The sequence below is a fragment of the Capricornis sumatraensis genome, chromosome 2, assembly GCF_032405125.1.
Source record: "Capricornis sumatraensis isolate serow.1 chromosome 2, serow.2, whole genome shotgun sequence".
Lineage (NCBI taxonomy): Eukaryota > Metazoa > Chordata > Mammalia > Artiodactyla > Bovidae > Capricornis > Capricornis sumatraensis.
Window position 1 is genome coordinate 135780347 of NC_091070.1, and position 111008 is coordinate 135891354.

The 111008-nt window shown below is 39.3% G+C and overlaps 3 protein-coding genes across 3 annotated transcripts in view; 1 reads left to right on the plus strand and 2 right to left on the minus strand.

Moving 5' to 3' along the window:
• Positions 1–11896, plus strand: part of AKNAD1 (AKNA domain containing 1) — a 45203-nt gene extending 33307 nt beyond the window's left edge. Inside the window, 7 exon segments of the mRNA XM_068960731.1 lie at positions 3669–3766; positions 6906–7028; positions 7145–7249; positions 9670–9751; positions 10172–10392; positions 10947–11074; positions 11765–11896. Of these exon segments, the coding sequence (XP_068816832.1) occupies positions 3669–3766; positions 6906–7028; positions 7145–7249; positions 9670–9751; positions 10172–10392; positions 10947–11074; positions 11765–11896 (889 nt within the window).
• A 6180-nt stretch (positions 11897–18076) lies between these two features.
• On the minus strand, positions 18077–65330 carry STXBP3 (syntaxin binding protein 3). Its single transcript, XM_068964908.1, has 19 exons — positions 65240–65330; positions 52662–52711; positions 51965–52046; positions 51100–51176; positions 48285–48363; positions 46952–47052; positions 43134–43288; positions 39968–40058; positions 38794–38918; positions 36584–36679; positions 36386–36443; positions 31865–31930; positions 31006–31086; positions 29979–30117; positions 28876–28982; positions 28229–28321; positions 26246–26331; positions 19303–19451; positions 18077–18414 (listed from the first exon to the last, which is right to left on the minus strand). The coding sequence occupies exons 1-19, from the start codon at positions 65286–65288 to the stop codon at positions 18320–18322; spliced, it is 1779 nt and encodes a 592-aa protein (XP_068821009.1). The 5' UTR covers positions 65289–65330; the 3' UTR covers positions 18077–18319.
• Positions 65331–70353: 5023 nt separating this feature from the next.
• Positions 70354–99516, minus strand: FNDC7 (fibronectin type III domain containing 7). Its single transcript, XM_068966490.1, has 12 exons — positions 99454–99516; positions 98921–98939; positions 94588–94842; positions 93351–93611; positions 89180–89437; positions 88305–88559; positions 86581–86838; positions 85609–85863; positions 81602–81856; positions 78522–78782; positions 75539–75568; positions 70354–70385 (listed from the first exon to the last, which is right to left on the minus strand). The coding sequence occupies exons 1-12, from the start codon at positions 99514–99516 to the stop codon at positions 70354–70356; spliced, it is 2202 nt and encodes a 733-aa protein (XP_068822591.1).
• Between the last annotated feature and the right edge of the window lie 11492 nt (positions 99517–111008).

Here is a 111008-nt window from a genome sequence, read left to right on the forward strand (position 1 = left end):
GTCCATGGAATTTCCCAGGCAAGAGTACTGGAGTGGGGTGACATTGCCTTCTCCAAAGAGTCGGACATGACTTAGCAACTAAACAACAGTAATAAAAACAAGTATAATAAAAAATATTCTGACATTTAAAAAACATTCTGATTAAGCATTCAAGGTACTAGATATTTCTCTACCAAATTTCTAGTCTAGACCTCACAGAAGCACTTAAGTACCAATACAGGGACCGATGTTCCAGACTACATTTCCTCTTTTATAACAAACAAGTTAGAAGGTAAAACACAACCAAGTGTAAAATCAGATCTAACAGTAAATCTATTGCTGGCGATAGGCATGATTTATCATTTGAAATCTTGGTAAACTACATCATCCTTGAGGAATTAGTTGAACAGAAGACTGTATAGACTCTTTACTCTTTTAGAAGATTAGAGTTCTCTCAGATGGGGTGTATTATTTATTTAGCCTACTGATGCATATACTGTTTGAAGGATATTTATATATGTGCAGATAAGTAACAATTACGCTACAGGTAAAATGTTTATCCCTTTATGTCTGATGCAGAATTTTGGATTTAAGAGATTTTGGATTTACATGTCAGCTACTTTGTCTTACTGAAAAACTGTCTTCTCAAGTAGAGCTTCCCTTAGCCGTTTGGCAAGAAGATTTTAGTGCACAAAGACGTTTCAAAGAGGCAGAAAAAGAAAGTCGTGTTTTAGACTGAGCTCACTTGAGTGCAATCCAAGTTTTCCACTTTGGAGAGCAGATGTTCACATGCCCCAGAGGAGGAGGGTGGAGACAGAAAATAAGGTGTGAGAAAATATGTGACTCAGGAGGAGAGCATGTTTTTCCAAGAGGCAGAAAAGTGCCTGGCTTCTCAGCCCCGAGCCTCACAGACTCCAAGCAGGGTTGGAGTCCCCCGCAGCAGGCCCAGGCACAGTTGGATGCGCCTGCATTTGCAAGCAAGGCCTGAGGCTCAAACCCCATTTCCGGGAATCAGTCTCATTCCTGACTCACTGGCTATGTCCAGGATATCTTGGGCACGGTGCCCTCCACACTAAGAATGAGCAACATTCCCTAGGGGCTTATTACAGTATCCTAGGGGCTGAGCTAGAACTTTCTTAAGAATTTTTATCAACTAAAATCCCTTTCAAGGAGTTAGAGTTTCTGTGAAGAAGGGAGACTGAAGCTACAGATGGCTGGGGGAAGTGTCCCAGTATGACTACCATAGGGTGTCTTTCTGATGCCCCCTGGTGGCCTTCCATCACTAAAATGAACACCACATGGTCTTGACAAAGCATTACTATGAACAAAGCTACTGGAGGTGATGGAATTCCAGCTGAGCTATTTCAAATCCTAAAAGATGATGCTGTTAAAGTGCTGCATTCAATATGCCAGCAAATTTGGAAAACTTGGCAGTGGCCACAGGACTGGAAAAGGTCAGTTTTCATTCCAATCCCAAAGAAAGGCAATGCCAAAGAATGCTCAAACCACCACACTATTGCACTCATTTCAAATGCTAACAAGGTAATGCTCAAAATCCTTCAAGCTAGGTTTCAACAGTATGTGAACTGAGAACTTCCAGATGTACAGCTAGATATAGAAAAGGCAGAGGAACCAGAGATCAAATTGCCAACTTTCGCTGGATCATAGAAAAAGCAAGAGAATTCCAGAAAAAACATCTGCTTCACTGACTACGCTAAAACCTTTGACTGTGTGGATCACAACAAACTGGAAAATTCTTAAAGAGATGGAAATACCAGACCTGCCTTACCTGCCTCCTGAGAAATCTGTATGCTAGTCAAGAAGCAACAGTTAGAACTGTTGGACTTAGAACAATGGACTGGTTCCAAATTAAATGAATACATCAAGGCTGTATATTGTTACCCTGCTTATTTAACTTCTCTGCAGAGTACATCATGAGAAATGCCGGGCTAGATGAAGCACAAGCTGGAATCAAGATTGCTAGGAGAAATATCAATAACCTCAGATATGCAGATGACACCACCCTTATGGCAGAAAGTGAAGAGGAATTAAAGAGCCTCTTGATGAAGGTGAAAGAGGAGAGTGAAAAAGCTGGCTTAAAACTCAATATTCAGAAAACTAAGATCATGGCATCTGGTCCCATCACTTCATGGCAAATAGATGGGGAAACAATGGAAACAGTGACAGACTTTATTTTCTTGGGCTCTAAAATCACTGCAGATGGTTACCACAGCCATGAAATTAAAAGGCGCTTGCTCCTTGGAAGAAAAGCTATGACCGACCTAGACCACATATTAAAAAAGCAGAGACATTACTTTGCCAACAAAGATCCATCTTGTCAAAGCTGTGGTTTATCCAGTAGTCATGTATGGATGTGAGAGTTGGACCGTAAAGGTTGAGCACCGAAGAATTAATGCTTTTGAACTGTGGTGTTGGAGAAGATTCTTGAGAGTCCCTTGGACTGCAAAGAGATCAAACCAGTCAGTCCCAAAGGAAATCAATCCTGAATATTCATTGGAAGGACTGATTCTGAAGCTGAAGCTCCAATACTTGGACTACCTGATAGGAAGAGCTAACTCATTGGAAAAGACCCTGATGCTGGGAAAGATTGAGGGCAGGAGGAGAAGGGGATGACAGAGGATGAGATGATTGGATGGCATCACTGACTCAATGGACATGAGTCTGAGCAAGCTCCAGGAGATGGTGAAAGACTGGGAAACCTGGCGTGCTGGCATGCTGCAGGCCATGGGGTCACAGAGTTGGACACAACCAAGTGACTGAACAACAGTGGTCTCATAGACTTTAGCCCCATATTTGCCATTTAGTCACTAAGTCGTGTTCAACTCTATGTGACCCCTTGGACTGTAGCCCACCAGGCTCCTCTATCCACAGAATTTCCCAGGCAAGAATACTGGAGTGGGTTGCCGTTTCCTTCTCCACAGGACCTTCCTGACCCAGGGATTGAACCTGAGTCTCCTGCATTGTCAGGCGGATTCTTTATCACTGAGTCACCAGAGACTCAGAACAAAATCCAGGACTTTTTGGATTGCTCAGTTTGTACTTTTGGATACAAACTCATGTGATCTGGTACCAACAGGTAGCATAGCTTCTTCCTCTGATAAGAACTGAATTTGAAGCATGAATATGAAGGAAACTCTAAGTTTTATAACTTTGTATTTCATATTTCTAATTGTGTATGTGGATATGATGACTAGATATTATCCTCAGGAAAACAAAACAGATTTAATGTTTGGTATACATGTTCTTGGGCTTCCCTGGTGGCTCAGACAGTAAAGAATCCACTTGCAGTGCGAGAGACCTGGGTCGGGAAGAACCCCTAGAGAAGGGAATGGCTACCCATTCCAGTATTCTTGCCTGGAGAATTCCGTGAACAGAGGAGCCTGGCAGGCTGTAGTCCATGGGGTTGCAAAGCGCCAGACACGACTGACCGTCTAATACACACACACATACATGTTCTCACCAGGCCAGACTGTGCTGGGTGCACTTTCTCATCAGGAAAGCTCTCAGTCAGGCAGAGGGTTGAGGGTTGGCTGTGTTGAGAATGATATATATCCTCCATCGTTACTGGCTCTGAGCTAAGAAATTTCACATTTCACTTTTACCACTTCCTTCACTATCTCTATTAGCAGTGTACTAAACGTTTATGGAATCTTCTGCATCTTTTTTAGGGAGCAAAAAATGGAGAAAAAAGATCACAGAGGAATTGAGTGTGAAAGGTTTCCTATTGCCATTCAAGACAAGATGCTGCACCCAGACTCAGTTCTCGGTAAGTTGAGGGGTCTAGGGGCGGTCGTCATGGTTCTGGTCCCTCTTTGGGTTCTGCTCACTATGGGCAGAATACCTGCTATGCTAAATAGCTTTACCTAGACTAGGGTGTTGCATGTTAATTTTTGTTTTTGCAAAATGTAAAGAATTAGTGATGAATTGATTCAAGCGAGATGTGGCAAGCAGGGTGAAAGTGCCCACACCTGTCTCTGCCTGGAGTCGCAGGGCTCCGTGACTCAGTCATGAGGTGGTCTCAGTTCTGTGTGGCAGCCCCCCAGCATGAAAAGAATCTGCACCTGAGGAGCTCACGTACATGGGAGCTGCTGAGGACTTGTCCAATACATTTCATAGGAGCAGAAAGAGTGGAGAAGAGACCCAGAGAGCACCAGTGCGTGGAATTCAATGATTTTTAGTCACAAGGACCTTTCTCCGAAGATAGTTTAAGCAGAAAAACAATCGCTGGCAGGACTGCCCTGGATGAAGAAGAGGTGGGCTTGAGGGCTGCAGCTTAGGCAGCTCTGAGGGAGAAAGTCAGCACCCAAGCCTAATTTACCCAGTTTATACAGGAGGAAACAGGGGCCAGAGAACTAAACAGGCTTGCTTACGTTCCCACGGTCTGATAGCCAAGAGCCTTTTCTTCAGCTCAGTATCATTCCTACTCTGCCACATGTAGCTCTATTTCTTTGTAGAAGACACGTTTTCTAATAATAATAATAGGGTTCTCGGACTGAACACTTACTCTACACACGAGAAGTGAGCAGAGACTTTCAAAGTGTGGTCAGAGGGTCCCTGGAGGGCTGTGAGGTCCTCTCTTTTCCCTGAAAGAACAATACTGCAACAGGTTGAGTGGAGACACACCTGTGGAAGCCAGCTGCCTTCGGTTAAGCTAAATATTCTAGGTATTTGCCAAAACACAAAACACTGCCGCTCTTCTCACTGGTCACTGATCTTTTAAATTTTCAAAATAGCTATTTTTCATAAAAATGTTATTTTGTGAACATGAAATGATTATTGTTTGTAAAGTTTTTTTTATTTCTCAATTTAAAATTCTAAAAAAAGACAACCCTTGGGACTGCTCATTCAGTCTTAGGAAAATCTAAATGATTCTACCGAGTAAAAGTGACTTAAAATTTATAAATAAATACTTCTCTACTAATCCATGTTCAACCAACTGAATGTTGTATGACAGTTCTCCAGTGCAAGAAGAAGATAGACTTTTAGTGCAGGTATGAAAAACACCACATATTATGATATATGAAAATGTTAGTCACTCAGTGTGTCTGACCCCATTGACTGTAGCCTGTCAGGCTCCTCTGTCCATGGGATTCTCTAGGTAAGAATACTGGAGGGAGTAGCCATTCCCTTCTCCAGGGCATCTTCCTGACACAGGAATCGAACCTGGGTCTCCTGCATTGTAGCATCTGAGCTACCAAAACTAGAATAAACAAAAGGTCTTTGGGGTCCTCAGTTTTAAGAGTGTAAGAGGGTTCGGAAATCAAAAATTTGAGAATTGTTGACATATAGTATATTATCACTTAACTATCATAATACCCTAAAGGGTAGGAATTATTGTCTTTATTGTATAGATAAGTAGGAATTAAGCAACTTGCCAGGGTCAAAGAGCCTGCTGTATTATCTACTGCTGTGTAATGATGTATCCCAAAACTTAATGGCTCAAAACAACAAACATTTGCTTTGTCATTGTTTCTGTGGGCCACGAATTTGGGAGCCATTTAGCTGGGTGGTTCAGGCTCAAGATCTCTCATGAGGCTGCAGTCAAGATGTTGGCCAATACTACCATCATCATCAGCTTTACTGGGGCTAGAGAATCTGCGTCTAAGGTTGTTCTCACACGTGGCCATTGGCCAGGGGTCTCAGTTCCTCGCCAGGCGGGCCAGTAGGCTGTTTGAATGTCATTATGATCTGGTAGCCTCCTTCCCCCAGGCAAGTGATCCAAGAGAAAGACTGAGATGGAAGTTTCAGTGACTCTTACAACCTAGTTTTAGAAGTTATACACCATCATTGCCACTTTATTCTATTTGTTAAAAGCAAGTCACTAAATCCAACCATAATTGAGAGAGGAATCAGGTTCTATCCTTTGAGGAGCATGTTAGAGTTTGTGACATATTACCAACCATCACAGTCAGTACAAAGCGGAATCAGGCTTCAAACTCAGGCCCAGTCAGTACAAAGCAGAATCAGGCTTCAAACTCAGGCGCACGTTCTTTCCCTTGTACAACACAGCCAGCCCAGGGTGTACATCTTTCTTCCTCTATTTGTAATTTCCTTGAGTTCTGAATTAGAAGGCATTCAGTGACTACTGACTGAGACTTGGGGAAGGGAAAAAACCTTCCTAGAGCTCACTCCATTTGTGATTTACACTTTGGTAGATAATGTTACAATGAGTGTAACCAAGAGTGCAGCAAGGTGCAGGTATTAATAGCACTGGCAGCAGTTTTGTCCCCCAACCCCTTCTTTGCTGGAATTGCTTGGACACCCAAGTGTGACTTACTCACCTGCTGGGGCCAGGCTCCCATGCTCTGGCCTTACTGGAGAGTGCCACTGCCCACAGCCTGCCAAACAAGACCCAGACCTGCAGCAGATACACATGCTCTCTACTGCTAGCCTCTCTGTGGTTCTGATGAGGGCAAAGCTATGATTCAAGTTCCCATATGGATTTATGAATGTGTTGTAGAGGAAAACCATCTTTCCAGTTGCCTGGATAATAAGCTCTTGGCCACTGTAGGGTCTGAGAAGAAAATGTGGATGTATCAGGGCAAATCTTGAGAAATAATTACAAATGCAAGATGGTCTGATAATTCAATGGGCCAAATTCTCACAGATCCTTCCATTCAGAAGACCTTTACTAAACACATACATATGTGCTGGGCAAATCTTGAGACTTTCCTATCAGAACTGTTACTTAACAAAACATCTCTCAGTTGTCATAAGCGGGGGGGGGGTGTCCCAAATATCACCCCTAGGCTGGCAACTTGTGCGATAAATTTCCCCCTGGGAAAACTGAACACTCTGGGGCTAATGCATACTTTGCATGATCAGAGCTCTACTGTCCAAAGCACATTTTAGGATTATAATAATAAAAATCTCACACTTCCTTTGCATAACTTGGGCTGTTTCAGGTTCTGATACAGGATACAGCTGCTGTTCTGCCTCTTGGATTGGACTGCAGAGTAGTAAGTGTGAGAACTGTGGCACTAAGATTCATAACTCCCAGAGAGTCTGCAGTAAAGAACCACCTAAAGGTGAAAGCAACTGGGCCAGCTCAGGAAAAAAACCAGGCTGTATCTGGTTCTCTGTCCGTAAGTGAGCAACGGTTGTTTGCAGGCAATGAGTTGCATTTTTAATCTTTTCTTTTCAGAATTTCATTATAGATACAACACCCCAGGACAGAATTTCTTTAATCATACAGAAGGAAGTGCCTTTGCTCGGCTCCGCTATTTAAATGAAAATAATTCTTCACCTAGTAAGTACATCTCCTGCATGATCCCATCTTTGTAAACAACCTAGACTCCCTCCGTGGGAGACACATATCGCTCTGGCCACTGTTACCCTATGCTGAGCACCTGCTGAGTCTGCTGCCCGGGCTCCAGCACTCATCTGACATTTCCATATCCAGCCTGACACCGGGATGGCAAGGGGCTGGGCTGCTAGACATGCAGTCCTAGCAATAAAGGACTTTGAAAGTTACCAAGTGCTATACTAGTGTAATCTGGCAACAAGTCATAAATATTTGATGAACAAATGACTAACTGCCACTATTATTGTTATTATTCAGAAGGGGAAAAAGCTTTAAATATATCCCCAGTAATTGGAGAAGGAAATGGCAACCCACTCCAGTGTTCTTGCCTGGAGAATCCCAGGGACAAGGGGAGCCTGGTTGGCTGCCGTCTATGGGGTCGCACAGAGTCAGACATGACTGAAGCAACTTAGCAGCAGCAGCAGCAGCAGCAGCAGTAAAAGTCAGTATGTAAAGAAATAGACTATTTTTACACTCCTTAAATATCATGTTGCTAATTTCAATGCAAACTTTTGCTGTCTTTGGAAATATCTAAAATCCCACAAACATTTATTTATAAAGATGAATAAGACAATGGGAACCTCCTCTCAAGGAGTTTACAACCTGTTGAAAAAAAGGAACTCATACCCTAATTAGTCCACGGCAAGATGTGGTTAAGTGCTAAGAGAACAGAGTGCACTAAGGGAACACAAAGTGAGGAGGGCACACCCTTGTCTTGCTTCTGAACAACAGCTGGGTCTGGTTCTCTGACATCCTTTCCTCATGGGTGAGTTCATACCTTCAAAGCTCTTTCTCTCCATTGCTGGGGACAGGGCGCCAGAGAGAATGTTTCTGACCTTTCACAGTTGCAATGCCCAAGACTAAAGAATTGTGTTTATCAAACTCAGCCGTGTCTCCCCTACCTGCCCCCAGCTGCCCAGTCCTCCAACTGGATGTGTTCTGTCGAGGTGTCTTAGGAACACTTCTGTCCCCAAGGCTCCACAGAAGCAACAGGCACATTTCTTTACTATCTCCTTGGTTTTGGGGTCAACAGTACATGCGACTTCTCATTCTAACATACGAATGAGGAAAGCAATTGAGTCGTTTGAAAAGTGATGTTGAAATGCCATTAGTAAATGTACAGTGGCCAAGAGGGTAGAAGTCTCAGGGAGGCGTCTTTTGTTCAGTGTTTAAGAGACCCTCCAGAATGGACAGAAAATGGAGCAGGCTGTTGCAGGAGGTCGTGAGTTCCACTTGCAGACTGAGATACACGGTACTTTGTCAGGATGTTGTAAATCTATAGATTGAATGGGAATGGGACCCTTTCCAACTCTCAGTTTCTATGTTTCAAATAAAGAATGAGATGACCAAGGAATTAAGACTGAGATCATCAGTACCACTGTTTGTCACGACAAATAAGTCAGGGTGCAGTGTGACTAAATTTGGACTTTCTGGCTCCTGCCTTGCCTTCCATGTCTGAGGGACAATCCCCCGTCCCCTTGTCAAGTGGGACCCTCCTGAGAGGGAGTGAAGCCAAGATACTAGAGACCAGTGGATATGGCAGGAAACCAAAGGAGAAAGAGGGGAAGACAGAGAAGAGAGGAGGAAAGGCAAGAGAAGGAGGGAAAGGGAGCCTCAGCGACAGAGAAGACATATTTGTTGCCCACTGTGCTTCCCGGGTGGCTTAGTGGAAAGGAATCCACCTGCCAGTGCAGGAGACACTGGAGACATGGGTTCGATCTCTGGATCGGGAAAATCCCTTGAAGTAGGAAGTGGCAACCCACTCCAGTGTTCTTGCCTGGAAAATTCCATGGACAGGGTAGCCTGGTGGGCTGCAGTCCAAGGGGTTGCAAAGAGCTGGACGCAACTGAGCACACACACACTTTGCCTCTCTTCCCTTCCCTGGAGCTCTTCGTGTCTTCCATGGTGACTTTCCCATATTTATCTTATCTGTTTAGTCTCTGTTTTCTAGGATTGTCTTAGTAACGTAATGTTTTAGTTTCTGACTCCTAGAATCCTTGCTCCTACAGTAGAGAGGACTTTAGAAATCCATTTGGTCCAAGCGCTTGGAAAGTATTATCCCTCCATTTGCCAAATGAAGAAGTTGAACCCATACACATGCCCAGGTCACCCAGCTAGCACCAAAGGAACTTAGACTCCTGGTTTCTTGTCTGCTAATAAAACTCCTTTTAAATGTTGAATTTCTTTCCTTGAATTCAGAATACTCAATGGCTACTTTCCACGTTCCCTAGGTTTATTTCCTTATTAAAGCTTTATGAAATATTTCACTTATACAGAAAAGTTCAGGAAAGGATAGCCATATACCCACCATTGGATTTGGGGATCATTTTTGTGCTCTGAATCTGACTACAGCTAACTTTTTTCAGCTCATTCAAAACCAAAATGGATCTGTTTCCAGAGAGCAAATCCAAAACCCTCTAATGATGGATGTGAACCCATACCAAGAAAGTAAGTATGATTAACAAAATGACTGCCCGTTTGGTGTATGCAGTGTGCTCAGTGCATTATTGTCTGCCCATGATCACCTACAGCAGCGGTCCCCAACCTTTTTGACTTCAGTTTTGTGCAAGACAGTTTTTCCATGGGGGTTTCGGGATGATTCAAGCACATTACATTTACTGTGCACTTTATTTCTATTATTATTACATCAGTGCCACCTCAGATTATCAGGCATTAGATCCCAGAGGTTGGAGCCCCCTGACCTAGATCTTAAGTAGTAGTCAGGATTCAAACCTACATCTGGCTAATATTTCAATCATTCAGTTATTCTTTCAACAAATATTTGAGTGTCAATAGCAGGACACTGTGCTTGTCCTGAGGACACAGAGACAAAGTCAACTACTGTCTCCGCCCTTACTTTTTTGGTAGAGGAAAAGGGGGCATAGAGTACTATTACCTCATATGGGGGTTTGGAGAAGCTGAGCTCCAAAGAGTAAGTGTGAATGAGTCAGCAAGGATGGAAGAGCGCGAGCAAAGAAATGCCAGTCTGAGAGAGCCTCCTGGTGTGGAAAAGCCCTTGGCAAGTTCAGGAGCAATGCGGCAGGAGCCCAAAAGAGGGCGAGGCAGTGGGGCAGGACAGCTGAGGGAAGGCTGGTCGGGGCTTGTGGGCTGAGGGAGGGACTTCAGCTTCTCAGTTTTAACGGGTAGCCAGTGAGATTTTTTTTTTTTTTAACCGGAGTGTTTTTTAAAGCTTCCTAGTGTTTGAAAAGATCACCCTAACTACTAAGGGAGAGGGAATGGATTAGAGGAGTCAAGGACTGGAGCACAGAAGCCAAGAAAGAGACCAGTACAATAAGCCAGGTGGGATGATGGCCGCTTAGCTAAGGGTGGTAGAAAAGGAAAGAGAGAAGACTAGAATTTAAGAGCTATTTAGGAGGCAGAGTTGACAGTGTAGCAGAGAGTTCAGGCTGTGCAGTCACAGTCATTCAGGGTGAACCCTAATACGCACTGCCATGGTGCAGCACAGTGTGTATGAATACAGCCACTGGCTAGTTCTTGGGTTTGCATCTTAGATGGCACAACTCCTCGCCCCCAACACACCCACCCACCCACACACACACACCCATTACTGAACCACACACACACACACACACACACACACCCATTACTGAACCAGAGAGTTGAAGAGGGTGCTTTACACAAGTATTAATGTGCTTTTGCCTTTCTTACAGGTCAGACCTTGCTACACTCTCACCCCATTCCCACTCCTGCAGGATTTCTGAAAACACATCCTCCAGCAACTTTAGCAGTAACAAAGAAACGGAATCTGAGGTGAGGACCTTGCAGCTTGTGAGTTTGGTCTTCCTAACCACAAAACTGATGGCTTTTAAATTATTACAGTATGACAGCATCAAAAAATGTTCTGCTGAAACAAATTGTGCTCAGCACCAACATAAAGACACAGCCTGAGCAGCCGCATGGTTTGTATTGTTCCTAAACTGGTTCCAAGGGAAATTTCCTGGAGAAAGTGTTTTGTGGGTGGTGCCTCAGCTACAGGATTTCCCAGTGTGCCGTTCCCAAGTTTGTTCCAGTGACACTAGGGTTAGAGCTGCCAGCGGTTTTCTATTTTCAATCAGGTCACTTTCAATGTCGCCACAAGCATGCGCTGCGTGCCCCTCAGTGGCTATGGGCCCTAAATCCCCTTCAATGCCCCTCATGTTTTTCTTCCTTCTCACAGATCTCTTTTTCCACAGCAGGGAAACAGCCCAGCAGGTTGCTGACCTCATCCTCTGATTCATGCTCATCAGTCACGTGTTTATCTTTTTTTCTGTCCCTTTCTCTACAAAATATATTCCATCTCACACTGGTTTCCTAGGAAACTAGCTCTCAAAAACAGAAATAGACTGGGTGGAAAACAGAATACTCCAAAAATTCCACTTTGAAATGTTTAATGAGATAACCCAATTACCAGGAGCAGTAGTAAATTTCTGTAACCAGAATGTGTGGACTTTCCCTCTGTAGATTTTAAACTTGTCTTTGGATCATGCCCTAAGGACAGCAACCATTTTGAAACAAACTACTGATCAAATGATTAGAACTATTGCAGAAGATCTTGCCAAAGTACAAAGATGGAGGAAAAAGCTGAAATACTAGTTTGTCTCAAGGCAACCAAGGATTAAAAAAAAAATGCAGAGAAAACTTGGTCTTCCCTCCAAAGGTATTCTACTTATTATACAACTTATGAAGATGACTTTCTAGAGAAAACACCAAAATTGCAAAAAATGGGGGACACAATTAAAAAAAAAATGGACATCTGATTCTTAAAAATCAAAGTCAACACATATTTGTTTAAAAATAAATGTTACTAACTCATAATAAAAGAAATGAAAACAGTAAAATATACTTTTACCTGTCAGTATGGCAAAAACTAAAGTTTGGAAAACCTAGGCTGTGTCAGGGAAGATGGGGGAGATGAGTGCTCTCATACACTGCTGATAGTACATATTAGTGCAACTCTGTTGAAAGACAACTCGATTAATTGCTACTAAATTCTACAAATTCTGGAAGTATTACCTCTGAGCAGCAATTCTACTACTAGGATTTTGCTTTATAAGTCACTCAAACTATATGTCACATAATGTGTATGAGGATGGCGACTGATGGGAAGGGCTCACAAATGGAACATATCTAATACCCTCTATGATGATTCAAAAACAATGTCAGTCAGGACTTCCCTGGTCATCCAGCGGCTAAGACTCTGAGCTCCCAAAAGAGGGGGCCAGGGTTCGATCCCTGGTCAGGGAATTTGATCCCACGTGCCTCAATTGAAAGATTCCTGCATGCTGTACTAAAGATCCTGCAGGCTGCAAGGAAGATCAAAGATCCCACATGTGGTGGTGAAGACTTGGAGCAGCCAAATAAATAAATAAAGGTGAAATTTAATTTCAAAAATGACAATCATACAGTTAATACTCTGCAGCCACTGAAAAGAATGAGGTGTATAATCTGTAAGATAGTGAAGAAAAGCAAGCTAAGAAATATGTGTGACTTCACTTGTTTTTCAAAGGGCATATACATTTTCTAGAAAGATACACAAAAATATTCAGTGGGCTTCTAGGAAATTCAACCAGAAGCCTCAAGACAGGTTCTTTACTTTTCATTTACTTTCAGTACTTAATGAAATTCTTATGATTGTTTTATATATTATTTACTTAGAGATCTCCTGAAGTCAGAAATATGGAAAAATAATAGTCATGGATTAATGAAATTTACCTAGGCCAAAACTGCATGCAGGGATTAAGTCCTGATTTGCTGCTTTTAAGGACTGATGCTCAACCTCCTTAATGACAGAGTAGCAGTTTACTGGCTCTTTCCCTCTTTCCTGGGACTGAGTGAGTGAGTGAGTGAGTGAATGAAGTCACTCAGTCATGTCCGACTTTTTGCGGCCCCATGGACTGTACTACTTAAACTTTTGGGGATTCAACCCTCTTTGAGAATGTGATGAAAGTTAGGGAGCCTCCCTGCCCCATGCCCCTCTAAAAGTGGTATGAACATGCATGATTTTGCACACAATTTTTAAAAGTTCATGGAGACCTGAAGCAAATCCATGGCATCCAAGTTAGAAGGGACTGCCATAAATGAATGTCCCTTACCCCACAGATTAACCTTTATAGAAACTTACTATTGTATTTATTTAAAAATATGGCCCATACCTGCCTTATTAAACCATATTCCAAGTGTAATTTATATTTCCTTGAGGAGTGAATATCATTATAATCTCTGAATCATCTAATCTAAGAAACAGAAATTGGGCCATGTCCTTAAGGAATTCTGGAAGAGAGCTAGACTCTGATTTACAAGGATAATTTTATATTTACTGACTCAATAGTTTTTGGCTGTCTCCTCTCTCATGACACTTCTTTGATAGATCTAATTCTGCTGCAAAATAAGCCAGAACAAGCTTCTAAAGTAAAAGTAATTGTATCTAGGACTTCCCTGGCAGTCCAGTGGTTAAGACTCTTCCAATTCAGGGGGCACAGGTTCAATTCCTGGTCAGGGAACTAAGATCCTGCATTTTGGGTGGTGCAGCCAAAAAATTAAAAAAAAAAAAAAACCAAGTAATTGTGTATCTAATGCTGAGTCCAGGGACTCAGCAGCATGAGTGGGACTCTTGGTAGAAGGTGTTTACTGTCTGAGTTAACTATTAGATTTTACAAATGAAAATTCATCTTTACTCTTAGTGAATTATTTAAAATAGACCAAATTCATACTAAATAGAAATATATATTTATATTTAATAACCAAAATGTTGTTTTGGTAGTAGAACTTTTACTGTGGGAGGAAAACATTTCTTGTTCCTTTGATTTTAAAAGAAATCCACCTGCATCCTGAAGGGACTCACAAAGGGTACAAATACCTATGGCAGAACTGAGTTATGGAAGCATCCCAAGTTACCAAACACACCACCAGGATCTGGCCCGCTTGGATTTAGCTCAAATTTTAAGAATTTTTGTGAACTGCTATTTTTATTAAATTTTTGTGAATATGACTGAATGATATGAATCCACTACACTTTACAAACCAAGTACATCTCAACAGGAAGCAAAAATGTGCTTCATAGATTGTGAGTCAATCATTTCAGTTAGGAGCAACAACAAAAATGTTTTTCAGGGTCTTTGTACCAGAATCTGCACAAAAAAAATCCACAAATCTGGGTGGGGAATCAGTTTATAATTTATGTGTAATGACCTCTTAGATCTTTAAATTCAGTAAGAAATTAAGTCTAAAATGTATATGAAATGTGGGCCTAAAGGATCTCTTATCAGAGTGACCACTCTGATAAGTGACACAGTGACCACTGAGGTCTGAAGTGGCTGAATGGACCAGCATTTGCTGCCATCACACTCTTAGTTCCATTTGTCACAGGGCACTGGATTAGTATGGATCTGTTCCATACACACACTAATCCTGGACAGATAGCTAGCAAGGCATATGAAGATCTCAGATAAAATGCAGACACCAAAAAATTAGCCTTCTCACTGGCAGTGTCCTGTTCTCATGCTCAACATTCAAAGAAAGCTGTTTATTAGACTGCTGGTTGCCAAGGGAGAGGGGGTTGGAGGAGGGACAGAGTGTTGGGCTCAGCAGATATAAGCTTTTATATAAAGCATGGATGAACAACAAAGTCTTATTGTATAGCACAGAGAACAATATTCACTATCCAAAAGAAGTGTACATGTATGTACAATTGGATCATTTTGCTGTACAACAGCAGTTAACACATTGTAAATCAATTATACTTCAATTAAAAACAGACACAAAGAAAAGTTTATTAATGTCAAAACTTTCCTCTCCACATATACATGTCATCCAGGTTAAATTATATAAACTTTTTGTACCTTAGCTTTCCTAAGCTTTAAAATGGAGATGATAATAGTGCCTGTTTTCAAAGGATTAAATGAGAAGATTAAATGATGTAATCTGCTAAGTCATTTCAGTCGTGTCCGACTCTGCGACCCCATAGACGGCAGCCCACCAGGCTCCTCCGTCCCTGGGATTCTCCAGGCAAGAACAATGGAGTGGGTTGCCATTTCCTTTTCCAATGCATGAAAGTGAAAAGGGAAAGTGAAGTTGCTCAGTCGTGTCTGACCCTCAGCGACCCCATGGACTGCAGCCTACCAGGCTCCTCTGTCCATGGGATTTTCCAGGCAAGAGTACTGGAGTGGGATGCCGTTGCCTTAAAACAGTGCCTCACATATAAAGCATTTGCACATTATTTTATTAGCATTACTTAGAAAAATAGCAAGTTCTGAAATATGTCAAAACAGTAACTTTCCTATATATAAAAAAATTCTGTCTAAAAAACATGATAGAAGATCCAACTTACGTGGAACCATGAAAAATACTATGGCGATATGCAATACCTGTATAAAGAAAATAATGATTCTTAAGGTCCTATTTTCCCTGAATTAACCTATAAGTTTACTATGAAGGTGAAGGTGAAGTCGCTCAGTCGTGTCTGACTCTTTGAGACCCCGTGGACTGTAGCCTACCAGGCTCCTCCGTCCATGGGATTCTCCAGGCAAGAATACTGGAGTGGGTTGCCATTTCCTTCTCCAGGGGATCTTCCTGACCCAGGGATCAAACCCAGGTCTCCCACATTGGAGGCAGACGCTTTAACCTCTGAGTCACCAGGCCTAATGAAAATATCAAAATAACTTCTGGTATTAACAAAATGATGTTAAAGTTCACTTTTTAAAAATGAAATACCCAGAGATTTTCTGAAAAAAATAATGGTAATTCTGGTATGGGTGGAATAGAGATTATGTCCACCTGTTAACACAACATGAATTAAAATAGGGAGGCACTTCCCTGGTGGCCCACTGGTAAGACTCCACACTCCCAACGCAGGGAGGAGCTCAGGTCTGACCCCTGGTTGGGAAACTATATCCCACATGCCCCAACTAAGAGTTCATATGCTCCAACCAAAACTCCCCCATGCAGCACAAAGATCAAAGATCCTGTGTGCCGCAACTAAGACCCAGCACAGCCAAATAAAATAATAATCATTAATAAATTAGAGGGACTTCCCCGGGGGCCCAGTGATTGGGACTTTACCTTCCAGTGCAGGGGGTGCAGGTTTGATCCATGGTTGGGGAGCTGGGATCCCACATGCCTTGTAGCCAAAAGGCCACAACACAAGCAGTGTTGCAAAAAATTCAAAAAAGACTTTTAATAAAGTGGTCCACATTAAAAAAAAAAAACCTGGAGATTAGGATTGACATATATATTCTACTAAATATAAAATGGATAACTAACAAGGACCTACTGAATAGCACAGCGAACTCTATGACTTACATGGGAAAAGAAGCTAGAGTGGATAGATGTATAACTGATCCACTTTCCTGCACACCTGAAACTAACAGCACTGTAAATCAACTATACTCCAACAGAAAATTTAAAATATAAAATAGAAGAAAATAAACTGTAAATTAATAAAAAAAAGAATGTAGAAACAGACCAAAATTCAAACTTAGTTTATGAGCAAGGTATTTCAGATTAATTGGAGAAAGAGGGATTGCCCAATGAAATTTGGTAAGGTATCTATTTAGAAAGAAAGAAAAACGGATCTCTGTTAAATACTGTTATCAATCAGGGTTCTCTGAAGGAATAGAAACTCCTCTAGATATTTTAAGAGTGTGTTTTAATACAGAGAATTTAGTCCTTAAAGATCATGGGGAAGCTGCAGGGGAAGAAGCTTGGGGCTCTGTTTTTAGTCTCATGCCATATCACAATCTGACGCAGGGAACAGGAAGGTAGTGCCACCAGCTGCCACCAGACTGCCTCATAGCCATGAAGCAGGTGACAGACACTAAAGCGTGCAGTCTGGTTGCTGCAAACAACTCCTGTAGGCAGGAGCTTACTTGTCCACTGGCACAGCCACAGCAGATGGCCTCTGCCTCCTTTTTACCTTCAAAACCCTGACCAAATGCAAATATAAAAATAAGTGGAATCTAACCTGTTCAGAACCCCACTTACCTTTGAGTCTGAAAAACTTCCTTTTTAGCTTTTCATCCCTTGTGACATGGGATGGGGAGGCATGGGACATAATGCCAGATGCTAAGAGACAATATCTAGCATACATTCTCATACTAAAATCAATTCCAGAGGGATGGTAAGAGTTACTTATGAAAAATAAAATGAACCTATCAAAATGCTCTAGAAGATCAATGGGTGAATTTACAACCTTGGGTGCAAAGATAGCTCTAAGTACAATACAAATTTGGAGGCCATAAAGGAAAAGGGATAGATTTATCTAAATAAAAATTTTAAATGGTGGTATCAGTATTTTAAATTCACAAACATTTTGACAGCTATGTCCTCACTAGAAATTTACATTAAAGAGATATTTGCCAAGCTATGTACTCACAATGCAGCATTATTTGTAAGAGCAAAATTCTGAAGATAAGTGATATATAAAATTAGGGTCCATTATATGACAGAACATGACGAGGCCAGGTAAAAGGAGAGATCGGGAATGGAGAGGAGGGGTTCCCTTTGTACACCCATATCTTCACGTTATCCAGCCTTATGCAAAGACTACATCATTATCATCTAAGTCAAAAGGAGTTACCTTGGTAGAAAGATTATGATACATTCTTTTACTTCTTTGTAATTCTCTTGGAAATTTAAAGTTTCCCAATGTTTCCATCCTCCCGGCCAAAAAACAAAGATAATTTTTGTAAGTATGTATTTATTTTCTCTTAGAATGTTCATTATTTGTTTGTTAATTTAAACATTTCAAAATTATATAAAATTGCGATTTTTAGAAATACCTAGCAAGACAGTAAATGTTGTAAAATATTTCAATTAATGATTGAGTTACTTTACATATTTAAATTAAAAATGGCAAATCCAATGATATGTAATCATAGACAGTCCCTTAAGAAATACATCTGAAAGTCATTATTCCTTAAAATATTTACACTGTTTAAATTACATGAGAGCAACAATGTCTCGATCTATTTTAGTTGAACAAATTAATAAGAATCTCTAAATTGCTCCCCACCCAAAATGTTATTCATCTTTAGTAAAGGAGACTTTATCCTTGGGCTTATTCAGCATCTTTATATCATCCAACAGTTTTCTGGGTGTTAAAATATGCGTGGATCCTGGAAGAGGAAAAGATAAATCTTTAGAGGCCAGCAGTCAAATCAATTTTCACTGGCTAACTATATTGCCTTGTCCTTCAAACATACAAAGTGCAGTAGCTTGGGGCAGCTTAACAAAATTTCTGTAGGATGCCTTCCTAAACTACAATATTTTAATCCTTCCTCTTCATTAAGCACACTCAGTAACCCTTCACAAACAACGCCCACTACTATATTTTGTACTGTAGTTACCACTTTGTACTATATATTGATACAATGAAGAGCAAAATCGGAGGTTAGCCTGTGCCCCTGACAGAACAGCAAGAGTCACTGTGAATTCAGTCACAGGGAACTGTTAAGCAGAACCACAGACTGAAGCTTGATGTACAGATGCTGCATCTCCTCAGGCCAGGAGAGTCTAGGCATCAGTGGCTTTGACTGAAATTCTTAAAACTAAATTCCACACAGGCTCGGCCAACGTCAGGTCCACAGCCACAAAAAGTTTCAAAATATTTCTGTAGTAGAAATAAATGTTTCAAAAAGTATTTAATCATGAAAGCAAGAAAAGGATAGGATGAAATATTTTTCATATGTCATATGAAATGAAATCTCATATGAAATATTTCATATTTCACATATTTCATATATTCATAGGATATGTTTAATGATATTTAAAGAATGCAATATTCCTGAAACTCATTCTCTCAAAATCAGAATTGTAATTTTAAAAAATCATCAAAAGGTCAACCAGGAAAAAACTGGTACATCAGATAAAACACACTGATTCAAAATATATTTTTTTGCACTCAACAATTTAGTTCTAAATGTAAATTACAAGTTTTACAGATATATTTTTGCATCTAAGAGTTTGTTTTAAAAAAACAGACAAAAGGAAAACACAAGTCTTACCAATAATAACTTCACAGGACTTATGTGCCTGAGAAACTTCATAGGCACAACGCATTTCAGAGTATGTAATCCCTCCAATCACAAAAATAATCAGCTTAGACCCATTTTTTCGATCCTCTAAATAATTAGTTCTGGGTTTCTGCCGAGCACTAAAAAAATAAACATGGACATGTTAAAAATATTTCCAAAGCCATACTGCTTGTAGTCTTTTGAAAGAGCCTAACTCAGGCAAACTCAAATTTGGCACCAACTGCATTGATTTTAAGAAAATGACTTAACTATGGTATGACTGGAGCACCAAGAGCGAGGCAGGAGAGCCCCACTTTAAGTTCAATTTTGATCTGAGAGAGTTTGGACAAATGACTCACAATCTAGCTCAGCATGTTTACCTGTAAAACAGCTGTGTGTGTGTGTGCGCTCAGTTGTGTCCAACTCTTTGTGATCCCATGTACTACATCCCACCAGGCTCCTCTATCCATGGGATTTTCCAGGCAAGAATACTGGAGTGGGTTGCCATTTCCTCCTCCAGGGGACTTCCCAACCCGGGATCAAAGCGGCGTCTCCTGTGTCTCCAGCACTGCAGATGGATTTTTTACCTCTGAGCCATCTGGGAAGCCCCAGACAGAGCTAAGGGCCTGTCTTATTTATTTCAGATAAACACTCAGTATACCTGGAAAGTCTGTAACTTACTAAAGTTAAATAAAGGCAGGGCGGGTTGCACTGAGACAGCAATAGAGCTTAAAAGACATAGTGGAGGTGGGGAAGCACAGGCACTGATTTGGAGCTAACATGGTCCTGGAATGCCCCTTGCTGGAAGTCGGTGAAGTGCTGAGATATCCCGATATCCAGACAGGAGCTGTCCAACACGTGCGCCTGTGTTCAATGCAGTGTTAGTCACAATAGTCAAGATATAAAAATAACCTAAATGTCCACCAATGAACAAACTGACCCAAAAAAACTGTGTATATATACTGTGCAATATTGTTCATCCTTAAAAAGGAAGCAAATTCTTCCATCTGCAGCAACACGAATAAACTGGGAGGAAATTATGCTAAGTAAAATAAGGCAGACTCAGAAAGACTGCATGATCTCACTTATACGTGGAATTGAAAACAGTCAAACTCACAGAAGCAGACAGAAGAATGCTGGTGGTCAGGGAAGGTGGGCAGGGGAAGAGAATGAGACAGTATTGGTTCAAAGGGCACAAAATTCAACCATGCAAGATGAGTAAGTTCTAGAGATCTAATATACAGCGTGGAGACTATAGTTAACAAAACCATACTGTATATTTGACATATACTAAGAGGACAGATTTTAATTAAGTCTTCTTGCCACAAAAGAAGAAAGGGAAGAAGGGAAAATGGTAATTATGTGTATGTGGAGGTGATGGATATATTAACTAGCTTGTGGTGATTTCACAATGTATGTGTGTCAAAACATCAAGCTGTATACCTTAAACGTATGCAATATTATGAAATCAATTACCTCAATAATGCTGGTTAAAAAAAAAAAAGAGCAATGTGGGTTCCAATTCTGATTCTGCTTCTTTTTAATTCTGTATTATTTTTAGTAAGTTACTTAACCTCTCTTTAAACCTCAAGGGTTGTTTTCAAGATTAAATGCAATAATATACAGAATATACTGTATGGAATCTGATACTGGGAAACCACTAAATACACAGCTGTTATTTCTACCTCCTCCCCCCTTAGAATGCTCTAGATCTGCACTGATCAAGACAGCAGTCACTAGCCACATGAGGCAATTTAAACTTAACTAAAATTAAAAATTCAGTTTCTCAGTCACACTAGCTACATATCAAGTGCTCAACAGTTATATATGGCTACTGGTTATAAACAGGACAGTGCAGATAAAAGACATTCCATTATTGTAAGAAAGTTCTATTGGGTAGCACTGCTTTAAGTTATAAAAATCACTATATTTGTTCCCATACCGTCTGGTAAAAATTCTGAGCTTTTATTTGAAAACTAAATATTTAAAAATAAACATTTATGTAATCTATTAAAAATGTCTAAATTATATATGTGCTCTAGTAAAATAAACCTTAACTTCTCCTTTTCTTAGTGTAAGAATAAGATCCAATGTATTATCTTATACATACTTTGGAAACCATATTCTAGATACCTCTAAGACATAGAATATAGGATATCATGGTAAACTTTTAACAATGTTCTCAGTCTAGCCTTTCGGATGGTAATTTCCATCTGCCATTGTAAGGAATGATGAGGTAGTAAACAACAGAAAAAGTAAAGAGATTTAGTAGCTGGTTTTGAAAGGTGAAAGAGGAACAAGACACATTCTTGGTTTCCGTACAGAATAAATCAAGGACATACTATAAGTACAACTGTGATTTAAAAATGTCCAAAAATGGCAAGATAAAGCTAGAAAGCAAAAGAAAAACAAGTAATATTTGCTCAAAATGATTATGTGATTCTAACAATTTTTAAGCTTCTGAATAGCAATTTCAGGACATCAGGATTACATTTAATGTGTTTCATATGTATGTCTAAGACACTGTGCTAGTTTTATACTCTGAAAGACACATAAATGATTACATCTCCGTATCCTAGAACTCTCACTCTAGAAACCACCGAGAAGCTCCTGTTAAAATAAGAGCAAACATCTTTTTAAAAGCATAGCTGAAAGATGCATATGCAAAACCTCTCTGCAGGTAACACTCTTGATCCTGGGTACTGAAATAAGCTCTGAATCCAAAACAACAAAGCGCATGAGGAAATAAGCAACCATAAGTGTTTGCAGAAATGAAAAGCAGTGAAATTAGAACCCAAAGAACGTCAGATGTTGAATTCAGTAAATCTTAGTATTTATCATTTTAGTAAACAATCGACTATGTTGAAAATGATAAAGTAGAATAGAAAGCAGACAAAATAAGGACAAGGAAATCCAAGCATATCTGAAAAAGAAACGAGGACAATTTCTAAAAAAAAATAAAGAAAGAAAGAAGGAAAAGTAAAGTCGATGAACACAGAAACTAAAAAATAAATAAATATAGCTTACTCAGCAGTTTAGGTACAAATATAAGACAGAACTAAAGAATTGAAAATTAAATCCAAAGAAAAATTTCTAAAATGAAATACAAAAAGTAAAAGAAATATTAAAACTCAAGAGATATTACAAGGCATGAAAATAATATGAGATGTTTGAATAAAACAAGAATTTATGAAAGATATGAAACCTCAGATTTTAGGAAATGCATTTGAATCCCATGAAAGCAACAAAAACAAACCCTAGGTAAACGTAGCATAGGGAATGTACAGGACATGAAAGACAAAAAGCAACCAGAGAGCAAAGGCAAACTACCTATATAAAAGTATGATGAAACTGACAGAAAACACCCCGCCCCCATACACACACCTTCCCAAGAGCTAAACTGGAAACCAAGGAACAGCAGAATAACACCTCAGTGTTGCGTGAAAATTACCATGAGCCTAGAAATTCAAAGCTATCATGTAAGAATAATACAGACATTTTCAGACAGACAAAACCATAGAGACTCTACCACTGAGAGACCCACACTGAAAAAATTTCTAAAGGATACGCATCAGAAAAGAATATAACTGAGCTCAAAAAAGGGGATGCAAGCGGAAGCGGTACACAACATAACCGGTTAACATGCACATGCAACTAAAAGACAATACTGTTCATCATTAACTCTGGGAATAAAAAAGACTAAGGTGAAACCATAAAGAATTAAGAGAACACTTAAGGAGTGTAGAGTTTGAGTTTTCTAAGGCTCTGTACTGTTCATCAAGAGGGCAAAGATACTAATCTCAGACTTTGGTGAGTCAAAGATGTGTACTATAATTCTAAAGATAACTGCTATGAAAGTACAAATAAGCTATGTAACTTCTAAAATAGGAGAAAAGGGGAAAATGAAACTAAATAAAAGGTCTTTAGACCAAGAGAATTACCCTAAAGAAATACTCAAACACACGTAAATGTTTAAGAACGCTTACTGCACATTGTTAGGAAGTGTGCTAGTTTTGACCTAGTCTAAATTTCCATTGTGTGGAAAATACATAAATAAACTGTGAGAATCATGTAAGAATACACCAAACAGCAGTAAAAACTGTATACATGTATCAATTTGGGATAAATATCACAAGGATAATGTTGAGAGAAACTTAAAAGCACGTTGCAGGACTTCCTGGTGATACAGTGGATAAGAATCTGCCTGCCAATGCAGGGGACGTTTGATCCTTGGTTTGGGAAGATCCCACATGCTGCAGAGCAACTAAAGCACATGTGCACAGCTGCTGAGCCCGTGCTCTAGAGCCAATAAGCTGCAACTACTGAAGCCCACGTGTCACAACTGCTGAGCCTGCGTGCTGCAACTTCGGAAGCGCATGAACCTTGAGCCTGTAGCAACACGGGAAGCCCTGCAATGAGAAGCCCATGTACAACAAGGAGCAGCCTCTGCTCACCAAACTAGAAAAAGCCTGTACACAGCAACAGAGACCCAGTGCAACCAAAATAAATAAATACATAGATTAAAAAAAAAAGTTGCAGGAAGACACAACATGACACCATTTATATTAAGATTAAAAACACAAAGACAGCTTGGGGTCATGATAGAGTAAGATGGTCAGAAGACTGCCCACCAAGAAAACAAGTATAAACCTGGATGAAACTGTGGGGGAAAAAACCATTTCAGATCACTTGGGAAAATGAACCACAGGCAAATGACAAATTAAGAAGCATTTACTCTTAAAAAATGTTAGTATATAGGTAAGAATGGTGGTCACCACCATTCTATGCGACCTTTTGGCCTGAGGTTACATCCAACCTGCACAGTTCTTCCAACTCAGCAAAAACTGTAGCTTTACTGACTTGAAGCTGGCTGCGAGAACCACCAATTCTACTGCCTAAGGCGGAAGACTTGATACAAGGTAGGAAGCAAAGTGAGTACAAAATCCTATAGCTTTGCTAGTTAAAGGCAGACCTGGTTTAGAGTAGATCTGCAGCGTTGGTAGCACAACACCCTGGTCCCAGGATGGGAGAGGCAGCATTATCAGCCAGAAATTTAATGGGGAAACCTTGAGAGTAAGAAAGCCAAAGAAGACAAAGTCCCCCCACATCCTTAGCTGACTGCCAAATTATGCTTGTGCCAGGGTAAGCCAGAGAAAGCCCAAGGAAAAAAATAAGAAAAAAAGAAGGGGGATAGTGGGGAGAAGACTCAAGAACTGACTATGACTTGTAATGCAGTCCTTAACCCACAATCAGATTGATCAGCAATCGATGAAAGGTTTACAGGCTTGAGGTTGTCTAAATACAAACTCTGTCTAGATAACTGGCTGACCTCTAAACTATTCAGACATAGGGCAACTGCTAGTAACCAAGCTAAAAAATTAAATTTAAAATTAAAAAAGCCCTACAATGACATCAGTGGCTACACTGCAAGGGGGCATTGATCCCACAGCTTAAAATCTATACAAGTTACTAAAACAAAAAACAACTTAGAGTTGCTGTTACATAATACAGTATCTTAAAGGCCTAATTTTCAGCCAAAAATTAGTAGATGTGTAAGAAAACAATAAAGGGTGATCCACATGCTGGGAAAAAACCATCAACAGAAACTGACCCTAAGTGAATCCGGATGTTGGATTTAGCAGACTTCAAAGATACTATTATAAATACGATCAAATAATTAAAGAAAATTATGCTAACAATATGTTAATCAATGGAGAATTTCAAAAGAGAAATGGAAAGTAAAAAAGAAGCAAATGGAAATTCAAAAGGTGATTAGTACAATAATGAAATGAAAAATTGAGTAGATGGGCTCGATAGCAGATTTGAGATGTCAGACTAAAGAATCAAAGAACTGAAGATGGATCAATAGATACTAGCATATCTGAAGAACAGAAAGAGAAAAAGTGGAAGAAAGGTAAACAGAGCCTCAGTGACCCATAAGACAAAGTCAAACTTTCCAACATCTGGGTGATGGAGTTTCAAAAGCAGAAGAGGGAGAAAGAAGTGGGCAGAAAAAATTTGAAGAAACAGCAACTGAAAACTCCCCAAATTTTGATGAGCACTATTAACTTGTAAATCCAAGAAAATTCAACTAACCCCAGGAAGAACAAACACAGAAAGAACTCTCCTTGGGCACATAACAGTTAAACTGCTAAAAGCCAAAGACCAGTAGAAAAATCCTGCAAAACAGAACTCTATACATTGTTTAGAATACAAATATATGTGGAAAATGTATGAAGATATATAGGTCAATGATAAACAGCAAATTCAAGATAGTGAAGAAGGGAGAATAATAAAAATCAGTGAGTGATATACAGGAAGCTTGGACTATATTTAAAATGATTCATTTGTTAATCTGGGCACCAAGTATAGGGTATACATTATAATACTATCTACAGCTTTCTGAATGCTTCAAATATTTTCTCACCAAAAGTCATCAAAAAGGATTATGTCATCTGCTAATGTGAAGAAAGAAAAAGGGGAGAAACTCTTCTCTAGTTTCATGAAAATATTTTTGATAATAAAGCACATTTTCATATTGCTTATCTGTGTGTATGTGTGCATGTGTGTCTGTGTGTCAGTCGCTCAGTCATGTCTGGCTCTTTGTGATCCCATGGACTTTTCTGTCCATGGAATTTTCCTGGAAAGAATACTGGAGTGAGTTACCACTTCCTACTCCAGGGGATCTTCCCAACCAGGGACCAAACCCAAGTCTCTTACACTGGCAGGAGGATTCTTTACCACTGTGCCACCTGGGAAGCCCCATTGCGTATCTGGATTCATTAAGACAGGTTACAGTTAAAGAAAAACTACCTTTTAAGTGACTACTTGCTTCAAGGAGAGTTATCAATATAGGAATATCTGTGTACCATTTCAGTTATTAGTCTGCAATATCACAGTGAAAATTTCACTGACTTTCATTTATAGATTTTACCTTACAGCTCCTGAGCCATTCCAGACTGCTGGGCACTGGGAACAATATGGCCACTCTTTTGAATCTAATCTGTTATCAATGGCATCCTAGGGAAGATAAGAATTAAATCCATCAAGAAGATACTATAAACTCCAATATTTTGCTTTACATAAAACTCAAAACTTGTATTTACAATTAAAGAACATAAGGATACATATTTAATAAAATAAGGTTAGCTCTCTTTTTGAAACTCACAAATCTTATCTGCTACAAAATTAATGCAATTATTAAACCAATATTTATTGCATGCCTACATTTCTTATTTACAGGGTTCCCACTTTGGTGTGAAAATCCCAGGTACTTTATCAGGGTATTTATCTCGAGAATGCTAGGGGCTTCTAAATACCGTCTTAATCCTGACAGACCTCTTAGGCTACCAGAGTTCAGGCCTTGCGTTTCATAACTGAAGTCGTTCAGTTGTGTTCAACTCTTTGCGACCCCATGGACAATAGTCTACCAGGCTCCTTCATCCATGGGATTTTCCAGGCAAGAATACTGGAGTGGGTTGCCATTTCCTTCTCCAGGAGATCTTCCCAACCCAGGGATTGAACCCAGGTCTCCTGCATTGTAGGCAGATACCTTACCGTCTGAGCCACCAGGGAAGTCTTTGCCCTTCATAGTGATGGCTTTTAAACAAAACATGTATCCTGGCCTAGGTGTATTCAAGACTATCTGATGAGATGGAAGAAGCTTTCTTTTTCATTTAAAAATGTTTCCTTCTTTTTACTGTTAACATCTTATGATATTTATGTGTATGTATATAATACACACATAGTGTTTTATCAGTACAGCATTTATATAGTTTATAAATAAATGTATAGTGTTTTAATCAGTACAGCACTTACATAGTTTATAAATGGCCACATACTGTATGCTCCTGATCACATTTATTATGAGAAAGTGTACATAATTAAAAGTTTGAAGACCACCGATTTAGAACACCACAGCTTTAGAACATTAACAGTAACAATAAGTAGGAATGGACACAAGGTCCTCCGTAGTTCTAGAGTATTTCAATAAGACTGCAAGATGTGAAGAATCAAAGCTTCAGGAGAACCCTAAAGGCCTTAGGTTGCTACTGAGGTAAAGTGGAGTTTTTGAATTTAACATGCAAATCCTTGTTAAAGGGTTTGAGAAGGTCAATTCTTATTTTTAGAATACTATCAGTAGCAAAGAAAAACTCCTTAGTTCTACATCCTTGTTACAGATCAGGAAAAAAAAATCTTACATTGCAAGGAAAAAAGTCTAAACTCTTTGAAATCTTCATATATCAAGCATGTGTAAATGACATAGAATTAGTCAAGCAAAACAGAAAAATCATGGGAAAAACTGTACCCAATTTCCAAAGGAAAATAGAAATTAATGTTTAATAAGTTAAAGGCAAATTGGAATAAATAGAACTATCTGATTATGACTTTATTGAGCTCATAATGCAATTATTAGTTCATTTTCTAACTTCCTAAAATTGAAAATTATTTTCTAAAAGCAAACAGTACTAAAAGAATCAGCCATCTGTCAATTATAAAAGCAAATGATAGTGAGGTTTACATTTTAATCACAAATCATTTCTAAGAATATTGGGATTTAACACTCTAATAGTGGTCACAAAAAATGTTATTTTGTTGAACTTTCATTCAACTAAATTATTTATATTTCTGCTATATAGTAATTTCAAACAAGAGTCTTTTTCATAAAGCATGCATGTGCTTATCTTTTTAAATTTATTTTGAGGCAATTAGTGGTATGAATTGGCAGTCTTTAAGGGAGAACTTTCAAGAGCTTCTGCTCCTCCCTAGATATCAGATACAGTCTTCTTTTATGAACCCTCTCAGTACTACAGATAATTCCTGACCCATAGATATGCTCAAACTGACAGATAAATGGACAGAGAGTAAAAAATATTCTACAAAGGGCAGAGTATAAATAAAATTTAATGAATTTTACCTCTAAAATATCTTTGATGAAAGGCGTCCATCTAGACAGTTGAAAAGTTTCTTCTGCAGACCGATCCTTTCTTGATGGTTTGCCTTGTTGAGACTAATATAATTAAAGGAAAAAAACTAAAAATCAGTGATTTTATTTAGTGATACTCTCTTTATCTTTTCTATCAAGATGTTTAATTTACAACAAATACTATGTTGCATCTGACTTAAAACTAACAGTGGAAAAGTCCACTAAAAAAATCTAAATAGGTGTAGTCAAATAACTTCACAGTATTTCTGTACATTAATGATAAAATTTATGATAGTATCAGAAAGTATGTTTTCTCCAAAATGCTTATATAAAACTTGATAGGAAAGAGTAAGATTCTACAGACTTCTTCAAATTTTGCTATAAATACATCATAGAAAGAAAAGCATAAATAGCAAATTACAACAGAAGCTAAAAGATATAAATTCACTAGAAAAATGTATTTGTCCAAAATTACTCATACGTGGAAAAGAAAATAAAATTTTTAATATTTTACTTACCAAATCTACAAAGGAAATTAAGAAGGCTGTTCACACGGATTCCCACATAAGAAAACATATTTAATGCAAACAACCATGCACGCACATGTATAAGTCTATACAGAATGTAAGATTTCTTACTGGAGGGACAATGGGAACACCAAGGTAGCTCCAGTTACGAATCATATCACTCTCATTTTCTATCTTTACATTCTGGATCAACCTGTCCAAGTTTTCTTCTGTAGTTCCTTAGATAAATAAAAATGAATGCACAGTCAAATAACTGCTACCACAATCATTTCTAGGTTTAGGGACCCAAGAATAAAGCTTTTTTAAAAGAAAGCAAACATTTAAATTATATAACCTTAAGTTTGCTCCCAATTCCACATTTTTCCTTTTATTTACCTTAATCAACTTTAACCACTACTTTTGATTTTCCTGCGGGAGACCTGGGCTCAATCCCTGGGTTGGGAAGAACTCCTGGAGAAGGGAAAGGCTACCTACTCCAGTATTCTGGCCTGAAGAATTCCATGGACTTTATAGTCCACGGGGTCACAAAGAGACTCGACTGAGCAACCTTCACTTTCACTTTTCACTTTAATTTTTCTAAGATTCTCTTATGACCAGTAGTAAACTACTTATTGTAAAGTGATTTTAGATCTGGGTACTCCTTGGAAGGAAAGTTATGGCCAACCTAGACAGCATATTGAAAAGCAGAGACATTACTTTGCCAGCAAAGGTCCATCTAGTCAAGGCTATGGTTTTTCCAGTGGTCATGTATGGATGTGAGAGTTGGACTGTGAAGAAAGCTGAGTGCCAAAGAATTGACGCTTTCGAGCTGCAGTGTTGGAGAGACTCTTGAGAGTCCCTTGGACTGCAAGGAGATCCAACCAGTCCATTCTACAGGAGATCAGCCCTGAGTGTTCATTGGAAGGACTGATGCTAAAGCTGAAACTCCAACACTTTGGCCACCTCATGTAAAGAGTTGACTCACTGGAAAAGATCCTGATGCTGGGAGGGATTTGGGGGCAGGAGGAGAAGGGGACGACAGAGGATGAGATGGCTAGATGGCATCACCGACTCAATGGACATGAATTTGAGTAAACTCAAGGAGCTGGTGATAGACAGGGAGGCCTGGTGTGCTGTGATTCATGAAGTCACAAAGAGTCGGACACGACTGAGCGACTGAACTGAATTGATCTTTATCTTAATATATTCATTAAAATATAAACAATCTATATTACCATTAATACTGAAGATATAAAGTAGGATTGCTCTTATTTTATCATAATTATCATGATTTTTGCTGAGTAGAACTGGAAGGAGTACTCGCATAGCATCTTTGACTTTCTGTCCTTCTGCATCAGTTCCAAGTGCCAGGTCCTTAATGAAAATGAAATATAGTCAGTGGTCTATGATCTAAATTCATTTTTCAGTTAAAAATATTACTAAAATTTGCCAAATTTTAATGGAACATTGATGATATTTCCTAGGAAATGTGAGCATCACTTGTAAACTATTACTGTATAAAATGTAAAAAGTCAAAACAATTCAGAAAGGAAGAAAATCATTAATCTAAACTTTTGCTAACATGGGAGACAGGAACTACATGTGGCTACTGAGCACTTGAAATGGGTCTAGTCTGAATCAAGATGAGCTATAAGTTAAAACAACAGTTTGAAGATTTACATTTGAAAAAAAGTATAAAAATATTTCAATAATTGTTTTATACTGACTACATGTTGAAATGATAGTATTTTGGATGTACTGAGCTAAATCAAGTATATTATTAAAATTAACCACACTCATCTCATTTTACATTTTTAATATAATGACTAGAATATTTAAAATTACATATGACTTGTGTTCTATTTCTATTAGACAGTACTGATTTGAACAGTTTTGGCATCAGAGAGGAGCCTTTAATTAAATGTGCCTACACAGTACTCTGCAGGGTGTTACCTGAAATGCTGCACCCACTGAAAAAGGCCAGCCAACAATGTTACCCTGAATTAATGCTCCAAACATTGAAATCATCCCATTCACCCAAACATGCAGATTAGGAGGGACAGCCTACTATTAACATGACACTGTATAGCTACTTGTTGGAATTGGTAAGGAATATTGTATTAAATACTAAGTGGGTGTATCTCCTTCTAAAAGAGATTGTATGGTTTAGGGCACTATATTGAGCAAAAAGTTAGGTTTTACCTTACAAAGTTAATTCTGGAAAGCTACCTTAAATATAGGTGTTTCTGACTCTGCACTTACCTGTTCAGTTTTGCAGAGCTTTTCTATATTAGACTTGAACTTATTCATGCAATCTTCTGCTAAGTTAAGATGAACAACTTGCTGAAAAACAGAAAAAAAATAAATTATTTAAAGCATTTTCATTTCTTTTTGTGTAACTGATAATACTAAACATTTGGGATGGGCCTGAAGGGAAGTATGAGCTTAGGTGGGAAGGAGGTACCATGTAAATCAAGGAAAACAACTCAAGAAAGAAAAAAAGTGGAAATTATCATGATCTAAAGGGGATAATCAACAGACCACAAAAAACAGAACAAAAGGGCTGAACTTGTATTGGATTTATAAGTAGTGAAAAATAAAGTGAGAAAAAACCAGTGAAGCCCATAAAGTCAAGCAGAAAAAGTCTGAATTTACATTATTGATTTTTGATTAGGGAGTAATACAATAAAAATTTTTTTTAGTATTATTCTGGCAATGACTTCTGAGAAGGATCGGAACAGCAAAAACAAAAAAAAATAATTTACCTGCCCACACAGCTTTAATTGCTTTAAAATTTACTAATATGTAACTATTAATTCAAAGAAGCAAGCATAATAACAAGGACTTGTCAATGCAATGTTGAATTTTCTTATTAAGCTGATAAAAAATAAAGTTTCTCTGGCTGTTCAAGACAAAGATATAAAAATGTTTTGGATGGATTTGAACAAATATAGAGAACTCTATTGGGTAGCTTAGACATTTGGGGTATTTCTCAGACCTAAAGTAAGGGTTTAAAGGTCAACTAATACCAAGTATTCCATGACACCCACTGCTAAACTTGACTACAGAACTGAGTGGACTAATAAATTAAAAATGATTTCTTATATATGATACCTCTTACCTTAGTAATCTGTTTACGGAAATGGGGCATCTTTTTCATCAGCTGGGTAAGAGCACTAAGTGATGTCTAGGAAAAATCAAACATTTTAAAAAACTAACTTATGATTCAGTTATTTTATACAATAACTTTTAAATCCTATAGTTTTAAATTCTTATTAATTTACTAAATATTTGCCAATTAAAAAAAAAGACAATTTCAAAGGTTTTCAGTTGAGCCATGATAAAAGTAGCTGATATAAAAATTATTCTCCCACCATAAACAAAACCAAAATTGGACAAAATAAAAAAAGACAACAGCTTTCAAGCAAAGGCTGTCTTAAAAATAGTTAAAAGTTAGGTTACTTGAATAAAGGGAAGCACAGGAGGTGATCCCTGCACTCATCTGGCTCTCCTCTGGAACATTTTTCAAAGCACAGTAAAAGGAAGTAGAATTCAAGCAGAAAAAAAGTCTCTCTGAGCAGAGGAAAAAGAGATCCGAGTTTGGGGCTACTGAGGTAGGGTTTGCAAGTCCAGGGTACTTGAGAGTAAAAGCCAGTCACAGCATAATTCACAGATGTGTAGAGGAGATGCCTTAGGGTTCCTGGCCAAATACTAAGCTGCATGTGTACAGGGCATAAGTCTTAGAGGCCTAACAGAGAACGACTGCAGAGATTTCACATGGTCTTTACACTAAGACAGTATTGGCATTCTCTGATCCAGACAAAGCAAAGAGCTCTAAGTGAACATCCCAGATATTCAGTCCTGGAAGGACTATGTCTTTGAACTAAATGCAAAAGTGAAATACACTCAACGTAACAAAAGCCTCACATGAAATTTCCACACAATCTAGGTTATTCACCAGCAAATTAACTGACTGCCAGAAAAGAACTCAGCACTCTTTGTAGACAGAACATCATCAACAGCCTCTGCAATATAGCATCCACAAGGTCCAACATACAATATATAACTGGACATGTAAAACAGGAAAAAGTGATACTCAAGTGGTAAAAACAGTCAATAAAAGCAGACTCAAAATAATCCAGATGCTGGAGTTAGCAGACACAGAATTTAAAATAACATATTTATGTTAAAGAAAACAGGGGAAAAGATAAACTGTAAATGAATGAAAAGATGGAGTATATCAGTAGAGAATCAGACTTTATTAAAAAAAAGTCAATGAATGTCCCAGAACTAAATGCAATCTTTGAAATCAAAAACACAATGAATGACATACATTATTGGTGAGACCATAAAATGGTACAGCAAACTAGTAAGTTTGGACGTTTTCTATATGATTAAATATACATTTCCTATATGATCCAGCAATCCCACTCTTGTTTAAACAAGTGAATGAAAACATCTGTTCACACAAAACTTGAATGTTCATAGTGGCTTTATTTGTAATTGCCATCAACTTGGGAAAAACCTAAATGTTCTGCAATTTGTGAACGGATAACATCCATACAATATATCCATACACTGGAATACTACTCAGCAATAAAAATGTCAAAGCTACTGTCATATGTCACATGGATGAATGTCAAGTGCAATAGATTAAAGGAAAAAGCCATATTGTTATTATTATGTTATTACATAAATGACACTTAGCTGTCATTCTGGAAAAGGCAAAACTATAATAATAGAAAAAAAGAATAGTGGTTCTAAGGTGGAGAGGTTGCCTACAAAGTGGCAGAAGGCAATGGGGGATATTGATGGAACCGTCCTATATCTTGGTTGTGGTTATGAGAGTATACATTTGTCAAAACTCACAGAATCATACACTATAAAGGGGAACTTTACTTCCTAACTCAGTTTTAAAAAGCACTAGTCAAAATAAAGCAGGTATGGCTATATTAAAATCAGACAAAGTAGAGTTTAAGGCAAGGAATACTGCAAATGAAAATGAAAATGACATTTTATACTGATAAAAGATAAATTCAATAGAAAGAAAACTATCTTAAATTTATAGAGTCTAATTAAACAAGGGTGCATCAGTTGATATAGCTTTGAGAGTTGACAAGATTATTAAAAAAATTAGACTAATTCAGCCATACATTATACCATTCCTGGTAACTGACATAAAAAAACAGATAAAAAATTTGTAAAGAGACAGAATATTTGAATAACATGATAAACCAACTTGGCTTAATTAACATTAACAGAATTTGTATTCTTTTCAAGTACAAATAGGGTATTTACAACAGATCATATGATAGGTCACAAGCCAAGCCTGAACAAATTCCAAAGGACTAAACTCATACAGACTCCATTCTCTGACCACTATATAATTAAATTACAACTCAGTAACAGTAGGATAAGTAGAAAACTCACAAACTCTTTGAAATAAAAAAAAATTCCTATATAACACGAGTCAAAGAAGAAATTATAATTAGAGAAAATATTCTGAGCTAAATGGAAGTACAAATAGGTTATTCCAAAACTTGGGGAATGCAGCTACTTAATGTTAAGAAGGAAATAACTAAATATATATAGGAGAGAAAAAAGTCAAAAATCAATGTTCTTAACATCTGACTCAAGAAGTTAGAAAAAGAAAAACAACCCAAAGAAGGTTGAAATCAATTCAATATAAAATTAACATACAGAAGAAAAATCAGCAAAGCCAAAAGTTGGTTCTTCGAAATACTATTAATATATAAATAGGGGATGTTAACAGTAAAGAGGCTGAAACACAAATCAACAAAATTAGGATTAAACAGAACATAGGTACAGGTTCTACAGACACTGAGAAGATAAGAGGATATTTGAAAATGTAGATTTAATAGACAAATCCCTTAAAAATGCAATATCCCAAAAGTGATATAAGTTAAAATCTGAAGAGCTCTGTACCTATTAAAGACCTTATAATTAAAGACTTCCCCATAAAGAAAACTCCACGCCCAGACTGCTTCAGTTGTGAAGTCTTTCAAGCAATGATGGGAGAAGTAACGACGCTATACAAACACTTCCAGGGAATAATGTGACAGGGAAAGCATTACAATTTATTTTAGACCAATGTAATTTTGCCACCAAAACTGCCTAGAACATCACCACAAGAATAAAAAGAATTATTGCTTGTAAATCTAGAAATACTATTGCTCATAAACCTAGAAGTAAACATTCTAAACAAAATATTAGCGAGCAGAATCCAGTGATATAGGAAAGGGATAAGGTATCATAACTTAGTGGAGCTAATTCTAAGAATGCATGGATGGTTTACTGTTAGACAACAATGAATGTAACGCATCACATTAACAGAATAAAAAAGGAAAAAATAGTTAATAGGTGTTGAAAAAGCATTTGATGAAATCTGACACTCATTGTTGATTTTAAAAAACAAAAAATACCTGTTGACAAATATGGAATAGAAGGGAACTTCTTAATCTGACAAAGGATGTATCTAAAATAACCTAAAACTACTATAATACCCAATGATGAAATAGCAAACACATTTCCCCCGAGGCTGGGAATGAGACAAGGATATCCTGTCACCAGTTCTACTCTATATTTTACTGCTGGGAGGTATTAAGAAAATACCAGGTAGGAGGCACCAAGAAATTAGTGTAAAATGTATAAAGAGTCAAAAGGATAGGCTGCTGCTGCTGCTAAGTCGCTTCTAAGTGTCCGACTCTGTGAGACCCCATAGATGGCAGCCCACCAGGCTCCCCTGTCCCTGGGATTCTCCAGGCAAGAACACTAGAGTGGGTTGCCATTTCCTTCTCCAAGGCATGAAAGCGAAAAGTGAAAGTGAAGTCGCTCAGTCATGTCCGACTCTTCGAGACCCCATGGACTACAGCCTACCAGGCTCCTCTGTCCATGGGGTTTTCCAGGCAAGAGTACTGGAGTGGGGTGCCACTGCCTTCTCCAAAGGATAGGATAAATTTTCTTTATTCATAGATATTATTGTGGAACTTTCTGAAATGACAGAAATGTCCTATATCTTGATTTAGGTGGTAGTTCCACATGCTGTGTGTTTACATGTGTGTGTGTATGAATACAAATATAGGTATGTAAAAAGTTATTCAGTATACACTTAAGATTTGTGCATTTTATTTAGGTAAATTATGAATGTGAAAAGTGAAAGTGTTAGTTCCTCAGTTGTGTCTGACACTGCAACCCCATGGACTGTAGCCTGCCAGGCTTCTCTGTCCCCATGGGATTTCTCAGGCAAGACTACTGGAGTGGGTTGACATTCCCTTCTCCAGAGGATCTTCCCGACCCAGGGATCAAACCTGGGTTTCCTGCACTGCAGGCCAATTCTTTATCACTGAGCCACCATACCTTAATATTAAAAACCCTAACATGAATACGTTTATGCAATTGGCTAAATGGTCTTTTAAAAATAAACTTTAAATGTAGAGACATTTAAAGACAGATAAAACATTGCTAAGTGTTGAGGCTGGGTAATGGGTTACAAGAAAGTTTATTTTCTCTACTTTGTGTATGTTAGAAACTTCTCAAATGGAAAGTTAAAAAGATAAAAAATTTTACACAAACTTTAAAATTCACATTTGTCATAACCTGAAAGTTATATTAACACTCTTACCTTTCCTTCTGTTGCTTTCTTTGTTGATGAAATTTCCTTCATAAGCTTGGGAATTTCCCTGTCAAATTATAAGAAAATTCTTTAAATTTCTAAAGTGTAATTCACAAAAGTATCTTAAGACTAAAAAATGTACTATTGGTACTCTGTAATTAGTATTTTTTTAAAATATGGAACGAAAATTAAAACAGGTTCACATACTCTAATACAACTGCAATATGGCGATGTCGAATTTTGACCCAGAGGTCATCATCTTCTTCAAGGATTGCCTCCTTTTCCTTCCCATCTGTCTTATATCTACAAGTAAGAGAAATATGAAACTTTTGGATTATTTTGTGCCAGATAAAGTAAAAGAAAAATTTTTATAAATAACAACTTTAAGACACAGCTCAAGAAACTGAAGATTTTAGGAGGATAATGAAGACCTACTCAAAACTAAGGCATATTGCTATCCATACAACAAAAATCAAGTGCTACGCCCACCATGACCTTTTTACTTTCAACGTTATTTTTTGCTGTCATTATTACAGAGTTTTATCTCAGTATGTTAGAAACAAAAATTCAGTGTTCCACAGTCAACTTTAACAAGAGTGAATATATTAACAACTTGTATTCTAATTGCTCAAAACAATACTTTTGATGTACTAATAACCATCAACACAATTGTCAAACATCCGTTAAGAAATGTCACTCCCTAATGAAGTCTATTAAGTACTGAAGGTATTTCAGAGTTGGTACAAAATTCACAAACACACATATTTATCTATTTCTATATTCTTTCCTTACCCTATAAATACATCTCTCATTTTCTCTCAATGAGAGAAAAACTAATGTAGCCATTAAAAACTCTGATTGCTTTAATGAGTTCTACTGAACTGAGAGGCTATTAAAGAGGTTCAAGAAATTACTCCAAATGGATACTTAGAAATTTCTGCTCTGTATTATTTCCATTAAAAATCATGATGGAGCACAATCCATAGGAAGTTCATGCTTCCCTCTAGTCTGATCCCTAGACTTTCTTGACTCATAAGAAAAGGAGTATCTCTGATTTTTTTGTTTTTAAATAAGTCTCTCCACTACCCTTAAAAAATTAAATCTTGCTTTCCTTGCCAGCAAACCTAGGGAGATAAATATTTTAAGTACTAGGTTAGAAATGTCTGAAAGTTAATGTCAATAGACGGGAACCAAATCCTTTAGTGTCCATTACTTTAAGTCATTTCCAAATCTCTTGAGCAATGCAGGTTTAGAGACCTAAAGGGTAAGAGAGATAAATAACATCCTTTCTGAAAATTCAGAATAAACTGCTTAAAACTTTTATACTAGAAAAATAGCTATGTTGCTCTGTCAGCTAACATTAATACAAATAACAAAGAAAAACTCAGAATTTGACTAGAAGGCAAATAAAAATACAAGAGAAAATACAAAATTAGTTTAAACAATATTTGTTTTAAGAAAAAATATTAACTATAATTAGCACAAATTTTTGGATTTTTTAATCTATAAAATTACTAAACATAAGATTTCAGAAAACTAATTTTCATTTTTATTACTTCCAAGCAGTAACTCTTGGCTGAAAAATGCCAATCTGGATTTTGAAATTATGATATCAAATAACATGTTATATATATGTGTGCAAGTGGTACATACACTCAAATAACATGTTATATATATGTATGCATATGGTACATACACTCAAATAACATGTTATATATATGTATGCATATGGTACATACACTCAAATAACATGTTATATATATGTATGCATATGGTACATACACTCAAATAACATGTTATATATATGTGTGTGTATGTACATACATAAATGATATACAAAGGTGACAATAAAATGGTTCCTTAATAGAAAAATAATTTCATTTTTCATTTAACTATTTGATATTACTTTTAAAGTTAATATGCTTATATCAGAGTTAAATCAATAGGTACCAAACTGGTAAAACTGCTTTTCTTCTCAATAACCATCCTATATAGTTTTCTAATCTAGTATTTTCAAATACATTATGGTGACAAGAGGCACGTTTACATACTTTTGAATGTCCAATTCGGAATAATCACATCCTAACCAATTTGAATATGTTTTCCACTTCAATAAATATTGTAGTGGGCCCAGTTTATTTACTGAAAAATACAATTCCAGCTGTTTAAAATCTATTTTTGTTGCAGACATAATTAAGGAAGCAAATATACCAAAAAAGCTTCAAAGCAGTTAAATTACCTATTAACTAACAAGGTCAGGATATTTTTAATAGATTATAAGTGTAAGAGAAAGATTAAAGCCTTGAATAAAAAAGGTTATAGGGGCTTTAGATTTCTGTTGCCTGCATAAATCATTAAATGCTAACATCCTATCCTGTTTGTATATGCCCTATATATTCCCTTCAAGTTATACTTGCTTGTATGTATCATTCTCAATCGGCAGTAGATCGTATGCCATTGCCTGAAAGGTCAGTTCATGCACGACAGTGGACACAGGATCAAAGCCACGATCAATTATTATGAGCTGGGAATGAGTTTTACCCTGGAATAACAAGATAAAATTATCTTAAGAAACTTCCATTTCTTTCTGTGAACACATTTTTAATATCTTAGAAAACAAAATCAGACTTATCCTAAGTTCTGCCACATTCTTAAACATGAAGCTGTATTAAAAAAGAAAACTATGAGAGGTACAAGAGGGGAAGAAAATAAGACTACAAAACCAAAGCTTTCATAATTAGATTAACAGGCTTACTTAATAATATGATACTGTGAAAATTCTTTTAAAAATATAACATTTGGCTTTCACTAAATCTATTTTCTTGGAATTCAACTTGATAAACACTAAAACTGATCTCAGTTATGAAAGGAAGATATTACCTGAGCTCTTTATGTTACACACTGCACTAAACTAAGCTTCCTAGTCCTCTGATACCACCTCTCTCAAGTCTACTCAGACTCCTCACTCTCCAACCCAAGCTCAAATGCTGGAATTCCCCAGGTTCCAATCTTAGTCTTTGATTATATTATCTTGATAAGATAGTAGTAGCTGTCATTTATTAAACTCCTATATGTGCCAAACACATGCTAATCTGCCTAATCCTCATACCAACCAACGAAAGTACATATCATATGATCCATATTATATGAAAATACAACTCAGAGTAAATATGTCCAAGAACACAGAGTTGGTGATAAAAGGAAAAACTATGTTTATTAAACGTTTACTCAGCTGCAAGGATTATTCTAAAAACTTTTTATGCATTAATGCATTTAATCTTCTATATTATAAAATAGGTATTCTCCTATTACCCCCATTTTATAGATAAAAAACTTAACATAACTTGCTACTTGATATATACATGACTTAAATGGCAGAGCAAGGATCTGGACAAAGAACTTAATTCAAAACTGTTATCTTCCCTACTAAACTACATTGTCTATTAAGATTTCTACTACCATTTATATCAGTGATATCCAAATCAAAATTCTCAAATCAATACTGGAAAATAAATGAACAACAGTTTCCTTGGTTTATAAAGAAATAAGTCAGATTTTAAGCATAACCACTGTTTGTCTTTTATATGTTACCTTTATTAGGCTCTTTTCATCAATCTTGTAGTAGTTTTCAAGCTTTTTTTCAACCAGCTGAGCAAGCTTACTGGCATTATCTAGAGGTTTACTAGAAACGAAAAAGATATTCAAACTATCTTTCAAGACACACTTTATATTATCAAGTTGAATTCTAAAATTAAACCATAAATTAATTTAAAAGATTTTATAAGCATGGAGAAATTTAGATAATAATACTAAACAAATATAATGCTATATCAATTAGTTTGGATTTTATCAATGTAAACCTTATCATATGTGCTTTAGATTTTTTTCATATGAAAGAAATATAAATAAAACTATAGTTTCTTCATTCCCCTCCCAATTCCCAGTCTTCACTCCTACCCCTAGCCACTCCTGCCCCAAAGCAACTACTACCATAATTTGATGTATATTCTTCCTGTCATTACAATTATACATATATTTACTGTTTTATATGTATTTTAACAGTATATGTTTTTACTGTCATATATGTTTGAGATCTACGTTGACACTCACATCAAAAATATTTACTCATTTTAGTTCTATATAGTATTCCATCATATGATTATACTGGATTTACACATTCACTCCCCTAAAGATGGACATTTAAGTCATTCTCCATTTTATACTACTGCAAACAACATGGAAACAAATATCTTTATACATAAATCTCCATGTAAATGTTTCTCTAGGTATATTATTTCTAAAAGTAGAATTGCGGGTCATATAGTATATACGTTTTCAACTTTCCTATCATATTACTCTTCAAATTACTTGACCAATTATCTATCCCATTTCTATGAGATTTCCCTATATGCTAATATTCAGTCAACTTTCCAATATAGTTGTTTGTATAAAATCATATATCACTATTTTCTAAAATGATAAAACCATATTCTAAATTTTAACTTTAAGACCAGTGACATTAGTGTAACTTCTGAATCTATAAAGAAAATGTTGGAAAAGACTCTTCAATTAGCACACCAACCTCAAAAATGGAGGAACTCTTTGTAAAGGCTTCAAAGTGTTAAAGATCCTTTAGGTTTTATACTTCAAAAGTAAGTAAAGCAACAACTATACACTGATAATTTATTATACATTATGCCTTAAAATATTTTCAAAAAGAAATAATTTCATGTTAGAATTACACTTGAAAAGTTCATAAGACATAAAAGAATACAAAAGAATAGGATAGGATTTTAAAAGCCTGGATTATTATTAACTACCACAATAACTGGTAAGCTTATTAAATTATAAACTGGCTACAGTTATCCCTCAGGAGGGCTTCCCTGGTGGCTCAGTGGTAAAGAATCCACCTACAATGCAGGAGACCTGGATTTGATCCCTGGGTCGGGATGATCCCCTGGAGAAGGAAATGGCAACCCACTCCAGTATTCTTGCCTGGAGAATCCCAAGAACAGAGGGGCCTGCCAGGCTACCATCCATGGGGTTGCAAAAGTTGGACATGACTTAGTGACTAAACCACCACCAGTATCACAGGGGATTGGTTCCAGGACCTCACTCAGATATTTAAATCCATTGACGCTCAAGTCTTGTATAAAATGGTATAGAATTTGCATATAACCTATGCACAACCCCATACACTTAAAAATCATCTCTAATTACTTACAACACTAATATAATGTAATGCTATGTAAACAGTCATAAATACTATGTAAATGCTATGTAAATAGTTGTCTGCATGTAGCAAATTCAAGTTTTGCTTTTGGGGACTTCCTGGAATTTTTTTTTTTTTACATTTTCAATCCACAACTGGTTGAATTTGAGGATGCCAAACTTATGGATACAGGATAGTGGATTATATTACATATTCATTTCCCTAAACAGAACCAAACACCAAGAGCAGAAGCTTGAACAGAGACTAAACTCTAGCAAAAGATAAACCACTTACTTCAGAGTGTAATTAGCACAGCACCTATAAGAAAAAGAATGGTTCTAACACTCGAGGTATGAGTAAAGAGCTTGTCTGGTCACATCTGAATTAAGGAGATTTACAATATTTCTTCTAAGTAATTAAGAAAACTTTTTAAATGGTTAAGGATAATGAAACTTAAATATAAAGCATTACATGAATTTGAAATTGAACAATTACGCCAACTACCTTGACAAATGTCAGTGTTTAAATTAAAGAACACTTTAAAACAGAAACAAGTTATATTATTTATTATTATTAGTAATAGTAGTACAGTGTATTTACTTCTACCATTTCATTAACGCCATGCAGTATATTGAGTGCTTTATAGATATTGACTCATTTAATCCTAAAAACAACTTTATGAGGTTTTTCCCATTTCATATACAAAGAAATTGAGGGCAGAAGAATCACAAAGCCAGTAAACAGCAGAGATTAAAATCCAAGCTGTTTGGCTATATAGAACAACATGAAAGTCTAAGAACATAATATTGAGCAAAGCCAGATATAAAAATATATCATGACCCCATATATATATCAAGTTCAGTATCAGGCAAAACTGAAATATGTATTAGAAGTCAGAATAACAGTTACTTCTGAGGAGGAGACAGTGCATGATGACCAAAAGGGATCATAAAGGGGGCCTCAGAGACGCTGTTAGTATTCTATCTCTTGACCTGGTAAAGTTAGATGTCTGTGTTCACTTTGGAATGATTTATCAAGCCACATAAATATAATTTATGCACTTTATAGAAAACTTTACTTTTAATAAGGAGCAAATAAATAAAGGTACATAGTACTAAAGTCAAACTTTAACTTAAAAAAAAAAACCGAATCTGTTTAAAATGGCCACTGGAATTAGATACCATGGATATTTAGACACTATAACCAGTATCCAGATACTATGACCATTTCAATTTGGTGGAAATTTAATGAAACATTAAATGTAAGACAGTATTCCCCAAAGGACAACAAAGACATACTTCAAAGCATTCCTTAAACTCATGAAAAATATTCATGTAAATCATACAAAATTTAAGCTCTGAAATTCAGTAACAGAGGCTGTCAGTTACTCTGAAATTTAAGCCTTAAATTTTAAATCTCCTATATATACAGCATAATGTTATAAAGAAAATCTGCAAACCAACACACAAAAGCACAGAGACATTACCTCTATACCAAAGAGCAAACAGACATCATAACATATAATGACACCATTGGGTGCCTTACCTTTTATATCTTACTCCAGGATTTTCATCCAGGGTAGCACATACTGTAACTATCTGCTCAGCCATTGCTTCCATGATGGTATCTTTCCCATTTGCATTACTTGGGTCTGGACTGTAACAGTAATAGAATGCATCTGGTACATCAAGAGTATATACCTAAGTTAGGCCAAAAAAGTCACACTGTCAATTTAGAAATTTGATTAAAAATATACATCAAGAAAAGCACAGTTATTCCTTGGGACTCTACAAAATACTTGTACTAACCATGCTGTTTCCTGAAACAACTGTGTCTTTACCTTAATTAAATCTCATTTTCTCTGTCATCTGGATTTCATTCCTTTTCTCACTCTCCTTTCTTGCTTAATCTACCTCTCTCCTTCAGTTCTTGTTTATAAATATAGATTGTACTGTTGGATTTTCTCTACCTGTGCAGCAAATAAAGGGATCTGAGGTAGTCAAAGAACAACAGAAACCTAATTACCTGGCAAGAAGAAATAAAGCCAAAATTGGTCTATATATCTGACATACATTAAAATCTCAACCCATCAGAGAATAACCTATAAATTTTCCAAAGTTAATATGTATCTTCAATTCCTTAGCTTATACTCTTGATATTAAGAGTATAAATAAATTTCTCTCCCAAAGTAGAAAAATACTTCCTCAAAGAACACAGCATTGTGCCAGACATAGTACTGGTCTTTGTATACATACAGTGAAATCTCACAGACATTTTTCAACTAACAAAAGCATTTACCTACATGCAAAGAACTGGATTAGAGATTTACTATTGCACTATTTGAGGAATACAAAAGAACAGGCACTCTAATTGGAGGTGAGAGTTTCACATTCAATTAATTTTAATTTTGTTTTTAAACAATGGTAGTAATCCCTCTTAGTCTAATGTATTGAGTATAAAAGTAGACATGTAATAAATAATATAGGTTAACTAATAAATTATGGATAAACTTCCCTGCATTTCCTTTCACACAAAGTAATACATTTCTCTGACCATAACCTATCACTAACAGGAGGAGCCTGAACATGGACTGAGACTGAGCTAAAGCTAATGTGCTGTTTATGTCTGTCCTGCTCAAAGTCTTAGCTGCCATAACTGTCAACAAGTACCCTACAGCTGGACTGTGGCTTTCTCACAGTATTCTATCCCACTGCAGTAGAAAATATCTGTTCAAAAATATTTATTGCCCTTCCTGACAGGGCCTCTCCTTATGGGATATACTTCCCACTCATGGATATCAGGCTATCTATGGTCACTGGAATGTAAACAGAAGTGACATGTGCCTACTTCCCTGCAGAAGCTTTAAAAGCCATTGTATGGCTCCACCATTTCTCTTTTTTTTCTGCTATGTCCCAGAAAAGAGTTAACTCCACTCCTTCAGCTTACATCCCAGAATGAAGAGGATATAGAGCAAAGACCCAGTCAAACCACAGTGGACAATAACATGAATGAGATATAAACTTTGTTGTTGTGAAACACTGAGATTTGGAGATTTGTTATCACATCTTAAATTAATCTAAGTTATTATCTAATATTCCAATGAGTCAAGTAGAACTCTGGAGCTGGTTTTCTTTCTACACTCACATCTTGTCTTTCCTTCCCTCTCCTCCCCCTACTTTCCATCACCAACATAATGTGTTCCTTTAGACTATTACCAAATGCTCTCTTCATCTCCATGACCCACAACCAGTTCCTTAAATACAGGAATTCTGTTACCTCCACTCACAACTTCCATTTACTTTTCTTGCTAAATTATAGCTAGGTTAGATCTATTTCTATCTAGACACAATCTAGCACCTTCTCCACTAACTGTACCAGATTTTTTGTACTCCCTAAGGTCCACTGTAAACAAACTTTCTTATATTGATGCTTTTCATCTAATTTTCCTAATTTATATGTGATACTATTAATTAAACCCTTAGAAAGGGAAAGAGTTTTCTTTAATCCCTTTGACTCATGGATTTAGGAGAAGTCAACCACTTTTCTCTCCATGCAACTTCTAAATATGTTTAATGTACAACTTCTCTTCTTTGGAAGACTATCATATTTGACTACCAATTTCCCTTCAATGATGTCCCAACTTCTACTTTTCCTTAAAGACTTTGGTACTCTTCTGTATCTGCCCATTTTCTACCATCATTCTTGATGGAACCTGGTGCCTCCTACAACTTGGTCCCAGCCTGCCTACAGACTTATTTATCATACCATCACCCCTAATAATCCATAATCCTGCTGCTTTCTTGCACTTTTCTGCTTCTGTATCTCTGCACTGAGGCTATTCTCACTTTCTAGAGTATTAAACTAAACTTACATAATATATTCGGAGAAGGCAATGACAACCCACTCCAGTACTGTTGCCTGGAAAATCCCATGGACGGAGGAGCCTGGTAGGCTGCAGTCCATGGGGTTGCTAGGAGTCGGACATGACTGAGCAACTTCACTTTCACTTTTCACTTTCATGCTTTGGAGAAGGCAATGGCAACCCACTCCAGTACTGTTGCCTGGAAAACCCCATGGACGGAGGAGCCTGGTAGGCTGCAGTCCGTGGGGCTGCTAGGAGTCGGACACGACTGAGTGACTTCACTTTCACTTTTCACTTTCATGCTTTGGAGAAGGAAATGGAAACCCACTCCAGTATGTTTGACTGGAGAATCCTAGGGACGGCAGAGCCTGGTGGGCTGCCATCTCTGAGGTCACACAGAGTCGGACACGACTGAAGCGACTTAGCAGTAGCAGTAGCACATAATATATTAAAGGAAAAAATCTTAAAGTAACCTTTGTTACTTTAAGAAAACAGTTTAATGTTAAACAGATATCTAAAGATTTTACGATTTTGATTATGGCCTTCATCAAAAACAGCAACAGCTTAAAAGAAAAATTCATTATCCAGGACCTTTTTATTTCTTAAAATATCAACCTTATAGTTCTAAGAAATAGTAAACTATTCCAATTCTACAAAATATTAGAATCCAAACACAGAGAACAGAGCTAAACAATACACTAGCTGAGTGATTAGGGCAAGTTACTTAACCACTTTGATTTCCCCATCTTTAAAATGTAGACAGAATTACCATCTACTCATAGGGCTACTGTGAAGATTACATGAATACATTTATGTAAAGCATTTAGAAAAGCATCTGACACAGAAAATACTATGTGTTTGTAATTATTATTATTAATTGAAGGCTCATTAACTATTCCAAAGGCAAATCAAATCTATGAGAATCCCTCATTTTATAAAGTAAAATAAATGACAGTTTATATAATGTTGTGTAAACAGTTTACTAAAGAATTTTGTTTTAATATCACAAATGGTTACAGAATATAAACATTTTTCTTTGGAGTCATTTAACAAAGATTATGCTCAAAATCTTTTGATTTCATAATGTAACACACACACAGGACTTAGAGATGTGAAATTTAAGTCCAATTTTACTATTAATGCTATATTCCAATTTAGTACTCATGTTCCTCCCTTCATCAGAGTAAATGCTTATTTGTGGATTGTTTAAAATTAACCAAATACACAACCCTTAAAATATCGATAGGGTAAGTCTTTTTAGCAAATAAGTTCATAAAACTGCATTTTAAAATCATTATTACAACGGTCAAGCAAGGAGAATGGGCAGCTTGTGCTTAAGAGTAAAACTCTTTTTAATTTTAGTTTGTAATAATCCAAAATAAAAGGAGTTTTACTCTAAGCACAAGCTGCCCATTCTCTTTGCTTGACCCTTGTAATAAGCCTTTCAATGCTCAAAAAAATTTTTTTAATAAAACATTTAAAAAATAAAAGTAGAAAGTACCTGAGATTCAAGTGGAATGAAGGAAATATTTATTTCTTTACATCTTCTTACTGACTTGGAGCAAGAAGCCTTAATTTTGTTAAAGAGACTGTCAGGGCAGACTGAGAGGAGGAAAAACATCAAAGTATATAACCGCATTTAAATTTTCATTCTTTTGAATAAGTCATTCCAACATCCAAGAATATTTATTTTTATATATAATTACTGATTTTCACTAAGTAATTTACTGTGAGGACAGAGATAATATGTAAATACTGCTTTTCACTTTATACAGCAGATAAATTCCAGTAATGAGCACTGTAACAGAAATTCCATTTTCCCCATTCATATCCACCATAACCAAGATGTGTTTCATTATAGAGCTGTTAACACAGCAAGCTAAAACTGTCAGGAAGAAAAATCAAATACAAACTAAGGACTTAATAAACTTTTGAAGGACTTTCAGAGCTTCTTAGGAATTTACACTTTTCTATATCTGCCACTAAGTGTAGCCGCACCATACAAATTTTTCATCTTTCCTTGCATTATAGGGCCTTCTTCAATGTGAGGAAATTCTAAGCCTCCAAACTAGTAAATTCTGCACCCTAGAGCCGTCTACCCCTTGCTCCTGCCTTTTACCTAACTGCTTATAGTTTCCCTAAATCTAGGCTGGAGTATTAACCTTTGGCTTCTACTATCTTTTAACACGATGTTCTTTAATTTCAAGATTCCTTAAATTAAAAGAGGCTTCACACATAAAAGTTTATCAACTCCATAAACATGATTTCTGTGTAACAAGGTTACTTAAATGTCAAATACTTACGATATAGCATTTTGTAAAATGCAAACTGCTGCTAGCTATGAGATAAATAATAATTTACAGGAAAAATAAGCTAGAAAGCTGCTTTTTATTTGAATCTACAGCATAGGAAAAGAAATGTGGTACATTTTCTCCCTTACTGTTAGCAAACAGATGACAGTTTCTTCACTGCATCTCCCAAAGGGTCTTATAATATACTTTATTATACAGTCAAATCCCCAGTTGTAACTTTGATTTAAAGAAGAATTCTCCCTGTTATTGGAACAGAATTTGAGGGATAGCTGTCTCCGTCAAACCCCTCTCCCTTGTACACCAGCAAAAATGACCATCTTTTGAAACTAGTTTGGAATGATTTAATTTTCTATCACCTTATCATGAATTAGGATAGAAATAACCTTACATTTTTAGATTCTTTCTAACCTAACTAGAACGAACAATATATAGAAAGTCACTATTATTAAAATTAGCATAAGAAATATTTCATATTAGTAGGATTTGAAATAACGAAGCAATAACTTTTACAAAGCTACTTACAGTCAGTGAAGTAGATATATGCTGCTTTATATTTGTGCTCTGATTTACCTCCAAAATCACGTAAAAAACAGTCTACAGACTGAAAAAAGGTTGGATGTTAATATACATTTTATCAAATACTAATTTAAATGTGCTACTTTTCAAATAACTAAGATTATTTTGATGATAAAGTTAAACCTTAAATGTCAAAACTGTAACTTACAAACTGATTTTTTAAGATGCTATGTTATCTGGCCACTTACAGTGAGAAGTGTAATAAGTAGTAAGGTAAGATATATGAACAGAGAGTGCTCTTTTGGTGATGAGGAGACCTAAGAATGGTTAAGTGACTAAGAAGCTGAAGCAACATAGAAGACAAGACTACTGGAAGAAAATGAATGTACTGGGTAGTATTACCTACACAGATAATGAAACCATCGAGACTATTACTGGAGAAGTGCTAAACAGACTGCCAGTTAGCTAAGCGCTAAAATTGCCAAGAGGGATTAGAATGAAAGACTAAAAGGTTAGCAGACTACAAGGAGGAGGGAAAGCGGGTAATATACTCTAACAGTATCCGCCCCTCTGCTGGTAGTTTTCAAGCTACAACAGTCTGAAAGCAAAAACAAACAATTTAATCTTCTCATCCATCTGTTCCTTTCTGTCTCCCTGCAACGCCTACAACCAGTATATTTCTGTTAGAGTTCATTAATGTATCCTGCAAGTCTCTTATCTTTCCCACCATGATTTCCGTATTTTTTTTTTTTTGCTTTGAGATACTTCGTTTTTATCTTCCAGACTATCTATTAAAATTTCCAGTGATTATCCTCCTCTACAGTCAACTACTTAACCTAGAAAATATACTTCAGAGCTTCAGAAAGTTTTTACATGTTACACCAGACTCTTAAGTGTACTATTTTCTGTTCAGATTATCACCCTTCCTTCCAAACTCCTGTATTTTGCTATATGTATCCTTTTCTCATTCTTACTAAACCTTCTCTCTCTGGTCACTTGACCCACTTAGATGTGTGGTTGCTTCTATGTCAGCTCAGCTAACACTTAGGTTTAGATTTTGGAGTAACCTAAAGAGAGGCAGTACCATAAGAAGGTAAACAGGTTTCTCCTCCTGAGGGCTATAAGTATAAAAGAAACAAACCACCCATCTGACCTTTCCCTAGCTTCCCTGGTGGGTCAGAGGTTAAAGCGTCTGCCTGCAATGCAGGAGACCTGGGTTCTATTCCTGGGTTGGGAAGATCCCCTGGAGGAGGAAATGGCAACCCACTCCAGGATTCTTGCCTGGAGAATCCCATGTGCTGAGGAGCCTGGTGGGCTACAGTCCATGGGGTCGCAAAGAGTCGGACATGACTGAGCAACTTCACGTTCACAGATCTCTTATAACCAACTCTTCCTAAAATCTGTCATTTCATGACCCTTGCCTGAGAACTCTCTGTAGCTAGTCTCCAGATGCTTGCCCAGCCCCTGAGGAAGGAAATCTCACACCAAGTTTCTCTACAAGTGGCCAAAGAGTCCAAGGCCTCACATGCACCCATAGGTCTATAGGACCCAAAAGATAATTGATTTGGGACAGGAAGAGAAACTGGAGTTGGTTGTGGGAGATAAAGGAGTCACACTTAGATATCATTTTCTCTGAATTCTTTGATCCTTTCCTGAATACTTAATTTTGTATCCTGCTTTCTGTCACTTACATTAAAAATGAACACTTACATAGATCATTAAAATTTTCTAGAAATCTCATTTTCAATGGTCACATGGTCTTTCCTACCATTATGTGTTAATACTAAGAATTTCTCTGGATTTTTTTAACAATAAATTTTACGATTCAGAACCTTTTAAGGTTCTGATACGGCGAATTATTTTCCAAAATGGCTGTATTAATCTATACCCCCACTAGCAGTATACAGTAGTTTCTGCTCCATTATCCATTGATAATGCATACTGAGAGCTAGATAAGATACATAGATAAGACAAATAAATAGATGTCTAAATATATACACACATTTTTTTAATCCCTCTGCAAATTTAGTATGTGAAAATGGTGCTTTCAACTTTCATTTGTTTTGAGCATAAATTTTCTTATAACATTATATTACAGATAAGATACAAAATGTCATTAAAATCTACCAGCAGCCAGCATGTAGAGGTTACATTGTAAATATCTCAGTTTTTCCCTACTGTCTGCCAGAGTTAGAAGAAATGAAATTGGAATTGTAAAATTAACATTTTTATTCTAAGAATAAGCCAAAGGATGTGTTGGAAAATGCACTCTCAGATACTATACAGAATAAATGAATCTGATACTTTATATAACTCTAAAAGCTTGACTTTAAGTATGAATTAAATCATGGTTAGATTATAAATTTTAAAAATTCCTTTCCCATAAAAAATATGCACACATGCATATATGTGTGTATACACATACATATGTGTATGCCATAGGGAAATGACTAACATTAATGAAAGATTAATCCAAGACTATTTCTTTCACATACACTTCCATTCTCCTAAAATCATGGTTGACTAGAAACTACATGAGTACCAAATTATTGAAAGAAACTTATTTTTTTGAAACTCTGTTGTTTTATACAAATAAATTCTGCTTTCATATAGGGGGAGAAAGGAATTCTTTCACATATATTCCCATTGAGAAGAAAGCAAATAAAACAATCTTCTAACTCAGAAAGATTTTCTTACACAAACTAGTTTATAACACTACCTGTCTAATAAAGGACATTTTATTACTTTAAATTTTCTAAGAGGAAATCACATCTATGGTGAAAGTTTTGAAGAACATACTGTTTAGATTCAAAACACTCACCTTTGATGTTGGAGAGATAAAATAAAGAGCTTTCATTTGTCTGACAGGTTCTCGATTTTTATAAATATTCTCCACAACTAACAAAAAAGAGTCCAAAATATAAACAAAAGAATTATATTTGACTTGGAGTCTGTTTTCACATTACAAATTATGATATTTAGTATCTGTCTTTAAAAGTCTATTATGAAGAGCAAATTTAAATAAATGAGTTAAACAATGAAGAGTTTTGGATGATAATATGATTATGAATATTACAAGATACTGATACTTTACCCAAAATGTAAGAAAAATTAAAATCTCATTAACACATTCCTGCCCGGTGGAAGACAGCAACTGTGGCAGTGTTATTTTTCATAACCCTACACTACAGCTGATTTAAATTTGCAATTGCCTCACTTCTAGGTAATAAAGAGAAGCTTAAAAAGTCAGTATTACACACTTGGAAATATGCACAAAAGTTGATTTTATGACATTAATCTTACTATCCACTTAAAAACGAAACATGAAAACCACAAACATCAGCCAAAATACTGAAGTAAACTTACTGCATCAACATACAAAACTATAACAAATAACAATAAAAAATCTGAAGAACAAACTCAACAAGGCAATTGACTTAGTCTTGGTTAGGGGTGCTTAATTATATGTCTCAGCTGAGGGGAAAAATCTTGACTTACAAAGGTTATTCTGAAGATTCACAAAGAAAAGAGTGTCCAAAATAATTATTATAGCTAGAGTTACTAAAAAAATAAGACATAATCCCCTGAGAAACACAATTACTAACTAAAATTTATTAATACTTTAAACTCTCCCTATCATAATAAAAAAAAAAAAGTTTTTCATGGTGAGTATTTGAAACACTTACCAGTTATACCCTCTGCTAGAAGATCTGTCATTTTGCAACATGATGCTAAAAGCTTAGTGGTAAATTCATCTAGAAGCAATATCTTAAAATGAATATAAATTAAGCAATAGTATAAGCATTTGACTGCCAAGAATTCACAAAAGACAGAATTTAGTGCATTAAATATACTCAAATTCATAACCTTTTTTATAACATAAAATTAAAATATCAGGAGAGCAAGCAAAATTATCTCAACTCATTTAACTTTCATGAGTTAGAAATTTATTTCCTCAATATATGGTCATATAATATTATACATAAGCAATATTTTCACTTTGAAGCAGACTTTGTTCACTTCAAATATATCTTATGTTGAACATCAAATTTTCTTAAAATCATAAAATGCTGCTTGTGGTGGAATAATTGTTCTAGGCACTGTTCTAAGCACTTTACATGAATTAATTCATTTAATATTTATAACTACTCTATGAGGTACTACCATCTATCTGTTTTACAGATAAAGAAACAGAGGCATAGAGACATCAAGTAATTTGCTCAAGAAGCCACAACTAATAGGAGGTAAAGCTGAGATTTGAAGGCAAACACTATGCTTCTAACTCTGTACTTTTATACAAGTATAATAAGTAAAAAATATGTACAAGCCCTCAATAAAGGTTTCTAGTGTTATGCAAATTCTATGTGAATATGTAAATTCTACCTTCCATTCGCCTTCTTTCTTGCAGTCATCAAACACTGTTGCTTTTATCTCTGCAAAGAAAAAGAGAACTACTTAGGAATCTTAATAAATTGTTAGAACTGCTTAAGACGGCTGGGAAATATCACTTGGAATTGGTCAGCTTCATAATTGCTCAGCTTTTCATATACACGAGTAAAAATCAGTTCTCTTTAGTACTTAACCTATACGGTACATTTAAACCGTAATATATTTTAACTTTTTGAGACTAAAAATATTATTAAAAAGGCTAATATAATTGTCCTTTACAGCATCGGACTTTAGTTTCACCCCCAGACACATCCACAGTTGAGTGTTGTTTCCACTTTGGCCTAGCCACTTCATTCTTTCTGGTGTATGAGGGCTCACGCACTCAGTTGTGTCTGATTCTTTGAGACCCCATGGACTATAGCCCACAAGGTTCTTCTGTCCATGGGATTTTCCTGGCAAGAATACTAGAGTGTGTTGCCATTTCTTCCTCCAGCAGAGCATGTTTTGTCAGAACTCTCACCACGACCTGTCCATCTTGGGTGGCTTTGCACAGCATGGCTCATAGCTTCACTGAGTTATGCAAGCCCCTTCACCAAGACAAGGCTGTGATTCATGAAGGCAATACGTGAACCGAGAACTTCCAGATGTTCAAGCTGGGTTTCAAAGAGTCAGAGGAACAAGAGATCAAATTGTCTATGTTTACTGAATCATGGAGAAAAGGAGTTCCAGGAAAACATTTAATTCTGCTTCATCCACTATGATAAAACCTTTGTGTGGATCATGACAAATGGAAAAATTCTTAGAGATGGGACTACCAGACCACCTGACTTGCCTCCTGAGAAATCTGTATGTGAGTCAAGAAGCAACAGTTACAATCGGACACGGAACAACTGGTTGAAAACTGGGAAAGGCGCAGGACAAAACTGTATACTATGATCCTGCTTATTTAACTTATATGCAGAGTACATCATGTGAAATGCCAGGCTGGATGAATCACAAGATGGAACTAAGATTGCTGGGAGAAGTATTAACAACCTCAGATATAGAGATGATACCACTCTAATGGCAGAGAGTGAAGAGGAACTAAAGAGCGTCTTGATGAGGGTCAAAGAGGAGAATGAAATAGCTGACTTAAAACTCAACATTCAAAAAACTAAGATCAGGGCATCCAGTCCCATCACTTCATGGCAAACAGAAAGGGGAAAGTGGAAGCAAGGACATATTTTATTTTCTTGGGCTCCAAAATCATTGTGGACAGTGACCACAGCCATGAAATGAAAAGACACTCCTTGGAAGGAAAGCTACGATAAACTGAGAAAGCGTATTACAAAGCAAAGATATCACTTTGCCAACAAAGGTCCATACAGTCAAAGCTATTTTTTCCAGTATTGGATGTGAGAGTTGGACCATAAAGAAGGTTGAGTGCCAAAGAACTGATGCTTCTGAACTGTGGTGCTAAAGAAGAATCTTGAGAGTCCCTTGGACTGCAAGGAGATCAAACCAGTTAGTCATAAAGGAAATCAACTATGAATATTCATTGTAAGTACTGTTGTTGAAGCTCCAATATTTTGCCACCTAATGTGGAAAGCAAACTCACTGGAAAAGAGCCTGATGCAGAGAAAGACTGAAGGCAAAATGAGAAGGGGGCAGCAGAGGAAGTGATGGTTAGACAGTATCACTGATAAAACGGACAAGAATTTGAGCAAACTGTGGGAGTCAGCAGAGGACAAAGGAGCCTGGAGTGCTGCAGTCCATGAGGTTGCAAAGAGTCAGACACAACTTGGCAAGTAAACAACAATATTTAATTTAAACACATCTGGAAAAAATTTCTGAAAGTATTATTTGACTTGGTTTCCCAACTCTACTTAAATCCTAAGTAAACAAGATGAAAACAAAAAACCTGCAGGAAAATCCCTAACCAGCTCATTACTAAATTACATCTGACAAATGAAACCAGGTAAGTAAGATTCTTCCTGATTTACTTCATTACAATTAAAAAAAATGTGCTACAGCATTCAGTTCAGTCGCTCAGTTGTGCCGGACTCTGTGACTCCATGGACTACAGCACGCCAGGCTTCCCTGTCCATCACCAACTCCTGGAGCTTGCTCAAATTCATGTCCATTGAGTCAGTGATGGCATCCAACCATCTCATCATCCTCTGTCGTTCCCTTCTCCTCCTGCCTTCAATCTTTTCCAGCATCAGGGTCGTTTCCAAAGAATCAGTTCTTCACATCAGGCGGCCAAAGTATTGGAGTTTCAGCTTTGGCATCAGTCCTTCCAGTAAATATTCAGGACTGATCTCCTTTAGGATGGACTGGTTTGACCTCCTTGCAGTCCAAGGGACTCTCAAGAGTCTTCTCCAACACCACAGTACAAAAGCATCAATTTTTCGGTGCTCAGCTTTCTTTATAGTCCAACTCTGACATCCATACATGACTACTGGATAAACCACAGCTTTGACTAGATGGACTTTTGTCAGCAAAGTAATGTCTCTGCTTTTTAATATACTGTCTAGGTTGGTCATAGCTTTTCTTTCAAGGAGCAACTGTCCTTTAATTTCATGGCTGCAGTCACTGTCTGCAGTGATTTTGGAGCCCAAGAAAATAGTCTGTCACTGTTTCCATTGTTTCCCCATCTATTTGCCATGAAGTGATGGGACCAGACGCCATGATCTTCACTTTCTGAATGCTGAGTTTTAAGCCAGCTTTTTCACTCTCCTCTTTCACCTTTATCAAGAAGCTCTTTAGTTCCTCTTCACTTTCTGCCATAAGGGTGGTGTCATCGGCATATCTGAGTTTATTGCCTTCTCCGCTTCTAATCACTAGGCAGTATCAATTGTTCTTCTTGGTGATTGCCACCATCCTCAGACGGTAAAGCATCTGCCTGCAATGTGGGAGACCTGGGTTCGATCCCTGGGTTGGGAAGATCCCTTGGAGAAGGAAATGGCAACCCACTCCAGTACTCTTGCCTGGAAAATCCCATGGACTGAGCCTGGTGGGCTACAGTCCATGGGATCACAAAGAGTTGGACACGACTGAGGGACTTCACTTTCACTTTCACCATCGCTACCAATGCCCTGATTCTTACTCTCTCTCACAGAATTACTACAATAATCTCCTATCTGGATTTCCTGCTCCCTACCTCTAACCCCTTTACCTTCCCCAGTACGTTGTCCACACTGCAGTCAAGAGTCCTCTTCCTGAAGCACAGCCCTGTCACTTCAATACCCACTTCAAAATTCTCTCAAATTCTGTTACCTCAGAATAAAATCTAGATTCTACTATTCAACATCCTCCATCAACTGGCCTTCACCCAATCTCTAAATTAATCTTCCACCAGTCCAAATGCTACCCAATTAATGACCTACTAATACCAATTACCCTAACTTTTCTCTTTCTGTTTCTTCTACATATGAAGTGAAATATATTTTAAATTTTAACACAAAAGAGGGTGTAAAAATACTGATGGAAAAAATGAAAGGAGAACTAATGAAGTAGTGTATGGCATCAGCAATGCCAAATGTGTATTCAGAAGGGTTCTGGGGTTAACACTTCATAGAGGTGGTAGTTACATGAATAAAAATTTAACCAGGTATACATTTAGCAACAGTACACTTTACACCAGCATTATACTTAGTGAAAACTTTGGGAATAAAAATGACTTCCTTTCAGCATTTTTCTAGTAAGTCCCCAAAATGCTGACAGCTGCTGTTGGAGGAAGAAAACAAACTTTTCATCTTTAATGGCTTCCCATTGCTAGAGCATTTTAAAACAATTTAGCTCCAACCTACCTTTTATAGCCTTTTTCCCCCTATTCCTTGCAATAAATATTCTGTACTCAAAGAAAAGAAATTATTCCCTCTTCCATAAACAATCACATACTTTGATGCCTTTGGGTCCTAGTTCAGATTTTCCTGTCTGGCAAAAACCTACTACCTTTCAATGTTACCTTCTATTTAGAGTCTTCCCTAATGCAGTTCCAGAGAGGAAAAAATTTTTTTCCTTCTCTTTTTCTGTGAAACTTCTTCATGCTGCTAATATAGTACTTAGTATGTGTATACCTGTCTCCTCCCACTGAACTGTAAATTCCAGGAGGTCAAGGAATATGAATACAGAAGAGGGAAATGTGCAAACAGTGACAGGTTTTATTTTCTTGGGTTTCAAAATTACTGAGGACAGTGACTGCAGCCATGAAATTAAAAGATGCTTATGCCTTGGAAGGAAAGCTATGACAAAACTAGACAGTGTATTTAAAAACAGAGATGTCACTTTGCCAACAAAGGTCCATATAGTCAAAACTAGGGCTTTTCCATTAGTCATGCAGGAATGTGAGAGGTGGACTACAAAGAAGGCTGAGCATTGAAGAACTGATGCTTTTGAACTGCAGTGCTGGAGAAGATGCTTGAGAATCCCCTGGACTGCAAGGAGATCAAACCAATCAATCCTAACGGAAATCAACCCTGAATACTCATAGGAAGGACTGATGCTGAAGCTAAAGCTCCAATACTTTGGCCACCTGATGCAAAGGCTAGAAAAGACCCTGATGCTGGGAAAGACTCAATGAAAAAGGAGAAGAGGATGGCACAGGATGAGATGGTGGGATAGCATCAATGGACATGAATGGACTCAGTGGACATGAATTTGAGCAAATGCCAGGAGACAGGGAAGGAACGACAGGGAAGCCTGTGCTGCAGTCCATGGAGTCTCAAAGAGTCAGACACGACTTACTGACTGAACAACAAAAGGAATATATACCTAGAACAGTGGGTGGCACAGGTTACTCAATAAAAATTGGTTTAAATGAATACATGATTCTGCAAATATCCAAAAAGGAAAAAATTGTGTTACAAGATAAAGAAGTAACCAGAATGAAAAAAGTCATAAAGATAACAGATTAAAACAGAAAAACAAAAAAATATTTTCTATATGCCCGTGTGTGTGTGTGTGTGTATGTACGTGTGTGCATGCATGCTCAATTGTGTCCGACTGTTTGTGACACCATAGACTGTAGCCCACCAGACTCCTCTGTCAATGAGATTTCCCAGGCAAGAATACTGGGTGATTGCCATTTCTTTCTCCAGGGGATTCTTCCTGATCCAGGGACTGAACCCAAGTCTCTTGCATCTCCTGCACTGGCAGGCAAATTCTCTACCATGAGCACCAGCTGGGAAGCCCTATATTTGGGGAAAATAAGTTCTCAAGGAATTTATAAAACAAACCTGACTGGTTGCCTCTGGGAAAGGAGTCTGGGCTCTGGGTAGGGATGAAGATTAATTTTATATTACAATCTTTTCTATTATCAAAATTTTTTGCCACATCAAGGTATTTAAGAATGATTAAAAATACTAATTACAAAGATTACAAAGGATGAAGAAAAAGTTGTATCAATGTTAAGCATTTAAAAAAGGAAGCAACAAAATGACCAATAATAAAAAATATCTGAAGGTATATAAGGACTAGAAGAAAAATATGAAAAGCAAAAAGCTTTTAATTTAAGGTGTCAATTTTAATTTGTAAACAAATTACTTTGATCTGTAATTTTTTGAATTTCACTTTCTCCAACATTTCCTCTAAAATATACAAGGTAAATTATAGACATTAGACTATTGTTTATAATAGGCTGTACTGAATAAGGAAAAATAAAATACTGTAAGTGGCTTCAACTTGCTTTACTTAGTTACTGTATTTAGTTACTATTGTTCTGCTGTGTTTTTCAAATAAACTACATCAAATTTTTATTTAAAATCTTTTATCAGTGATAGCTTTGCTACCACTCCCCTACAGCAAAAAATGGCAAATGAGCAATACCAAGCACTATAAATTTTTACTGATATTATGTAAAGGAATTAATTTTGTAAATAAATGCAGCCCTTTGCACTCAAAACATTAAATTTTTAAAAGGGGTTTTAATGTAGTCCCTAAAGGCTGATTCTTTCTCATGTTTTAGGTCTCAGCTCAAATGTTACCTACTCAGAGAAATAGGGCAAAGGCTAAGAGACTTTTGCCAAGAGAATGTAATGGTCTTAACACCCTCTTCCAACAACAGAAACAGACAACTCTACACACAGATATCACCAGATGGTCAATATCTAAATCAGACTGACTATATTCTTTGCGGCCGAAGATGGAGAAGCTCTATACAGTCAGCAAAAACAAGACTGGGAGCTGACTGTAGCTCAGATCATGAACTCCTGCAAATTTCAGGACTTAAAAATTCAGACTTAAATTGAAGAAAGTAGGGTAAACCACTAGACCATCAAAAATGAAAGTGAAAGTGACAGTCGCTGAGTTGTGTCTGACTCTTTGCCACCCCATGGACTCCTCCATGGAATTTTCCAGGCCAGAATACTGGCGTGGGTTGCCTTTCCCTTCTCCAGAGGATCTTCCCAACCCAAGGATTGAACCCAGAACTGCATTGCAGGCAGATTCTTTACCAGCTGAGCCACAAGGGAAGCCCTCTAGACCATTCAGGTATCAACTATATTAAATCCCTTACAATTATATGGTGGAAGTGACAAATAGATTCAAGGGATCAGATCTGATAGAGCACTGGAAGAACTATGGACAGAGGTTCGCAACACTGTACAGGAGGTGATCAAAACCATACCCAAGAAAAAGAAATGCAAAAAGGCAGAACAGTTGTCTGAGGAGGCTTTGCAAAAAACCTGAAAAAAAGAGAAGTGAAAGGCAAAGGAGAAAAGGAAAGATATATCCATCTGAATGCAGAGTTCCAAAGAATAGCAAGAAGAAATTAGAAAGCCTTCCTAAGTGACCAATTCAAAGAAATAGAGGAAAACAACAGAATGGGAAAGACTAGAGATCTCTTCAAGAAAATTAGAGATACCAAGGGAACATTTCATGCAAAGACGGGTACAACAAAGGACAGAAATGGTATGGACCTAACAGAAGCAGAAGATATTAAGAAAAGAAGGCAAGAATACACAGAAAAACTATACAAAAAAGAGCTTAGTGACCCAGATAATCATGATGGTGTGATCACTCACCTAGAGCCAGAAATCCTGGAATGTGAAGCAAGCAGGCCTTAGGAAGCATCACTATGAACAAAGCTGGTGGAGGTAATGGAATTCCAAATCCTAAAAGATGATGCTGTGAAAGTGCTGCACTCAATATGCCAGCAAATTTGGAAAACTCAGCAGTGGCCATGGAACTGGAAAAGGTCAGTTTTCATTCATCCCAAAGAAAAAAATGCCAAGGAATGTTCAAACTACCACACAACTATACTCACCTCACATGCTAGGAAAGTAACACTCAAAATTCTCCAAACTAGGCTTCAACTGTATGCAAACTGAGAACTTCCACCAGATGTTCAAGCTGGATTTAGAAAAGGCAGAGGAACCAGATATCAAATTACCAACATCCACCAGATCATAAGAAAAAGCAAGAGAGTTTCAGAAAAACATCTACTTCTGCTTCACTGACTACGCTAAAGCCTTTGACTGTGTGGATCACAACAAATTGTGGAAAATTCTTAAACAGATGGGAATACCAGACCACCTGATCTGCCTCCTTAGAAATCTGTATGCAGATAAAGAGGCAACCGTTAAAAGCAGATATGGAACAATGGACTGGTTCCAAATTGAGAAAGGAATACGTCAAGGCTCTATATTGTCACCTTGCTTACTTAACTTCTATGCAGAGTATATCACATAAAATGCCAGTCTGGATGAAGCACAAGCTGGAATCAAGATTACAGGGAGAAATATCAAGAACCTCAGATATGCAGATGACACCACCCTTATGGCCAAAAGTGAAGAGGAACTAAAAAGCCTCTTGATAAAGGTGAAAGAAGAGAGTGAAAAAGCTGGCTTAAAACTCAGCATTCAAAAAAATAAAAAATAAAAAAATAAAACTCAACATTTAAAAAACTAAGATCATGGCATCTGGTCCCATCACTTCATGGCAAATAGATGGGGAAACAATGGAAACAGTGACTGACTTTATTTTTAGGGGCTCTAAAATCACTGTGGACGGTGACTGCAACCATGAAATTACGACGCTTGCTCCTTGGAAGAAAAGCTGTGGCCAACCAGGACAGCATATTAAAAAGCCAGAGACATTACTTTGCTGACAAAGGTCCATCTAGTCAAAGCTATGGTTTTTCCAGTAGTCATGTATGGATGTGAGAGTTGGACTACAAAGAAGGCTGAGCGCCGAAGAATTGATGCTTTTGTACTGTGGTGTTGGAGAAGACTCTTGAGAATCCCTTGGACTGCAAGGAGATCCAACCAGTCTATCCTAAAGGAAATCAGTCCTGAATATTCATTGGAAGGACTGATGCTGAAGCTCCAATACTTTGGCCACCTGATGTGAAGAACTGACTTGTTAGAAAAGACCCTGATGCTGGGAAAGACTGAAGGCAGGAGGAGAAGGAGACCACAGAGGATGAGATGGTTGGATGGCATCACTGACTTGATGGACATAAGTTTGAGCAAGCTCCAGAGTTGGTGATGGACAGGGAAGCCTGGTGTGCTGCAGTCCACAGGGTTGCAAAGAGCCGGACACAACTGAGTGTCTGAACTGAACAGAGAATCCTTTCCTGACCTACCTATCCAGAGCAGCCTCTTTCTATATATAGATATTAAGGACTGAAATAACCACGTTTATTCTTTGTTTACACACTTATTTTCTATTATTCACCATTTGAATAGAAGATTTCAGGAAGACTGGGAACTTATCTCCTTTCTATTGCTGTATTCCCATAGGAATTCAATATTTACTGAATAAATTGGGGGGCATTACAGAACTGATCTGTTCACTTTTTTCCTGTTTACTTTTTAAAAATATTTATTTATTCAGCTTCATTGGGTCTCACTTGCGGCACATGGGCTTAGTTGCTCCCCAGCATGCGGGATCTTAGTTCTGGGATTGAACTGCCATCCCTGGCATTATATGGCTGATTCTTAACCACTGGACACCAGGAAGGTACCCCCTTCCCACCCCATCCCCACCCAACATTTTACTTTTAACAAGCATTATTACCCATTACATTCTGCCAGGGACTATTTGGAATTTAAATCTCTATAAGACACAATAGTGGACCTACCTTCAAGAAGCTTATTAAGAGAGTCACATCAGGCACCATTTGCAAAGGATAAACCACACATGCTACAGAAATATGAGACACAGGATTAAAATGAGAAGCTGCTATGGAGGTAATTGCCCCATCTGTGCTGCGACTTGAAGGCTGGCTAAAACTTGGATAGTTGAAGAATAGGAGTAAGAGGAGTATTCTAGACAGAAGAACTGGCATCAAGATGTGGAGGCAGAAGATTTTGAGAAGAGTCAACAGGATGGACTAGCCAAACATCAATATTATATTAGGAAAAGTTGGTAACAAAATAGGCTGGAGCATGTTATAAATCTTCAAATGCAGACTAAGTGTCTGAAAAGATCTTTAGGCACAAGTGTAGGGTATCTCTCTGCAGGTCTTTTTAAGCAGGAGATCAGCATGATCATAGCTCAATACTATTACAGGAAAACCAGTCTGGTCAGATGAACTGGCGTGAGAAAGAACAAGGCTTGGAGGCTCAGATAGGCTACTAAAACAGACTGGGCAAAAAATAAGGCTCTGAACTGAGGTTTAAACATTATAGAAAGTCACAGACAGGTCACACAGAAACTCTGCAGCCAAAAAGATCTGGGTTGGAATACTAAGTCTATATTTAACAGTTGTATAGGTTTTCTTAAAAATGGCTTTATTATGATTTACATATCATATAACTCATCCAAAGTATACAATTAAATGGCTTTCAGTATATTCAGAGTTGTATGCTTATTAGTGTAATCAATTTTAGAACATCTCATTACTTCAGAAAGAAACTCAGTTCCTAAGCCATAGTTCCCACATCTCCCCAGCCTCCCTAGACATAAGCAACCACAAATCTACTTTCTACTAATCTCTATATATTTGCCTATTCTGGACATTTAATATGATTGGAGTCATATGGTTCTTTATGCCTGGCTTCTTTTCATTTGGCATAGTTTTTCCAAGGATCATCAATACTGTAGCATGTATCAGTACTTCCCTCTTCTTATTGCCCAATAATATTCCATTATATGGACATACCACAATTTATTAATCCATTCACCAGTTGATGGGCATTTGGGCTGTTCTGACTTTTTGCCTATTTAGAATAATGCTGCTATGATAACAGGTATATTAGCTTTAACATCTGTTAAAGAGATAATAATTCTTATTAAGTTCTAATGTTTGTAAAGAATAGTGCCTGGCACAGAGTAATGTTGAAAAAATATTAATTCCCTTCTTCCTACTTTGCAGGTAAATTGAAAGTTACTTATCTTTCTACCCTCATCAAACTGTACTACCCTGCTACTGCTACTGCTAAGTTGCTTCAGTCCTGTCCAACTCTGTGCGACCCCATAGACGGCAGCCCACCAGGCTCCCCCGTCCCTGGGATTCTCCAGGCAGGCAAGAACACTGGAGTGGGTTGCCATTTCCTTCTCCAATGCATGAAAGTGAAAAGTGAAAGTGAAGCTGCTCAGTCATGTCCGACTGCAGCCTACCAGGCTCCTCCATCCATGGGGTTTTCCAGGCAAGAGTACTACAGTGGGGTGCCACTGCCTTCTCCGATACCACCCTAAACCTAGCAAAACCTTTTCCCAGTCAAATATGATTCTCCTACCTCTGAAGAGATTTCTTCCTCTTTTCTTTCAGACTCCATCTTCTTGAATTCAGAGGCTCCCATTTCCCTTTCTCTACTCACTAAATGATGAATGAATATTATCCTTCTAGTTATGTTCCTGTTTACAGAGGACTTCCCTGGTGGCTCAGAAGGTAAGGCGTCTGTCTACAATGCGGGAGACCCGGGTTCAAGCCCCAGGTTGGGAAGATCCCCTGGAGAAGGAAATGGCAATCCACTCCAGTACTATTGCCCGTAAAATCCCTTGGACAGAGGAGCCTGGTAGGCTACAGTCTATGGGGTCGCAAAGAGTAGGACACGACTGAGCAAATTCACTTTCACTTTCCTGTTTATACTACAATTCCAAAAACTATTTTTTTGAATCCTTATAACACTTTTCTTCCGTTCATCATGCCCTCTTCTTTATCTTACACTCCATGTTTATATCCTGGTGCTACCTCAAGTTAACAGCACAAGATGGAAATTTTGTTATCTGTAATCACTCCCTCTTGCCTGGTTTCCATGCTGTCAACACTAATGTTACTAACATTAACCTTTTTTTTTCCTGATAAATGCTGATGTTAAGGACCATCTTAGAAATTATACAACACAATTCATTACCTATTTTCATATATATATATTCAAATACGATTGTGATTTTAAAACATTACCAAATCTTAAAAGTGACCTATATAAATTTTGAAAAACAAAATGGTAACCTTATAATTGTGTGTAAGTAGCTCAGTTGTATCTGAATCTCTGGGACCCCATGGACTGTCCACGGAATTCTCCAGGCAAGAATACAGAAGTGGGTTGCCATTTCCTTCTCCAAACCTTATAATTATCCAATTTAAAAAAATCTGTTATAACTTTTCCCCCCTTTCTATTTATACACTTGTTTCTAGTACCTGATATGTTAAGGAATATGACAGGTACCGATTTGGAGTTTTAATTTTACACAAGCAACTCTGTAACCCCCAGAATTTTATTAACTCAGTCATTATTTCTGTTCCTTGCTCAACAAGCCAGAACCAGAAATACTAATGAGATGTTATACCCCTTTCCACTAGTGGGCCATAATTACTTTGAACCCAGCAAGGCCAAACAATGATGGTTCTTCCTGTCTGGCGGTTTCCTTCTCTCTCCAAGGTCGCAGACACAGGTTCGGAGTGATATTTACGAAAGTTGTGGACGACAAGGCAGAATGGCAGAGTATCAGTCACCAGTAAGTGGTGAAGCCCTAGATGAAAGGAGTGGCTCCGAGAGTGTAAAGAAAGAGGTGAAGGTGCAACTTTACCCCGAGATACACTCATTCCCGCGGTCCCTTCTCAAGAACTCTTGAGAAAGTGGGTTCTTCTAGAAAGAAAGAAGGGTCTGTTTTTTTTTAAAGAACAGGCATCGTAAAGTACAGGTGTAGAACCCTCCTGGATACTAAGACGAATGAGCAAAATACGCAGTCTTCGGAAACTCAAGTGTGGGGAGACGTGGGGGGACGGGATAAAGGAACACAGTGCTCAGACTGTCTCGGGTGGAGAGACATCGCCTACTGGTGGGGCCCAGGCGGGGGCGCGGCCGAGATCCGCGCAGGGGCCCCGGGCGGAAAAGCTGGGCCGGGGGGCCGCTCATCCAGGACGGGACTTCGCTGCCAGGGCCCAGCTGAGCAGAGCCCAGAAGAGGGTGCCGGACGCCGGCATTCAGGCCTGGTCCTCCCGCCCCCCGCCCATCTCTGGCGCCGCCAGAACGAGGGCTGGGAAGGAAAGCAGGAAGAAATTCTAACAGGGACCTGGGAGCCAAAGCAACAAGTGCCCACCGCGGCTCTCCAAGATACTGCTGGTCTAGGGCAGGAAAGCAGGGCCTGGAGCCACGGCATGCTGGCCTTCCCTTTCTCAGCCTCTGCCCCACCGCACTCACTCTGCCACACGACGCTCTTCAGCCCCCTTTCCGTCACCGGCGGCGCCATCTTCCCAAACGCTGTGGAGGAGCAGCCGCCGCCTCCCACTCGCAACCTACTTCAGCTGTGAGAGGGAGTTCTGGAGGACCCCGCCTTTCGCTGCGGGGACAGCCCCGCCCACACCCACGGGTCACGCCCACAAGCGACGTCACGAGCTTCTCATGGGATTCCCGCCCAACCCCGGACTGAGGCTGCGCAGTGTGGGTGAATTCTCCGTAGGCAATTGCGCGCCCCCTAGCGGGAGGCTCTCAGACGAATTTCGATGTCCTGGGATGTCAGAAAGTGAAACCGTACCAACGGATTGTGAGCTAACACCACCTCAGAAACGCGAATTCACGCATACGATTCATGAAAAAGAGAGGGGTTCTTCGGTTTACAAAAGAATTCTTCACTTTGAGAAGCGATTTATAATAGACTTCACTCAGTCAGCTACCGAATAGAAAATTTAGCCTCCAAAAAGTTTATTTACTTTTCAAGGACGTAATAGGTGCAGCCCACTGCCCAGAACTCTGCAGGACTTTCAGGCAAGGCAAAGAAAGGAGAGACCCACTTCTGAAGAAAAATCTAATTAGATAGCTCAGTTCCTGGCATGCTTGAAGGCAGTCAAATATTGGTTGAAATTGTGAATGCCATAATGATGACAACATACATAAATGAACCAATAAAACAATACTTAGTCCACTAACAATTCATGTGGAAGGGACGATCAGTGCTTTCCATTTAAAACAGGGGAATTATTGCTGATTCACACAGGAGATGATCTGAGCTCAGACTTAGAGAAAGCTGAGGCAGAGATCTGTTTCTTGAGATGGTTATTTTGAGACTTGAAATCAAGGTAGTCAATCATAGGGGAACTTCCTGGAGGTTCAGGGCTTAGGATTCCAGCACTTTCACTGATGAGTGGGTGGGTTCAATCACTCATCCGCGGAACTAAAATCCCAGAAGCCCTGAGACCAACAACAAACAAGTTATCAATCATGAATTAAAGCAGTTTAGTTTCTGAGACCCTCAACTGTAACATAAACATCATATACACTAGCAAAAAGCAGACTTTCTCACACTGATTTGCAAAGAACAAATGGTCTTATTTCGAGTTGGTCACATAAGGAAGCGGAAATGGTTAGTTACTACTAGTAATAATACTGGCTAACATTTACTGTGGATGTAGTATATGCTAGGCAGCATGCTAAATGAATTATCTCACTGATCCTCAAAGCAGTCCTCACAGTCAAGGAACCTGAGGCTTAGTGAAACTAAATAACTTGCCAAGAATGCACAGGAGTGGTGCAGTGGGAAGGAGAATAAGGTTTGAGTTACACAGATAGGGCAGGCTGTGAGATGACTTGCAATTTTTGCTCTTTAGGAGAAGCAAAATGAAGAATAAAAACAACCATAAAATGGGTTCAAGTAAAAACCCATGGCATGAATGGCTTTCCATTCTAGACTTAATTGGGCGCTGGGGCTCTGACCTCTTTCAAATTTACTTTTAATAGACTTAGCTGCTCAAAATTTTAAACAAATGCATACATTATATTTCTCTACCTTTTCAATTTTAAACCAGATTCTGCTCTGTATAGCAGGGTTGAGCCCCCAGCCATAAGAAAAAAGACATGTTACAGACTCACACTTCTAAAATGAAGTTCCTTGTCCTCAAGGGTCAGACCAAGACAGAGGAATGAGGTGGGTGAAAGTGTCTTGAGAAGAATGACCACGTCCCAAGGGTAACACAGAAAGGACCTTCTGCGTTGGAAGTTTGACTTGGGTCACATGGGGTATAGCTATGATTCATGCTCCTGAAGGCCAGATTCCAAGGTGACAACACAGTATAGTGGAGCAAATGTGGGCGTTGGAGCATGTAGACATGTGTCCACAAACCCTGGATTGGCCTCTTATTAGTAGCATGACTTGAAACACTTTAGCGTCATTGCCTTTATATGTTGAAGGTGAGTATAGTATCTCAAACCTCACAACAACCCAACAAGATGATAATCTTTATAGCAATTTTACAGATGTGAAAACTGAGATTCAGAGGGAGACATTAAATTACATAAGACCTCAAGATGGCTCCCAAACCACTGGCTTTTCCATCATACTATTGCCTAACCTCACTTGCCCCCCTAGTTTCACATAACCTTTTTGAGCTGTCTCTCTAGTCTCCTCTAGTTGGTTTACCTAAACAGATTGAACGAAAAATTTGAATTCCCTGAACAGGATATAGCAGAGTGGAAGACAGAGTCCACCAATGCTAATCAGAGATGAAAAATCTGCACTGCATAATTTATAGAGCAGATACACAGTTGAAATAATTGAGACTGAATGTAAAAGCTCTTGAGTTAAGGCAGATCACTCACTCACCATCCTATATCCAGGTCTTCTTCTCTGATAAATATTTTCCATAAAAATATCATAGATTAGCAGGTCTGATGAATGCTACATACTTACTTGGCCCCCTGATAATCTGTGTTTCAACTGGTTAGCTGTGAGAACACGGATGAATTCTTTGACCTTTTGGGTCTCATTTTTCTTACATATATAAAGGAATATTATCATTTAGCTCAGAAAGTTGTTATGAGAATGAGTATAGGAAAAGCACTTAAAAGCATGTAGTATGTGTGACATCCATGTTTTGGTTTTACGTTCACCCAATGTGGACCACATTGTTTTCTGTGGAATTCTGACCAAAGCAGCCCAGACTTAGATGCCTAGCTAAGTGGACAGCCATTTCATTTTTTCTGTATTCTGGTATTTATAGGGTATGAGTGCACTGGTCCCAGCAGCCCCCTAGTGTCCTGTACCAGGGATCCTGGCCTTCCATCTGGCTTTTGCCCTCGGCTCTTTGCCTGTTCCAGCCAGCCATGGACACAACTCTTATCAGAGGGCCCACACTGCCAGAGACTGGGCTCAGCACACAGTCTGCCATGGGCTCTGAACCACAACCTGGAACACTGCCCCAGTTCATTCACGGTCCCCTCACAGGGCACAGACCCACTCTGAACCCTCCAGATCTCGTCACCAATCTTTCGTCACATGCCACAGCCCTCTAGCTTCTGTTAAATTAATTGAACAAGGAGGCCATTAGATTGAGGTGGCTGTAATACCTTAGCCACCTTTGTGAACAAACCAAAGTCTTTAAGTGTCTCAATGTTAAGAAATCAAAATCTAAGGACAACTGATCACAAAGAGCCAACTAGGATTTCCCAAATAAGACAACCACTATAGCTACATACCTATTGGTTTTATAGCCAGTCAAATAATATCCTTGCTTTGCTTTCACCTCTTTTCAGTAAAAGTCTACCCCCTCCCACCAACCCATGCCCCCAGCTCCTGTCAGTAGAGTATTCCTAATCATCTCGGTTTTTTGTTCTGCTGAATTCAAATCAATTTTTGCTCAAATAAACTCTTAAAATTTTTAACATTCCTCAGTTTATCTTTTAACATGTTTCAGCTTCCCATCGCTGAAATTTTGCTTCAAGGGAGAATGGGGCCAACACAAGTCTTTTAAGGTTCCCAAACTTGGCCACATGGCAGAAACACTTTGTGAATTTGTTAAAAGTATAGATTCCCAGGTCTGGTCCCAAACCTGCTGAGTTAGAATCTCCAGGGGATGATACCAGGAAGTCTGTATTAAATAATGAATTCCCCAGCTGATGTCAATGCACCTAGTCCGACTCCTGTTCATCCACTAGTACTTAGGAACAAAAGTGAACTAAATTCGGTCCTCTTCTGTGTGTACTGTCTGACTCAGTGATTTCTATTTTTCTGGAATCTAAGTTCTTTGACTTGCCTTCTTTTCAAGTGCAAATGCTCTTGAGTATCTCATCAGTGGCACATTTGTATCTCAGTCTCACACAGAAAGGGAAAGCAGACACAGAAAAGGAAGTTTGCTGTTCCCTTCCAGGGTACCTCAAGCCTAATTCCATGCTCCAGTTCCCTCTGGGCAGAGATCCATGGTTGTTCCTAACTACAGGCAGTTCCACAGCTAGGCTTCTGGGGAGCAAACACTCTAGTTATGTGTGTTACACTAGTCCAGCTTGCACTATCTTTTAATAAGGTTACTGGCACTCGAAGGACAATTTTTTTTTTTTTTTTTTAGGTACAAGAGAGTTATCATTGCCTTTTCTCTCAAAAAAAAAAAAAAAAACAAAAAAAAAGCAATTACAGTGTGAGTGAGGAATACAGCCAACAAGATCGATGGTCCTTCCGTTCAAAGATGCATGTATGTCAGTCTGCCACAGTTTGGGGCTCTGGCCCTGACTGTCCCTCTATCTGAAGTCTTCGCTCATTAAAAAGCATGACTACAGTCATTCCAGTAACAGGCTAGCAACTCTGCTTTCCCAGACACTCACACAGAGGTGTCAACACATGATGCTTTCTTTCACTTGGGAAAGCCTGCAAGTGGCTCGGCTTCCTCCTAACTTTAGATGAGGGTGTGATTTCCTACAGGTGGCCCTGGCAGCTGCTGCTATCCAACCTCAGCCGAAGTCCTTGTCGAGTTTTGTTTTGGATGAGTGCAGTCAATGTGTGGTGGCTTGATTTTGACTTCTCTGGGAGTGGATGCTTCCAACTCTTGAATGGCTAGAGAGCTGCACGGCAAGTGCTGGGTCGCTGAAACACTTATGAAGTGGGTGTGTTGTAGTACGTACTATGTCTGGGTGTAAGAAATCTCCAAGAATTTCTGCTACGCAGACCTTTCACATCTCCAGGACTTTCCCAGTGTGCTGGCTCACTCTGGCAGCCTTCCACAAGACTTTCTGGATTAATTTCTCCCCCAAGTCTTCTCTGCAGCAGATCTTGAACTCCTGTGCCCTTGAGGACACACCTGACCTTGAACTCAGGAAGTGGAGTCAGAGCAGTTCTTCTAAAGGCCAAAAGAGCTTGTCCTATCCTAGAGGAATTTTGTATTCTAATAGACCTTTTCCAGCTCTAATCACACCAACAATTAAGGAACCTCTGCAAAAGATATGGGAAGAAATTTTTAAAGCAAAGAAAAAATAACATTTTGCCTTTGAATTATAACATTTCAATTTAAATTACTCACTAGTCAAGTCACTGTTTTTATCCTTGGTTTACTGTGTCATTCCACATTTCTCTTCCCTCTGTAAATCACTGAAAAGGCAAAGAAAGGAGGAAGCCACAAAATGTATTAGTATGCAGACATTTTAAGTTAAAAAGCCCTCAGATGTCACTGAGTTTCAGATTAGCATTTCAATTTGAAATGCTATTTTTGCAGCACTTCACAGCAAGTAAGCAGAAAAGTAAGATAAACTGAACCGTTCAAAGGGCAAGAAGAAACTGACCATCAGGTTCTCTCTCTGGTTAGAGAACTAACCAGGATGTTCTCTTTCCTGCTTTGTGAAATGAATCCTCCCCAAGAGTCTCTTGGAGCTCAGACTACTGACCCAAGACAAAGGACTTTCCTCTCCACCCTCAAGCCTTTTATTTACTGAGCTTACTTTGAGCCTGTCATTGGGTCTAACAATTTATATCTCCTTTAATCTTCATAACATCTTATGAGAAGTTTGTTCCAATTTTCAGATGAGGAAATCTGTACTTAGAATTGAAGCACCTTGCCTAAGGGAAAGGGACAGTGGCAGGATTTGAACTCAGATCTGTCTCTTAAAAAATCCATTCATGCTGTTGAAAAGCTTTAGGATAACCAAGAGTTAAGCAAGACCAAAAGCCTTAGACCAACAAGACTCCCAAGGCTTCCCTTAGCATATCTAGAGGCCCCATGCCAGCTAGGGACCTACTCTGACTAGTCCTGTGTATAGAGAGGAGAAATACTGAAATTGAACAGCAATTTAGAATTTCTCCCTTAATACAGTGAATTCTGTATGATGTAGAGACCCCCAAATAATCCTTTTTGAGAGTCTTGCAGAATTTCTACAACAATCTCTTAAAGAAAAGGTCAGTCTTCAGGTTGAAGACTGAAACTCACTTAGAAAGGAGAAGTAATAATCAAGGCCAGTCCAGAGGGACATAGGAAGTGGACAGCAGCGACCTAGAGCAGTGCTTCTCAAACTTGGAGAGTGTCAGAATCACATGGGAACCCGATAAAAACACAGGGGCCCACTTTAGCAGGCATGGGTCCCTACAGCCTTTGCTAGCTCTCCGAGAGATTTTGATACACACCAAAGTTTGAGCACTACTATCTAAGCAGTAACCCGCAAACTTTGATATGCATGTGAATCACCTGGGGATTTAGTAACTCTGCATGGGGCCTAAAATTATGCATTTTGAATAAGGTTTCTGGTGATCTCAAATAGCAAGGTCTAAGAGTGACGGTTTTCCAGCATTTTTTTTTTTTTTGGAAGTATTATCTGTTTAACAAAATCTTAGGGAAGACCAATATATAATACACAACTCTTCACCTCCTAGGGATCCCCAAGATACTTCTACTACCCCTCTGAGGCTCAGGAGAAATATTGAATTAAAACCGCCATAATACTGGAAAGATGTTCCAAGAATGCAGACCCAGGCCCATGTACATTTTACTGAAGACCAGAGCTTATGGGCATTAGTACTTTGGGAGTTTTTTTCAAGTAATTATAATTTGGAACTTTCCTCATAATTTATTTTTAATAAGCCAGGTCTGTTTCCCTGTAATCAATGGAAATAGAAAGCCTTTAAAAATTAATAGGGATTATGGGGTTGCAAGTAGTAGTAGTACGGGGTCGCAAAAAGTCGGACATGACTGAGCGACTCAACTGAACTGATTCTTATTTCAGAACTGCTGGTGGGGCTTCCCCGGTGCCTCAGCAGAAAAGAATCCTCCTGCCAATGCAAGAGATGCAGGTTCAGTCCCTGGGTTGGTAAGATCCCCTGGAGAAGGGAACAGCAAGCCATTCCAATATTCTTGTCCAGGAAATCCCATGGACAGAGGAGCCTGGTGGGCTACAGTGCATGGGGTCACAAAGAGTCGGACACGACTTACCAACTGAAAAACAACAACAAATCAATTACTTCTAAGCTCTCCGGGTGACACAATGTACAGCAGGCTAGGAACCACTCTCTCAAGTGAGGCATGAATCAGTTGCTTCTCTGAAGCATATTTTTATTTTCCTGTGGGACCCTGGAGGACTGAAATAATTTCAGAATCCAGTGGAGTTCCTCTCCACTGGAGGAATCTGAGGGGAGGCAATGTAAGAGGGGAGAGTTATGCAAGAGGAGAGCAGGGACCCCTTAAATCACAGAAAGAAAGCATTTGCCTCTATAATTGAAGAGTCAGCTTTGCTTCTGACTTCATTAAGTCACCCTAAAGAACAACAATGAAGAATGAAGAGGTGGAGCCAAAGTAAAAACAGCACCCAGTGGTGGATGTGACTGGTGATGGAAGTCAAGTCTGATGCTGTAAAGAGCAATATTTCATAGGAACCTGGAATGTTAGGTTCATGAATCAAGGCAAATTCGAAGTGATCAAACAGGAGATGAATAGAGTGAACATCAACATTTTAGGAATCAGTGAACTAAAATGGACTGAAATGGGTGAATTTAATCCAGAAGACCATTATATCTACTACTGTGGGCAAGAATCCCTTAGAAGAAATGGAGTAGCCATCATAGTCAACAAAAGAGTCTGAAATGCAGTACTTGGGTGCAATCTCAAAAGCAACAGAAAGATCTCTGTTCGTTTCTGAGGCAAACCATTCAATACCACAGTAATCCAAGTCTGTGCCCCAACCACTAATGCTGAAGAAACTGAATGGTTTTATGAAGTCCTAAGGCCTTCTAGAACTAACACCTAAGACAGATGTCCTTTTCTTTATAGGGGACTGGAATGCAAAAGTAGGAAGTCAAGAAACATCTGGAGTAACAGGCAAGTTTGGCCTTGGAGTACAGAATGAAGCAGGGCAAAGGCTAATAAAGTTTTACCAAGAGAATGCAATGGTCATAGCAAACACCCTCTTCCAATAGCACAAGAGAAGACTCTATACATGGACATCTCCAGATGGTCAGTATCTGGATTGATTATATTCTTTGCAACCAAAGGTGGAGTAGCACTATACAGTCAGTAAAAACAAGACTGGGAGCTGACTGTGGCTCAGATCATGAACATCTGATTGACAAATTTAGACTTAAATTGAAGACAGTAGGGAAAAACATTAGACCATTTAGACTTAAATAAAGTAGGGAAAACCACTAGACCATTGATTACCTAAATCAAATCCCTTATGAATATACAGTGGAAGTGACAAATAGATTCAAGAGATTAGATCTGATAGACAGAATGCCTGAAGAACTATGGACAGAGGTTCATGACATTGTATAGGAGGCAGCGATCAAGACATCTCCAAGAAAAAGAAATGCAAAAAGGCAAAATGGTTGTCTGAGGAGGCCTTACAAATAGCTGAGAAAAGAAGAGAAGTGAAAGGCAAAGGAGAAAAGGAAATATATACCTATTTAAATGCAGAGTTCCAAAGAATAGCAAGGAGAGATAAGAAAGACTTCCTCAGTGATCAATGCAAGGAAATAGAGGAAAACAATAGGATGGGAAAGACTAGAGATCTCTTTAAGAAAATTAAAGATACCAAGGGAACATTTTATGCAAAGATGGGCTCAATAAAGGACAGAAACAGTATGGACCTAACAGAAGCAGAAGATATTAAGAAGAGGTGGCAAGAATACATAGAACTATACAAAAAAGATCTTTATGACCCAGATAATCACAATGGTGTGATCACTCACCTAGAGCCAGACATCCTGGAATGCGAAGGAAGCATCACTACGAACAAAGCTAATGGAGGTTATGGAATTCCAGTTGAGCTATTTCAAATCCTGGAAGATGATGCTGTGAAAGTGCTACACTCAATATGCCAGCAAATTTGGAAAACTCAGCAGTAGCCACAGGACTGGAAAAGGTCAGTTTCCATTCCAATCCCAAAGAAAGGAAATGCCAAAGAATGCTCAAACTGCCCACAATTGTACTCCTCTCACACGCTAGTAAAGTAATACTCAAAATTCCCCAAGCCAGGCTTCAACAGTACTTGGACCGTGAACTTCCAGATGTTTAAGCTGGATTTAGAAAAGGCAGAGGAGCCAGAGATCAAATTACCAACATCCATCGGATCATCAAAAAAGCAAGAGAGTTCCAGAAAAACATCTACTTCTGCTTTATTGACCATGCCAAAGACTTTGACTGTGTGGATTGCAACAAACCATAGAAAATTCTGAAAGAGATGGAAATACCAGACCACTTGACCTGCCTCCTGAGAAATCTGTATGCAGGTCAAGAAGCAACAGTTAGAGATGGACATGGAACAATAGATTGGTTCCAAATCAGGAAAGGAGTACGTCAAGGCTGTATATTGTCACTCTGCTTATTTAACTTATATATAGAGTACATCATGAGAACTGCTGGACTGGATGAAGCACAATCTGGAATCAGGATCGCCGGGAGAGATATCAATAACCTCAGAGATACAGATGACACCACACTTACAGCAGAAAGTGAAGAACTAAAGAGCTTCTTGATGGAAGTGAAAGAAGAGAGTGAAGAAGTTGCCATAAAACTCAATATTCAGAAAACTTAAGATCTTGGCATCTGGTCCCATCACTTCATGGGAAATAGATGGGGAAACAATGGAAGCAGTTCGAGACTTTATTTTCTTGGGCTCCAAAATCACTGCAGATGGTGACTGCAGCCATGAAATTAAGACACTTGCTCCTTGGAAAAAAAGCTATGGCCAACCTAGACTGCATATTAAAAAGCAGAGACATTACTTTGCTGACAAAGGTCCATCTAGTCAAAGCTATAGTTTTTCCAGTAGTCATATATGGATGTAAGAGTTGGACTATAAAGAAAGCTGAGCGCCGAAGAATTGATGCTTTTGTACTATGGTGTTGGAGAAGACTCTTGAGAATCCCTTGGACTGCAAGGAGATCACACCAGTCCATCCTAAAGGAAATCAGTCCTGAATACTCACTGGAAGGACTGATGCTGAAGCTGAAACTGCAATACTTTGGTCACCTGATGTGAAGAAGTGACTCATTTGAAAAGACCCTGATGCTGGGAAAGACTGAAGGCTGGAGGAGAAGGGGACGACAGAGGATAAGATGGTTGGATGGCATCAATGACTCAATGGACATGAGTTTGGGTAAGCTCTGGGAGTTGTTGATGAAGAGGGAAGCCTAGCGTGCTGCCGTCCATGGGGTTGCAAAGAGTCAGACATGACTGAGCGACCGAACTGAACTGAACTGAACTGAACTGAAAGAGCAACAGAAAATTTCTTTCTAGTTTATCCATGATAAAAATGACTTACCCATTCCAAGTGTACTTCCAGAACAGGTTACTGTAATAAATAAAAACACAAGCATTTAAAACAGATTCACTGATGTATTTGAGATACAATTTAAGAAAGAATAATAGGAAAGGGAGTGAAGAATGAATAAGAACCAACTTGTGTAATAAGAGAAGGAGACACCTGCTAACAGTGTTAACTTGGATAAGTCATTTCACTTTTCTGTGCTTCACTTTGTTAGGTGGCAAGAATAAGAATGCCACCTCATAGGGTTGTTATAAGTATCAGTCAAGCTAATGCACATAAAGCCCTTAGAATAGTGGCTAGCACAGAACACTCAAAAAATATTAATCATTGTTATCATTTACAATATCATCCTAATTATAAGATTAAGGCATCACTGATATTGGGGAAAGAAACACCAAAAAACAAAACCAACAATCTTCCCCCAAATGCATGGTTTTTATCAAGGAGCCAGAGCAAAGATAGATTCCCTAACCTGAGTCTGGACACCCAACCCTTATAAAGGGCAAAGACTATAGGCTTGAGATGGCACCCCACCAAAGGATATCAGAGTTCCAACTAACAAACCATCAGAGAAAAAGTTAAAAGTTAAACTGTGAGTATGAATTAGGAGAAAAAGCAAAGACTTCAATCACTCATTTACTGGCTGTATTATCATAGAGAAACACATAAACCCTTATTCATTCTTTTTTTTTTAGCTTAAAATATATAGGGCAACAGTTATATGCTAAGTACTGCGAGTCTAAGAGATTGCCATTTAGCAGAAATTACAGACATTCAACTCGCAGAAATACGGTGTGGTGACAATAATGTGTGCTGTGGCGTTATAAAGGAAAGAGGCAGATGAACTCAGCCTATGAGAACTGGAGAAGACTTCACAGAGGAGAGGGAATATGGGCTGGTGGAGTTCCCTTAGCGAGGAGTGCTGCATTAGCCCAGAAGCACGATGTGGCATAGTATGCATGTGTGGTAAGGGCAGAGGGGTGTGAGTGACTCCATATGAGTAGAGAATAGAGTCCTCTCAGTAAGGATGTTGGGGAATGAGCCAAGAACTGCACTGTCCAATAGAGTAGACACTCATCATATGTAGCTATGAGCACTCCAAATGTGGCTGGTCTAAACTGATATGTGCTGTGTTAAAAAACACACACAAGATTTTGAAGACTTACTATGGGAAAAATACAAAATTTTAAAATTGATTCCATGTTGAAAATTAGAATATTGTGGCTATATTGGATTAACTAAAATATATTCAAATTAATTTTGCCTGTTTCTTTTTACTTTTTTAATGTGGCTACTAGAAAATTTAAAATGTTCAGACTTACATTAAATTTCTGTTAGTACATGTATAGAGAGATAGAAGAGGGACAGATTGTAAGGGATGTTAAATCCCATGATCAGAGGACTGTATTTTATCCTATAGAGCAATGGAAAACTGAGAATTTTGTAGCAGGAAAGAAAGACAATTGGGTCAGTGTCCTGGAATAATAACTCTAGCAATAGTATGAAGACTGGTAAGAGGGTGGGAGGACAGGACTGGTGTAATAGTATAGGGGAGAGGTAGTGAGACCCTAAAGTACTGAAGTAGCTACAGGAATGAAGAGAAGAAGTTGGATTTAGAGACCATCATGGAGTGAAAAGAACAGCGCTTGGAGACTACTTAGATATGAAAAGTGAGGGAGAGAGGAAGCTGATGCCAGGGTTTTCAGGCTTGAAAACCTGAAACAAGGATGATGGGAGATCAGAAACTGCATGGGATCAGAAGTTCCTTTTGGTCTTGAGGAATTGAAATGCCTGGGGTGTATCTCTAAGTAGAGATAACATGTTTGAATATGGATTTAGAGATCAGAAGAAGAGAAGGGTTATAGGTAGAGATTTGGGAGCCTTTGAGTCTTAGTTTTCTCATTTATAAATTGGAGAAAATAAAATCTGTTGAACCTAACTTATAGAGTTATTTGAGCATTCAGTGAAATATTGAATATGAAAACACTTGATAAATTTTGAAGCATTATGCAAATACAGTGAGGTATCATTATTGACCTGTAGGCTCTGCTTCCTCAGAGCTCATCTTCAACCCAACAACCTACTCCTGTCCTTTTACATAGGGCCATGGTTTGGGCCAGCTTGTCCTCTGGACAAGCTAATGAAAAAGCAAGGAATCAGAGCATGACAGCCAAGGATAGTGAGAACACCCCCTGAAGAGGAACTGGCCTTGTTCCATCACCAGGAGCCGTCTTGAACCTTCTTGTCACCTACATATAACGGGAAATTTTAGATTCTGGTTATTAGTAAAGCTTTCTAAGCCAACATTTATTACTCTTCCTGCATTCCCGTGCAGAGTTATAGGACCTCATCATCTCTTTATTTTATAAATATATGAAAAAAATATGACAATGCCCTGGGCAAGGTAGCAGAAGGTGCTGGAATACAGAGCAGGAGAATTGCTTGTCTTTTTCTGTCAGCTCTGGTGAAATGGCAGTTGCTGACAGTCATGTTTTGTGATCACAGACTGTCTGCCCACTCGTATTTCCAAACCTAGCTTATGATTTATAAATTTGTTTTTCTCTCATCCTCCAACTCTCCCTCAATCATAAGTCTGAATCTGTGCAAATAAAGGTTCAAGTCTCTTAATTTCAGATATTCCATGTTGTCTGTCATTACCTCTAACCATGATAAAAACCTATCTTCAAATCTCAAAGCAGAAAATTGCTTTAAATCTATTTTACTGTTTAAGCAAGCATCTGGTCCTTTTTCTGAAGAGAGGGAGAGGGATGAAAGGAGTACCTCCAAATCAAATTATAATAAAGTATCACAATTCCAAAGGAGCTTGGAGTCCCCTGTTGCCAGAATCTGCCTATAGGATGTAGAAATGTCAGGCCCTTTTTGATCTTCCTACATAGCAAAGTGTGATTGCTCTTAGCCTTCATTCACAGATTGAGTCAAGGTTTAGTTTTAAATAAAGGGTCATAACTTTCTCTACCTGAATATATTTTTTTTGGACAGAAAGTAAGCTTCAGTCCTGTCTCAGCAACTGGTGAGACCATCACGGTATACACATCCCCGCAGGGTATCTCGGTAACATCACAGAAACTGAGGCCAGCGCTTGGGGCACATGTGAAAATGCCTTTGGAACCGTAGAGGTCGGTGCTGTAATTGGCAGAGCCCCTGGAGGCCTGCCAGTGGATCCGGATGCCATTAGGGCCCAGCCTATATAATTTCACCCCTAAAGGGCAGCAGACACCTGAAGAATAAAACAAACACATCACTATTCCACCATCACCACAAACCTAGCCTCTGCTACTATGGGAAACAGAGTAAGTGTCCTACTCTAAATGACAACTGATTAGAGCAAGATTTGAGGGGGTATCAAGTTCCTTCTGTACTGGGCCACATGATTAGAGATCTGTGTGTGAGGGTGAGGTGGGCCATGAGTTTTCAATAGAGAACAATGGAGAGTCCAAGTACTTGGCAGATATGAAGTGTATATGACTCAAACTTTATGAGTCAAATACACAGAATCCTTGTCAAGATCCTTCATAACATCCTACCCATAATACCCATAATATGATTTTTGTTGTTGTTTAGTCACTAAGTCATGTTTGACTCTTTGCAACCCCATGGACTGTAGCCCCCCAGGCTCATCTGTCCATGGGATTTTCCAAGCAAGAATATTGGAGTGGGTTGCCATTTCCTGCTCCAGGGGATCTTCCCAACCTGGGGATTGAACCTGCATCGCCTGCAAGTCTCTTGCATTGCAGGAGGGTTTTTTACCACTGAGCCACTGGGAAAGCCCATAATGATTTCAGTGGGATTCAATTTAGATATAATTAACTGCATTCAGCTTTGGTTGAAAAGACCTAAATTTTGCTGAGCTGAGTAACATGATCCTTGTCGCTGGTCCACACTTCATCTGTGCTAGCTGACTGGGTACTTTCCCTTTTTCCTTTACTGAATACCTTGAGCAGGCCACACATTAGATGTCAAATGGTGGATTCCTCAGTAAGCAAAATAAAGATGTTATTGTATAATAAATATTAATATAATTAGGTTCCTTTGATTCATTCTTTAAAAAAAGGTTTATTAGGTGTGAAGGTAAGCAGTGGACCATATTTCCAGAACTGGATATCCAGGTGAGAACTTAGGCAACAACTCTAATGAAAGAAATTATAAAGCAGATTACATATGTGTTCTGGGCTTCCCTGGTGGCTCAGATAGTACACAATCTGCCTGCAATGCAGAAGATCTGGATTCAATCCCTGGGTTGGGACAATCCCCTGGAAAAGCGAATGGTCACCCCTCCAGGATTCTTGCCTGGTGAATTCCATGGACAGAGGAGCCTGGCAGGCTACAGTCCTTGGGGTCGCAAACAGTCGGTCATGACTGCTGCTGCTGCTGCTGCTGCTAAGTTGCTTCAGTCGTGTCTGATTCTGTGTGACCCCATAGACAGCAGCCTACCAGTCTCCCTCGTTCTTGGGATTTTCCAGGCAGGAGTACTGGAGTGGGGTGCCATTGCCTTCTCCACGGACATGACTGAGTGACCAACAAATGCACACAAAGCAACTTAGCACATAGCACGCAGCAGGTTTTAAATGCTTTCACACCATAATCATTCCTATTTCTCTTACCAATGAGGAAATAGAATCAGGGAATAAGATAAGGCAGGACAGTTTAAGAAGCCATATCTTTAGACTCCTAAGTTGAAGACTCACTCTACTGCCTTTGAAAGTGAAGTCACTCAGTCGTGTCTGCCTCTTTGTGACCCCATGGACTGTAGCCTACCATGCTCCTCCATCCATGGGATTCTCCAGGCAAGAGTACTGGAGTGGTTGCCATTTCCTTCTCCAGGGGATCTTCCCTGGGATTGAACCCGGGTCTCCTGCATTCCAGGCAGACGCTTTAACCTCTGAGCCACCAGGGAAGCCCCCTACTGCCTTTGGGATGCCAAAATTTTATTTTTTAATTTATTTATTTTTAAATTTTTGTCAAAAGACTTATGGGATCTTAGTTCCCTGACCAAGGATCAAACCTGAGCCCCTTGTAGTGGAAGCATAAAGTCTTAACCACTGGACAGCCAGGGAAGTCCTATGAAAATTACTTTTCACCTCTCCCACCCCATGCCTCAGAACAGATGCAGCTAACTGGTGTGGTACTCACACCTCATTAAGCCTGAGAGCCATCCCATTAATCTTGAGAGTTTTTTTTTTTTTTTTTCCTGAAACAGTGCTCTAAACAGCCACTGTAGTGGACTAGAATCATACCAGTGAAACCTTATTTGTTAACCCTGTACCACTCCTTAATTCTCCCGCCATTCCCTAATTGTTAGGCCTTTGTGAAGAACAAAATGCAATACTTGCTCTTGAAGCCTGTTAAAATAAGATACCATAGGAGAAGCTGGAGTGATTTAGAAGAGAGAGGTAGTAGCACAATAATACTGAGAAACAAAAAATTCAAGCCAAATAGAATCTATGATCTAAATGCTTTCTGAAAACTCTGCCAGGCTGAGTTACTCTGTGCTACATGTAGCTAGATCATATATAAACCAAGCCTTCTTTCAGAGAAAGCCCACTTGAACCTTGTTATCAAGGAGTTCATTCACCAGCTACCAACAGGGTTTCCCAGGTGGTGCTAGTGGTAAAGAACCCACCCGTCAATGCAGGAGACAAGAGACACAGATTTGATCCCTGGGTTGGGAAGATCCCTGGAGGAAATGGCAACCCACTCCAGGATTATTGTGTGGAGAATCCCATGGAAAGAAGAGCCTGGTGAGATACAGGGCTACAGTCCTATGGACGGAGAAACCTGGCAGGCTACAGTCCAGGGGGTCGCAAAGGGTCAGGCACAACTGAAGTGACTTAGCATGGACCAACAGAAGCCTCTGAAGCTTTGAGGTTCTGAATCAAGAGGAAAATTGCAAACATTTTAGAAAGTAATCTGAATTTATCATGCAAGCTTGGTGGAGATGCAGCATGCTTTTAAATGAGATGGAAGGGCTTATGTCTGGATCTATAATAGTCAAGGTCCTTGTTGATACTCTAGAACTAGAGACTAGATTTCACTTACTAGAGGAGTAACTTTGGTAGGCGCAGTCCGCAGTCAACCCAGTGGCACTAACTGCTTTTACTGCCACTGAGTAATTGATGCCGCATGTGATGCATCCCAGGAGGCAGTGGTTTCGATGGGTGTGACACTTTGACTGTCCCGTGTGTGACTGCAGAACCGTCACATAGGTTAGGGCCCCAGTCCCAACCGTCCAGCTCACGTTGATTACTGACTGAGTGACCTGAGTTACCATCAGACTGGCTGAGCAGCACGGCGCTCAAATGGGGAAAAAGAAAAAAATTGGGAATTTATTTCCACTAAGGATTATTTGTGAAAAACAACAAAGCATGGTATTCTGTCTGTCTTTCAGTCAGTATCCTAGATTTCTCAAACCTTTAACTGTTAATCAAAATATCCTTAATAACTATAAATGGAACATAACTTTTAAAAATTGTGAATCACTGTATTGTGACTTATATGACATTGAACATCAACTATACTGCAATAAAAAATTGTTAAAAACTTTAAAAATGTCCTTTTGTTAAGCAAAATCTCATTCTCTCTGATACATTATTTAACATCACTGTATATAGCAAGTGCTTTCCCCAAGAACGAAGTTCACTAACTGGCTGTGGGTAATTAATGTGTGGTTCTCCCCAAATTTTTTCAGTATAAGAAAGAAATCCTTTGTTGTTCTTCAGGTTTAATGACTCCAGTTGCAAATTTCAATGCAATGGTTGCATTTGCCTCTTCTCCTAATACGTATTATCACATTTGCAATAAAATGTGTTTCGCCTTTCTCAGGCATTTCATAGTACATAGTTGATCAGTCAGTTCAGTCACTCAGTCGTATCCAACTCTTTGCAACCCCAAGGACTGCAGTATGCCAGGCCTCCCTGTCCATCACCACCTCCTGGACCTTGCTCAAACTCATGTCCATCGAGTTGGTGATGCTATCTGGCCATCTCATCCTCTGTTGTCCCCTTCTCCTCCTGCCCTCAATCTTTCCCAGCATCAGGGTCTTTTCCAATGAGTCAGTTCTTTGCATCAGGTGGCCAAAGTATTGGAGTTTCAGCTTCAGCATCAGTCCTTCCAGTGAATATTCAAGACTGATTTCCTTTAGGATGGACTGGTTTGATTTCATGGCAGTCCAAGGGACTCTCAAGAGTCTCCCCAACACCACAATTCAAAAGCATCAATTCTTCTGCGCTCAGCTTTCTTTATAATCCAACTCTCACATCCATACATGACTACTGGAAAAACCATAGCTTTGACTAGACAGACCTTTGTTGGCAAAGTAATGTCTCTGCTTTTTAATATGTTGTCTAGGTTGGTAATAGCTTTTCTTCCAAGGAACAAGAGTCTTTTAATTTCATGCCTACAGTCACCATCTGCAGTGATTTTGGAGCCCTCCCGCAAATAAAGTCTGTCACTGTTTCCATTATTTTCCCATCTATTTGCCATGAAGTGATGGGACTGGATGCCATGATCTTAGTTTTCTGAATATTGAGTTTTAAGCCAACTTTTTCACTCTCCTCTTTCACTTCCATTAAGAGGCTCTTTAGTTCTTCACTTTATGCCATAAGTGTGGCGTCATCTGTGTATATGAGGTAATTGATATTTCTCCCGGCAATCTTGATTCCAGATTGTGCTTCATCCAGGCCGGCATTTCACGTGATGTACTCTGCATATAAGCTAAATAAGCAGAGTGACAATATACAGCCTGACCTTGACATACTCCTTTCCTGATTTGGAACCCAGTCTGTTGTTCCATGTCCATTTCTAACTGTTGCTTCTTGACCTGCATACAGATTTCTCAGGAGGCAGATCAGGTAGTCTGGTATTTCCTGTCTCTTAAAGAATTTTCCACAGTTTGTTATGATTCACATAGTCAAAAGCTTTGGCATAGTCAGTAAAGCAGAAGTAGATGTTTTTCTGGAACTCTCTTGCTTTCTCCATGATCCAATGGATGTTGGCAATTTGATCGCTAGTTTCTCTGCCTTTTCTAAATCCAGCTTGAACATCTGGAAGTTCTTGGTTCACATACTGTTAAAGCCTGGCTTGGAGAATTTTGAGCATTATTTTGCTAGCATGTGAGATGAGTGCGATTGTGCGGTAGTTTGAACATTCTTTGGCATTTCCTTTCTTTGGGATTGGAATGAAAACTGACTTTTTCCAGTCCCGTGGCCACTGCTGAGATTTCCAAATTTGCTGGCATATTGAGTGCAGGACTTTCACAGCATCATCATGAGCATCTGTAATTTCATCACCTCCACTAGCTTTGTTCATAGTGATGCTTCCTAAGGCTCATTTGACCTCACATTGCAGGATGTCTGGCTCTAGGTGAATGATCACATGATCGTGGTTATCTGGGTCGTGAACATCTTTTTTGTACAGTTCTTCTGTGTATTCTTGCCACCTCTTCTTAATATCTTCTGCTTCTGTTAGGTCCATACCATTTCTGTCCTTTATTGTGCCCATCTTTGCATGAAATGTTCCCTTGGTATCTCTAATTTTCTTGAAGAGATCTCTAGTCTTTCCAATTCTATTGTTTTCCTCTGTTTCCTTGCATTGATCACTTAGGAAGTCTTTCTTATCTCTCCTTGCTATTCTTTGGAACTCTGCATTCAAATGGGTATATACTTCCTTTTCTCCTTTGCCTTTCACTTCTGTTCTTTCTCAGCTATTTGTAAGGCCTCCTCAGATAACCATTTTGCCTTTTTGCATTGTGATATAAAACATATCATAGTTGATATAAAACCTTATAACATAGTTTATATAAAAGCTTAAAATATTCTAAGAGTACCACAATCAATTCTCAACTCTTCAAAGATCCATTATACAGCATATAGGATATTGGGAACCTTTCTGCATATTTGGCATTGTCCCTATTCTGCCGCCTTTTATGTTTCAACTCCTCTGTTCCAAAGTGCCATCTATCGTTATATATAAGCGAAAATAAGACCCAAAGGCTTTAAGTAATTTGCTATATTTCATTCACACACGATGTTATCAAGTAATAACAGCTTTCTTTTATCAAGCTCCTACCATACAGCAGGCACTATGCTAAGTGCTTTGCAGCATAAAAAATGTAATATTCACAACCACCCAATGAAGCCATTATCCTCTTCTACCAATTAGGAAACTGAAACTCAGAAAGCCTTTTTTAGAGAAAGATTTGAAAGGGCTGAACCAAAGAAATAAATAATAAGCCAGCTCATTTGGTCACTTGTTAGATGCTTTGGTAGATTGTGTCATGGGGAATATGAAGTCAAAGAAATGTTTTTGCAGAGTCAGTGGATTCCTCCTTTGATGTTGGTGTATGAATATACTAGAGCCTTCAGATGATATTTATATGGAACCTGTGTTGAAAGTTTTCTAAGACTTGGGCTGTTTGAAAGGCTTCTCTGAGATTAATGTATTTCTACCACACTTAGGGTAAATCAAGTCATAAAGTTCATGTCCTAAAACAATTCCTAAGGACCCCACTAGAACTAAGTTTCAGGTTGCAGTTGCTACATACCCATTTCTTTCTTTTTTAAAATTATTTGTTATTGGAGTATAGTTGTTTTACAATGTTGTTAGTTTCCACTGTCCAGCAAAGTGACTCAGCCATACATATACATATATCCCCTCTGTTTTGGACTTCCTTCCCATTCAGGTCCCCACAGTGCATTAAGTAAAGTTCTCTGACCTACACAGTAGGTTCTCATTAGTTGTCTATTTTATACTTAGTATCAGTAGTACATATGTCAATCCCAATCTCCCAGTTCCTCTCACTTATTTCCCCTATCTATACATTTTTTCTCTACGTCTGTGTCTCTGTTTGGGCTTTGCAAATAAGATCATCTATACCATTTTTCTAGATTCCTCGTGTAAATGATATTATACGATATTTACTTTTCTCTTTCTGACTTCACTCTGTATGAACCCTCTAGGTCCATCCATGCCCTTACAAATGACCCAATTTCATTCCTTTTTCTGGTTGACTGATATTCCATTGCATTCCATTGTATGTAGTTACATACCTGTCTCTAGAGGCACACTGTAGCTGGGCAGGCTCCGTCCTGCGGGTGTTTCGGCCACAGCAGTGACAGAGAACACTGAGCCACAGGGCAAGCCCCCCAGGGTGCAGGACTCTCCGGTGCTGCTGCACTGGTGCCGCCCTTTCTCCCCCTGGGCAGTCACTGTGTAAGTGGCCTCATCATTAGTGGATCGCCAGCGCACGTTAATCATGGAAAAGTCATCCTTTGAAATGTTTTTGATTTCAGGACTGCAAGGAGCTAAGAGATTTTAGATTATGAACTGAAACAGAGTCAAGAAATATCACATGTGACTTTTGGTCTAACACTTGTACACTTGTTTTCTCCCCTAAATGAGATGATTCCTTTCAACCATACCTTGTGCTCAGGCCAAATTCCTAGAACCTTTGTGTGGAAACCTTGCTGACATTGACAGATGGTATTAGATTCCCACAGCGTTGGGCTAACTGGAAAATGTTAAGGAGCCATTTGAACTCCAAAACCAAAAGTAATTAAGACAAACATTTGCACCTTCATGGTATGACTATAGGCAGGTGCCCCAAAGCTGCTGCTGCTGCTGCTGCTGCTGCTGCTGCTAAGTCGCTCAGTCGTGTCCAACTCTGTGCGACCCCATAGATGGCAGCCCACCAGGCTCCTCCACCCCTGGGATTTTCCAGGCAAGAGTACTGGAGTGGGTTGCCATTGCCTTCTCCAGCCCCAAAGCTAGGAGGATGTGAATGGCTGAGGTAATCACCAGCCAATCCTTCCACTCTCCCCAGGGTTTCCTGTTTCTTGCTGACCTCTTTCCCTCTTCCACCTTCTCTTCTGCCTCTCCTTCATAAGAGGGTCTCTCAGGATCCCTACCAAGAGTCATTAATGGCAGTTAACCTTTTTACCATACTTGCTGAATGCCTTTCCTGAGGGACATAGAGGTGAGCCATCCAGACGTCGGTGAACAAAATCCTTGCTGTATCATACCTGTGGTTATGAATTGGGAAGTACATGACGTATTGCTGCCCCGGACTTCGCTGAAGGAATACACCGTGATGTTGTACTTGGTGTCACACTCCAGAGCAGAAAGCGTGCAAGCCGGAGCCGTGTCGTTACACTCAACCACATTGAACCCATCCACAGCCTTTGTTTCATAAAGTTCAGCACCTCGGACGGGAGACCAGACAATCTCTACTCTGTCACTGGACACCAGCACAGGGTTAATGTCACTAGGACAACAGGGAGCTGAAAGCAGGAGTAGAGAGAAGGATGTCAGTACAGGAGCCACGCTGTCAGAGGGCCGTTGAGTCCCAGCGTCTCCGTGCCCAGGAGTCTCTGCAGTCACTGTAAGAATCTCCTACAGGTCTGTCCAACAGTGATCCTCCCTGACACCCACTACATAGAGGGTAACTTCTCTCTGCATGACATTCAAGGTTACAGTAACCTCTACCCTGTCGACACATCCAGCTGCTCCCCACACCCCCTGCCTCACCTGACTTCTTAATTCCCCACCCAACGTGCATGTTTTTTCCATGTGTTTCTAAGACTGTGTCCCCTCTACTGGAATGTGGGACCATTCTCCTGCCTGACAAAATCACATTTAGTCTAACTTCTAGATTCTATCAGTCTTTCCAAACTCTAAGCTAGATAAAACTACGGGGTGGAGGCGAGGAGGAAGCCTTGCATTAGTATATTTTAGAAGAGCCCTACATTACCTCATGGACAAATTGTGGCAAATGTCTAACTCATATGGGGTTTCCCTGGAATGCTCTTGCTCCACCGACATTCCAGTCATCCTTAAAGATCCAGTTCAAAACCACTCCCTCTGGAAGGCCCTTGAGACCTTATTGATGGCCTCTGACTCCAAATTCCAAAGGCACCAATTATTTGATTCCCTCATCTGGATAAAAATGTATGTAATCCAGCTATAATTGTTATTTAAATAGTTGTATTACTGTATTCTTATTTGTACATATGGTTAATTTTCAGTCTCTCACTCCATTCATTCTTTTAAAATTGAGCATCTCCCATATGCCAGTCACACTATGATAAGCATTCAGGATGAAAAGATGAATGAGATATAATCCCTGCCCTGTAGAAGGCCCAAGTCTAGTGCAGGAGAATAATAGTAACAGCAATAAAGCTGCTAATAAAAATATTTGCACTGTGCTTTCCTTACATACAAAGACCCTTTCACATTCATGTACTTCTGATTATTTGTCCCATTTTGCAGTGGTGGATACTAAGGGACTTAACAAGGTAGACATCATTATTTCCACTTTACAAATGAGTTAGTGGTCAAGTTAGGACTTCAGCCCAGGTGTCCTACTCCAGAACTCTCTACACCATGTGGCATCTTTGCCATTGCACCTCTGTCTTCTGGGCTTGGAGAAAGAGTGAACTCTGAGACCTAAGGATTGCCTTCCCTTCAGCATCCAGAACAGTGATGAACAATGAGTAGATCTGGATGGAGGGTTCAGTTTTTCAGAGCAAGCTTGAATAGCAACAATCTTTCCTTTCTTCTCACTCCTAAACCTTGTATTCTTGTTAAGGTTGAGTCCACTTAGTCCAAATTCCCCAGGAAAGAACTCACTTTCCATTCTTGGACCTAAAATGACTCCCAGGTAGTCAAGGAGTGCAATGGGTGGTCCATTCTGCTACTGACTTTAGTGAACTCAGAACTCCCTTTACAAACATCAAGCGCAACTCACCTGTGGTATAATTAAACACATCACCCAAAGGACTCTGCCCTGCCTTGTTATAGGCAAAAACACTAATAAAGTAAGTGAAGCCACACTCAGATAAGAAATTGCACTGGGTGAGGGAAGTGTTGCAATGTACTTCCAAGCCATCATCACTCTTCACGAAGGCCACGTAGTAATCACCCAGATCCACATTGGACCAAGCTACAGACAGGTGGCCAGGAGGATCTTCTTGGATCGCCACTCTTCCAGGTGCACAAGCAACTAGGAAATGATAAATGAAAAGGAGTGTGAGAGTACTCCAAGAGATTTTCTTTGCAGCTTTGCATAGTAGCTGTTCACTAAATGTTAGTTCACATTTTCAAAACGCACAAATATTTCTAAGTTGAAGTGTAGACTTCCACATATGTATGTCTTTATCTCGTTGATAAGAATGAAAGAGGGCGGATATCTAAACACATATTCCAAACTATAGCCATTCCCTGTTTATCTTAAAGAATAGCTCTTACCAGGCCTAGGTCTGTGAAACATGATGTAAATAAGGGGCTGCACAGCTAGAGCTGTTATCAAACTGGATCTTAGAATATTTACAACTTTACAAATGCAAAAGAAAATAGACTGATTAGTGAAAGATCTAGAAGAGGAAACCGGCCTCTTAATTTTCAAAGTGCTTTTTCCAATGCACGAGATCTGGTTTCACTATCAACATTATTCAGACTCCTCAGAATGTTCAACTCTATGCTTTCATTCAGAGTAGGCTTTTGCTTTCATTTGTTCTAGTGCATTCTGGAATATTCTGGAACATTGTGATGTAATTATTTGTTTCCCTAAGGTCAGCCACTTGGGCTTGCCAGACCCCCGTGATCTCGCTCCTGTTTACATACCGGTTTTCAAAGTCACTGCTGAAGTCGATCTGCTAGATCCGGCATCATTACTTGCTGAAACTGAAATCAGGTACTTGGTTCCACACTGGAGAGAATAGATGGTGCAGGAACTGAAAGCTGTACTGCAGCTCAACCTGGAAGAGTCACTCAAAGCCATCACGGTATAGTTGAAGGCTCCTTCTGTTGGTGCCCACGAAACAGATGCCTTCAGAGCACCACTATCAAAAGAGACTTGAATGTTTTCAGGAGTACCTGGACCTACATTTTTGAGAAACAATTGACATTTTGCAGTAGACTCAAGAACCCAAGTAAGATTTGGCCTAGCAATATTGAGGAGCTTGAAGGATGAAGTACTCCATTAACAGGATAATTGCAAGTGTACAAAGCATAAAACTGGGATTAAGGGTACCTGAGAACTGGTAATACACCCACCATTAACGATGCAAACTCGGAACTAGCTATGACTTTGCCAGGTTATTTAATCTTTCTGTTATTTTTTAATGTGTAAAATTTATCTAATATCAGTCCCTAGCACATATAAGTGCTGAGTAAACATATTTTGAGTCTTTTGTAATTAATTTATTTGGCTATGCCAGGTCTTAGCTGTGGTGTGTGGGATCTAGTTTCCTGACCAGGGATCGAACCTGGCCCCATTGTATTGGGAACATAGAGTTCCCAATGGCTCCTAGTGGCTAAGACCACTTAGCCACTGGACCACCAGGGAAGTCTCAATCAACATATTTTGAATGTGTGAATGAGTGAACACACAATCTGATAAGTGATTGAAGTAATTAAATGAAATTATAAATATGATGGGCTAGGAGAGCCAAGTGGGTATGTCATTAAGATGTAGATAAAGTATTCTATTATAGATTGATAAAGTTAGATTAGCTTCAGCAGCATTTCTTCTTTACTTTTGATACATGCTAAGACATGTAAGAGCTTTTAGGTCCCTGTTGTTAAAAGAAAAGCAGACTTCCTTTCATTCTAAACCAAAGGGAAGGAAGGGAAGTGTCAAGTGTGATGACCACACAGGAAGTCAGTTTTTTATTGTCTCCAAAACAATTTCCTCTACGATATTAAAAGTAGGCCTTCCTTTCCTCAGGGTTGTCCTCTTAAAAAAGCTTGAGGAGTGTTCTCCTGGGCTGGGAAGGAGAAAAGTTGGCCTCAGTCCTCTGGAATCTGTGCTATAATAAGGCCCACCTCACAAACCTTCAGTTCAGTTCAGTTGCTCAGTCATGCCCAACTCTTTGCAACCCCATGGACTGCAGCATGCCAGGCCTCCCTGTCCATCACCAACTCCCGGAGTTTACTCAGACTCATGTCCATTGAGTCAGTGATGCCATCCAACCATCTCATCCACAGACCTTAGAGAACAGCTATGTGCAGAGGCTAGCACCCTTCAGACACATATGGTGGGGTGGGGGATGTGGGATTAAACAGGAAAGGCTCTGTGTGAGGAAACTGGGACTCAGCTCGTCCTCTGCAAGGCAGACACGAGCCATGTTTCCCCTGCAGGCCATCTTGAGAGGCCCCCTCTTCTGCTATATGGTCAGCTCATCTGCAGACGCAGATCTACCCTGGGGTAATGCTGGGCCCAAGGCTGGTAGTGGTCATCTGCAGTATTTTAGGACAATCTGATTCTCCCACGTGGGGCATGGGAAGCACCAAAAAGACATATGTCAAAGTCTTCACCCCTAGTACTCCAGAAGGTGATCCCATTTGGAAATAAGGTCCTAGCAAGTGTAATCAGTTGAGATCATTAGGTTGATCCTAACCCAATATGACTGAAAACCTTATAAGAGAAAGTTTGGGATGTCCCTGGGGGTCCAGTGGTTGAGAGTCCACCTGCCAATGAGTACCACAACTACTGAAACCTGTGTGCTCTAGAGCCCGTGCTCCACAGTAAGAGAAGCCATTGCGATGAGAAAGAGAGCCCACACACTGTGACAAACAATAGCCCCCACTTGCCACAGCTGAAAAAACCCTGCATGAAGCAACAAAGACCCGGAGCAACCAAAAATAAATAAATAAATAAACAAATTTTTAAAGAAGATAAAATTTGGACACAGACATACACATACAGGGAGAATGCCATGTGAACACAAAGATGACCGTCTACAAGCCAAGGAGAAGGGCCTGAACATACCATTTCCTCACAGTCCTCAGAAGGAACCAATCCTGCCAATTCCTTGATTTCAGACTCCTATGCACTCCAGAGCCATGAGATAATAAACTTCTGTATCACCTAGTTTGTGGTACTTTGTTGTGGCAGCCCTAGCAAACTAATACAGAATCTAGGTCTAAAGTCTCTAAAACTTTTTAAAACATAGGGAAACAAGTGAAGAGGAAGGCTTTAAGAGACCAGTCATCTTTAGGAGATGGCTCTCCCTGTTCCCCAGCCTGATGTAGATGCTCCCCTGTGCCACCCTGTGCCTGTTAGTTAGTGTTAGTCACTCAGTCATGTCTGACTCCCTGTGACCCCATGGACTACAGCCCACCAAGCACCTCTATCCATGGAATTTCCCAGGCAAGAATACTGGAATGGGTTGTCATTCCTTTCTCCAGGGAATCTTTCCAACCCAGGGGTCGAACCCAGGTCTTCTGCATTGCAGGCAGATTCCTTACCATCTGAGCCACCAGGGAAGCCCCCCTGTGCCTGTGCATCTTTCCATCAAAGAACCTGTTACCCAGAAATGTAACCATTATTTACACATTGGCCCCTCCTGGGACACAATCAATTCTTCGGGTGTAGCAATCATGCCTTATTTGATTTTGTATGCTCATCAGCTAACGATGCTCAGCATATAGCAGGCCCTCAGTAAATGTCTGTGGAAGGAAAGAATGAGTGAATGCCTTGGAAGAGGCCCAGGGGAGACTGGTTTATCATAGACATTCTAACTCACCAGGCCCATCATGAATCGCCTTAGGGTCACCTTGTTATAATTCCTTCCTAGAGAAGTATTATAAAAGGCAAACCCTTCTCTTCTCCCTACATTTCAGCCTTGGCTCAGAGACAAGGCAACTTTCACTGCCCTTCAAACTTAGGCACTGTTGGAGAGGACATTTCGGTTTTCTTTCTGCCTTTTCCTTGGACATCCTCAAGAGATGAAAGAGTTAATCTGATTGGTGAGTCTGGCATCTATTAGGCTTCATTGTGGACTTCCCTGCTGGCTGGCTCAGTGATAAAAGAATCCATCTGTCAATGCAGGAAATGAGGGTTCAATCCCTGGGTTGGGAAGACCCCCTAGAGGAGGAAACGGCCACTCACTCCAGTATTCTTGCCTGGGAAGTCCCATGGACAGAGGAGATTGGATGGGCTACAGTTCATGAGTTTGCAAAAGAGTCAGACATGACTTGGAGACTCAATAACAGGCTTCATTGTCAGAGGATGGCTCACGCTGTCTCAAGAGAAGGGAAAATCTCCCCCCTTCCCTCTCTCTCCCTCTTATTCGTTGGGCTCATAGCCGCACCTCAGTTTGGGCTTCCAGTTATCATGGAGTAGGAGGCCCTGGTTGGTCTCCCTGGGATGGTGATGGTGAGAACACACACCGTGCTCCAGCTTCTCGGCCTACAGCTGGAGGAGAGGTAGTGGGAAGCCCCGTGTTGGCCTCAGGCCTACAGAGAGGGCTTTGGGAAATACGTCTGAAATATCATTTCTCACCACATCAGGAAGTTTAAAATTCTCATCATAACAGGAAGTTTATTTTGCTTGCTGCTATGTCTCTAGGGTAATACCACCTCAAAATTTGGACACACTCATTAAATGTCTGCTGAATAAATCCTTATTTGGCCCAATTCTTTTTGTCTATACTCTTGGTCTAAACCTAGGAAGGGACAAGAGGTAACTGGAAAGCCTAACAAGAATTGTTTCCTGCTGTGTGATATTGAACACGTATGCTCAATCAGCTACGGGGCGGTGGGGGTGAGGTAGACATGGGGTTACCATGCTCTGTGTACTCTGAGCAGCATTTCTTCACACATGCAGAGGGCATTGAAACTACTTGGGGGGAATTGCCAACACACTATAAATAAGCTCATAATAAGTTTAAATATCTGCTGCCAGCTGCTCTGTACTTATCACTTATCGCTGCTCTCATTGGCTGCAGTGCACAGCCCTTCTCATTAATCAAAAAGGAAAATGTATGGGGCTGAGCTGAGAAGTCCTTACTTGTTCTCTGATTGCAGGTGGAGTCATCCCCAGGGGTTCCATTGGCATTCCATGCATAGGCCTTTATGGTGTAGAGAGTCCCGGAGTCTAAACTGGTGAATGTCAAGGAGGTGTTGGTGGTATTTTCTTTCCATATTCTACCCAAACCATTAGCTTGCATAATGGACACAGAGAATCCAATGGCCATATATACAGCTTCCCACTGCACAAGAATAGAGTCTGAACTTGGAGAGCTTACTTGTAGAATAGGTGCCGCCAGTACTGCAAAGACAAGAACATGTCCATTTGCATTATGTAAGTGCGATCAAGGATAATTCAAATTTAGGAATAGAAAATTTGAGCTTGATTATCCATATTATGAAAAAATTATTTGCTTTGCAATAGGATTCATGTCAGAGTTGTTATATTTGTTATTTAAATGTGTATTAATTCCAGATGACTCAGCAGATGACTCAGAGTGGCAGGTGGTGCTAGTGGTAGAGAACCTGCCTGCCAATGCAGGAGACATAAGAGACGTAGGTTCAATCCCTGGGTTGGAAAGATCTCCTGGAGGAGGATATGGCAACCTACTCCAGTATTCTTGTGTGGAGAATCCCATGGACAGAGGATCCTAGCAGGCTACAGTCCACAGGGTCACAAAGAGTCAGACACGACTGAAGCGACTTAGCACACACACACAGCAGAGGAATGGGAACAGAAATTCTAATATTAGAATTCAACTGGAAGTTGGTAAGAAATTAGATAAAACCTCTTAATCATAAAATAAATCAATAAGAGAAATGATAATTTATACTATTTTAATGTGCACACAACCTTTCAGAAGTATGCCAAGGTATAACTTCATCAAACCAATTTAAGTCATGCTGATGACAAACTTGAACTGGTTTTATTTTAAATAAGTCAAAGCAGCAAAATCACTCCTACGTGCCCATCATATCTTCATAGATAACCGAGGTTAAAAACAGAAATCCCTTTTTCAGAGATTTTAAAAGCAGGGATGCTTTTTAACAAAGCCCCAAAATGGGTTTTATTTTCCAAAGCATCTGGAATTTAAATACCACCTCCTCCACAGTTATTTGAATTAAAAAAAAAAAAAAGTGTCACTTGGTGGCTTTCACTTCTGGGCCCTCGATCATCAGCACTCACAAGACAAAGAATTACATCATGCATTTGCAGCCTCAGTACAATTGATTCAGGTCACAAGCAATTGCTCAGCAGAGGATGAGCATCTAGCTACCTGTCTTTGCCTGTTTTGGAGGTGATGCCTGGCTTCTCCCTGCAGGACTGATGGATCTGATGGTGATCTGGTACAAGGTTGCAGCTTTCAGGCCAGTCACAGTGCCTGGGGAATTGGCCACCGTGGTCTCAATGACAGTGTTCCCGTCTTCGGCTGTGAGGAGGTAACTGGTGGCCCCTGGCACTGTAGCCCATTCCACAGTGATACTGTTGCTGATTTTTGAATAAGCCTGATCAATAGTGGGTATTTTGGGAGCTAAAAGAAATTTTGAAGATGTACATTAGTTAGAGTACCTATAAAGATTACTTCTTTCTTCATTTTACTCTTCAAACTAAGTCATTCTCATGCCATCCTTCAGACATAAACTTTGCCCTTATTTTCCTGATCAAGAAAAAAAAAAGAAAGATGGAAAAAAAAAAAAAAAAGGTAAAGCTACTACTTTTCAGAAGAGAGTCAGAAAGCTCAAAGTTCCCATTCAGGAATAGGATTTCAAAGAGGTTTTTCCCAGTTGCCTCTTTTTGTACTTTTAAAACAGTTAAGTAAGAATGGGGAATAATTTTGAGAAAGAACTCTGAGGGGAGGGAGAGAGTAAGGGAAGGACTTCTCTCTGGAGGATTCTACTCCAACTTGGCATCTTGTGAATCCCCAGCCTGCTTTGTCCCTAATCTCGCCTCCCTGCCCCACAATTGTGCTCCACGGCCTCTAGTGATGACCCACCTCCATCCCCCATCCCTGCCATAGCTGTGATTTCCATTCATGCACTTTGCACACTTCCCAAGTGGTATTTCACCTAATGGAAAAGGAGGGAGAATTGAGATGTTTCATAATTGTACTGTTTTAGTATTATCAGAGTATAACAATTTTCAGATTCTTCTATATAAAATATTTAAAATTAAACTTTATTCTCTCCTTCTCTATCAAAATATCTGCCCCAGAATAAGAATGAGTTGCTGTGGTCCCTCCTCATCTGGACCTGGCCATGGTTTGCCAGGAGGCGATGAATGCTTATGTTATGAGTTTACACTAGGCATTCCTATACTTTGGGAATGGGGCAGGAGATACAAGATGGCAATCAGATTGACTACTCTGCAAAACTCCATGGACACAAAAATGCTCTAGGTGTAGGAGGTCCAAGTGGAAGAAGAGGTCAAACCAAAATTGCTGGGTTTTATGTTTAATGAACTGCAATTGTGGGCTTCCCTGGTGGCTCACTGGTAAAGAATCTGCTTGCCAATGCAGGAGATGCAGGTTAGATCCCTAATCCAGGAAAATCCCCTGGAGAAGGAAATGGCAACTCACTTAAGTATTCATGCCTGGGAAATCCCACGGACAGAGGAGCCTGGTGGGCTACCGTCCGTGGGGTCGCAAAGGAATCGAACACAACTTAGCAACTAAACAACAACAACACTGGATTTGCTGGGTAAGATCACTGTGTGCCAAATTCAAAACTAAAGGGCAGAACAAAACTCTAGGGCAAAGAGAAGAAGGACAAAGAGGAGAAGGAGTAAATACAGTGTGGATGTGTGACTTGCCAGTATCAACTCCCTCCAGCAGACCCCCACCTGCCAAATTGCCTTGTGCATGACACAGACAACCTTCTCTTTCTGTCCCCAAGGCCAAGAGAGCTGGCTTTGGCAGCATCTCAGAAATAACCATGCTGCAAGAATGGACAAAGAGTCCACTGTGCACTAGCCAGACATTCCTTGAACATCACCCAGGACTGTCTCCTTCACCATCAAAAGAAAACTCTGATGGCTTATATCCTGGGGAGAAGTTGCAGGGATTCATCTTAGCCATTTGCCAGCAGAAGCTGACTCTGCAGGAAGCGCCTATGTCCCCGACCCCCTGCAGGATAGAAAGCCCCTGCAGGGGTCTCACATTCATTCCTCCCACACACTCATCCCCTTTCTGCGCCCCAGTTACTTGTCCTTGGCTAGTCTTTTGCCTTCTTTCCTCTGCCTTTGTGGTATCTCTCAACCTCTGCTTCTTCCTTTGACCCCATTATTCATCTTATCTCCTGTTAGCCAGTCCTGCTCATTGCAATATTTCCTGGACAACTGACAACCAAACCGGACTTTGTTGTGACAGTGCCTTCATGGAGTGGTTCATTTGAAAGGCATCTAAAAGGCTGGCATGACAGGCATGTCAAGGAGCCTGAGGACTCCATAAACTTTGTCCTATTGAATTAATCTGGGAGGGGCAGAGTTTCCCAGCATAGTAGTACATAAAGCCAGTATCAGCAGGATGAAACACAGAGTTTCATGGCAGGAAAATAGAAAAGGATTTAGATTCCAGAATACTAGGTTTGAGCCTTGGCTCTGCCATTTGCTTCTCTCTGTGAACGTGTACTGGAGAGGAGCATGGCAACCCACTGCAGTATTCTTGCCTGGAGAATCCCATGGACAGAGGAGCCTGGCGGGCTACAGTCCACAAGGTCTCGAAGAGTCGGACACAACTGAAGCGACTGAGCATGCATGCATCGACATGTGCAAGTGATACCTCTTCTAGTCTCAGTTTTCTGTCTTGAATATACAGAATACTAATAATTCCTACATCTTTGAGTTTACTTTGAAATGTAAAATGTCTGCATCTTAAGATAGTAAAGATTAAGTGAAATAGTGAATGTAAGGGCACATCGAAAGGTAGGAAGGGTTTGTGTGTGTGTGTGTGTGTGTGTGTGTGTGTGTGTATGAACCAGGGCTAGTAAATTTTGGGTTTGGAAAAGCCAGGCCTCATGGTACTGCCATGGGGGTGGGGGTTGCTACCAGAGGAGGTGGGATTCTGGAGGGTCTGGGGTAGGCACAGGCTGGAGAGACAGAAAGCCCGTTTACACATGGCGTCTAGAGCAGCATCTGACCAGTAATGCCAACGAAAAAAGATCAACATCGCTGTACTATGTTTCCCTTAAAAGATAAGAGATTGAGTAGGACGTGTAAGTCTCCATAAATTAGCAGTGGTTCTTCACTCTTCCTTGGTTCTATATTTGGCCCACTTACTGCATCGATGAAAGAGAAAAATTTATTCCCTAGATTTGCAGTCAACCAAAAGTGAAACCCTTTGAGTCTCAGCATTTGTGCATTCTACCAACTCAGAGATCGTAATTATCCCAGCTGGCCCCAGGGGTCAGACACAGATAAGTAGCTGATGCCAAGAGCCCAGAGAAAATCAAAATACACACACACCAAATGAAACCTTCTATGCAGTATCAATAAAACACTTTGCATCTGTTGAAAAGACAGGATAAATCAATTGACAGCATCATCAGTATCTCAGTCTGTCCCATTCCTTCTCTCAAATAGTGTGGATAGTGGGATTGAAAAGGGGCCCATTTTGAGGGCCCAGTGTGTCTGGATGTTCTGGGACCCTCTAAGAGACAGCAGAGCTGGATTTCATCCATTTAAAGGCCACTTATTATTTTAAAAACTACTTCATATCTATGGCCAAATAGTTCTTCTCACAGCTTCCTAGTCAGCCCTGAAGTTGTCTTAACAATAAGTAAGAATAAAGCATGATATAATAATTTTTTAAAACCTATTTTATAAGCACAGATTTTTATGGCTCAGTCATAAATCTCTATCACATATTTTAATTGCTTTATTTACGTTTCCGTTTCTGTGGAATGAACAAAATAATAAATAAAAACTGTTCTTACTTGTACTGAATTGCTAAGAGAGTTTATTTGTGATATAATTGATATAATACGGTTTCTTCAGATAATCTAAATCTCAGAACATAAATTTCCATTTTAGGGACTTAAATTTCTAGAATGTATGAGCCAGGAGAAGCCTGTAGAGAAATAATCCTTGCCTTCAGTCATTTATTCAAGAAAAATGGTGATAAAATCTTCTAAAAGAAAGACTTTTTCTAGCTCTGGGTTATCATTATTTATATTTTATGGATGTGATATTAGAGGTATAAAATCTTTTTTATTAAAGTAGAGAATCTTGAAATTTTCATCAAAACTGTTTCTAGCTCTCTCCTCTAATTCCCTAGAAGACAAATAAGAAAACATAAATTAGGCTCTTCACTCTTCACTCTTGTTTCTTTGACTGGAATGATAATCATTGCAATATTTTACTAATGGGCAACTATGTCTGAGAAAAATCTATGACTGCATGACTCTATACAGCTCAAGATGAATATCTTACGAGGATGTATCTTTAAAGTTTGACTGATGTATTTGTCTTACCAGTTACACTCACAATATGAGTACTCAAAAAATGTTGAATATTTTTCTTGGTATAGCGTTTCTATTTTAGGGCAGTATAAGAATTAACAGTGGAAATGAAAATGAAATATGGGTAGGGTAAACTTGCATTTCAGGGAATGTTACCTGTTTTTGTTGAAGCAACCTGAAAAGAAAAGTTTAGAAAGTTAGAACTATAATGAAAAACACCATTTGAGGAAATATAACACCTAAATCAGAGCAGTAATACACTTAGAACAACATGTTTACACATAATGTGAGCAATCTTCCAATCTACACACAGTAGCGATTTGCACAAACTATTTCCCAATACTAAAATCTACCAGAAAGCAATCCTAAACAGAATTGAGAGGCTGGAGACAGATCGTATTACTATTTCATTTTTCTTCCTGAATCTGCCTAGTGACTAGTTCAGTAGTTGCTGACAGATATTTTAGAAACCTTTGTCCTTAAAACATAATGATATTCTTGTTTCTTTTCACTAGTAAATTGCATTAAATTTCAAACACACAAATATATACAATCTTGGTATGGTCCCAAAGTATTTTGATTTCTATCTCTCCACCCCCAAAGCCTTCAAAAAAAGAGAAAGATACTGAATGTATCTTCACCCCCCTCCCCCCCAGATAGTTACAGGTAGGTCAGAATGGTGAACTCACCATTTTAAGACAGATAAGACTGAATCCAACCACAGATAAAAATTTCACCAGTGCACCAGCCATCCTGTTGGACTGAGCACTCACATGGCACACAGCAAAGTGGGCAAGGTCCTCCTTGGTCTCCAGGTGGGCAGCACGTTTGGTTGCTGGGATGTGGGGCTGCAATGCTGGAAACAGACCCTGGGAAGTAGCTCCTCCCCTTCTGTGTGGAGCTGACCTATAACTAGAGGCACCTGGAGATTGGCAGGTACAGGTATTGCAAAGGCTGAAAAAAAGGAGAGTGGAAGTAAGCCATGCCAAGCGGGCCAAAAGGCTACTGTAACCTGGGTGTAGAATGCTCTTCTTTCCTATTAAAATTTTTTTCTAAATAAAAATTAAACAAAGCTGTATAGAAATTATTGACATAGTGGAATGACTATTTTAAACTTGGGGATTCTGACCAGTTTTAATTTCTTGTCACCTTTATTTGTTATTCTTTCTGTTGTTTCAATGCAAAGTGATCAGTTCTGCTGTTGGCTGCTGCTGGGGGGACTGGAGAGATGTTGTTTATGGGTACAAACTAAAAACTAGTAGAAAAATATATCTGGGGGATTTAACATGCAACATAATGATTATGTTAATAGTTAATGATATAATATTTATAAACCTCAAAGTTGCTAAGAGACCAAATTTTAACTGTTCCCAACACAAAAAAGAAATACTTATGTGATGTGATAGAGGTGTTAGGTAATGCTACTGCAGTAATCATACAATATGTAAATGTATCAAACTAACACTTGTACACTTCAAACTTATGTCTTGAACTTGACAGTGTTATACATCAATTATATGTTTAAAAAAAGAAAGAGAGAGACAGAAAGGAAAAAAAAGGACAGGAGCATGTCCTACACTGAGGACAGTGGGAGGTCCTTGATGAGCACATTAAATTCATTCATCCCAGCACTGCCCTGACATTCTAGCACCTTTTAGATCCAGGGCCATCTTTCCAGTTCAGACCCTTAATAATAATCAGCATTTAATCCAAGCACTATAATATTAATTCTAACAATAAACAAGGACGTAAACGAGTAATAAACATTGCTAACTGACTTGTATGAAATCATACTAATATTAAATGGTAGAGCTTGGATTAAAACTCATCAATCTCACTCCACTTCCAACCAAAATGGGGTAAAAGGAACTGATTTTATCCTGACTTCAAGACTTTTTATAAGTGTATAGTAATTAAGACAAGATTAATTATAAGGATTGGTATCAAGATAGATAAGTAGATCAATAGAGCAGAATAGAGTTCAAAAATAGACCAATATATATGTGACAATTGATTTTCAAAAAGGTGTAAAGGCAATCTAATGGGGAAGAGTCTTTTCAACAAATGATGCTGAGGGAATTCCCTGGCAGTCCAGGGGCTTCCATCGTGGTTCAGATGGTAAAAAATCTGCCTGCAAAGCAGGAGACTTGGGTTTGATCCCTGGGTTGGGAAGAACCCCTGGAGAAGGGAATGGCTACTCACACTCCAGTATTCTTGTCTAGAGAATCCCATGGACAGAGAAGTCTGGTAGACTACAGTTCATGGGGTTGCAAAGAGTCAGACATGATTGAGTAACCAAGCACACACACACACCAGTGGTTAGGGTTCCACACTTCCACTGCAGGGGACATGAGTTCAATCCCTGGTCGGGGAACTAAGATTCCGAAACAGAGCTGTGCAGCCAAAAAATATGAAAAAAAAAAAAAAAACAAAAACCCAAAAACAAATGATGCTGAAAAAATTAGACAACCATATGCTAAAAGCATAAACATTAATCCATACCTCACACCATATAAAAATTAATTCAAAGTGGAGTATAGTCCTAGACATAACATCTAAAACTATAAAACTTCTTTTAGAAAAAAAAATAGAAGAAAATCTTTGTGATATTAGGTTAGATAAAGATTTCTTTAATATAATACTGAAAGCATGATTCATTGCAAAAATTTGATAAATTGGACTTCAACAATATGAAGAATTTCTACACTATTCCAAGAATGAAAAGACAAACCACACTGGGGGAAAATATTTGCAAATCACATGTTTTACATAGGCCTTGCATACAAAAATTTTTTAATTAAAATTTAGAAAAAAAATATGTGTATGCATGAGTATGTTTATGTATATACTCCCAAAACCCAGTAATAAGAAAATAACTCAATAAAAAACAGGCAACTGATTTGAACAAACATTTCACAGAAGAAGATATATACATGAAAAATAAGCACATGAAAATGTCCTTAGGGAGCTCCCTGGTGGCCTAGTGGTTAGGATTCCAGCTCTCACTGCCATGGTTAGGGTTCAACTCCTGGTCAGGGAAGTTCCTGCAAGCAGCATGGTGAGGGGAAAAAAAAATCCTTAACATTATTAGTTATTAGGAGAATGTAAATTAAAACCACAATGAGATACCACTGCATACTTACTACACATCTAAAATTAGAAAGACTGATGATACCAAATGTTAGCAAGGAAATCTCATTCCTGGTAGAAACATAAAATGGCAAAACCAAAAAACAACTTGACTATTTCTTAAAAAGTTAAACACACACTGATTATATGACCCAGTCATTTCACTCCTAGTTATTCACCCAAGAGAAATAAAAGCATATGTTCATATAAAAACTTGCATACAATGTACATACAAAGAATATTACTCAGCCATAAAAAGGAACAAAATTGGGTCATTTGTAGAGTTGTGGATGGACCTAGAGACTGTCATACAGAGTGAAGTGAGTAAAAAAGAGAGAAACAAATATCATATTAATGCTTATATGTGGAATCTAGAAAAATGGTATAGGTGATCTCATTTGCAAAACAGAAAGAGAGACACAGACATAGAGAAGAAATATGAGGACATCAAGGGGGAAAGGTGGAATAGGAGGTGGGATGAGTTGGGAGACTGGTATTGATACATATATACTATTGATACTATGTGTAATTTAGGTAAAATTCTGAAAGAAATGGGAATACCAGACCACTTGACCTGCCTTTTGAGAAACCTATATGCAGGTCAGGAAGCAACAGGTAGAACTGGACATGGAACAACAGACTGGTTCCAAATAGGAAAAGGAGTACAACAAGGCTGTATATTGTCACCCTGCTTATTTAACTTTTATGCAGAGTATATCATGAGAAACGCTGGGCTGGAAGAAGCATAAACTGGAATCAAGATTTCTGGGAGAAATATCAATAACCTCAGATATGCAGATGACACCACCCTTATGGCAGAAAGTGAAGAGAAACTACAAAGCCTCTTGATGAAAGTGAAAGAGGAGAATGAAAAAGTAGGCTTAAAGCTCAACATTCAGAAAACTAAGATCATGGCATCTGGTCCCATCACTTCATGGGAAATAGATGGGGAAACAGTGGAAACAGTGTCAGACTTTATTTTTTTTGGCCCCAAAATCACTGCAGATGGTGATTGCAGCCATGAAATTAAAAGATGCTTACTCCTTGGAAGGAGGGTTATGACCAAATCAATGGTTGCCTGGGATGGCAAAGGGCGGAAAAGAGGGATTACAAAAGTAAAATATATAAATGTATCAAACCAACACTTGTACACCCCAGATTTGTAGTTCAAACTTGACAATGTTATATGCCAATTATATTTAGAGAAAGAAAGAAAAAAAGGACTGGAGCATGTCCCTGTGCCGAGAAAGATAGTGGGAGGTCCTTAATGAAAACATTAAATTCATCCATCCCTATTACCACCTGCCATTTACAAGAGGGATTACAAAACTGGGGATGAAGCACATGTATGTTATCTGAATTATGGTGATGGTTTCATGTGTGTATACATATATGTCAAAACATTGAGTTTATATTATAAATATGTTCAGTTTATGGTATGTCAGTTTATCTCACTAAAGTTGTTTTTAAAAAATCAGTCTAACTCTACACTCGAAGATCCTTCCACTAAACCACTGTCTTCTGTGAGTTGACTACTATAAATTCAAGACATTTTCACTGTGCATTTAATAAGTTTCTATGGAGCGTCCCTGATGGCTCAGGTGGTAAAGAATCTGCCTACAATGTGGGAAGACCCCAGTTCCATCCCTGGGTCAGGAAGATCCCCTGGAAGCGGGTATGGTAACCCACTCCAGTATTCTTGCCTGGAGAATTCCATGGAGAGAGGAGCCTGGAAGTATAGTCCAAGGGGTTGCAAAGAGTGAGACACAACACGACTGAGTGACTAACACTTTTACTTTCATAGAGTACCTACTGCATACCAGGCACTGTTAGGGGCACAGGGGATATAAACAGAAGCAAATCAGAGCTCTGCACTCATGGAGGACTCTAGTAAGAGGAAGACCAAAAGAAGACGCTACCAGGTATCGCTAAACCTAAACAAAAAGCCGAGTAACAGGAAAGAATATGGAAGGATGGAGTTTAGTTTGTATACCTCAGTCAGAAAGGACTTCTCCAGCAATGATGTGCTTGAGCATGGACATCGGGGAAGAGAGGATAAGTCCCTTGGAAACAGGAAAAGAACATGCCAGGTAGAGGGAGGAAGAAAGGCAAAGAGCCTGAGGAACAGGAGGGCTTGGCCAGAGCAAGATGAGCACTCACGCCCTCTAGCTGCGGAAGTGGTGGCTGGAACGCCAGCTGAGCCTCTCTCAAGCTTGCCTTTAGCCTAGAGTTGCCTTGCTCAAAATCACACACTCTTCCCTGGGGCAACCACATCCAACGACTGGGAGATGAACAAATAGAGTTTCTCCTTGCCTGGTTTCAGGAGGGGAGATTTACCAAAGTGAATGGTGCACTATGGCATCTACCAGGGTCGGATGAGGGTGAGGCTAGAGAGGCAGGAAAGGAGCAGAAGTCGAGGCACCACTCTCAGGCTCACACAAGCCCAGGATTCCACGCATTCATGGTCATGGCCATGAATTTAAAGAGATGCCAGTGAGCATGGCTGTGTATTTTTCTGGTCATGTGCAGGCACAGGGAAGACTGAGAGTCGTATTTAAGTAAGACCACCGTATTACTTCTAGTCCTAATTGGGGGCTTCTCAAGCACCACTACGAACAAAGCTAGTGGAGGGGATGGAATTCAGTTGAGCTGTTTCAGATACTGAAAGATGATGCTGTGAAAGTGCTGCACTCAATTTGTCAGCAAATTTGGAAAACTCAGCAGTGGCCACAGGACTGGAAAAGGTCAGTTTTCATTCCAATCCCTAAGAAAGGCAATGCCAAAGAATGCTCAAACTACTGCAAAATTGCACTCATCTCACATGCTAGTAAAGTAACGCTCAAAATTCTCCAAGCCAGGCTTCAGCAATACTTGAAACATGAAATTCCAGATGCTCAAGCTTGGTTTTAGAAAAGGCAGAGGAACCAGAGATCAAATTGCCAACATCCGCTGGATCATGGAAAAAGCAAGAGAGTTCCAGAAAAACATCTATTTCTGCTTTATTGACTATGCCAAGGCCTTTGACTGTGTGGATCACAATAAACTGTGGAAAATTCTGAAAGAGATGGGAATACCAGACCACCTAACCTGCCTCTTCAGAAACCTATATGCAGGTCAGGCAGCAACAGGTAGAACTAGACATGGAACAACAGACTGGTTCCAAATAAGAAAAGGAGTACGTCAAGGCTGTATATTGTCACCCTATTTATTTAACTTACATGGAGAGAACATCATAAGAAACGCTGGGCTGGAAGAAGCACAAGCTGGAATCAAGATTGCCTGGAGAAATATCAATAACCTCAGATATGCAGATGACACCACCCTTATGGCAGAAAGTGAAGAGGAACAAAAAGACTCTTGATGAAAGTGAAAGTGGAGAGCGAAAAAGTTGGTTTAAAACTCAACATTCAGAAAAGAAAGATCATGGCATCTGGTCCCATCAGTTCATGGGAAACAGATGGGGAAACAGTGGAAACAGTGTCAGACTTTATTTTGGGGGGTTCCAAAATCACTGCAGATTGTGACTGCAGCCATGAAATTAAAAGATGCTTACTCCTTGGACGGAGAGTTATGACCAACCTAGATAACATATTCAAAAGCAGAGACATTACTTTGCTGACTAAGGTCCATCTAGTCAAGGCTATGGTTTTTCCAGTGGTCATGTATGGATGCGAGAGTTGGACTGTGAAGAAAGCTGAGCACTGAAGAACTGACGCTTTTGAACTGTGGTGTTGGAGAAGACTCTTGAGAGTCCCTTGGACTGCAAGGAGATCCAACCAGTCCATTCTAAAGGAGATCCGCCCTGGGTGTTCTTTGGAAGGAATGATGTTAAAGCTGAAACTCCAGTACTTTGGCCACCTCATGCAAAGAGTTGACTCATTGGAAAAGACTCTGATGCTGGGAGGAATTGGGGGCAGGAGGAAAAGGGGACGACAGAGGATGAGATGGCTGGGTGGCATCACTGACTCGATGGACGTGAGTTTGAGTGAACTCCAGGAGATGGTGATAGACGGAGGCCTGGCATGCTGCGATTCATGGGGTTGCAAAGAATCGGACACGACTGAGCGACTGAACTGAACTGAACTGAACTGGTGACTCTGACAGTAAAGAATCTGCCTGCAATGCAGGAGACCAGCATTCGATCCCTGGGTTGGGAAGATCCCCTGGAGAAGGGAATGGCTACCCACTCCAGTATTCTTGCCTGGAGAATTCCACAGACAGAGGAGCCTGGTGGGCTACAGTTCATGGGGTTGCAGAGAGTTGCATGTGACTAACACACACACATAGAAGTATTATGAGGCAACTATGATGGACAGAGACTGCAGCAAGGGAATTGAGAATGTTTACAAAGAAGTGATTTCTAATAATGGACTGTGGAAACTAAGCTAGGTGGGCAAGAATGTGAGGCTTGCTGCCTTGTGACCATGGAGGTGGAAGGGACCACAGTGGAGAATGAAAAGGCAGCAGGAACAATAGACAGGAGGACCCAGTGGAGTTAAAGAATTGTTGGAAAGGATATGCGAGGGAAGTAAGCAGAAAATAGGGAGTAGATGAATAGAGAATACGATGTTTGAAATGGAACTATGGAGAAGTTTGCTATTGGTGATGGTCCAGTTCTAAGATGTTAACCATGGGAAATGGCAGCTGAGTTCAGGTGGAAGGAAAAAAAACTGCAAGTCAGGTGCTCAAGAGATTGAAAGGCCTGAGAATTGAAAAAATTGTTTGATGGGTACTGGAATCACTAAGAATTCTGGTAGCAGTGAGGAAAGAAGTACTGAGACATTTGTTAAGCCTTAAGTATTGAAATGGGGCTTCCCTCGTGGTTCAGAGGTAGAGAACACACCCACCAAGCGGGAGACATGGGTTCAATCCGTGGGTTGGGAAGATCCCTTGGAGGAGGAAATGGCAACCCACCCCAGTATTCTCGCCTGGGAAATCCATGGACAGAGAAGCCTGGTGAGTTATAGTCGCAAGAGTCAGACAGACAACTTACTGACTGAACAATACCAGGGCTTTCCTGGTGGCTCAGTGGGAAAGAATCCACCTGCCAATGCAGGAGACACAGATTCGATCCCTGGTTTGGGAATATCCCACATGCCCTGGAGTAACAAAGCCCATGCCACAACTCCCGAGCCCGTGCTCTAGAGCTAGGGATGCACAACCACGGAGCCATGTGGTGCAGCTCCTGAAGCCCGTGCACCCTAGAGCCCGCGCTCTGAAACAAGAGAAGCTACCACAATAAGAAGCCCATGTGTGGCTACTACAGAGTAGCCCCAGCTCTACACAACTAGAGGAAAGCCCGCATAGCAACAAAGACCCAGCACAGCCAAAAATAAAGTTGAAAAAAAAAAAAAACCCACCACTCCCAACAAGCATTAAACGGATGACATGAACAACTGAGGGCAGATGATATAATCTATGGACATGAACATTAGAGGAGCTGGGAGGTTCAGAGAAGAGGTAGAAACACACAATGATCTTATGTAAGCAGCAACTGATTTCTGGCTAAAGTCAACTTCTTAGTTGTAGTCAAATAGATTATGAGTGTTATTGCTGAACAGTTCCATCAGGAAATAATCATATAAAGCAGTTGCTTTGTATAAATTTATTTTTGTCTATGTCCGACGCAGGATACAGCATGTTTGGGGCTGGTGCATGGGGATGACCCAGAGAGATGTTATGGGGAGGGAGGTGGGAGGGGGGTTCATGTTTGGGAATGCATGTAAGAATTAAAGATTTTAAAATTAAAAAAATAAAATAAAATTTTGAATTACTATGCTTACCAACTGTCTGAAATTCTTTCAGAAATGGGATTCTGCAAAGCAGTAAATGCTTGAGTTTAGGTCCTAAGGGACTAAACATTGTTTAAATGTTTAAACATTGTGGTGGTTTAGTTGCTATGTCGTGTCTTTCTCTTGTGACCCCATGGACTGTAGCCCACCAGGCTCCTCTGTTTCCAGGATTTTCCAGGCAAGAATACTGGAGTAGGTTGCCATTTCCTTCTCCACGGGATCTTCCCAACTCAGGAATCGAACCCAGGTCTTTTGCACTGCAGGCAGACTCTTTACTGACTGAGCTATTAGGGAAGCCCTGTTTAAACATTCTTAGGGCACTAATAGGATAATACTAGGAAAATCAAGGTCAGTCATCCAAAGGCCACGAGAAGGGCTGAAAATAAAAGCTAAAAGAATGAGGTACTTCCCTGACGTTTCTGTGGTTAAGACTCTGCACTCCTGTTTGCAGGTAGCTCAGATTTGATCCCTAGTCAGGGAACTAAGATCCTACAGGCTGCGCAGCATGGCCAAAAAGTAAAATGTTAAAAAAGATAATGAAAGAAAGGTAAAATTTTATGATGCTGCATAATAAGCATCATCAGCTTTCTAGCCCACAATACCTGTGTCCATGTTTCTTGATGCCCAACCTCCAAGCTAATGTTAAGTATTTTAGGTTTTATTGTTGTTCAGTCGCTAAGTTGTATCCAATTCTTTGGGGACTCCATGGACTGTAGCCCACCAGGCTCCTCTGTTCATGGGATTTCCCAGGCAAGAGTACTGGAGTGGGTTGCCGTTTTCTTCTCCAGGCAGATTCTTTACCTCTGAGCCACCAGGGAAGCCCCTCGGTTTTGTTACTTAGTATACAGTTCCAGATTTCAAATAAATAATGCTAGGATTCATTTTGCTGAGAGTGACCAGAAAACCTATAAAGTGGCTTAAACAGAAGTTTAAGTTTCTTAAGTATCAGAGCAGAGCATCCAGGAGTTGCAATTCTATTCGATGGAGTCCTCAGGAAGCCAGGTTCCCTTAAATTTTTTAGTGGGCCATCCCTAGGATGAGGCCTTCTTTTTACTAGTCCAAGATAAAGCTCCAGCTGTCATATCAAAGTTCTAAGCAGCGGAATTCAGCAATGGTACAGGGAAAAGAAAAGGTGAACTATATGCCAGTAAGCTTTTAAAGAAAGGTTCCTGCTGCCACATACATCCTGTTGGTGAGAAGTTGGGCTCCTGGTTATGTCAACTGAGCTGAAAGAAAAGAAAATGGCATACACAATCAAAAAGTTCTATTGCTAGGGACTTTCTTGGTGGTCCACTGTTTAAACTCCATGCTTCCATTGCAGGGGGCGCGGGCATGGGTTCAATCCCTGGTCAGGACACAAGTTCCCTCACCCCATCACGTGGCTAAAAAAGAACAAATTCTATTGCTAGAAAGGAACAGAAAATGGATATTGAACTGCCGAAGTCTCTGCCACATGAATGAACAAATAAGGTATAAGCACAAGGCATAAGCTTCAGGCAGAATTTGCAACATTTAACAGATGGATAAAGAGAAGTAGGAGAACAGATGTGACCACAGTTGATCTTTTAGTTTGGAGAAGAGAAGGCGGCAAGTGTAGGAATGTCCACTTGGCAGTCTCTGTATGTGAAAAGCGTGGAGGTGGAGTAGAGGACTTCAGAAACTAGTGAATCTCTCAAAGACCCTCCGGAAGGTAAATAAAAAGAACTGTCTAGTGGTATAGTAGGGATACAGAGCAGAACTGATTGTCCAGAGAAAGACAGGACACTATTGAGATTTACGGTTGCCCTCATTCATACTCCATTCTTTCACCATTTCTGTACCTCTCCCTTGGGGAAATCATTTCTACCAAGGAAAGGGAATTGTACCTAGGACTTCTTTGACTTCTTTGCCAATCCAATCAAGTAGAGGACATAGTCTTACTTGTACCAAGTGCAGACAGGTTAAGAATTAAGTGTGAAGGAAACTGACAAGACCTCCACTGATCAGGAATTCCTGGTGGTTACAATAAAACAAACTACAAGGCTCATGGGCTTCAAGGAAGACAAATTCAGGTAATCTTGCGGAAACAGACAAATTGCAAGAATATCCACTGACCATAATGGAAAACAAAAAACACAAGACAGTCAGCTAGAAGCAAGGGAGCTTCAGGGAAGTTGTTTATCATGAGCATCTTCAGGATGACAACTCTACAAGTCTTTTCCATTCTTCTAAGGACTGAACAATTCTTAGTTCTCAGGAGTCAGTATGATTCACTTATATAATTCTCAACAAACTTCTTGTATTGACTCCTTCATACCAGACTACATCAGGAGTTATCAACCAACCTAATGAAGTGGCACCCTTATGACTGGTATCTTAATCTACTATTAATGTATCAGTCAGGGTCCAGTCAGGAGAGAGAAAACACACAGTAATTTGAACAAGGAAAATTTTATATGAAGAATTACTAACCAATAACAGGGCTACTAAGGGTAAGGAAAGCTCTTAAGAATACAGAAATAGCGGCTATAGGAGCAGTCATTGCCTATAGAGCTAAGGAAGGGGACGTCCCTTAAGAAAGGAGAAAATCTGGAAGAATTTCGATTGCAAGGCTGAGATCCAGATTTTGTTGGCGAGGGTGTGGCTGTGATCCAGAGATCCAGGACTTGAGAGGAGGTGTCAATGAAACTAGTTAGGAAACCCCTCCTGTGAGGTAACACTGGGTGTCCTACATGCCACCGGTTCCTACATACTGCAAAAGAAAAAAAAATATCAGAACCAGGAAGAGAAGCGCCTTCTTTCTGCAGCAACCCTCCAGCATCCACTGACAAGCTTAACAAAACTTGCCAACAAGCAAGAGAAGTATCTGAAGGGCTCAGATCCTGTTATTACAAAGCAGAGCAATGAAGGGTGGATTTAGCAGCTAGGAAATAGGTAATTGACACACCCACAAATCAGTGGTAGTCCTACAAGGCTCAATGTAACTCAATTTACCAGAACAGGGGTCAGAGATAGAACAACTTATTCAGGAAGAAATGTTCACTGAACCAGTACTTGGACTGGGTGGATGTCTTTTGGTCCTCCTGAGTATCAAGGCAATAGGAGGGTAGGAGAGAGGGCAAGTGTTTCTCTTGCATTTGCTCAGCAAGCACTATTTGTTTTCACTTCCATTTTTTATTCAAAATGATAAGATTTGTGGGTGTCAGCTAAATCCACGGACTCAATGGAGAAATAATTCGGCTTCTGAATGGCTGAAAAAAGTGGAAAGCCCACTTTATAGACTAATGGACTTTAGGTATTTGCTGATCAGGGAAGCTTATTACTTTGAATTTTTTTTGGTCATA

What these genes read in the sequence shown, in the direction of transcription:
- STXBP3 (XM_068964908.1), bottom strand. Translation starts at nt 65,288, where the DNA reads ATGGCGCCGCCGGTGACGGAAAGGGGGCTGAAGAGCGTCGTGTGGCAG. An exon ending in GTGTTCCCATTGTCCCTCCA is followed by an intron (nt 28,322 to 28,875) that starts GTAAGAAATCTT and finishes TAATTATATTAG; the next exon opens with TCTCAACAAGGCAAACCATC. An exon ending in GTCCTGTGAAGTTATTATTG is followed by an intron (nt 18,415 to 19,302) that starts GTAAGACTTGTG and finishes TTCCTCTTCCAG; the next exon opens with GATCCACGCATATTTTAACA.
- FNDC7 (XM_068966490.1), bottom strand. Translation starts at nt 99,516, where the DNA reads ATGGCTGGTGCACTGGTGAAATTTTTATCTGTGGTTGGATTCAGTCTT. An exon ending in CTACCAAAGTTACTCCTCTA is followed by an intron (nt 78,783 to 81,601) that starts GTAAGTGAAATC and finishes TTTATTCTTCAG; the next exon opens with GTGTCTGCTGCCCTTTAGGG. An exon ending in TCCAAAAAAAATATATTCAG is followed by an intron (nt 75,569 to 78,521) that starts GTAGAGAAAGTT and finishes TATTTATTACAG; the next exon opens with TAACCTGTTCTGGAAGTACA.